At 41.9% G+C, this 144,179-nt stretch overlaps 1 protein-coding gene across 2 annotated transcripts; it reads left to right on the top strand.

Moving 5' to 3' along the window:
- Positions 1–31,251: 31,251 nt before the first annotated feature.
- On the top strand, positions 31,252–127,829 carry TUT7 (terminal uridylyl transferase 7). Of its 2 annotated transcripts, none has more exons than XM_075211072.1 (29): positions 31,252–31,381; positions 42,865–43,345; positions 46,741–46,919; positions 47,321–47,437; positions 56,251–56,428; positions 56,537–56,625; positions 58,146–58,197; positions 63,168–63,237; positions 63,674–63,800; positions 75,935–76,054; positions 80,763–80,894; positions 81,254–81,434; positions 81,514–82,562; positions 84,971–85,121; positions 85,424–85,510; positions 89,768–89,868; positions 89,939–89,996; positions 91,661–91,764; positions 95,957–96,046; positions 96,149–96,262; positions 97,099–97,176; positions 110,238–110,415; positions 110,799–110,846; positions 110,942–111,033; positions 121,720–121,835; positions 122,607–122,929; positions 123,172–123,248; positions 125,543–125,600; positions 125,832–127,829. In XM_075211072.1, the coding sequence occupies exons 2-29, from the start codon at positions 42,892–42,894 to the stop codon at positions 125,897–125,899; spliced, it is 4,491 nt and encodes a 1,496-aa protein (XP_075067173.1). In that variant the 5' UTR covers positions 31,252–31,381; positions 42,865–42,891; the 3' UTR covers positions 125,900–127,829. The 2 variants fall into 2 exon arrangements, with proteins under 2 accessions (XP_075067173.1, XP_075067174.1); XM_075211073.1 differs by lacking the exon at positions 31,252–31,381 and adding an exon at positions 41,646–41,725.
- The last annotated feature ends 16,350 nt before the right edge of the window (positions 127,830–144,179 follow it).

Genomic DNA, 144,179 nt, shown 5'->3' with positions numbered 1-144,179 from the left:
TTTGATTTGTGTGCCTAGCTGCTGTTTGATCACTTGCATAAACCTGTTGTACATCATGTTGCAGTTAAGATAACCTTGACATCGACAGTATATCTCTCAGAAAAGGTCAAGCGTTTTCTAATTTCATAGTTGACTATGATCATCATAAAGATTCTGAAGAATCCCTTCATGATCTATGTTGGGTAAAATTAACTTCCAATGTTAAAATTCTAAGAGACTGCTTGCTCACCTAGACTGAATTTAGCAGAGTGCTCTGATCTGCCCAGCTCCTTGTATCAAAATTTTTGTGCTTTTGGCATGCACTTTGCATCTTGGAAAATGATCACACTTTTAACATACAAACATGTAACATATGTAAATATTTATATTTTATTGTATATTTCCCTGCCATAGTAGCATTTCCCTGAAAAATTCTAAAAGAAAGAATGCATACTTACTAGTTGTTGCTTAGTGAGAATTTTATCCAAATGCATTCACTGCCATCTAGTGTCAATTTTTCAGATTCTCAATAAAGTTCTTCGCTAATAAGGCAGATATGCAGTCATAGGGGGAGATTCAATAAGCAGTGAGGTTCCATAGGAACCTCTCATGATGTGTCTGTGGGTTGTTTGTAATAATCATTGATAATTTTCCTCTCAAACCTTTTAACTAAAGCCAATGAATATTCAGAAGTCCACTATTTCCATGTTTCATTGTGAAGTGTTTGGGTTTATTAGTTTTGAGTTTATCGGACTCCAGTTGACATTTTCTGCTATTTTGACCTCCAGTTCTCAAGCAGTCATGCTGATGTACTGTCTGCCACACAAACGTCAAATAAGTTCATACAGATAATTTCCTGTTCGCAGGGAAGGAACTCCCACTGTAGCATATCTCCTAATAATCCTGATTTTAGGGGACTGTTAGGAGACATGCCACAGTGAGGGGAGTATAAAATATACATTGCTCTATCTCCATTTTATTATTATGTGAATGATCTTCATTGATTTTCTTATATTGCTGATTCATATGTATGTGTGGTGTATTTGCTTTGAAATAATCTTAACTTCAATAAAAAAAACTTTGTTTAAAACAATATAAAAAAAATTAAATACATCATAAACCGTGAGAAAGCTCAGTGTCAGCGAAACGTGCGTCATTTCACTGGCTGCAATATTATTCTGTTTAATATAAAAAGAGGTGATTAAATAGTAATCGGACTGGGAACATCCGATTAAATGGAGGGGAATGCAGTGCTAACACATTAGTAAGCAGACTCGCTGTAATAGCAGCAGAATTTGAGTTAAGAATCTTCCTAGGGAAATTTATAGCAGTTTCAGGAGTGTTTCAGAAAGACAAACCCAGTCTATGTGTACTGAGGAATTGCTAATTATCTTATAGTGAAGAATATGCTATTAACTTATATAAGAGACCTAGTGGTTAGTCCTGTTATAATGTATCATACTTGCAATGTTAGCGATTAAGAAAAGAATACAGTCTGATACACAATTAACACTCCATTGCAATATAGTTGCCCGCACGTTTGCTATACTCTGACAAAACTGATCCCTCAGATCTAACTTATCTGTGTGAAGTTTGTATGCTCTCCCCATGTTTGCGTGGGTTTTCTCCGGGCGCTCCAGTTTCCTCCCACACTCCAAACATACTGGTAGGTTAACTGGCTGCTAACATTTAGACTGTAAGCCCCAATGGGGCAGGGACTGATGTGAGTGAGTTCTCTATACAGCGCTAAGGAATTAGTGGCGCTATATAAATAAATGATGATGGTGATACTGAACACTGGTCTGCCCGGGGTCTCCATGGCAACATCACAAGAGAAGCTCTCATTGGATTCTCTTGTGATTTTTTTTTTTTTTACTTTAACATTGTGTCTGGTGAGACCCAGGTTGAAAAACCCACGTAGCACCATTCATAGTGCAGGCTTCCCGGGGAGGACCCGGGAATGACCCCACCAAAAGACCCGGGTCTGATGACCCGGGAATTAGACCTGGGACCATTCATACTGCACCTTGACCCAGGTTGTCTGAGCTTGCCCCGGCAAAAACCCAGTTTTTTGGTGCAGTATGAATGGTGTATTAGGCAGAACAAAAGGGAGATAGTCTGAATACCAATACATGACACAATAAATTGGAATATGTAAAATGAGAAAATATAATCTCCCTAGATACCTGATCTAGATTCAAAATAAGCTTGTCTGTGTGGAGAATACAAATCCTCTGTTGATACAAGAGATAGATATAGTGCATTCAGTAATTTTAATACACACAATTTTGTTTATTCACATGCACTTTTTTTGTTTGTTATATTTCGCTGTTTTTTTTAACAAGGTAGTTGATTTTAAACAAAACTAATAACACTTATTTTTTTTTAATCACAAGAAGACTTTCCACTCTCATAAATATGGTTTGATAAAAAAAAAAAGGGAGCCAGCTGTGCATCATTATGTAAAAACCGTTTTTTTTCTGGAATTATTACTGTGAATAGGTTAAAAGGATGCACCCCATTACAAACTAAGGAGACATATTCCTGCAATCTAAATATTAAGGGTGACCTGACTCCCAACAATTAGTCCGACAGTCTCACTCAATTATTTCTCATTACCCTATGGGATAACAAACACTAATGTAAAGTCTAGTCACAGTGGATAAATTATGCATTGTTCTATCTCCATTTTATTATTGTATGAATGACCTTCATTTATTGTTATATTTCTGATTATTCTATTCACATGTGTGTGTCTTTGTTTTGAAATAATCTGAACTTCTTCAAATAAAAAACTTTGTTTAAAATAAAAATAAAAATAAAATTAAAAACACCATAACCTATTTTTAAAGCGATCCAGATAATACCTGCGAATCAGTTTCATGATACAAGACCCTGTTGTGTGGTATGATATTGTTAGTAAGGTCATCATTGTTGGTGACAGCCAGGATATACCTATATCAGGGAATAGAGAGCCACTATTACAATAGCAATAAGCAAATGGCAAATATAGTTAGATTTGATAATTATTCAACATATAAATTTGTATAATTTAATAATATAATAATAGTATAATTTATATCCAAAATAGTTAACTGTGAAGAAAGGAGTGCTAAGGTTATAAATGTAAATTAAGATTATCAGATGTCTCTTTTTAATAATGTAATGTCTTTCGCCTGTGCAGGACAGCAGCTACATTGACAATTTCCAGTAAGAAATGTAATTCTAACATCTCCATGACCATGCAGTAAAAAATGACATACTTTCTGCCATAACCACCAATGTAATTAGTACACGAGTCAGTCAATGGTGTTAACAAGAATATAATATGATCGTAGGCAGGGCCGGATTAACCCTAGGGCTAACTGGGCTACAGCCCAGGGGCCTCGGGCATCCAGAGGGCCCTTGAAAGTGCTCAGCAGCATTATTGATCGGTCGGGCGTGGGGGCGCCCCTGGCCCGATCAATGTTGCTGAGCACTTTCACTGCAGTCCTTCCTCGGCGCGCTGTAGTCACCTTACTGAGGAGATCTCGTGAGTCTCACTCTCACGAGATCTCCTCAGTAAAGAGCGTACAGCGCGCCGGGGAAGGACCGCAATGCCAGGAGAAGGAGGTAAGTGCATTGGGGGCAGCTCACCTGGGAGGGGGAAGGGGGGCCCTCATGGGGGAATGAAGGCCCCCTTAGCCCATGGGCCTCCATTCCATTAATCCGGCCCTGATCGTAGGTATTAATAGATATAATATGCAATCATATTTTAGTAATTATCCTGTTGATTTCACAGTTTCATACACACTTTGCTTAAAAAGCAGAGTATTGGCTAACCAAAAATTTGATCTGCATAACAAGAATGACTCCACAACAATCAAAACCTTTCAGGGCAGGCATTGCGGGAGGGTGGTGGCAGTGAGGAAGTAAATGTGAGACATTATTGATGTTAATTACTCTACATGGCAACTATTATTAGTCTTTTAGTTTTAGTGTTAAGGTGGATTATTATCTATCTGAAAGATAGCACACTATGGGACCGACCCAGGGAAAAGATGCCCCCCATGCCCTTCCTGCCCATAATGGTGGTGGAGCTACCTTGACAACTAATAAATTCACAATATTCACACACAAAAAAAGAGAGTACAGGATAACTGTCTTTTTAAGGTCATACTCTTGTTTAATCAAATAGTAACTTCATGACTTATTAAATTCCCTAAAATAACAACTCCTTTAAAGAGCAACATATTAAAATGAAAGATGAGGAATGTTAATTAAAATGATACAATTTATAAAATTCTTTCAGGGACCTAACTTAAAATTTTAAATTAGTTTGATCCAGGTTGTTTATAGAGACATAGTTACTTGATCCAATTTATTACATCAATGGCTTATGCCTAGCAACGGGACGCCCTTCCTGTATTTGTCCAACGCTTCCACGGCTCTCCATTGATGGTCAGCTGTGTTGTGACCGCCGTATCTCCTCCTGTCCAATCAAGGCTAACTTACCTTTATTTAAGGAAGCTTCTGGTACCACTAGGGTGCCAGAGTGTAGGTGCACACCTACTACAACTTTCCTGTATGATTGCTCTCCATTTCCTGTATTTGGCTCACGTCTTGTTTCTGGACTTCCCTTTTGGATTTTATTCTGGGACTGCACAGCTCGTTCTGGTTTTGACCTTTGGCTTGTTACCGACTACCCTTGGATCACCCCTGTGTACTGTACTTCCAGCTGGTTTTGACGTGGATTGTTTGACCATTCCTGTCCTCTATGTCCTGGTGAATGGGCGTGCTGGTTCGGCCCTGGTGGAATAGGGAAGCAAGTTGACATTAGTCTCCAGTTCTTTGGTTCCAAAAGAGGTGTCTGCAAGGTGACCTAAAGTGAGGGTGATGTGCATTCATGTAGCTACTGCGGAGTACAGGCAAACTCTTCTACCAATTACCCTAAAAGGCTAAACGATTGAGGTAGTTGCTACTATAGCCCCAAAACTACCTTACCCCCTTATCCTGGGGCAAGACTTTCCCATGTTCCAGGAGGTTCTTAGTGACCGGATCCGGCTGGACATATTTGCAACTGACACACCGGCTGAAAGTCCAATCTTAGAGGAACCTGCCAAACTCTCACTGGGCCCAGGAAAAGAGACAACAGAATTGTCGCCTATGGATGCTGAATACAGGCCCACGGCTACTCGTCCCAAGTCTCACTAAAGGAAACAAAAGGGGAACTTCAGCCAATCATTTACCAGTGAAATTGCCATGGAGCCTTTGGGGTCAGCAGAGGAAGCAGAGAACTGGTTCCCAGTTCAAAGACTCATTTCATTGCAGGAGACTAGGATCTAAATTTAAAACTGCAGATGCCCACTTCCATAAAAATGCACCTCCCGTAGTATCTACTTCACTGGGGTTGATGAAGCCAAAGAGAAGGGTGTATGACAAAGAGGGCAGTTTTGCGCTCCCCACGGAGTCCGCTTCGTGGGCCTAGACGAAGCTAAGGGGACGGGTATGTGGCAATTGGGACACTTTGCCACCGTCTTATAGAGGAAAGAGTGGTGGTTTCCCTGGGAAACCACAGCCTAAAGGTGCAGATAAGGTTAAATCTTCACACACACACACACACACACACAGAGCAGGAGACCAGGTGGAGCACCTGGTCTAATCAATTAAGGAGTCAGCCAGAGCAAGGCCTGACAGGAAGCTTAAAAACCTGGGTTTGATCTGTGTTTGAGAGACTGGTGCAAACAAGTGGCCAGTGACTAGATAGGGACCTGTTATAGCCAGAGTTGAGGGCTATTGGATTATGGTTATTGCTGTGAAAGTTTCATTTTGTTTGCTGAAGACACTTCCAAGACTGTTTATCCATCCTGACAAGTAAAATAAACGTCAAAGTGCTTCAGAAAACCTGTGTGAGGAGCCATTTGTTTGCATGCTTTTCACAAATATTTGCTTGTAAAAAGAACTAGGATATTTGATTTTGCAGAGTGTTTGCAGTTATTAAATTGCAAAATATGCACACAATTTAATAAATACAGCTGCCCTTGTATAAAGAGCATACTTGTGACCTGACATAAAGTTTGATATAGTCGGGGGGTGCTGGCCTGTGTCCCTAACTTTAAATTTCTGTTTGGATGATGATTTTGTGATCTATAACATGTCTGTAACGCTTATCTAAATGTATTGAAGTCTGTAAACATGCTGTGTGACACCTTGCTCAATGTACACAATGTGTTTTTTGTTAATGCGGTGAGCCCGGTGTTCTAGTCACATCCTGGAATCTTGCCTCGAGTTCTGCGCATGTGCAAGTCGGCTCTCCTCTCTTCAGACCTCCTACTCATTCCTAATTGGTCACAGCATTTTGGAGTGGTATTTAAACCTCCTACTTCCTCCTGTCAGACGCCTGTTCTTCGAGTTCATTCACTCACTGTGTGGATCTGGCTCCCTCCTGTCTACCAGAGTTTCCTGTTGCTCCAGTGTAGTCTCTGCTTCTCACGAGTACTCTTCTCCATGCTGGCTGCAGCTTTACCTCCTCCCAGCATCCGCAGCTGATTCTGTGTGCTCGAGGTTCCATCTCCACTCCTGAGTTCATCTACATCACCGTTGCTCATACTGAACTACCGCTTTTCCAGTGACTCTCCTGCCGTGGCTCTGAGTTACCATCATCGGGTCAGCTATAGTTCTACACCTCCATTGCTTATTGAATTACCGCTGTTCCAGTGACTCTCCTGCCCTTGCTCTGACTGCTATCTTCAAGTCAGATACAGTTCTGCACCTCCGTTGCTCATATTAATCTACTGCTGCTTCAGTAACTTCACGCTTCTGCTGGTCACCGCCCGGCATCAGTCGTCTTCTGCCTTCTCCGCTCCTGGTTCCTCCTATCAATCTGCCCAGCACTCACCCAGGGGACCGCAACCTGGTGGATAGGGGCAGCTAAGACCATACCTCCTTGCGGGGTTCCTGATTAATTCCACCTACTCGTTAGACACCACACCCGAGTGAGCAATACCAAACCTGGCAGATAAAAGGGATCCATTAGGGGGCGTGGTCTGGCAGCCATCGGGAGCGGCAGCAGTTGAGGAGAGCTCCGGACTTTCCGGTGTTGTTTGGACCCTAAAAGGTTTCCACTTGCCCCTTTGACCGATCGGGAAGTGCTCCAGGACCCCCCTGGACTACGGGGAACCGCTGGAAGGCAGAACTTGCAAGCGGTGTGGGCGCTATCAGAACTAAGAGGCGCGCTGTCATCTGTCCCCACTGGAGGCTCTGACACTCACAGGATAGAGGCACTTACCTGGCCCGACATCGTCGCCACTTGCAGCCCCCATTCTGCTCCTCGCCTGCGGTCTCCAGGCCCTTTGGAAGCCGATCAGCCGCACTTCCGGTTTTCGGCAGTGCACTTCCGGTCGGCGCGGCTCTGCAAACACCCTGTATGTGGTGAGTTTGTGCCATATTCCTTTCAAGCTCAGCGGTTCCCCCACAAGAAATAAAAAAAATATATATATAAAAAGGGGCTTGCAGTACTCCCTGATGGGGATCAGTGCTCTATGTCTGTATGTCCGGGAAGTGCCCAATCCATGGAAGCTGTGACCAGTGATTTCCTTCAAATTAATCACCCCATGGCATATTGTACAGTAGTACTGCAGCTGGAGGACCTGTGTTGCCAAAAAATAAACACGTGGGAATCCCCCAGTGTTTGATCTAAGGATACTGTAGCTCCAGTTTACCGCAGTCTACAGTTATAAAAAGGCATAAGTCATTAAGAGGTTAACATCAAGTAAATTCAGTTCAACTTTGTCTCTATAAGAAGTGTGAAGATTTACCATCCTCTATTGTCTAACTCAAAATTTATAATTGAAAGTGCTGCTTTGTACCTGCTGTACGATACAGGTTCTCTGTTACTGAGTCTATACTGCCACCTAGTGGCCAGACAACGACAGCTCAGCTGATGCAAGTTTAACACAGCCAAGTGACTTTTTAACCACTCAAGCCTTAAACAACATCTTCTAATATCCATTTTAGAGTGGGCACTTTGGAGTGGTATTTAAACCTCCTACTTCCTCCTGTCAGACGCCTGTTCTTCGAGTTCATTCACTCACTGTGTGGATCTGGCTCCCTCCGGTCTACCAAGATATTGACTACCTGAATAGGGAGCTGTTGTTCTATTAAGAGAAATCAGAAGATCTTGAAAACAGAGAACGGCGGAATAATCTTCGGATTCGTAATATCCCAGAATCGGTGGACCACCAGCAGTTGGAACCCTATTTGGTCCGATTATTCCAAAAATTAGTTCCTGAGCTCTCAGAACAAACCATATGCATTGAACGCGCACATAGGGCCCTGCGCCCTAAGCCTAAAGACACAGAACCTCCCAGGGATGTGGTCATGAGGTTCCTGTCCTTTAAAACCAAGGAAAGCATAACTATAGCAAGCAGGAACTCTCCTTATATCCTATTTGAAGACTCCAGGATTCAAATCTTCCAGGATCTGGCTCCTTCCACAATCTTGAAGCGCAGGGAATTAAAGGACGTTACAAGAACTTTGCGAGAGCATGGTTACAAATATAAGTGGGGCTTCCCCTTTCGCTTAATTGTAGACGCTGGCGGCCGCCAAATCCCCATACGGGATCCTATGGAAGGCAAGGACTTGCTACGGAAACTTGATCTGGGCTGTCCGGTTCCGGATCCGATCTCCAGCCAGGGGTAGTAGCTCTTTATTTCCTTTGGCACTAGGTGACCATTCTAAATGTCAGCCTTCTGGATTGGAGATTGGGCATCTACGGCTTCTTGTCTAGTGTAACGGCTCCTTAAATCGTAATCTGCCGTCCTGGGCAAGTACCATTGTTCCTGATACTCTCAATTGCAAAGAACTATGTGTAGTGGTTTAGTATAGTTTGAATTATAAAACATATTAGTCAGTTCTACAATTAAGCCGTGTTTAATATGCTGCTCATATTTTCATGAGTCATTCTTGCTTTTGCACGTTTAAATGTGTTTATGATCTGTTTACACTTTGTTTTTCAAACTGTTCTCTAGGATAACTTTATGCTGTTGGGGGTCGGCCATGTCCCCTGGGCTCTCCTGCTGTTTCGCACTTTATGAGTGATGAGGCCTGATCGATGTTACGGTCTTGTTTACAGTCGATACCTGTGGTTTCGGTTGGATCGCTCATGGGACGTGGCCGCCTCCTGGAGATGGAGACTTAGGGCCCCCTGGGGGATTCTGTTTTAGAGTTTAAGTTCTTAATATTGCTTAAAATGTTCCTACATGCATGTTATTGTTTTATTGTAATTCTTTAGAAGGATTTATACTTCTGTTTGTAACACGTGTTTCTGGGTGGGGCGGGCTAGGTTTGTCTGCCCGGCCTCGCACCCCATATACATTGGGTCATTGGAGTGTGTGGACGGGTTAGTCCTTACAATCTTCCTGTTCACGTTACTTTAATTTTAGCTAATTGAAACCCAAATCCTGAGCCCATTCATCCCGTCCTATTTGTGACGGTGTGAATTCCCACTTTTCCGTGGGCTCAACCTCAGTGTTCACCTCTTCCCCCACTCTTTGTTGGGGGGGTGGTCAATCACTAGCTACCCTTACCCCCTCACCAATACTCCCCTTCCACACTTTCCCTTTCTTTCTTTTCCTTTCTTCCTCTTTTCTCTTTGCTATCCAAGCTCTACTTGCTCCCCTTGTTTATTTTAGTACGTCCTATAGTACTTTCGTAGAGCATCATGTCTTTGACCTTTGTTTCTATTAATGTTAAGGGGCTTAACACCCCACAAAAAAGATCATTATTACACAGAACTGTAAAAGGTTTGAAAGCTGATTTTGTATTGTTACAGGAGACTCATTTTAAACAGGGCGACCATCCCTCCTTGTCCTCCCGTAGATTTCCTACTGTGGAATATGCCTCTTTGCCAGTCAAAAGGTGTGGAGTTGCCATCATGATCAGGAACTCCGTGCCCTTTCAGCTCACAGTGTCTAGTCTAGACCATGAGGGCCGCTTCATTATACTGGTGGGCCAGGTGGGACATTAAACTATTACTGTGGCGAATGTATACGCCCCTAATACTGGTCAGTCCAGTTTTTTTAACACATTTTTCCTTGAGCTAAGTAAAATACAGAGAGGTCTTCTCCTGTTAGGTGGAGACTTTAAAACTATCCTGTCAGAGGAACTGGACAGGTCAGGAACGCGGCATGTCCCCCCGCCTACTGCCCAAACAAAAGCGCTGATCAAACAAATGGCTGGGGCTGGTCTGTTTGACTCTTGGAGAGCTCATAACCTCCTCTCGTGACTACACCTTCTACTCACATCCACACAATTCTTACTCTAGAATTGACATGATTATGGGTTGCAGTAAAGTTATACAACTTCTCACTCGCACTGACATACTCCCCAACCCTTGGTCGGACCATTCAATAGTCACGGTTTTGTTTGATTTGCTGGATAAATCTAAAAGTAGCTTGTCCTGGAGATTAAACGAATCTTTGCTCAAACTGCCCGTGTTTAAAGAGCAGATAGAGTCTCACCTTCAAGAATATTTTGACATTAATCTAACGCCTGACATTTCTCTTCCCACAACTTGGGAGGCGCACAAATCAGTTATCAGAGGGGCCATTATTAAGTTCGCCTCCTTTCGTAAAAAACAACAAACCTTGAAACTAAACTCTCTTACTGCCCAGTTGCAACAGCTCGAGGGTACTCACAAACAAAATCACTCAAACCTAGTTTATAAGCAAATTCTTTCTACTAGAGGTGAAATCCAATCTTTGTTGGCGGAAAAGACCGAGAGAGCCCTTCGTTGGCTCAATCAAAAATGTTATGAGAAGAGCAACAAATGTGATACTATGCTAGCAAATAAATTGAAAGCAAAACGAGCAGCTCAGGCAATAATGGCAGTGAGAGACAAGAAAGGTATGTTGAGTTTCGACCTGAAAGTCATCAACGACTCTTTTTATAGTTACTATAAGTCTTTATATAATTTGAATAAAGAGGGCGCCCCTTTACCCCCCTCACTGTCTGTCATTCAACAATTTCTAAGGATGTGTAACCTCCCAAAACTAGACAAGAACTTAGCTTCTAAATTGAATGAAGACATTAGTGAAGAGGAGCTTAAGGTAGCTCCTAAATCCCAAAAGACTTCCAAGGCTCCTGGTCCTGATGGATGCACCACCTCTTACTATAAAACTTTTAAGCATATTCTGTCTCCGCATCTACTCTCTTTTTTCAACTCAATTCTATGGGGGGAGCAATTTCATAGAGACACCACACGCTCCAATATTATAGTAATTCCCAAGCCCAATAAGGATCCCACGGTTTGTGCTAACTATCGGCCCATTTCGTTGCTAAACTCGGATATTAAGTTATTTGCCAAAATCTTGGCGAATAGGTTGAATAATCATTTGTCACACCTTAAAGATTCAAATCAAGTTGGATTTGTCCCAAACAGACAAGCCCTAGACAATACCAGGAGAACTATAGATTTGATTTCTTATATAAACCACACCAAACTCTCTTGTGTAGTTTTGGCGTTAGACGCAGAGAAGGCCTTTGATAGGCTCTCCTGGCCATTTATGTTTCAAACCCTCCAATCCTTTGGATTTTTTGGTAATTTTCTTCAAGGTATTCAAGCCTTATATCATAACCCATCTTCCTCTGTGTCGACAAATGGTTTGAGCTCATCCGTGTTTGGCATTAAGAATGGGACGAGACAAGGTTGCCCTCTCTCCCCTCTAATTTACGAACTTTGCATTGAACCACTTGCTGCTCGGATTCGACTGAACCCAGATGTGAAGGGAATCCAGGTCGGGAGTAGTCAATACAAGATTTCGTTGTTCGCAGATGATGTTCTCCTTACACTATCATCACCTCAAACCTCTCTTCCTAATTTATTTGCAGAACTGCAAAATTTTCTTTCTGGTTATAAAGTGAATATCTCTAAGTCAGAAGCGCTTGCGCTACATCTTTCACCCCACATAAAGAAATTATTAGAGATCAACTTTGAGTTTCAGTGGCGTCCCCGAGCAATTCGATACCTGGGAGTCTATATAACAACCTCCTACGAAACTCTGTTGTCCACAATAAAACAAGACTTGGTGACCTGGAGTTCCCTCTACGTCTCGTGGTTCGGGAGAATCAATAACATCAAAATGAATGTTTTACCCAGACTTTTATATTTATTCCAGACCCTTCCGGTTAAAGTCCCTGACTCTTTCTTAAGCTCTATTCAGTCCATATGTGGCAAGTTCGTGTGGCAAGGCAAGAGACCCAGACGTATTAAACTTTGTCTAGCTAAATCTAAATATAATGGTGGCCTGGGTCTTCCCTTATTTGACAAATATTACCAAGCCACACAGCTGACTCACCTCATTTCTTGGCTCACACCATTGGGACTCAAGAAGTGGGTGGATATTGAAGAATTGTTGTCTCCAGATATAGGAGTTCATTTCTTACCTTGGATTCCTAGGATTGTCAGACCAGCCTCAGCCTCTGTTACGCCCTCCATCCGTTTTACGCTGGAGGTATGGGACAAACTGAATAAAAAATATACACTGGCCCCCTATCCCTCGCCTCTCACCCAGTTGTAGAGACACCCTCGCTTCCCACAGGGTTGCATCAAGGCTTTTGCTTATCCTTGGTGGAAAGCGGGGTTAGATCGATTCTTTCATTTGATGTGTGAACATGCTCCACGCTCTTTCACAGACCTGAGCGAGAGATATGCACTTCCAAGCAACCTGTATTTTCACTATGTGCAAATCAAAAGCTTTATACAAGCCCAGACTCAATCATCTAAGTTGCGGTTGCCAACTCCCTTCGAGAGGTACTGTATTTATAGTCCGGGTCGCCGGGGTTATATATCGATTCTGTATAGTTCTCTAGTGTCCTCCTCATCTCCTCCTAAGAAACCGTTTGAGCAGGCTTGGGAACAGGATCTTGGGGTGACCCTTGACGAGGAGAGATGGTCACTCATCCGGGAAAGAATTTCGAGGTCTTCTATTAATACAGCCATACGTGAAAACACATATAAGGTTTATACTAGATGGTACATGGTCCCTGAGAGACTTCATTCTATTTTTCCCCATACGTCAGATCTTTGTTGGCGTGATTGTGGGGCAGTGGGCTCTTTCCTTCATATTTGGTGGGATTGCCCTCTAGTGGCCAAATTCTGGGACGAGGTAATATTGTTGGTTCAACAGGTTACCTCAATTAACGTACCTAAGAATCCACTTTCGATTCTTCTATGCCAACCCATTTAGGGAATTACCAAGACATCGGATAAGCTTATTCGACACATATATAATGCAGCCAAGCTGCAAATAGCTAGTGAATGGAAGAAGGCCTCACAACCTTCTAGAGTGGGTGTTATGAATAGAACTTGGCACACGGCATCCATGGAATATGTAACTAGTCTTCTCCAGGACACAGTTCCCACTTTCCACAAAGTGTGGGATCCTTGGTATAGTTTTAATAACAGTTCTATGCCAGGCCTCTCGTAAGCCGTAGATGCTCTTCTTTTCCGTTCTTTTTCCAACCTCTATAACTCTATTTCTTTTATTCTTTTTGTGTTCCTTCTGTTCACCTTTCCCCCTCCTTTTATTATCACACTTGTGGTGAGTTTTCAGACGAGGCTATGCACCCAACCTGGTCTGTCCCTTTCCCTTCTCTCCTTCCCCTTCCCCTTCTTCCCCCCAAAAAAATTAAAAATTCTGGCAGATTGTTATATACGCTAAATACATACAACAGTGCAGGATGCACCTTTGGATTTGGGAAAACTTTCTACCTCAATATTCATTTTGTAGTTCTTTATCCCCCAGGTGGAATGTACTGGGATGTGAAAAATATATCTATATGTTTTTTGATGTCTTTATGTATTTTTTATTTTCCTTATTTGAGCCTTTACATTTTGTAATCCCGGTACTTGGATAATATGTTTGTCACGCACTGTTGTACTTTATACTCATCTGCTGTTATAAATAAAAAGTTTTTAAAAAAAAGGGATCCATTAAAGACTCTCGGATTTCATGACACATTCGCTCTCATTGTCAGAAAAAGTGCAGGTGTCAGTAATATTCTTATTGATGTCTATCTTTATTGTAAATTCATGGATTTTATTGCAAAAAAACTTGCGATTATGTCTCGTGTAAAAATTATTTTAATATAATATATAAATCTGAACACTGTCTATAAAATACACAGTATTTATACAGTTTATAACTAATGAGGTAATTATTTGAATGAAAAAAATGTTGTGCCACAGAGAAATTGAAGTTAAATGTGATCTTTATTGGGCAGCACGGCAGCTTAGTCGTTAGCACTCCTGCCTCACAGCACTGGGGTCATAAGTTTGATTGCCAACTATGGCCTTATCTCAGTATAGTTTGTATGTTCTCCCAATGTTTGCGTGGGTTTCCTCTGGGTGCTCTGGTTTCCTCCCACACGCCAAAAAAATACTAATAGGTTAATTGGCTGCTATTAAAAATGCCCTTAATCTTTCTCGGCCTGTGTGTGTATGTTAGTGAATTTAGACTGTATGCTCCAATGGGGCAGGGACTGATGTGAATGAGTTCTCTCTCTGTACAGCTCTGTGGAATTAGTGGCGCTATATAAACAGATGATGATGATTACATTCGACTCCCTGATCCCAGACTAATTGTTCAGCCTTTTAGATCAACATCTTTACATGCGAGAATACATATACTCAATACTCAGTGATACCTTAAAAATATTTACAAAGCCTGATATTGTTATTTGGTGGAATAAATTAACTATGGCACACTATAGTAGAGTATTGGTGGTACAATTAACTATTAAGTTTACTATTTGATTAAATAAGAGTGAAATATTTTTAAAAGACTATCCTGTCCTCTAGTTTTTGTGTCTTGGATCTTTTGAATGCACACAACATTATTAAAAACCTACTTTTGAGACTGACAAAAGTATAGGCCAATTGCCCTTCTTAATACGGATTTGAAAATTTATGCTAAAATGATTTCTCGCAGGATCAGCCCTCTCCTCCCCCCGATCAGGTGGGTTTTGTCCTGGGACGCCAGGAGTCAGATAACACGAGGAGAGTCCTAAATATAGTTGAGCACGCCTCATAACACAGTGCTGAGCTGTTGATGCTTTCTCTGGATGTGGAGAAGGCGTTCGAGAGACTGCACTGGGACTTTATGAGGCAAATATTAACTAGGTTTGGGTTTCGGGGAACAGTCCTGTGGGAGATCATGACGCTATATCAAGGTACCTCTGCTAAAGTCTTTAGTAAGAGGTTCTTATCTACAGCATTTCCTACTTCAAATGGAACACGCCAGGGATGCCCTCTTTCACCCCTTACCTATATTTTAGCAATAGAACCTCTGGCGGAGTATTTGAGACAGTCTGTGGCATGTAATATATTCACGGGGGGTGGCACTCACAGTCTGTGTCTCTTCACAGACAACGTTCTTTTATTTAGATCAGATCCCGAAACATCATTGGAGCCTCTGCATTATATTCTAAAGGAATACAGCCAGGCGTCATATTACAGGCTGAACACCGCCAAAACTGAAGCGCTTCCACTTAATATCCCTCCAGAATCCCTGATCCGTTTAAAAGCAAGGTTAAAATACATTTGGAAGGCGAAGTCACTTTCCTACCTGGGGATCCAGGTCCCGGCAAATATTTCAGAAATATTTGAGGTTAATTATCCCCTGCTAATTAAAAGACTGTACAAATTATCTAATTCTTGGATGACATATGAAATTTCATGGTTAGGCCAAGTTGCAGCCTTTAAGATGATGCTTCTACCCAAGCTAATGTACTTGTTTAGGACTTTCCCATATATAACCCCAAAGAAGTTTATGTCCACTCTGTACTCACTAATGATTTCCTATGTTTGGAGAGGCCAACCCTCTAGACTCTCATATGTCTGCATGACTCTTCCCAAGAAGCTGGGAGGTCTAGCATTAACAGACCTTTCTAAGTTTCGGGAAGCTTGCATTCTCTCACAGATTAGAGACTGGTCCCTCCCACCCTCGCAAAAGCCCTGGGTTGATATGGAGAAAGCTCTGTGCTCTGGCTGTTCCCTACCGGATTTAATTTGGCTCCCCAAGCCACTGAGGCCATGGTTGGCCAATCCTGTGACCTGTATTACTGATGCACTTAGGGTTTGGGATAGAACCATAGGCACATCACCAAACTTTGTCTCTCCGACTAACAATGTTTCTCTCCTGACTGTATCTTCCCTACTTCCAGACTGACATTTCCAGCTGGGTCCAGTACGGACTATCCTCCCCTGCACTTTCGCATAAATATTTCTATAAATATCTGTGATTGCGGCACTGGATTGGGGACCTACGGCGTCAAAACTACTCAATTGCTCCTCCCCGCCTCTCTTCTACACGAAATTAACTAAAGTGGACAATAAAGGAGGTATCACATTTTGGTACCTAAATCTCTTGGGGGTAACAGATGTCCCAGAGCATGTCTCCCAAACCATGTGGGAGGATGACCTCAACATCTCCCTCTCCCCGTCTCAGTGGGAAATCATTTACCGCAACTTATCTGTGGTATCAAAGTGCACTAATTATGTAGAAATGCTATTAAAGCTGCTATATCGCACCTACCTCACCCCAGCTTGTCTCCAGAAGATTTGGTCTAGCCATTTTAAATATTGCGGGTGCGGAGATGTAGGCAATTTACTCCATGTGTTCTGGTCATGCCCTGTTATCCAACCACTCTGGCAAGATATATTTGATCTAGCCCGGAAGGTGACCTGCATATCGTTAACCCCAACCCCCCTTACGGCTCTTCTACAACAACTTCCTAAACATTATAGGTATGTTTGGGGGCACATTTTGATAGCTACAAGGGCAGCGATAGCGCAGCTTTGGAAGTATCCGTCTCCCCCTACAGTTCACAAGATAATTGTGAAAATCCATTTTAGCTTTTGCATGGAGAGACTTGATGCCCCGTACTCTATGTTATCGTCTTCTTCTATTGTTAAATAGATGCCTTGGCATATATTTACAACAGATGGTGAAGGCTCCAAACTTATCCCCCCCACCAATCCATCTGGATCCACTGACCCAGCATCATCATTGAACCCATCATTCGCCCTTAACCAAGGCTCCTCCTCCACAATAATTCCTAATTCTTTGTCTAATTAGTCTAGAAGAATATGCAGTTTCGAAGGTTTTCTGGTTAGATATATGATGTTATGTCTGTTCCCCACTCTGTACACCCCCCTCCCTTCCCCTTTCTTATTTCTGTACCCCTTCCCCTGAAACTTTTAAAACTCAAAAAAAAATTTGATGTTGATAAACAAAACAAAACTACTTTTGGCTGTACAGATAGACTAGTTATGTTCATACATTGCATAGAGCATTAGTCTGACAACATAGTGGCATTTATGCATATATAACTATTACATGTATACTTTCAAAGCTATTGCAATTTTATTGCTATTATTTCATGAAAATGGTTTCCTTTATTTTAAACATAGACTTTTAGATATACTTTGAGCATGCAAAGTAAGCAGTAAGTCTCAATAATATATATATTTTTCTATGCATGCACACTGTCCGGCACACTCACAATTGGTGCCAGGAACGGACGCCTTCCTCTGCCGACAGTGCTGTCCGTTTTTAGGTAGCTGAACGTCATCCTCTCTCCTCAGGATTGCCATGCACATGAGTGCCCGCTCCCGTCTCCAAGCAACAGGACGCTTCTCTGCACGTCCTGTTGGCAGTCAGCTGATCGGGCTGCCGCCTCCACTGCCACCATCAGGCAATGGCCTCCACTATTTAAACCTGGTTCTAACACTAGGTAGGCGCCAGAGTATCTAAGTCTTCCTATGCTCCAGCCTTCCAGCCTGTTTCCCTGCTCTCAGACTGACCTCCTGTGTACAGACCTGAATTTCCCTGGTTTTGCCTCTGGATCTCCCTTCAGCCCGATTGTGCCCGCTGTATCTGACCTTTGGCTTGCTGACTCCAATTTGCCTTAGCCTTTGATACCACCTTTGCCAGTACGGTTTGACCTCTGCCTGCATGTCCACGTCTATTCAACATCCACTCAGCTGATAGCCAACTTGGAGGGCTGTGACCTGCACGTCCCTTGCAGCAAACTACAAACTCCCTTGCGGGAGGTCCCTGGCGAAGACCGGGAGCGCATTTAGACTCCGCGCCTCCTAGCTTAGCAGCGCAAATATTAGCAAGTGGCCTTTAGTCCCTGTGACCCATGACCGTATACTCTGACCAGGTCTACTAAAGGACCCGATGAACCCTTGGCTCGTGATATTGTTATTCACCTGGCCCACAGAGCTGCTAAACAAGAATCTGAACAGGCACAGCTCCTACAGTGTATTCAGGGGATTGCTGCTAGAATGGAAACAGTTCAAGCATTGGTGGCGGTTTCTCAGGCAGTTGCTCTCTCCTCCTCTGGGGTTACTCTACCTACCCAGGCCCCCTCTGCAGTCGTTGCTCCAGCCTTACACCTTTCTATACCAGAGAAATTTGACGGAGACCCGAAGAGATGCCAAGGATATTTTAACCAATGTTTGATACATTTTGAATGCAATCCTGGATCCTTTCCCTTTGAACGCATTAAGATTGCGTTTATTATCTCCCTGCTGTCCAGTCAGACAGACCCCTCCACTATGGAAACGCAACGATCCTTTGCTACAGAATGCCTCATCTTTTAATCAAAGCCTTTCGCAAAATGGGTCAGTAAGCAGTCCAGTTCCGCACTCTGGCCTCTGAATTGAAATGGAATAACGAGGCGCTGGTGGCAACCTTTTGGCAGGGCCTGGGAGACCGCATAAAGGACAAGTTGGTCTCCCGTTAGCTCCCAGCTGACCTTGATTCTTTAATCTATTTATGCAATAGAATCGACCTACGCTTCTGGGAACGAACACAAGGGAGATAATCTGGCAGACGTTTTCTACCACGTCTGGCCCCTCGCTTTCAGAATCCGGTAACTCCTGAACTCCTGATGAGCCCATGCAAATTGGACAATCCCGTCTCTCTCCTGAAAAAAGGGAGAGGCACTTCAAACTAGAGATGCTCACTAACCCCCGTGTTTTGGTTTTGGATCTGGATTACCTTCGGGTTTTGGTTTTGCCAAAACCACCCCTTGTATGGTTTTGGTTTCGTTTAGCCATGTTTTGTACAAAATTCCATTTTTGGGGCTAAAATCATTATTATTAAATTCACTAACACTAAATTCCAGTGATTTCCATTCAATTTTTTCCATCTCACAAGTCACAATATGCTTTTCATACACTTTCAGCCAAATACTGGAGCGAACTGGCTGGATGGCAAGCGACAGAGCAATGACTCAAACACACGGCAGTTCCTAGCACATCTAGGACACATTGGCACACAGTAGTGGCAGAAAAGAAAAGTGGTGCAAGATGGAATTGTCCTTGGATCATAAAACCAGTCATGGTTTATTTGATCGCTCGACCTGTTTTTTGGATAAGTGAGGTAATTATACAGCTAATACATGGCAAGGAGCGCTGACCTCCCCGGGATGCGTGCTTTTATCAGACACACACCAATCCAGGGTGCCAGACAGTGCACTAAAAAGAGCCAGTGAAATTCATGGCAAAAAGCCAGTTCACCAGTGAGCTTCGAATCAGCCCCAATTCCCACACAATTATAATCTAGTTAGGTACCTTTCATGTAAAGTGCAGATTACAAACACAACAAAACACATGTGGGAGAATGTGGCCTCTAAGAGGCTGACTAATAGACACAAAGACATTGCATGGATGGCTATCCAGGGATGTCTGCCTCTCAGAACATTCATGCACCCCCGGAACCTGTGCCTATATGTCCACTGCCCCCTTCTGCATCACCAGAAGGGAAACAGCACAGCGTATTTTTTGGGACTGCCCCACTGCACAGGCACTGTTAGATGCCTTGGGACATGAACATAAGGACAGTGTGCCCAGAACTTGCATTTCATACCATTCAGTATTTTATGGATTATTTCCTGGGACCCACATTATTGGGACAATCCAGGAGGCCTGGAGCCTAATGAATTGCTTTAAGGACGCTATTTGGCTTGCCAGGAATTGCCTCATCGTGAAAAGGGAGAAGATGGCCATCCAGGACTGTCGCAGGCTGATCCACAGCCTACTAGCCTACTAAGAGACTATAACACCACTGACGGTCCTGAGGAAGAGGAAGATGATTCATTTTCTTCTCCCTCTTCTCCTTCTCCCCCTATGTGTCTGATTATTCAGTATAACACTGTTGAATTTGCCTGCAAATTCATAGGACAATCCTGCTTGTCTTCCTATTCATCAATGACTCTCAGCAATGGAACACTCGTCTTTTGGTGTATATTAGACCCTACACTTATTAGTGCAAATTAAGAAAAAAACAGTGCAATGACTGGTATATTAGGATTTCAGCACTTAGAAATTCGGCTCTTCTATAATGGTGTATATCAGACGCTACACTTTGTAGTGCAAATTCAGAAAAATACAGTGCAATTATTGCTATATTAGGATTTCAGCACTCATAAAATTCAGGTCTTTTATCAAGGTGTATATGATCCCAAACACCTATTTCTACTCTATCACTTTGCCTGCTCTACACTGTGACCTATCCTTTCTCTGTCCCTCTTTCAAATGGTGCCAGATCGCCGTGGAGACGGGTATTTATTGATTCCAAAACTTGCGAGATCCGACGACATCACAATGACATTTTGCCTCGATTTGGAATCCGAATAGGTGCGAGAGTACCCTCGGAACCCCAAAGTTCGGGTGGGTTCAGCTTTAAGGAAACTGAGCCCGCCCATCTCTACTTCAAACAGAACCTCTGTCTTTACTGCGGGGAACCAGGCCAGCTAAATTCTGCCTGTCCTAAAAGGCCAAGAAATGCCTCATCCTAGCCAGTAACAGGAAGGTTGATCTAGGAGTCAAGTTCACTACTCCCTATATCCCTGCGGGTTCAGGCTTCTCTAGGTCTATCAATTTGGATACTCCCGATGGCCCTTTCGTGACCTCTGCCTTTGTGAACTCCAGTTCCGCTGGTAAATTCATATCTACCACTTTCTCTTCACAGCTCCACTTTCCTACAAGACATCTGCCTCAGCCATTAAACCTCACTGCGGTGGATAGAAACAGAGTTACCAATGGTTCTATCTTCCGGATCACTTCTTCTTTTCGGCTGACAGTAGGGGTGCAACATTCGGGAGTGGATTGAGTTCTTGGTCTTTCCCCAGTCTATTAATTCTGTCATTCTGGGATTGCTTTGGCTCAGACTCCATGCACCTCAATTCGACTGGAATTCGGCCCAGTTTATTTTTTGGGGGACTAAGTGTTTCGGAAGATGTCTCCCTACAATCAAACCAGGAAGATCCGCTGTTCCTTGCAGAATCACCTCATCCCTACCGGGGCTCCCAGCTCCCTATACTTCTTTTCAGGATGTCTTCTGTAAAGCGGCTTTCGCACTGTCCTTGGGACTGTCCCATTGATTTGCTATCAGATAAACCTATCCCTAGGGGTAGGATTTATCCAATTTCCTTGTCTGAGAATCAAGCAATGTCACAAAACATTGCTGAAAACCTCCAACGCAGATTCATCATAAAGTCTCAATCTCCTGCAGGGGCTTTCTTCTTTTTCCTTGAAAAACGGGGGAGCCTACAATTTTATCCGAATCCGGGAGGTGGATGAGTGGAAAACTGCCTTCAGTACCCACAATGGACACTATGAGTAGTTAGTGAGGCCCTTCAGGCTTTGTAGTGCTCCTGCAGTGTTCCAGTCCTTCATTAACAAAATCTTCCGTGACCTGCTCTGCAGTACGGTGGTAGTGTATCTGGATGACTTTCTGATTTTCTCTCCTGACCTTATTTCCCACCGGTCCCATGTGAAGGAGGTTCTATCCCGTCTCCGTGCTAACCAGTTGCTTTGCAAGCTTGAAAATGTGTTTTTTAAGTTCCTCAAATCTCATTCTTGGGGTATATGGTTTCTAGCTCAGGTGTCCAGATGGATCTGGAGAAACTTTTTGCCATTCTCAACTGTCCTCAACCCTCCTGCTTGAAAGCTACACAACATTTTATTAACTTTGCCAATTACTACAGGCAGTCTATCAAGCACTTTTCCACCTTGATTGCTCCCATTACTGCACTGACCCGAAGGTCAGCCAATCCTAGGAAGTGGACTCCTGTGGCCATCGCTGCACTTGCCACCCTGAAGGTGGCCTTCATTTCTGCCCCAGTACTGACTCAGCCCAATCAAGAGAAACCTTTTTTCCTGGAGGTGGACACCTCCTCAGTCGGAGTACTGGCTGTTCTTTCGCAAGAATCTCCTTCGGGTCAATTAAATTCCTGTGGCTTTTTCTCTAGGAATTTCTCCACCTCAGAACATAATTATGAGATTGGTGACCGAGAACTGATGGCCAATAAATCTGCACTTGAAGAGTGGCGTCACCTTTTAGAAGGAGCTCACCATCCAGTTACAATTTACACTGACCATAAAAATCGTATCTACCTTTGTTATGCTCAGTGTTTGAACCCCCGCCAAGCCAGGTGGTCTTCATTTTTTGCCCACTTTGACCTGAAATTGACTTACCGTTCCAGTGTTCAGAATTCCCGGACTGATGCCTTATCCCGGTCATTCGTTGAGTCCGATCTTAGCCCTACCTCTGAGTCTCCTCAAATATTTGAGCCTTCCAGTATTGTTGCTCTCACAAGGACTTCTTCTAAAACCCCCTCCTGTCAGCTGTTCCTATTTGGAACCTCATCTCCTCCTCAAGGCTCTTCGTTGTGCTCACATCACGAAATTTGCGGGTCCTTACTGTCTCGTCGTTACTGGTGACCCACTCTTCGCACTGATGTGAAGGAATTTGTTGCCGCATGTGCTACTTGTGCCCAGAATAAAGTACCCAGACAAACTCCACCTGGGTTACTTTTGCCATTGCCTGTCCCTGATCGTACCTGGGCAAGTGTATCCATGGATTTTATTACGGACCTACCATCCAGCAACGGCTTTAATACCATATGGGTAACTGTGGGCAGAGTCTCTAAAATGGCTCATTTTGTCCTATTGAAGGGTCTTCCCTCCGCTCCCAAACTTGTTCAAGTATTCATCAAATAAATTTTTTGTCTACATGGGTGTCCGCAGGAGATCATTTCCGATCGCAGAGTACAATTTATTTCTCTGTGCTGGAGGGTCTTCTGTAAAGATCTGGGGATGGGATTAAAATTCTCCTCTGGTTATCACCCCCAGACTAATGGTCAGACTGAACGAGTTAACCAAGATCTTGAATTATTTCTCTGGTTATTATTGATGAAACAGCAATCTGACTGGAGCAATTTACTTCCCTGGGCAGAGTTTGTTCATAACAACCATACCGATGCATCTTCTGGTTGCCCCCTTCTTTATTGTATCCTCCCCGGGAAAGTTCCTGCTGCTCATGCTCTGATTCGCGACTTTGGCAAAGTCTGGGTAGACACCAAAGATAAGCTATTACAGTCTTCTCAGCAGTATAAACTCGCAGCAGACCGTCATCGGAAAATGGTCACCAGTTCTGCAAGTTGGGGACAAGGTGTAGCTCTCCACATGGAATCTTTAGCTAAGGGTACCCTCAATGAAATTGGACCAGCGATTCATTGGGCCTTTTCTAGTACTTCAGGTGATTAATCCCATAACCTACAGAATTCAACTCCCTCCCTCTCTTAAAGTTCACAATACTTTCCATATTTCCTTGCTGAAGCCACTAGTGCTCAATAAATGTTCTCATTTCCCATCTTCTCCTCACCCTATACTCACAGCTTCTGGTTACGAGTATGAAATAAGTGATATCTTGGATACTCGCAAGCTTCATGAATGCGCCCAGTATTTGGTCCACTGGAAAGGCTTCGGCCCTGAGGAGAGGTCCTGGGTTTATGAGGAGGATCTCAATGCTTGTTGACCAATGCTGCTCGGAGGTTAGGCCTTCCGGAAGAGGGGGGTACTGTCAGGTGCACTCACCATCGGTGCCAGGGACGGACGCCTTCCTCTACCGGCAGCGCTGTCCATTGCTAGGCAGCTGGATCCTGTCCTCTCTCCTCAGGATTGCCGTGCACATTTGTGTCCACTCGCGTCTCCGTTTCCAAGCAATGGGACGCTTCTCTGCACTTCCTGTCGGCGGTGACACCTCCACTGCCTCCAAAAAGAGAACGAGCTCCCCTATTTAAACCTGCCTCTAACACTAGGTAGGTTGACCTCTTGTGTACCGACCCGGCTTTCCCTGGTTCTGTCTCTAGTTCTCCCTTCGGCCTGATTGCTCCCTCTGTATTTGACCTTTGGCTTGCTGACTCTGATCTGCCTTACCCTTTGATACCAGGTTTGCTAGTACGGTTTGACCTCTGCCTGAATGACCATGTCTATTCACCATTCACTCCGCTGCTAGCTAACTTGGAGGGCTGCGACCTGCATGTCACTTGCAGCAAACTACAAACTCCCTTGCGGGGGTCCCTGGCAAAGACTGGGGGAGTATTTAAACTCTGCGCTTCCCAGTTTAGTAGCGTAAATATCAGCAGGTGGCCTTCAATCCCTGTGACTCGTGACACACACCTTACTCTTTCTTCGCATGTATGCACTGTGGTTTTGTGTCTATTTTGTTCCCTGCAAGGTAACTTTAACAGATTTTCATAGCACGTGCATTTAGGCTATTCCTATATGCTCATGGACCTGCTAGACTTTTGCCAACGCCAGGCTATGCTGGGAATAGACCATTTTATGAGATAAGAGGTCATTGGCACATGTGCGGTTTACTCATTGGAGCCGTTGGAATGAACAATGATCAATGTGATTTAATTGCTTTTCTTCATTGCCCACCCTTCTAATTGGTCCAATTGCTGCTGCTCCCACGTGTCTAATGAGAAACTGGGCCGTATGCTTTATGAGGGGAAGTACCTTCAGAGACTTCTAATTCTAGGCAGGCTGTCTGTCTTTTACTATAGCATGAGGAGGTCACACTAATGGTCTCTGTCACAATGGCACTCTAATGAGACTGTAAGCTCCACTGGGACAGATACTGATGTGAATGATTAAACATTATCTGTAAAGAAGTATGCAATAAATTGGTGCTATATAAAGGTTAATAATAAATAGTAAAATAGTGGAAGCCAAACCAAGCTTCATTAAATGCATGCCATCCACCATTTTTATCACTTAACAATAATTCTGCTCTCCAAAATGAAATCTTGTATGTGCATTGCTTTGCAAAATGAGCTACACAGGTGCTTCTATACTGCTCCACTGAACTTTTCGTCTCCCTGTATAAATTGCTGCTACTCTGCACTACTCAACTGGAAGAAAAATCACAAGTCACAATGTCTTATTCTTATTGTTCATTTATACAGTGTCAATCACATTATACAGTGTTGTACAGAGAATATGTAGTCATTCAATTCAGTCCCTGAAGCTTACAGCCATAGAGCTTAGAGGCCATCTGGTCCTGATGGGAGACTTCAATCTGACTCTAGACCCCAAAATTGATAAATCCAGACCACTAAGATCGGTGGGGCCTGACTCAACCATAGGTCCTTCAACAGCATTTCGTAAACTGTTAGCGGAATACGATCTCTATGATGTCTGGCAGGTCCAATCTCCAAATGTACGGGATTATACTTACCACTCTAGTGTACATAACACATACTCTAGGATAGACATGGTGATGACAGACAAATGGACATTACATCACACTAACACAGTGAATATCCTCCCTATCACATGGTCAGACTATGCCCCGATAGAATGGACCTGGAACTTAAACCTCACTAAAATCCCCCCGAGACCGTGGCGGATGCCGACCTACCTACTCACCTCCCTGGAGGCCAAGCTTGGCTTGTCAGAAACACTATTGCAATATATCCAGGTCAATAACCCGGAAGATACTTCCCTCTCCACCCACTGGTGTGCACTGAAAGCAGTTTTACGTGGGTCAGCTATTCAAATTGGTGCACGCTTGAAAAAGCAATACCTTTTTCGACAGCATACACTTGAATCTACTCTAACCACTCTAGAATCACAAAACCAGTCACGCCCTTCTAAAGCCCGTCAAAAAGAGATAAACAGCATTAGGAAAAAGCTTAATACACTTTTTATATCTCGCATGAAATCAGCCCTTACTAAATTGCGCCAGAAATTCTACTCTTCAGGTAATAGAGCCAGTCGGCTTCTGGCCCGTAAACTCAGATGGAAGCAAGCTAGGAACCGAATAAAAACCCTACATGACTTTAGGGGCAACAAGATTCACATTCCCGCTGACATAGCAAACCAATTCGCTAAATATTATGCCAGACTATACAACCTACAGGATGACAAGGACACAGTGCAGCCATCAGAACTGTCTATCTCTACCTTCCTTCACCAACTTAATCTCCCCTCGTTAGATCTTGAAAGTCTGAAGCAAATTAATCTCCCTTGGTCTCAGCGAGACATTGAAGAGGTCATCAAGTCCCTCCCTAGAGACAAAGCCCCTGGTCCGGATGGCTTCGTTAATGCCTTTTACTCCACATTTCGGTCGGAGCTGGCCCCGCTCCTTACCAATCTATAAAATAATGTTTTGATGGGAGGCAACTTCCCGGCTGAGATGTTAGAAGCGCAAATAATAACAATCCCCAAAACCGGAAAGGATCACTCCGATTGCAAGAACTATAGACCTATAGCACTACTTAATACTGATCTAAAGATCTAAGCTAGGTTAATAGCTGATCGCCTGAATCCTCTCCTACCTCAGTTAATCCACCCGGACCAGGTGGGCTTCATATTGGGTCGCCAGGCGACAGATAATACGCGACGCATTCTAGATGTGGTGGACCTTCTATCCGGGACTGGAGAAGAGCTAGTAATGCTTTCTCTGGATGCAGAGAAGGCGTTCGACAGGTTCCACTGGTTCTATATGAAAGAAGTTTTACTTAAATTTGGGTTTCAGGGTAACATCTTACACTCCATATTAGCTTTGTATCAAAGCCCTTCTGCAAGAGTATTTAGTAACGGTTTCCTATCCCCTCCCTTTCCTATCACTAATGGAACAAGACAGGGGTGTCCCCTTTCCCCTCTGATGTTTGTTATGGCCATAGAGCCTTTAGCAGACACTATCAGACATGCTTCTCGTTTCCCAGGCATCACATTTCACTCCTATGCACATAAGCTATGTCTATTTGCAGATGACGTATTTCTATTTGTCACCAGCCCGGAGACCTCGTTGCCAGCCCTGAAGCGTATCCTAGATGACTACAGCTCAGCTTCACTATATAAATTAAATATGACTAAATCTGAGGCCTTACCTATTAATATACCGCAATCCTCATTATCGTCTTTGCAAAAGAAATTTCCGTTTGCCTGGGTAAAGGATTCTGCCGTATTTGGGCATTTACATTCCCCCTACCCTGTCTACAGTATTTGAAACTAACTTCACTCCAATTTTTTTGCATCTTTCCTCCCTAGCTAAGAATTGGCTTAACTTCGAGGTCTCCTGGCTGGGTCGCATAGCTGTTTTTAAAATGATGTTATTACCCAAACTGATGTATATTTTTTGTGCTATTCCCTATATGGTACCCAGGCGATTGATGGCTCGCTTCCATACGTTAATGATGTTCTATGTGTGGCGGCAGAAACGCCCCCTCCTCTCCCATAAACGTATGGCCCTATCTAAACAACATGGGGGGCTGATGCTTCCTAATCTATCTAGTTATCAAGAGGCTTGCATATTGAGCCATCTGCGGGATTGGGCGCTCCCCCCCACTTCTAAGCCATGGGTGGACTTGGAGAGAGCCTTGTGTCCCAGCCACCCGCTGCTGGACCTTCTTTGGACTCCCAGGTCGGTCCGTCCATCTGTTGTATGCAGGCTACGGTCCATTTCGGATGCCATGCAGGTGTGGGATAGGGCTATAGGGCTGCATCCAAATTTTGTTCTCCCGTCTTGTAATCTCTCCCTACAGGCAGTGGCTCAGCTTATCCCAGACCTAAATCTTGCTGTTTGGAAAGCTAGAGGGATTACCTCCATGTCGGATTTATTTGCCCAAGACCTCTTTCTTCCCTTTCCTCAGCTCCAAGCTCGTTATAGTTTGCCATCCTCAGAGACATATAGGTACTTGCAAATCAGACACTGGGTCAGAACTGTCTCTAGGACCCCCCACTCCCTTATTTCACTCCCAACACATGTCATTGATAGATTGACGAAGGGTAGTGGGAGAGGCGGAATAACATTCTGGTACCATTACATTTACTCCCTGATCCCCCCAACTAAAACACCTGCACAAACCCAGTGGGAGATGGATGTGAAGTTAGTGCTCACTGAGCGACAATGGGAGAGAATCTATGTAACTTCCCACCGTATGTCTAAATGCATTAACCATACCGAGATGCAGGTTAAACTTCTCAACAGGCTTTACCTTACTCCGGATCGGTTACACAGGTTCTGGCCAAGCCAATCAAAATTGTGCTGGCGTCAATGTGCCCAAATAGCAGATATCTTCCATGTATTCTGGTTATGTCCAGTGATCCAGCCGCTGTGGAGCGAGGTATTTGCTTTGATTTCCTCAGTTTTGAAGACTCCTGTTGCCCCAGACCCAGCTTTAGCTCTCCCTCACATCTACCCGACTTCTATTCCAAAGCACGATCACTATATACTGGGTCACATTTTGATTGCTGCTAGAGCAGCAATAGCACAAAATTGGAAGTCTCAGACTCCCCCTACCACTGCTCGCATCATCTCAAAGATACAATACAGCTTTGAGATGGAAACAACAGACACGCCCTATGCCTCATCTGCATCAGCTCCCATCATGAAGTGGTTAGGTGGCACGTGTACATTACGGACGGCCCTGGGTCTCCTCAGGATATTTCTGGTTTCCCATCAGACCACTCTCCAGCGGCTCTTATAGAACCCCCCTGGCCAGTCGATCAGCCCGCATCCCCTGCTAGTCTATTTATGATGGAGAAGCCTCCAGAATGCCAAAATGTAGCTTGACATGCCCTGCAACATTTCTTTATGTTAAATTGTATACTGTTAATATTATGTGCCTTATCTTAATTCAGTGATCCTCCTCCCCCTGCGTGGGGATTCCCATGTGTTTTTCCCTATGTCTGTACTTTCTTTCCCCCCTTCCCTTTTTTTTTTCTGTACCCCATATACCCTTGGAAAAATTCAATAAAAATATTGATGCAAAAAAAAACAAAAAAACAATTTTGATGACAAGAATGGCGATAAGAAGTAAATGCAATTTTACCATAATAAAGACACAGTACATGCCCGACACATCTCCTATAGATTCCGATTGCAGTAAATACCGGCAGTTGTAATTTACGTCACTTATCATGGCGACACTGAGATTTCCGGATTTAAAGCTGCAATGCCAGCATTCGCCGCGTGTATAATCTAGAAGCCTTTATCGTAATTGTTCCCCTAATCCTTCAATTAGATTATAGAGGTGGCGGATCCTGGCATTGCCGCTTTCAATCCAGAAATCTCAGTGTCGTCATGATGTAAATTACAACTGGCAGCACTTACTACAATCGGAATCTATAGGAGGCGTGTCGGGCATATACTGTGTCTTTATTATGGTGAGTCTGCATTTATTTCTTATCGGCATTGTTGTAATCAAAATTGTTTTGTCGGTATATATGTTGTCGGTATTATAAGCATCGCTAACATGAATACTACCGATCTGAACAACAACCTCAGCACTGTGAGGCAGCAAAGCAAATATCTTCATTGCAGCTTTTGATTGGTCCTCCCACAGCCATTTAAAGTTGGATAACAAAATTAATTTGCCAGCAGAGCCTTGGGAAAAATGGTGGCAGGGGGAGGAGAGACATCTTGGGAAATATTGTGCAATGTTATCTTCAACTCAATATCTCAGTCAGCGGCTGCCTTGGGCTGAGTCACTTGGCTACCTGTATTTTTTTCCCTTTAAAATGTTCCTAATGGGCTGGTGAGCCAAGGCTAAAATTTGCCAGCCAGACCCTGATCACTGTAAAGAATATTTCAAGTTGTCAGATTTGCATCTCATAACAGTTTCAGCAGATACAATGGGATATACTAAAATGAATGACAGTTTCAGTCTGCTAAAAGAAATGCCAATTGACTACTATGATAGCAAATTTAAATTTTATTTAGATTCTTTAAAATCTTGTACTTCTGAATTATATCTTCCACACGCTTGTTGCTAAGATACTTTGTCATGTTTTACATGTGGAATGACGGCCGATTATAATGAAGTTACAGCTGTTTTCTACGACATATCAATGCAGTAATGTCAATAAAACTGCTGTTCTGTCATGGAAAACATCCCTATTTCTCCCAGATTCCCTAATCTCACACTAAACCCTTTGCATATGCTCTCCCCTATACTGTACCCCACTACACAAGTGTCATAATGTGGATTAAGGGCTGATTACTGTGGAATAACATGTTTTATACGCCACGTCAGTACAGAAATATCAAAAAAAGGTACTTCTACGTCTCCCAGATCCCTTAATGCCACACACTAAACGGTTTCAATATGTCCTCCCCCACACCACAAGTGAGGTCATGTGGAATGAGGGCTGATTACTATGGAATGACAGCTATTTTATACGCCATGTCAATGTATAAATATTAGTAAAAAGTAGCATTTTTCTCATAAAACACTCCTATTTCTCCCAGATCCCATAACCCCACACACGAAATCCTTTGCATATGCGCTCCCTCATACCTGTACCCTAATACACAAGTGACATACTATGGAATGACAGCTGTTTTATAAGTCATGTCCATGCAGAAATATCATTAACAAGATGCAGTTCTCTCATAAAAGCACCCCTATGTCTTTCAGATCTCCTACTCATGGGATCTGGGAGAAATAAGGGTGTTATACAAGCGAATGCAACTTTTTACTGATATTTCTGCATTGGCATGGGGTATAATACAGCTGACTTTCCACATTACCACACTTGGAAATTATAATTCAGAAATGTAACATTTTATAAAATATAGTAAAATGCTTTATTTGCTTCCATTACAGTCAATTGGCATTCCTTTTAGCAGACTGGAGCAGTCACTCCTTTTAGTACCCCCGATATAATTTGCAGCTCGATGGTTTCCAAACTGAATCACAAACGTATAGTTTAGTTGCTTGCGTGTTGTTTCTTCCTATCCATTCATTTCTATACAGTGAGCACTAGGGCGTGAATTTACCTTAGTAGTCAACGCAGCTAAGAGACTGTAATATGAATATGTTTAATTGTCGGTCTCCCCAAACAATCACCTAAACCAGCAGCCTGCCTCACGCGCATGCGCAGTACGGTCTGGGAAGGGAGGCAGGATCTCTTCCTGTGTCACCGGCTGCGTCCTTCCGGGTGGAAGAAGCCGAACTGCACGATGAAGGGGGGCAGATAAAAGCCGGTTGGACAAGCAAGGGCAGTAGGGCTGATAGACAGCTGAGTTGCAGACTGCAGAGGATTGGCTTGGTCAGTGTGCGGCATTGGGCGCTGCTCAGTTTGGGTTATTGTTGACGCTGTGATTTGTTTTTTTTTCCCTCAGCACCATTTTTCTTCCAGTTTCTTGCTCGTCTCTTCCTAACCCCTTGTGTTCCAATGATTCTGTCATGTCGCGTTTCCCTTCTTATGCCAAGTTACTTTCAGGTCACCTGAGCTAATACGTCTTTTGCTCTCTTAGGTGTCCCCCACCTCCCTCAGGTGTCGTTTTCTTGGGGCGTTGCAACATTGTCCTGCACTTATTGAGTGCAAATTGTTATGGGTAATGAGAAACAAACACTATCTACAATTGTGTTGCTCAATGCAGAGCCCCAAATATAAGCAATGTGGTGGGGTTTTTTTGGTCGGTGCCTGTGCACTGGTTCTATTACCATATTCTGTAATCTTTGCTGTGCCAGTGAAAACATCTGATCTTTAAATCATTTTGTTTGCACCTTTTTTATTTTATATTGTTTCTTTACAAATGAAGTTTAAAAAGCAACAACTTAAAATCAAGCTTATGATTCTTCAATGTGTTTTATTCATAAACCTATACATAAATGTGCTCCTAATTTCATAAAACAGATGATTGCATTTGTTTTCCTTTCAGCAAAATTAAACTATATGTTATCTAGCATTTGTGGGTAAAGTCCTTTTATGAGCTTTGTAAAAGTCATTTTTGCCTCCTGTGGGTGCAGCTATAACAGCTGGTGTAATAGAGATAATTGGTATGGTCAATGTATTCTCTATTTAGAGCAGGACAGCATAAAATAGAAAGTGTTGCAGTCTGAGGGGAATTCAGTTAACTATTGCTTCTGTTGTCCCATGTCCTATGCTCCTGTGTGCATGTCTGGTTATTACAGTACAGGAATCTGTTCAAAATTAGTGGACATTTCAGGTTGAATATCTGTGAGGCGTGTCATTGCCCAAGCCTCAGGTGTCTTGCTGTCCAGGTGTTTAACTGAAATTTCCAGAGGGATCAATTCTTTCTATGACAAGTGTTTTAGTTGTGTAGATAAACCTAACTGTGTGTGTGATATATATATATATATATTCTGAGTCATTAAGGAGAGCAAAGCAAAAAAAACAACTTTGCACTTTGGCAAAAACATTGCATTGGAGGGAGGGGTGTAAATTTAAAATTTGGGGAGAGATTTATATTTGGGGTAGGGCATGTCTGTCCTAGATCAACTCTAAATTTCAGTTTAAATTTCAGTCTCCAACTTATCACTCTCCTCTGGTGTAGTCCCCTCCTCTTTTTAAACACGTTCTTATCTCTCCTATCCTAAAAAACCCAATCTTGACCCCACCTCTCTTACTAATTATCGCCCTGTCTCACTACTCCCCTATGCCTCCAAATTACTTGAGCGGATTGTCTGCAGCCGCCTCGCCAGACACCTCTCGGACTTTTCCTTCCTTGACCCCCTCCAATCCGTTTACCGCCCTCTCCATTTCACCAAAACTGCCCTGGCCAAGGTTACTAATGACCTCCTATCGGCCAAATCCAAGGCTCATTTTTACCTACTTATCCTTGACCTTTCTGTGGCCTCTGACACCGTGGACCAACCCCCTCCTGCTGCAAACTTTTCTCTCTAAGACTCTCTGGATCTGTCCATGCCTGGTTCACCTCATACCTTGCTAACCGCTCCTTCTCTGTCTCCACGTCCGGTTCTTCCTCCTCCCCCTACCCTCTCCCTGTAGGAGTCCCGCAGGGCTCCGTTCTCGGCCCTTTACTCGTTTCGCTCTATACTTCCTCCCTTGGTGCTCTCATCTCCTCCTTCTTTCTTCAGTATCACCTTTTATGCTGACGACATTCAACTCTACATCTCTTCTCCTGATCTTTCTTCCACCCTCCTCTCGGGTATCAGACTGCCTCTCCGCCTTCTCCTTCTGGATATCCGCGCCTTTTCTCAAAATCAATATCTCTAAAACGGAACTTGTTGTCTTTCCTCTGCCCAGACTCCTATCCCACCATGACTTCTCTATTGTCATCAACAACACCACTATCTCCTCTGTCGCCCAACCCTGCTGCCTGGGTGTCACCCTCGACTCCTCTCTCTTTTGCCCCCCCATATGCATTCCCTTGCCCATTCCTGTCGCTTCCAACTATGCAACATCGCCCGCATCTGTCCCTTTCTCTCTCTCAGGATGCCACCATAACCCCTGTGTTTTGATTTTGTATTCGATTTTGGATCTGAATTGCCTTCGTGTTTTGGTTTTGATTTTGCAAAACCGCCATTGCGTGTTTTGGTTTTGTTTGGTTTGCTATTTTCAAAAAAATACCATTTTTTTTTTTTTTTGGTCTAAAATAACCTAATTTAGTGCTCCACCAGTTTCTTAGATAAGTGAGGTAATTCTAAAGCTAATAAATTATGAAAAAAAACAGTTTAATCCTTGGTAGGCCGTCCTTAATTCGAACACTTGTCTGCAAATTATACAGACAAATCTGGTTGTCTACCTCCTCCATCTTTGATTATTGGCAATGTAGCCATCATCTTTGGGTGTATATTACACCCTACACTTGTAGTTGAATATAAAAAAAAAAGCAGCCTGCACAGACTGTGGAACTAGAAAGTAAAATTAAATGGACCACGGTAATTTGGGGGCTATCTATGCCCCCCCCCCTGCCCTCCACTTATAGTTGAATATAAAAAAAGCCGCCTCCACAGACTGGGGAACTAGAAATTCGAATATACAAAGAAATGGACAAAGGCAGTTTGGTATCTGTCTGCATCAGATCCCCTCTCCACTAGGAGTAAAATAGAAAACTATTCAGCCGTTATATAATCTAGAATATAAATAGAAATTGAGAAAGACAATTTGGTATCTGTCTGCATCCTAATCATCAACATTCTCATTAGCGCCCTCGTCACCTCCACAAATCTCCCCCTCATCCTCTTCTATTTCCAAAGTGGCATCCTCAATTTGTGTATCATCGGCTACACTTGGGCTGTTCAGGTACACATCAGCAGAACTGCAGAAAGGACCCTTCTTTATGGGTACACTAACAGAATGCTCACGATTAGACATACCACTGTTGGATGGACTCTCCACAGGGATTGTTGTCATTTGTGAATCAGAGCAAACATTATCCTCTAATGCCTTACTGTTATCTTGCAGCTTGGCTTTGATGCGTGACAGTAGTTATGCACCAATTGTAGGCTTGGTAACTTTTTGGGATCAGCCACTAATAGCCAAAGGTGAAGGCCTCTGCCTCATTCTCTCTTTGCCACTGCGTGTGTAGAATGGCATGTTGGTAATTTTTTTTTATCGGCACTTAACTTTTGCTCAATAACACTACTTTTTCGCTTCAACACGGTAAATTTTTTGGGGGGATTTTTTTGGAAGTTTTTTGGACTGATTTCGAAACACTGTGTAGTTTGACATCGCCTTGCCCAGATGACGTACTGGGAACACTACCAGACAGAACCTGGTTGCTCATATGTGGACTGCTTTGAATCCATTCTCAGCCCAAAGCACTTGTAGTGCTAAAAATTATTTGGTAAGATACTGCTGACAGATTTTGACAGCCAGAAATATTTATGCACAATTAGGGGGGACACCCCAAAAGCACTGGGGAGTGCCAAATATTGAAAAGGAAAAAAAACCTATATCCTCCTCTTCTCTTGTTTCAACAATTGGAAAAAGAATATTGGATTCTCTGTCCTTGCTCTAATCAGCCTGTGACTACACCCTGCTCTCTCCCTCTGTCAAATGGCGATGGATTGCTGTGGAGGCGTGTATTTATAGTCTTCAAGTATCGCGAGAACCGAGCCCCGAGATCCGACGACGTCACGATGACTGCCTCGATTTGGATTCGGAGCGGGCGGGAGAGTACCGAGCTACTCGGCTCTGTACTCGGATACCCAAAGTTCGGGTGGGTTCGGTTCTCGGGGAACCGGACCCGCCCATCTTTTTTTTTTTTTTTTTTTGCCTTGCTCTCAATGATCCAAGCCTATAATGGTTAAAGGCTATATCCACCTTTCTGATATGTTATTTTTATGCCTTTTAAGTGTGCTTGACTAGAGTCCAAATCTGGACAAATACCATTTCATATGGTGACTAAAATCATTTTTGGGACCTAAATTTAATTTGGGGGGGGACGGGACATTTTGTTCCTATTGAGCCTGATTATCCTCTGCTCAGACTGACTGTGACTGTTGTGTTCTAGTTGACACGATACATGGCTTACAGCATATACACTTTTATTGTAAACAGAAACATTCTGTACACAGAACACATAAGTTGTGTATATCCTGCCTCTTTCCTTTACTAGGAAAATGTGTTTATGATGGGATAGTGAGGTTGTGGCCTTAAACACATTTGTCCATACCTCAGTAGTCACTATTCATCTCCTGCTCATTAAGCATGTTCTCACTGTAGGAGTATATGGGGGCACATGTATCCAATCGGACTATTAAAATGTTCACAGGAGCACAGATTATCAGTAACTATACTGATCTTGTGGGAGGCAATGACTTGTTAACTTGTGTTATTGTTGATAATGACAGTGCTGTCATGATATGTGGAGTGGGTTCTAGGTAAGACAGAAGCCACACAGTTGTATAGAGGAAGGAGGAGTGTGCACTAGCAGCATAGCAGGGATCCAAGCTCTTAATGTTTGGTAGTTTGTGGGATTAAACGCATTTCACTTCATGAAATGAAGTTCATACATGAAACTTGGGTTTTTTACATATAGCTTTATATATGTATTCAAAAATAAAGTTTTCTGCGCCCTTTAGGAGAGTGTAAAGATTATGGTGTCAAAAAATTATGGTTTATATAGTGCTACACAGCAAATGTGTAATCATTCACATCAGTCCATTCCCCATTGGAGCTTAGTGTAAATTCTCTACCACACAAACACACACCGGGATCTATTTTTGTCAGCAGCCAATTAATCTAAGTGTGTATTTTGGACTGTGGGAGGAAACTATAGCACCCATGCAAACATGGGGGGAATATATAAACTACAAATAGAGCCCTGGTCAGAATCGAACCCCTAGCTCCAGCTTTATTAGGCATCAATGCTATTTGCTTTGCTAATCAATGCTATTGCTTTGCTAATATTCTGTTTCCAATTAGGGCAGCCTACTGCCTGAAGCCCAGTTCTGGGAAGCCTACTTCATATTGGCTCATGAGCACTACCAAGGTAGGTGAGCTGTAATGTTGGGGCATGAGACAGAGCTGAACAAACTACGGGTAACCAATATGCCTACAAAATATCTGCTAAAGCATACAGTTTGTTACTACTTTCTACTTGTATCAGTGGATGCACGTTTCTTGCTCCTAAAAAAAGGAAGGAAAATAGTCCATAAAATTTGTCTGATTGGCTTAAGTTTGACATTATTTTGTCCATCCCTGTAGTAATCAAAAGGCATTCTGTTGCCTGACTCCAGGTTTGGTTTATTGCATACAGTGCAGACTTTGCAAAATAAACGCTAAAATAAAAACTTCCACACAAGTGACTCCTCTTCAATGGTTGTTCAAATCTACCATACCCACTGGCATGAAAACTGTCTTCTGTTAGTTTTTAATGCCAGTTAAAAGCATAGAATGAGTTTCATCTTTACATTCATTTATATCGGACTGGACCATATGGATTTGCAATTATACATTAATTTAACTTTGAGATGTAGTTATTTTTTGCTCTATTTCAGAACAGTCCAATACACTTGAAAATGCATTTCAATGAAAACGTTTAAACTTCCCTGCCGTTAACATCTGTATATGGGATAACAAAAAGGAATGCGATGGCCCAAGGACAGTCATCTGCTGTGCCCAGATTGAGCTTTCTTCACTTTACCAAATTTGAGGCTACAAGACATTTCGAACAATTGCAAATGTCCATCAATATCTTGAACAGTGTCAGTGACTTGCCCACTCCTGTTTGGGCAAAGTATCTGGTTCCCATGCTACAAGGTCATGCAGTGGAAGCTTTTCACGGAGTGGACCCAGACTACGATGTGGAAAAACGGGCCCTCCTTCAGCGTTATTACTCCGGAGACCTACCTGCAGAAGTTTCGGGACTTGGCTAAAAACGCCCATATCGGCAATGAGGAATTTGCTAGGCATTTGGCAAGAAGATAGATTAATGGATCTGACGCCAAGTTCTGGGAAGAATTAGTAGACTTAATATGCAGTGAGCAGTTTCACCGGAGGTGAAGGAGGGTATTGGACCGTAGCCCAGCAACCCTGGAGAAAGCGGCCCAGTTAGTAGATCAGTATGTGGCTGTCAGGCCACACTTCTAGAAGCGCCAGGTTAACAGCCATCCCCAAAGGACTGTACAATCAGGAGGACACCCCTCTTCTACCCAATCCCAAAAGCAAGTGCCTAACCCTTCAGGTACCACTCGCCAGCCAACGCCCCGCCTTGTCCTTGGGAGTTAGACCATCAGAGCCCAGGCTGGAGAAGTGCTACAATTGTGGAAAAACCGGTCACCTGCATATGGACTGTCCCAGAACCCCAGCACCCTCCCTGGATGTCTCTGTGGTGGAGTATGTGTTGAAGCTCAGAGACCAGTTAGAGAATCTCATGGGGCTCGCGCAGGCAAAACAGAAGACTTGGTATGATCAGGGCGCACGTGCCAGAGTGTTTGAGGTAGGGTAGAAATTCCTTGTCCAGATGACCACGTGCCAGATCAAGCTCCAGGCTGCCTGGACTGGGCCGTACACTGTCTCAAAACGCCTGAGTGACATCACTTACGTGGTGTCATTTGATTGCAATGGTAGGCTGTACCGGATCTACCACACAAATATGTTGAAGGCATATCACGAGCATTTGGGGTCGGTAGCAGCAGTTTGCTCCTTAACAACTAAGGAAGTTACCCACTACCTGTCCTTCTTGCGTGTGCTGGAGGTGAAGGTGGTGTAGAGAAAGTGGGCTGGGATGAGTAGTTGGGTGCCCGCAAGAGGGAGCAGCTTAAGGCAGTGCTGTGACCCTTTGCGACTCTGTTCAGTAGGAGGCCCGTTTGGACTTCCTTGATGATGCACCATGTGGACATTGAGCATAAGTCAGTTAGGCAACCTGCTTATCGGGTTTCACCAGAGGCCAAGGAAAATATATACAATGGGGTACAGAAGGATTCCTGAGCTAGGGGTAATCCAGTTATCACATAGTCCATGGGTGTCCTCCATTGTATTGGTTTCCAAAAGAACAAAAAAATACGGTTTTGCATAGACTACCGCTGGTTAAACGAAGTGAACGTGTCTGATGCCTATCCCCTTCTCCAAATTGACGCTTTGTTAGATGCATTAGCTGCATTTTGACTTGAAGGGGTATTGGCAGATACCGCTGACCCCCGATTTTCAGGAACGGTCGGCATTCATCACCCCATTTGGCCTGTTTGAGTTTAAGTCCATGCCATTTGGGATGAAGAATGCACCAGCCACCTTCCAGCATGTGGTTGATTACCCGATGGAAGGGTGTAAAACTTTTGCTCTGATTTACTTGGATGACATTTTCAATAAATTCTGGGAGGATCATCTGAAACATGTAGGGCAAGTGTTTGAGAAAATTCAGTGGGCAGGTTTAACCATCAGAGCAGACAAGTGTCAAATGGGGATGTCTGAGGTGCAGTACCTGGGTCATTGAGTAGGGGAGGTAGGGTTAACCCAGAACCAGGTAAGGTAGAGGCAATCCGAGACTGGCCCCAGCCCACAACCCAAAGACAAGTACTGGCCGCCTTGGAGACCTCAGGCTACTACAGGTGTTTCGTCTCAGACTTTAGTACTATAGCGAAGCCCCTGACAGATCTCACTAAAAAGAAACTCCCCAAAGTACACCTGGACACCTGCTTGTGAGCTGACTTTTCAGTACTTGAAGGAAGCCCTGGTTCATGCTACAGTACTGTTGGCGCCCAATTATGACAAGGACTTTATTGTGCAAACTGATGCGTCACCGTATGGACAGGGGGCAGTACTTGGCCAGGTGTGGACAGATGGGCAGGAGCACCCTGTGGCCTATTTGAACAGAAAACTGCTAAACCGGGAGGTGGGGTTATTCCACAATTGAGAAGGAATGTTTGCCCATTGTTTGGGCAGTGAAAAAACTACAACCTTATTTGTATGGATGAAATTTTACTGTGGTGACAGATCATAATCCTTTAATGTGGCTACAACACGCCTCAGGGGAAAAAGGCAGATTGTTGCGCTGAAGCCTTGCCCTTCAAATTTATGACTTTCACATAATTCACAAGCAAGGAAAGACTCGCAGCAATGTGGATGGACTGTCTCGGCAGGAAGAGCCGGGTCACCGCTAGTAACCCTAAGACTGCAGACCAGGAACCAAATCGTGGTGATATGGCACACTGGTTGCCCGCATGGACGAGTGACGGGGGGGGGGGGGGGGGAGTAGTAGTGTGACTGGATTATTCATAACTTGTGGCTGGATCATTATTATTTATTATTATTATTATTATTATTATTATTATTATCGTTTATTTGTTAGGCGCCACAAGGTTTCCGCAGCGCCGTACATGGTACAAACCGTAGACTATACAGGGTAAAACAGTACAGGACAATAAACACAAAGTACCAGTACTTCAGAAACTCCAGGCAGGCAGATACAGTAGAGACGGAGCAGAAGAACAGGTATGGAGGGAAGAGGGCCCTGCTCATTCGAGCTTACATCCTAAGGGAGGGTAAACAAAGTCAGGCACAAAAGGGATCATGTAGAAATGTGTTTCAATCAGAGGTGCAGGCACCAATGTGTAATTTGAAATGCACTTATCCTGTTACATTGGGATTTGTTGTGTATGGAAATGCCATTATTTGGTTTTGTAAATTTGCTAGAGGAAGTCTGTTTCCTGATAGCATGAAATGCTAAGTAAGTCTTTATGTAAAGTGACAAACACCTGTTTCGCTTGTATACACAGTAGGGGGCCGCAGTCTGGCGTGTCTGCATTTCAGATAATGCAAGCATCAAGTTTTGGCGCATAACAGAGTAGTGTAATTTATTGTTAGATTTACATGCAATGAAAAGCCATGTTTGGGAAACATATATCGTATCCTGATACTAAAAATAACACTTTGTAACCCATCTTTGGGGAGGAGGGTGGTTCTGTTTTCTAACCTGTCTCTACCTTAAACTGGAAAGGTTTTCTACCCACTGCAATGGCTGCCATAGAGGATTGAAGAGTAAAACATTAATTGGTAGATCAGGGCCTAAGGGCAATGGTGTGTCTGTACACCAGTTATGACAAGTGTGGCCGTAACTTGCTTGGTTCTATGTTGCAGCCAGATTGTATAAAGTTGTGTGCGAGTGTATTTCCTCTGAGTGAATGGGACAGCATGTTCTGTTCAAGAAAAGCTGGCTTGATCTTTAAGTTGTGGTTAACAAGTTGTGTTGATGGTGTTTTAGAAGGCCAACTGTACACCTGGAATTTGTGATTACCACAAGCTATATAAAATGGCTTGTGTGAACAGCTCTTCAGGTATGTTTGTCTGGCAGTGGTCCTCAATTATGCATATATTACTGTTCCCGACCATGTTATCTGTGTGGAGTTTGTATGTTCTCCCCGTGTTTGTGTGGGTTTTCTCCGGGTGCTCAAGTTTCCTCCCACATTCCAAAAACATACTGGTAGGTTAATTGGCTGCTATCAAATTGACCCTAGTCTCTCTCTGTCTGTGTGTGTTAGGGAATTTAGACTGTAAGCTCCAATGGGACAGGGACTGATGTGAGTGAGTTCTCTGTACAGCGCTGCTGAATTAGTAGCGCTATATAAATAGCTGATGATTACATTTGCGGTCTCAAAGCTTTGTGCTGTTATCCATAGCAGAAGAGGTTGTATAAACTCTTAGAAATAGGGTATCTATTTTTTTTAATTTTTATTTCAACTTGGTGAATAGTGTTGCGTAAATTTTGGAATAATTGTATTTGGCTAAAATCCTTCAGTTTTTAGAGGCAGGGGGTGTTTGTTTCCCATGGTAGTGTGGGAGGTATTCTGACAGGAGGGGAAAGGGGATGTTTAAGAAACAGAATTTTTAAATGTCCATACCTTTTTGATACTTATGTTGGACAACATGTAGTTGCTATAAATACAAATGTATTCCTTATAGGAAAATTAGTGTTCAGTAACTTGCATGGTGCATCTGATTAGTTTTGAACACTCCCCAGGTTTGTATCAGCGAGTTCTAAATAATCATGACTGTTATCCCCAGCATTTTCCAGGTGCTCCATCTGGCTGTTTTTACTTGCCGCCTGGCTCTTGGAGCCCAACGAAGTCCTATTATATTAGAATAAACCATTGTTTCTCCTATTGGAACAGGCACTATGTGAGCAGTACAGAAAGCAGTGCATGTTGGACCACTGACTGCCAGTCTGACCAGTCCTGGCAGGTGAAAGCAATAATCTACAAGATTTTTCAATATAATAGCAAAGTATTACAACTGCCCCCACCAGCTAGTTCTTAATGCCACCTGGCTGGCAAAACCTTCTACAGCTTTTGGTGGTGGTTAAAATTCTTTGCACTCTACATTTTTTCTTTTTTTTTTTCTTTAATGCTTTCAATTGAGTGCATCGTATGATTATATGAAGTCTTGTGGTAGTCTGACACCACAAATATTGCCATTGTCTGTGTAATTGCATATCAAAATTCCTTTTTGTCCTTTTTGATTTTTTTTTTTATCTATTCATAAAATTTCATCAGCATGCCCAGAGATAGCTGCATAAACCTCATTAGCTTTGGTTATTCTTCAAGGCATGGCATTTGAAATCCATTGTCTGATATTGTTTTTATATAATGTATACCCCCCTATATGGGTTGTGTATGTGGTTACTCTGTAGGTACATGCATGTCACACGCCTTCTGAATTATGGATACACGTTCCATTTTTCTTTGGCTGCTGCATATTTTGTGTCTATGTTGTGACTCTGCCACGACCTTCTTAGGATATGCATAAAATACAGGCAATAATTTTCTATTCATAAAAGGTAGAAACTGGTGACTATTAAGATAAAATCTAGCCTTTGCTGCCAAAATGTAGTAGATTTTATACATTTTTGTAAGTTCACCATTCGTTTACTGCTGGGCTAATATTTACAACACATTGTAAAATAACAAGTAGTTTAACCACCAAAACGGAGGTTAAAATTTGCTGTGAAAATTCATTGTCGCTCCCCCCTTGAATGAAGAAGCTCCTCTCTCCCACTGCATTAACTATATTTTTGTGGAAGTCTGTCCTCAATTCCAGGTCACTCGCTTGCATCAACAAATGCAGGTTTTGTTAGTCCTTTCACATATTATACTTTCTAATAGCAAAATGCTTGTTGACAGACGAGAAACACATGTACATGTTGGGGCTTAAGTAATAAAATGCTTTGTGTAAATGTACTGTAACTCATGTCAAGTTTTTTTTACCTTATCTGCAGTAGAAAAATTACAGAATCTGGCTTCTATGGATTGGTTCATTTTTTGTTCATTTCTGCCTAGTTAAAAGGATATACATACTTACTTTAATCTCCCTCTTCCTTACAGGCATGAGCTTTGTCTGAACGTGAGAAAATGGGAGATGCTACCAAGCAAGTTAGAGGCAGGGGAGTAATGGATGAGGATTATTTCAAGAGAAGTCCTGTAAAGCCATCTTATATGGCCCATGAATACTATGGAAAGAAACTAGAAAGAGACTCTCCGAACTTTCCGAAACCTATCACAATAACTTATAGCAGCAGTTCCCGGAACGGGCCACATCAGAACACTGTAAAAAATTTCAGCCCTGGTGGGAGAGAGGGCAGCAATCCTAAAGATAGTGTCAAACCAGAGCAGAGAAGCAATTGTGATAACTGGAGGCAACGCCGACAACAGGCCTATAATCGAACAAGAAATAACTCCACTAATGAACAAGGAGAAGGTGGCCGGTGGCAGGACTTTGGGGAGCGGCGTAATCAGATTGGGCGAAGACATAATGGCAAAGATGCTACCACTGGAGAATTTCATGGTGTTCATTCTGAAGTTTCTGGTAATGTCACTTAAGTATCTTATATTGAGGTTTAAAGTCTGTAAACATATCTTTCATTTTCTGTAAAACTTTCATAGCTGAATAAGGATCTTTACCTCCAATTTAAATGCAAATTGTTTTCTTTCTGAAAAATGTAAGCAGGAGGTGCAATATTTTCCTTATAAGACTTACTGGCCAAAGGAAGCACAATATCTAGCCAAAAATGGCAATCTTTTAATGTCTACAAAACAAGAGTATTTTTGGCTCAAGTGCTTACTCTGTAAATCTGTTTAATGGAGACAGAATTTGCATATGTTTTGAGGGTGGCATTTGTCGATAGGTTTGTAGCATTCGCCGACCGCTCGCTGAATCTTTGCCTCTCTTGTTTGGAACCTGAAAAAGGTGGTTTAACTGGTTAACCTGTATCCTACAGAGTCTCTAAAATTTGAATTAACTTAAAGGACAGTTGTACTATATGCGCCCACCTTTGACACTTGCCTAACTTTTGGTGAGGTTCTGACTTTATTATTAACTTGTTTTTGAAGACTGCAAGATAGGGTTCTATGATAGATTAAAAATGCCATCTTCGGAACAACCATATATTTTTCTTATTGTTGGCGCCAGTCTTTCTGCAACTTGAGGTTGTGGTGCTAGTGGATCCCAAGGTTATTTTAATGAAAATTGAAGAGGATGGATTACATGCGGTCTACGACCAGCAGGGGCAACTGGGGTGATATTTATTCTGAAGTTTCTTCAGTACATTTGGAATTAAGGCATATGTTTGTCAGGTTGAAATTAGATCTACTTAAGACAATTGCCAGTGGTACATCTTTATTTCAGGGTGATGTTGATTAGGTATTTATCTTAACTGATGGGAATGATTATAATTCCAATAGAGAATTATGGGACATTGGGGTGTAATGAAAGAGGCATATGTCACTTCAAAAAAATTAGTTGGCCCCTTGTCCTCCCCCTCTATATCCTCTTCCTGTTTAGTCTTGACTTTAGTTTAAATGCTCCAGCGTTGAAGACGTTTGAGGATGCTAGTACAGGCTGTTTGGGGGTGTGTTTTTTTTGTTTGTTTTTGTCTTCCGTGGCTTTTGCCAGTGCAGACAGTGAGTGCAGGGCCCATTGTTTTCTGCTCCATTCATCTGTGGATGCTCCCGGGCTAATTTGACAGCCTGTCTGTCCTACTGAACAGGTTTTGTAGTAGATGATCCCAAAAAGTTGGGGATTTATTAACAGTGTGAATAATATTTGAGAGGTTTTTCAGAAATGTAAAAACAAGCTTTTTGAGAAAATCCATTTTGATTTTGAAAACTTTACGAATTTATTTTTTATTTACACATACTGCTATTTGTAGATCATATAAAAACCAGAAAAGAGGTTTAAAATGAGACCTTGCCCAGCTCTCTAGCTCAATTAGGTGAGCTACAAGTGCAAGAATAAATAAAAAAAAAAAAAGTTTAAAACAAACTTTGTTAAGTTGCAGCTTTATAGGCATGTAACTTCAAAACCAGTTACATATCGGCCTAAGATTTGGGGGTGTTCTTTACACCCATGGCAGCATTTAATATACCAAATTTAATTAAAATTAGAGAATAAAAGGTAGATTTTTTTTATTTATTTATTTTTTTTGTAAAATTGTGTTTATGTGGAATGACCCTCCAGTAAGTGCAGGCGTGTGGCGGGACTCTTGCAGTGAAATTGGTCAGATTCTGTATGTTCCAAGAGGAGGGTGAGGTGGCTGAATCTAATGTGGAGGAATTAGAAGATTTGATACGGGCTGTGCACCAGGTGCTTGAGTGGTCTCATTTGCTTTGCTAGGCTGTCAAACATCTTTGTCATTCCCTCTTCCCAGTTGGAGGATTTGTTGGGGAGCCTTGGTCTTTAACGGATTGTAAGTTCCAGGTGCCCCGTAGCTGTGGTCTTATCCTATTTGCCCCTGAGGTTCTCACAAAATGGGAGGTGCCTCCACATGTGGTCGCTCCAGTTGCAAGGTTGGCTGAGGTCACTACTATCCCTCTTCCCAATGCATCCACTCTTAAGGACGGCACAGATCATAAGGTTGAGGGTGCCCTTAAGCCTATTTTCATGGTGGCAATTGCCTCTTTGCCACCTGTGTCGGTGTGTGTTACCAAAGCTGTAGAATGCTGGACAGGACAGCTGTATGAGTTTGTTCGCATGGAGTCTTTTAAACTGCTTCCCTTGGAACAGATTGACTTGCTGTGATGCCTGATGTTCAAACTTTCATTCAGGCGGTGTTTCATGTACAGCCTCTGTTCCTCCAGTAGCGCCTTGCAATTTAACTTGGTGTTTTTAAGTGCTTTACAGCATTCCCCATTTGATCCCTGGGACATGTTGGATTTAAAGTTTTTGACTTTAGTTTCAGAGCTTGCAGCATGACCATGCAAGTCTCGTGTTATCTTATACTGTTAGTGTGCCATTAAATTTGTGTTTGCTTTCTATGCTTGCTTTTCTCAAGTTGGTTAGGGCTCATTTGGACATACGATCATCTTGTTTTATATAGTTTTAAAACTATATAATTATCTAAAGTGTGTAAATATTAGTAGTGCGTCGCCTGAAATTGGTGACATGACACATCTGTTTTCCAGTTTTAAAAGTAAACATACCTTATCTCCATGACACAGGCACTTTTAAAGACATGTTTTTGATGGCTTGCCAGCAGAAAAATCTTGAAAAGATGACTTTTTTAATAAAATAAATAAATAAAAAAAAGAATCCATAATATGCTCTTAAATTTGCATTGGAGTGAGGCTTTAACTCCTCTACTGAATTGGTATCATGCTATACCTACACTTGATATTTTAAATGGTTTCAGTGTCTGAAGTTTAAGTACCGGTATTTCTAGGTACCTAATCTTTACCCAACCAGTTCCAAGATACCCCAAGAACATTGTTTTTTATTATGCACAGTGTATTAAAAGTAGACAATATGTATGTACTGCAACTTCAATTTGGACTTCATCCATGTTTCTGTTAATAGTACACATCACATTATTTAAAGACCTCAAACCTTTTCAGGGCTGCTGTAATATGCAGAAGCCATTATTATGGAACATGGCAAAAACCATACAAGGTGCACAGTGAATAGCATCAAAATAGATCTTGGCAGAAACGATGGAGATTGGTTCTGTAACTGCCCACTTTAGCCGTTCCCTCCCATTTCTCTATGTATATGGAACACCTTCTAAACATTTAACCTGTGAGATTCTTACTATTAACAAGGCCTAATGCTCTACAGTAACTAGTTATACATGCACTTTCTCATCATAGACTTTACAGAACAAGTCAGTTATGTTTAATTGGTCATGTAAACTGTCCATCTTTGCTTTTGTAATATCGCAAACTTTAAAATCATTAAGTTAATTGCATAATTTAACACCTTATCCACAGATTCATTGACACATGTAAAACTAAAGCACGATGGACGTCGACATCATTTGGAGAAAGATGAAGACGAATGTTTGGAAAGTCCCATTGTAGACGAGTCTATGTTGTCCAAAAAGGAGTTGCTGGGACTGCAGCAAGCTGAGGAGCGATTGAAGCGGGACTGTATTTACAGGCTGAAACGGGTATTAAACATGAACCAAATTTATTCCAATTCCTCAGCATTTTCACTTTTCTATGAACTGATATCTCATTTTTATTGTGATTAACATGTCTTTAGTTTTCAAAGTGTGCTAATGCATTCTTCTGTTAAGCTTCGGTTTATGACAAAAGGCCTGTCTGCTTGTAGACCATATACTGGTATCCTATACACGGCAGCAATGTCTCAAAAATATATAGCATTTAGAATGTTATCCTAATGTAAAAATGCAAAGTCCTTTTTAAATCTGTCTATATAACTGTGGGTTGCAAAAAGTGGACAAGCATTCTTTTGCCACCTCTGAGCTGGAATGTTTCATTTGTTTTGAACACACCTCTCATGAAGAGCTTTAAAACTGAATTATATTTTCTTTTTCCCTATCCTAAGCGTCCTCGAAAGTATCCTACAGCTATTTATACTTGTAAGCTTTGTGATGCCCTAGTTGACTCTATCTCATCTGCTCATAAACACATTAAAGACAAGAGGCACAAGAGAAATTTAAAGGTGAGTTCTTAAAACCTAGTAAATGTTACACATATCCATTCAAACCGTGTCATGCCTCTGAATAATGAGGAATTGTTCCTCTTTGAAAAGTTGTGCCAAGAAAGGGTCCTATTAAAACAAACTTGAGAATACCAATATTGTCATTTCCTAGAAGTACTCCATGGCAGTCCTGAGTAATGGGTTAATCCTTCAACAGCTAGTCATGTAGCGATGGGAGCAAAAGTCAATACACTCAAAAGGTGTACAGCATAACTCCTTCTTTCTTTGTCTGCAATGGAGTATTTAAGCAAATTATATTCCCCAATAATTTACTTTTTCCTCTGACTCCATGGCCACCTTAACAAATGGGATGTACCAGATCCATAGCACAGGATGGATCAAAGAAAGAAAGCAAACACTGATCAATGTATGCATATAAATTTTTTTTCTCATTCATCCACTTTGGTGGACACTGCTACAATGGGGTTGTATGAGGGCGCAGGAGTTGGCATTTAAACTACACTGAGGCTAGTAGGGGTTGCAGAGAGTAGGAGTCAGCAGCAAGTTTAGTTAACTGTTTAAGTGCCCAAGGAATTGGGCTGTCTGGTAATGTGTCCAGTACTTGCTGCTTAGAATAGTGTAGCTTTCTTGATTTTTCTATTTTGTTTTATTAGAAGTGAGAAGATGTAAGTGCTGCTGGCACTATATATCTATATTGGGACGCGATGGCTTTCAATGTTGTGGACTTCTATGAGTTTGAAATTACTTGGGGGTTTGGGTTGTGCCCATTTATTAACGCTGTGACAGCCGCAGGGTTGCAGGCTGTCAGTTTGCTCCCGTCATGTTTGCACTGGCATTGAACGCCGATCCCTGTCAGGTGAGCGGCCATTAAGGGAAGATGCAAAGTCCCGCGCTGAGGTGAAGGGAGAGGCTTAGATCTCCGCGGCCAGAAGGATAGGTTGGCAGGAGCAGATCCGATCAAAGCACTGAAAAACATTCTCAGGAATCTCCCTCCAGGTCTCCATCCGATGTACAGTATGGCTGTGTGGGGAGGAGGTTTTTTGAAAGGCTCCCCCAAGACTTTGTACCTTCCAGAGCTTGAGTCGCGCCAGTACTCAGCAGTACACAGTGTATCTTGACAGCGACTGGGGACACTCCGTAGAATTTAATATTCTACTGTGACTGAATCCCTCCCTCTGTAATTGACCCTCCTTCAGCTAAGTCCCCTGAGGGGGTTTATTATTGTATAACTTTCCACATATTCTTTATATAGGAAATTGTTATTCTCAGTTTAATCACTGAGTTTTATCATAGAATTCTCGAAGCGAGTAGTCACTGTTTCATGATTGGGACACATAAAACAGTTCTTTTACTGTTTGTGGGCATTGGCCAGGGACAAGCAAGTAATACATTTTTCTTTCACTCTGTGTGATGACTGTGTGTTTTGTAAAAAAGTATAGTGCTTTTACCCTTATCGGACATCATGACACAAAGTAAAGTTTTATTCTTGTTCTAAATGTGCTCCCAAACTTTCTGTGGGTCAGCAGGACCAGGGGACGGTGTGCGCAGTGGGGACTGGTGGAACGAAGGCACAGGGGGTTGCTGCAGGTGATGGTGGAGGAATCGGCATGGGTTTCCTCCCTGGCACAGTCTGTCTGTTAGCCCAGCTTATTAGCAGACAGACTGAGACCGTGGCCATGGTGGTATGGACCCCTATGGGTTTGCCCCATCTACCTTGGCATACAATGTGATGGCTGTTTCACAGATTACTGAAGGGGACATGTCTCAGACTGCTTCTATTATGCCTCGGTCTGCCCAGGCGGAGCAAGCTCTGTCCTCCTCCCTGGGAAAGGCCGCATGAATAGGTTTAGACTCTCAGTATGGTGACCCCTAGAACCAGTCAACAAAAATCCTTACTTTTTTTTTTTCCCTGTCAGATTCAGAGGGGTCTTCTAAAGAAGAGGGAGAAGTGATTGAGGATTCAGACTCTACCCAATTGGGTGATTGGGACGAGTCCGTAAGGAACCCAGGGTATTTAGGATCCCAGATCCTAAATACCCAGAGGAGCCGGGTCCTTCAGACCAGGGTCTAGTCTCTCGTAAGAGACCTAAGACTGTCTTTTCCTTTCTTGGTGGAGCTTACAGAGATAGCCGAGGCAGCTTGGAAACAGCCTGATAGGAGATTTTCTGTTCTGTGTAGATTCGCAAATCTATCCTGCACAGGAAGCAGTACGCTGGGAACATATTCCCAGAGAAGATGCGCCATAGCTCTGTTGGCTTGTCATACCACCTTACAAGTGCAGAGTTCGGCTGTCTTTCAGTACCCCACAGACAGGAAAATAGTTGTCTTAAGTCTATATTTTCTGCTGCGGGTTCATGTTTTGGACCCATGTTTTCTTCGGCATGGGTTGCTAGGGCCATGTAATCCTGGGCTGATCAACTAGTGGTTGGATTACAGGATTCAGGGCTTCTCCCATTAGCCATGCATTTAAAAGAGGCCTCGGGTTATTTATGAGGCAGCTCAGAACGCAGCGTTTATTTCTTCTGCGGATTCAGCTGTTTCTGCTAGGAGAGTCCTCTGGCTTAGGGCCTGGGATGTGGATGTGGAAACTAAAAAAGTCCTTTGAAGCCCTGCCTTATTCTGGTTTGGTCCCTTTTGGACCTGAGTTGGATACCATGAATCACGCTATGGGAGAAAGGTGTAATTCTCTGCCTGTTAATGCACCTAGAGGTTTTGCTCCAAGGTTTATTTCATGTCTGCAGTCCTTTCGGGGCAGCCCGGTTCACAGGGTCAGTCTATCAGAGGTAGAACCCATGGTTCCCGGAGACAGGCTGTCAGAGGCAGGAGGTCTTATTCGAAGAGGCACCCAGTCCACAAATTCAGACAAACCCTCTGCATGACTGGTTTCCCTCTCTTCCTGAGGGGGGTAGGGTGTCACCTACATTTGTCTCTGGATCAGTGGGCTGCAACCTCCTAGACAATTGGGTCTTAGGAATTATATTGTGGATGGATAGATAGGATCTTTCAGGACCCTCTTGTCGGTGTGGGTTTTTATTTTGTTGTTTTTTCACGCGCATCTCCTGAGAGATCCGGAAAGAAGACAGGCGACTATCAATTCGGTCACTTCTCCTCTTTCCGTGTCATGTACCGGAGTCTCAAAAGGAACAAGAGGTTTACTCCAACCTCTTTTTGGTTCCAAAACTAGATGGCTCGTTCTGGCCGATTCTCAACCTGAAGGGACTGAATCAGTTCCTCCTGTGGGCAAGTTCCAGATGGAATTGGTTTGGTTGGTCAGCCGGGCGATGGAACCTCAGGAGTTTCTAGCATTGATAGATATCAGACTCGTCCTTCCCAAATTAAAACGTGGAGGAAAATCAGTCTCTTCTGCGTTTGACGATGGGAAGCTCCCACTTTCAATTATGGGCACTGCCCTTCGAACTTTCAACAGCGCCAAGAGTATTCACAAAGATTATGGCCTCTCACTTGAGAAATCTGGGTGTAAATATAGTATTGTATTTAGACGACTTGCTTCTCAAGGCGTCGTCTCGGCTAGTCCTAGAACAACAACTGAGTCTCACCATTCTGATCTTGGAACAACACTGTTGGGATAATTTATAATACATGTCTCAGTTTCTACAGAAATATCATTTTCTGAGGACTTCTAATGGACACCATGTGTCAGAAGTTTTCCTTCCGAAACCAAAGGCTTGTACGTCAAGGCAGGCAGTAAGGAGACTCCTGCATCATTCAAATCCATCCATTCTTTTAGGTTTGAAGCTTCTGGGATACTTGGTGTCCACGTTCGAGATCCTTTCATAGGGTTCAACTCTTGGAGATTCCATTGGGAACTTCTAAGGCAGGGGTCAGGGTCTCCTCTTCATCCCAATACTGAACGAATTACCGTTTCAGCAGAAGTGTCTCTCCCTTCTTTGGATTGATCTGTGACACCTGACAACAGGACCTTCCTCTGTCCCTTGGTGCTGGATTCTTGTGACTACCGATGTCTGTCTTCAGGGTTGGGGAGCAGTTGTCCTCAGTCTCCATCTACAGCATCTGTGGACAGGCAGGAACAATCTCCAGCAAATCCAATATATGAAGTTGAAGGCGATGCTTCTAGCCCTTCGGGAAGCACAGCCTCTATTACAAGGCAGACCGGTACGCGACTGCAGTTGCATATATAAACCGACAGGAACAAAGAGTGCGAATGCCATGAAGGTGACAAACTAGATCTTCATCTGGGCAGCCAGACGTTGTTCATTACAGGGGTCGAGAATTGGTAGGCAGATTTCCTGAGCAGACATTCATTCCTTCCCAGGGAATGGTCCCTCCACCCTCGGGTTTTTCAGATGTTTGTTCAGAGATGGGGTCTGCAAACCTTCTTCAGCTTGCGTATACCATAGGATGTGGTAGGCTTTACATTAGATGGTGTGAACAGCATTTTTCCAGAGCGGACCTCTTCAAAATATCCCATCTGTTGGCTTTTCTACAGACCGGTTTGAAAGCAGGACTTCGGCTGGCTTCTCTGAAGGTTCAAGTATCTGCTCTCTGTATTCTTTCAACGTAGACTGGCAGTTATACCGGAAGTTCATGCTTTTTTCCAGGGAGTGTTACGGGTTCAGCCACCTTGTGTTCTGCCCATTGCCCCCCCTGAATTTGAATTTGGTGTTAAGTCAATCGAATGTAAAGGCTCAAAATGGAGCCTTTCGAAGAACCTTTGAGACTTTTAACATGCAAAGTTTTTAGACATTGTGGTTCTGGCTTTTAAGGGTGGTTCATCTTCATCTGATTCTTCTTTTCCTGCATCCTTAGATGTCGTTGTGGCATTGCGAATTTATGTGGATAGAACATCTTATAGAAAATTTGGATTCCTTCTTTGTTTTTATGATTCTCAAAAAGGGGTTGGCCAGCCTTCAAGCAAACTATTGCTCATTTTAACAAGTCCATGATTAAGCAGGCTTATGCGAGCTTGAACGGACCTGTGCTGTCAAGGATCTCTGCCCACTGCACTTGTTCTGTGGGGGCATCTTGGGCCGTGCGCCAATGGGCTTCGGGGGTTCAACTGTCTGTTGGCCACCTGGTTCTTTGTGCATACCTTCACAAAGTTCTTTCAGTTTAATGTGCTTGCGTCGACAGTGTTTTGCCGGGCTATTGGAGCATTCCCTCCCTTAGGGGGCTTCTTTGGTATGTCCTCATTGTAGCAGTGTCCCCCAGAGTGAATCTAATGTAATTAGCTAAATCCCATTCATCCAGAGAGATTTATCTAGGGGACACTGCTTTCCCTCCTTCTTGCTCTTCTGCTGTGTGGTCTTGGTTGGTTGCTCTTTTCAATATGACTTTTTAATTACACTGAAGCTAGTAGGGGTTGCAGAGAGGAGTCGGCAGCAAGTTTAGTTAACTGTTTAAGTGCCAACTCCTGTGCCCTCATGCAATCCCATTGTAGCAGTGTTCCCCCGATGGATTCAGAGAAAGATTTAACATTGGTACATAAATCCCCTCTTCTCATTCATCACACTTGTGGGAAGACACTGCTCAACCATGGGTTATAGAGGGCACTGTGCTGAAGTAGGCATCTATTCAAACTATAAACTTGTATGCTATCTCTTTCCTATAGTAGGAAGTGTGGGCTTTGTGTTTATATTTTTATTTTAAAAAAAAATAATCTCTAGTATACTTTTCAGTGGTGCTGCATATTAGGCATGGTGACCAGCACTTTAAATGCATCTCCTTCCTGATTGCTCTTCTAGGCTATTTAAGGTATTGCAGATATTTTGAGACAGCACTTTTTTAAATGGATTACACTGTATACAAAAATTATTTTGATATAGATTATGGTCCATATTTAGTCATTCTGACACTGTACTCTGCCTTCTAGGGTTGTTGAGTGCTTTTGTTACTTGCCATTGTTAGTCACTATACTATTATTGCTATTCTACATAGTAATATTTCATTAGATATCCTATGGGGACAGACTGCATTAGCGCCTTAAGATTGTATTGCGCTATAATGCAGTTTTTGTATGGGTTCATATATGTATATTTACCCGTCTGCTCATCCCCTTTTCCTAAGAGGTGTTTGTACAACCCTTGTCTCAGTCTCCCAGAGCCTGGACACGAGTGCAAGCTCAGTCTGTTGTGATAATGACACAGCAGTCTGTTGTGATAATGACAGAGTGCCATAGGGAGGTAAGCTAAAGCACTCCTCCTCATTTTCTTAGTTTCTAGCATTTGCACCTCCCTTAACAGGTAGGTCTGGCTTACTGCGTATCTGACCCTTTTCAGTAGTCTGGAAATCTTTTTATCCAAAGACTTGATTAACCAGTACTAGGTATGGCTCCAAGGTCGTATTGGCAGATATGGTTGGGGACCTAGTATTCTGACAAGCGTCAATTTCCTGCTAGATTCTGAATAGTAATCAACCTCTCAGGTGGTCAGTGAGTTTGAGTGGACTGTGTTCTGAGGAGCACTCCAGATGGGCGAATGACTCCTCTGGTAGTTGGGCTGTTGTGGAGCAGAGTTTCAGAAAACGCCAGTAATTGGGATATTTATTTAGTTTTTATTTTATTTTTTTTAATATAGAATATACACCAATCAGCCACAACTTTAAAAAAAATAAAAAATCTGCTCAATATATTGTAAGTTCCCCTTGTGCTGTCAAAAGAACTCTGGTCCGTTGTGGCATGCTCTCCACAAAAACCTCTCATGGTATCCTGTGATATCTTGCACAAAGATGTTTGCTTTCAGGATTTAAAGTATTTGCTACTAGGTGGTGCCTCCATGCCTTGCTTTTTCAGCTCATTCCACAGATGCTTTATATGATTGAGGTCTGGGGGATTTGGACCTGATGCTAACACATTGATCTGTCATGTTCCTCAAACCATTCCTAAACCACTTTTGCTGGGTGCATTATCCTGCTGAGAACCCAAACTGCCATCAGGTAATAGCACTGCCATGAAGGGGTGTACCTCGTCTGCAACAATGTTTAGGTGGCTGGTGCATGTCAAAGTAACATCCACACGAATGCCAGGACCCAAGGCTTCCCAACAGAACTTTGCCCAGGGCCATCAGACTGCTTTCTCCAACTTTCCTTCTTCCCATAGTGGGTGTAAAAGAGAACCTAATTCATCAGACCAGACAACCTTCCTCAATTTATCCATGGTTCTGTTCTGTCATTCACATGCTCATTTTAGACTCTTTCTGCGGTGGACAGGGGTCAGCATGGATACGCTTACCAGTGTGCAGCTACGCAAGTTGTGATGCACTGTGTGTTCTGACACCTTTCCAGCTTAGCCAGCGTTGCTTTTTTCAGCAATTTGTGCTATGGTACCATGTCTGTGGGATTGGACTGGACGGGCTAGCCTTGCTCCCCATACCCATCAGACCCGGTTGTTTTTCCTTGGGCCACTTTTTGTAGGTACTCACCAATGCTTACCAGAAACGCCCCACAAGACCTGCTGTTTTTGAAATGTTCTAACACAATCAATAGTCTAGCCATCCCAAATTAGCCCTTGTCATACTCGGATGCTTACTCTTGCCCATTTGACCTGCTTCCAACACATCAACTTCAAGAACTGATTTTTCACTTGCTTCCTAATATATCCCACATCTTCACAGGTGCCATTGTAGCAAGATAACAAATGTTCACTTAACTTGTCCGTGGTTCTAATGTTGTGGGAGATCTGTGTATAAATATCAGTCATTGCCTTTCTGTATGCTGAGAGTTACAGATTTGAATTCCACCACATACTTGTGCTGAGATTATTAACCATATTTGTGCCACGTTCTAATTCACCTATTAGGCACTTCACTGCAGCGGTCAGATGTTTGTGTCCCTGCAGCAATTGTTCAGTTAGCTACTTGATGTCAATGGCAATATAGTCGTCATGAATTAGGAATTCAGTATGTGGGCATGGTGTTCTGTTATGCCTTATCTAGTGGATATTATGGTGATGGGACAAACTGCAATTCCCTGTTTCCTAAACGCAACCATATGAACCACTGGTACCTTACTAAAGGTGCTGGGTGATGTTTAGAAGCCAAATGGCTGACTGGTAATGGTGCCCTGCAGAATCGGAGAAAACTGTTTTGATGTGCAGATGGTCATCCTGTAAATATATTCTAAGGAAATCTCATATCACTTTTAGTTTATTGCATTGGGGAAAAAAACTTAGTCTTTGCAGAAATGTCTTGAATGCACACATTTTGTTTTGTATTCTTAGGTCAAGAACTATTCAAATGCCTCCTGACTGCTTGTCTACCAAAGAGTCTGGGTATTAGAGAGTGCTGGTTTCTCCATGAGTTTCTGAAAGACTTCACATGACATTAGTCTAGTCTGTACTTTCACAAAAACTTTTCCTGGGTACTACTCAAAGCTGTCTTGTACACACTTTTGTTTAGTGTATTCCACTTACCCTCCCCCTTCTGTATAGGAAGCGCCCCACAGGACCCTCTGGATCTTCATTGGGAACCATAGCTAAGGCCACATGTACAACAAAATCAAAAAACCTTGCTACACTCACCGCTGATTTACTCTTTAATGAGACAGGAAAAAGACAACGAAGGAAGTAGTCACACTATATACCTTCCAGGGCTGTCTACTAACCTGATAAAGGATTAGGCCATTTGCTAGGACTGCTATGGAATCTGAGCAGGAAATATACTACAAATGTGACAAACTTTAGTGGAAACAGCAACACCACCAACTTTTATGTTATGCATAGGGAAAATTAATTGTACAACAAGAAACATTTTTGAATTAATGGCATCATTAGTGATTTTAAAATGTTGTAAGTGAAGGTAAATATGGGAGAGCGTGATTTAAAAATTCTGGTCTTGCAGGATAAAAGGGAAGAGGAATTGCTGACCACTCTACCACCACCAACAGTGCCTCAGATACAAGCAATCGATATTGCGATTGAAAAAATAGTACGGGAGCATGGCTTGGATGAAGAAGACTTTCTTAAGAGACAGTCCACTCTAAGTGCTATGGAAACTCTCATTAAAGAGAAGCTCCCAGGTATAGGCAATTTTAATTCTCCACTCCAACCTTTTCTGTGTATGGGGGGGGGGGGGGGGGTTTCCCTTTTTTTTATTTTTTTAATGTGAATTTCTTTGTTTTTCACAGGGTGTTATCTGAGGTTATATGGATCCTCCTGCAGCAAAATGGGTTTCACAAGTTCAGACCTGAACATAGACGTTCAGTTTCCTGCCAATGTAAGCTATTAACCTTTTTAAATATTTAAAATAGAATACATTTATTTTACTTGACCCCTAACAAGGTCCGTCAAACTTCTTGCTTATTACCTGAGGATGATGTGCAGCATTAGATTTGGACATAAAGGTGTTCCTTTCTGTTTACCTGGTGATGGAGGCAGAATTTTTGTAAGCTGGATCCAATAGTACAGAGAATGCATCCTATTTTACTGAGGAATGTGAATTGCTAGACAGTAGTTTTGTAGTTATCTGTTAAGCCCAAAAAACACTTTGGGGGGTATTCAATTGTTGTTCCGGGCCGCAAAAAAACGAGCGCGTTAAAACTATTACCGTTTATACGGTAAACTTGCGCGTAAAAACCGTTATTACGGTAGTTTACTCGCTGAATTTCATCTCGCAGCGAGATGAAATTCAGTGAGTAATTACCGTATGAACGGTAATAGTTTTAACGTGCTCGTTTTTTTGCGGCCCGGAACAACAATTGAATACCCCCCTTTGATTGCAATCTGTAAGGCTTGTTAAGTGTGTGGATTTTATTTTTTTAATTGTAACACTCCATTACTAAATAGTTTAAAGATACAGTAACTGAATATGGAAAAATATAATGCTATCCAAGTGATAAGTGTACAAAGCAATTTATACAGTTAGAATTTGATATATATATATATATATATATATATATATATATATATATATATATATATATATATATATATATATATATATATATTTTTTTTTTTTATGTTATTTAGACCATCCTAGACAACTATAAACTTTCTCTAACAGGTGGCAGGGAACTTAGTCCTTGTCAAATAATCTATCCTCTCCCACAGCCCTGCAGGGACTGTTTACTTGGGCTTTGCCTGCTTTAAGTGTGTGTGTGGTTTTTACTTCTGGCAATGCTCTCCAGTTTGGTTACCTTTTGTGAGCAGAGGGGGATGCCTGGAAAGCTAGCTCAGAACCCCCCCCCCTGGTTTTTCGCGTTGCATACTAAGCTGAACAGGCATAGCTGTCTCCCCTAGCAATTTCCCTTCTATACTTCAGCCCTTTTAAGTCCTGCTTTTTGGTTGGGAAAATATTCCTCTGTTTAGCATATTGGGGATGCTACAATGTGTCCCATCCTCCTTGGGCAAATGTGTAGATTTGCTTTGAGTAGTTCTTCAACCTCCAAGTTGTATAAAAAAATAACCCCCTGAAATCTGTGGCTTTCTTCCAGTCTTCCTGGTCTCTCTACTGAAATATTTTGTGCTGCTAGGCTACAAGTTATTTTTGTCCTACTTTTCTGTATGGATGTAGATTAAAGACTGATGAGTGCTTGGTCCTCTCAAATTATTGGTACTCTTATGTCTTGAAAAATGTAACACTTCAGTTTAAATTAACACTGATTAACTCCACGATGATGTGGCCAAATACTCATTCAGTTTTTCATTAAACGATAAAACATCAATGTGTGTTTCTTTGGATAAAGCCTTAGGATTTTGAGCTGTTTCACTTTGTCTTTTTGCTTTTCTTATTTCTAGATGAATCAACCAGATGTTCTTTTGTTAGTTCAAGAAAGGCTAAAACAAAGTGGTAAGATTCCATTGCTCTTTTTTTCGAAGATGTACATCATTAACCAACCCAGTTTGTAACACTTCATAAAGTGTATTGTACTGAAACAGAATTGTGTGCAGTGTTTAAATGTCTACCTTTGTTAAACTATATAGGCTTTTTTTTTTTGCTTTTGTTTTTTTTTTATGTTTAGGATGGTTTATGAATTGGTTAACAATTAGTCAGCTGAGTAGTGATGGGAAAAAGTTGACAGTCCCCAGATGGTATACAGTGTGGTTACTACTTTGTTGTCTTTGGCCATAATGTGAGGGAATATTAGGACTGCCATGGAGTACCTTGAGGAAATTTAAATTAACAGTGAATGATGTAATTTTAGCTTGTTGGCAGCCTTAATAAATAGTTTAACTCCCTGATCTGCAGTGAGGAGAAGCGGGGGGGGGGGGGGGGGGGGAGAAACCCTTCCAGAGAGTAGATCTCCCCCCTCCTTTCTAGGTCTCTTTCCTGTCTCTTCAGTGGAATATAGGCAGTGTCAGAGTAGAGGTTTATTGTATTTGTACGGGCTTTCCCTGCGATGCCCAGAGTAGTATCTGGAGGGCCTCAGTGGTGAATGCAAGCTGAAGTTGGAGTGGCTTCCTAGACCACATTATTGTAGCAAAAGCTACTGCTTAAGACAGACTGTTGTATTGATCAGGGAAGCCAAGAGTGCTTCAGGTCAGGCATTTATATGGGAAGTGGCAGTGACCTGCATCACTGATGAGATCGGCATAGCTTGCATGCGTGCACCTAGAGTTTACTCCAAAGAAGCTGAAGAGCACCTGGTAAGCCCTAGGTTAAGGTGCATTCTTGGAGTAAATATTAGCAGCTTTAGTATTTTCTTCACCACACTCTCAGAACCTGGGTGGGGGATGATGATGGAGAGAAAAAAGTGCACAAATTCACAATTTTGCTTTGAAGAAACTAAATTAATGATAAATATAATATACATAATTTTCTCTTCATACTCCATGGCCGCTCTCCCAAATGGGATGTGGTTTCACAAAACTAAGCAAACATTGAATCCATGCATAAAAAATATTTTATTGACTTTTTTTTTATTTTTAATAAGTGCTTGAAGAAATTTCCATCCAAACAGTCAGCTGAAATCCAAAACACAGAGTAATGTATGGAAAGATGACCAGGTTACAGCTTTGCATAGTTCATTTGCTGAAGCTCTGTGTGCCCAGGAGGCTGCCAGTGCTGTTGTAGCATGTGCCTTCAAAATCTTTAGGCATCTAGTATCCTTTCCTCTTGTGCAAGGTGGATTGTCAGGCTTATAAAGTCTTTGAATCGTACTTGTCCTTGATGTGTACATTCAGGAAATACAAAGATGATCCGCCTTCCTGAATTCCTTTGTTCTTGAAAGATGCACTGCAATTGCTCTGACTGTGTCCAGGGAGTGGAATCTTTCCTCTGTGTCGTTAGTAGGATTTGGACAAAGGGATGGACCCCAGTATCTTGATTCATGTAAAACGTTGACACTATCTTGGAAGAATACAGGCTTTGATATTGGCACTAATTTATCGGTCTATGATGTAAGGAATCATTTTTTTGAACGTATAAAATCTTCAGTTCTCACTCTTCCAAAACCGATATGATTGCCACGAAGAATAGCATTTGGGATGTCAGTCATGTAAAGGTTCTGATACTAGAGCCTCCAAAACAAGCTTAAGATCCCACTGTGCCACAAAAGATTTAATGCCAGGTTGAATCCTTTGTGATTTGAAGGGGGTCTTTCCACCACCTCCCTTGATGTCAGTCTTGTTTGTAATACATGAAGTGCCAAAACTTTTATCTTCAGTGTCAAGCCCTTCTGTAAACCCTCTTGAAGGAAATCCAGGACCTGAGACATGTTCACAGAAACATGATTGATCAATCTGAATTTGCACAAGAATGAGTGTCTGTCTTCCAGAAGAACATTTTTTTTTCTTACTTGTAATACCTCAATCACTGTCGGATTCCTTTACTTATAAGCAGTGAATGCTCACACGCTACACCAGTATTGGCTAACCTGTGACACTCCAGGTGTTGTGAAACGACAAGTCCCAGGAATAAGCTGCTATATATTAGCAAAGCATGCAAGGGCTTGTAGTTTCACCACACCTGGCGTGCCACAGGTTAGCCAAGCCTGATCTAGAGCGACAATCCCGTTTTTTGTTTTTTTTGTGTGTGAGACTTGAACTGTCCCTTAGATTGGGCAGAACAGACTGTATTCTTTATATGCTACACTATGGTGCTAGCTGTCCTTCGTGGGCTGACCACTCTCCCTCTAATGTCTGGTCTTGCCTCTATGATGGCTGGTCACACCCCCTCTGGTGGGCACCTAGCTTTGAAGTCCCCCAGTGGGGCCCTTCATGCCCCAGTCTGACACGGCCCCCAGTGAATGGTCTCTCCATCCAGAGGTGTTATGAGTTGCTGGAAATGTGAAATCAACCAGATATTAACATGTCGTTTCAGTTGATCCACAAGGTGGAGCTCTTCTGCTCCAGGGCAAAAGATCCTTGGGCAGTGTTGGTAGACTCCATGTTCATTCCATGGAGGTTTACCTGTTCCCTCTGGTAGCCATGCTTACACGGGTCTTGAAGGGGACGAAAGAAGGCATTCTGGTGGTGCCAGATTGACCTCGAAGGGCCTGGTTATCCTTTCTCTCCATGGCAGTGGGTCAGTCGTGGCGTCTGCCTCTCCTGCCAGACTTGTGTCAAGTACCATTTTTTTTTCCCATTTATTTTAGAACGTATGTCTTTAACTTTGTGACTGTTGAAGCCATGATCCTTCGCGCGAAGTGCTTGTCTGAGCGCATGATGCAAACCATGCTTCATGCTCTGAAGCGAAGCCAAAAGCGATCATAATGTCTGGAGGATTTATATTTCCTGGTATGAAAGGAAAGGGTGCCCAGCCTCTTCTATTCAGGTTGCTTCTGTTCTTGCAGGGTGGGCTGGGCACTTGTTTGTGCTTTAGAGCAGACATCTGAACCTTAAGTAAAGTATCTTTCAAATACCTTTTTTTCCTTATGTGCAGATGTTCTTGCAGGGGTTACTTCATTTGCAGTAATCATATAGTCCTCCATTTGCCACCTTGGGATTTAAATTGTGTTGATTGCTTTTTGTACAAGAGTTCAAAAAGAGGAATGTTAGTGTACTTGACTAGTCTTCCATGCAAGGAATTTCCCTTTTTGGCTATTTTTAGGACTAGAAGCGTTTCAGAGCTTTGTCCTGCAAGTCTCCTCTCCTTGTTTTTCATGAAGATAGGGCGGTTTTTAAGATAAAACTCTCCTTTCCCAAAGTGGTGTCCTGGTTCCAAAGTAATCAGGACCTAGTCATCCCTGCCCTTACCGGATATGTCTTCAGAAAATAAGGCTTCTCTTCCTCCTCTGAATGTCCACTTATGTGCATAGATGTGTGCAAGACTGAATGTTATTTTTTCCTCCTATGATGTGCAAATGAGGGACTGGCCAGCCAGACTATTGCTCAGTGGATTGCAGCTGTAATTGGTCAGGCTTATGGTGGGGCAGGGCAGCCTGTTCTGGAGAATTTTAGGGCTTACGCCAGAAGGTTGATGAGCGCTTCTTGAGCATCAGTGTGGCACCTCAACTGAGCAGCAGTGTTTGGCGGCTATCTGGTCCTCAGTTTACACTTTTTTACTTGGTTCTTTAGGTTCCGTGTTTTTGCATCCAGTGATGCCAGTTTTGGGAGAAAAGGGCTTTTCTGTTTCTTCTGATCGTTCCCATCAGTGATGGCAGCTTTGGGATATCCATAGTTATCCTGGTTTTTTTCCCCCCCAATCAGTGTGGGAGAGAATGGGATTTTTAGTGTCCAGGTGCCTGCTATGAAGCTCTGGTTTCTCCTTTTTGTGTGACATTGTGATTTTTGGTTCGAGTGTTATCTTTTCTGTTCATTTCTCTGTTTTTGTTTCCTATTCTCTGGGGCTTGATTAACACCTGACCCCAGCTCCTTCCCCATTAGGCCTCAGTTTGTTTAAAGTACCCACGCGTCTGAATCCCCTACACTATTCCCCAATGTTCCTTGTGTCTCCCAGTGGACGAAGAATTTTTATGCTTGCGTATATTCTCTTTCTTTTTTTTTTTCCCTTACACAGGCTGTTGGAGTACAGAGAGGGAGAGGAGAAATTAAGCAATTAACTAAAAATATCTATTGAAGAAACACCCCTTGCTAGGGATTACCTAGAATAGGTCTCCGCTTTTCTTGGGGCAGGTTCCGGCTGCAGGCTGTGTCCATGACTTGGCGATGTATGCTACAAGTATTTATAATGGAATCTTGCTCCTGTGTCCTTTGGACATGTTGACCTGGAAATAACATCCGCTGCTCAGGTATTGTTACTAGTTGCCTCTACAGAAGCATACAGCTTTTAAAAATGTCCCTGTCATTGGACATCAGACTCTCCATATATACACAAAGAAACCAGGCAAGCCCTTTAGATAAAAAAATAAAAAGACTCTACTACACTGCTACAAAGGAAGCGGCAGTCAATATCTTCTGGAGGTGTCTCTATTCACCTGAATACCTGTTTGAGGGCTACCATGGAGTATGAAAGATAGTTTTGGGCAGTTGAGTTTTGTTTTGGGCTTTTTCTGCATTGTGAATAAAAAAAGAAGTTTCATTAAGACTAAAAAATGTTTGTTTTCTAAACACTAATAAATATTTAGAAGTAATTTAAATATTGATAAAGATGTATATGGTAATTTTAATAACCCCTGTACTGCAAATATATGCTGCTTGTTTTGCTTTTGTTAGAAATACCAAAATTGTTCAAGCGTTCGAGTTGCTTATATAGACACTGGCTATAATTATTGGTACTTTGGAATCCATTGCAGCGTCAACACATTTTCTTTAAAGCTGGGGGAAATCCTCATGGTGCAACTTAAATATTTAAAAAATAAAAACTAGGAAAAATTGTAACTTATTCTGGACTTTATCTTCTCCATACTTTTCTTTTAGATTTATTCACAGACTTTGATGCTGATTTCCACGCCAGGGTGCCTGTAGTGGTCTGCAGAGAAAAGCAAAGGTGTGAGCAGTAGTTGCACATTGGACTTTGATATTGATCAAAATTGAGTTTAAAATGGCCCTTTGTGTGTTTTTGGGGTGTGTTTTGTTTCTGTCTTTTTGTTATATATACCTTGTGGCATCCTATTGATTAGGTTATAATGGTCATTCTGACATGCAACTAACCTTGGTTGCATAACTGAGTAACCGTTTATTTCATAAAGCAAATATTAAACATTAAATTGGAGCCAAGATTTTTAGCTCTATTTGGATAGATGTTGCCCACTCCAAATCCAGTTCCAGCAGTACCCCAAGTTTACTGCTTAATATGCGATGCCAGCAGATGGGCAATATAACGATAAAACACAAAGCTTTCAGTTTATATAAATGAATTTCTTTGTGCAAATGTGTTCAGTAGCCTGAAACTTTAAAAACCCATGTTTCTTTCCTCCTATTAGTGGTCGTCTATGTAAAGTGAGTGCAGGCAATGAAAATGCTTGTCTCACCACCAACCTTCTGGCTGCATTGGGTAGATTAGAATCAAGACTCGTACCTCTGGTGGTGGCTTTCCGGTACTGGGCTAAGGTAAATATTAGCAGTTAACTGTTAAAGCATCGGCCTTGCTTAGTTTCTATGGTAAATCTGAAACTTTTTTTTTTTTTTTGGGGGGGGTTAGTTGGTAAAACATATTGGTTGTCATGGCTTTTTGCAGTAGAATGACATGTTTATAGATTACACATATGGGTATAGACTAGGGACAGGATGAACTAGCACTCTAAAAAAAACTTTTCTCTTTCATCCAGTCTGGGGGACACTGCTTACCATGGGGTTGTGGAGGGGAGCTCGGGAGTTGGCACCTAGCTAGTTAACGTTGGCACTGCTGACAGACCCCTCCCCTCTACAATCCCCCTGCCTCTTCCTCTTCCTGTCAGTTTTTTTTCTAGGTGCCCAAAGAAGTTGGGCTCCTATTTTAGTGCTAGTGCTATTTTATTAATTTATATTTCATTTTTTTTTTTTTTCTTAAACTTTAAATTTTTTAAGTACAGAGACTTTTATTTTGAAGGCAGACCTGGGAGTGTGTTCTACCATAGAGAGCACACTCCCAGCCCGCAGCGCAGACACGGCTCTGTCAGATGAGAGCCGAGGGCTCTCACTGGCACAGCCTTGGGTGTGTGGAACAGAGTGACAAGCGGTCTCACCGGACCGCTGTTACACTCAAAGCCTCCCCGATGACCGGCGCTGCCACTGCAGGCATAGAGCGCCTGTTATCGGATAAAAAGAAATGCCGGCGGCCATCTTGGATCGGACCATCGGAGTTAAGACAGGCGGCAAGATGGGGGCTATACCAAGATCTCCCCTCAGTAATAGGAGGGGGCATCGGGGTCAGAACCGCTGCAGGAGACCTCAATCTTTTCGAGGTCTCCATTACTCTGCTATTTATTTTTTCTAAAAAAAAATAAAAATGGAGACAATATGGAAGAGGGGGAGTTAAAATTATATAGAACTCCCCTGCTTTTCAATTTACGGGCAGTATTCCGGTCTTCTGGAGCAGAAGCCCGGGAACAGAGACTGCCTGGTGGGAGCAAGCATCAGGACATGGCTGGTGGACTTCTCTCCTGTTGGCCTTTTGGCTAAGTATTCTTTTTTTATTAAGCATTTATAAAAACTGTATTGCTTTACTGAAAAAGTGGGGCTAGTATGGGTAGTATTATAGTACTCTTACTTGCCAAAACGCAAATAACATTTATTTAAAGGAACAAGTGCAACTTTTACTGTAGATTAGTTGATTACTTGTTTTTTCTTTCTCCTTCAAGTCAGTGGTGTGCTTGTGAAGCTTTCCTTTGTAAAATGTTAGATAAAGGAAAAGGTCCTATGGAAAAATATTTTACCTGTTATAAATGCAAGGTTTACTTACCACAGTCCGTTTACTCTTTAGCTCAGCTTCTCACTAAATCTACTTTGTTATTGACAAGCTCAGCAACACTTTCTTCTATATTGGATAAGGTGGGGGGGGGTCCTGCTGCGGGAACGGCTGTAGGAGGCCCTTCTCTTTTTCTATAACGGATCAGACACGTCTCGACAAGCTAGACCAGTTTCTGAATCCACATATTTGGCCCCTAATAAAAGAAATCTGTGTAGATCCGCAAATCCTTTTCTGAGGAAGGGGAAACAAAATTTAATCCTGATCAGGTTCACGTGTCTAATCAGGAAAAAACTGCCAGATATCAGGCCGTTGATTGCTTTTAACGGTAAAGCAGGCCTTGGACCTCCCAGAGTCAGAGGATCCTAGTCCTATAAACAGAAGTCTCGCTAAGAAGGTCAGAAGAAAGGTTATTCGTTTTCCTCCGTTGGTGGAATTGCACAAGGTTGCTGAGGTAATATAGAAACAACTTGATTTAAAGGTTTCTATTCCAGAAGATTCTCTTCCTTATATCCATTACAGGAAGAGGATCTGGCTCACGGGGAAGGAATCCCTAGGGTGGATACTCCTGTAGCCCGTATAGCCCCCCATGCTACCTTGCCGGTCCTGGACACTGCACCACTGCAGAACAGACTAACCGCAGAATTGAAGCTCAGAAAAAAATCTATATTGTAACAGCGGGTTCTTCCTTTAGACCCACATTTGCTTCGGCTAGGGTCACTAGAGCCATGGAAGCATGGGCAGAGCAGCTGGCTGAGGCCTTGCAGAACTCATAATTGCTTCCCCAGCCTTTACATTTTGAAAGAGGCAGCTCAGAGTACAGTGTCTGTGTCTTTCTCTATTCAGGGTTCGAAAATTTCAGCAAAACAAATCTTATGGCTGAGATCCTGGAAGCCTGATTTGGAATCTTAAGAAATCCCTAGAAACCATTCCTTTTTCTGCATCAGGTTGGTTCAGGCCGGAATTACAGGGTTTGATTTCTCAGTAAACGGGTGCCAGGAGAACACCTTTTTGCCAGTGAATGTGGGTAGAGCCCGCCTCCTGCATTTCAGCTCCTTTAGGCAGTCCTTTCGGGGGACCTCCTTTCCTAGGGGCCAGTCAGAGGTAGACCCTATTTCTCAGCTTCATGTCAGGCCTCCAAGGTTCAGGAGAAGCCTGCACGCTGACTGCCATTCTGCCCACCAGGAGGTGGCGAGAGGGGAGGGGGAGGGGGGGGGGGGCGGCGCCTGTCTCTTTTCTAGAACAGTGGACAGCGTCTTCTCAGGATCCCTGGGTTCTGGGCAGTATAACTAGGAGATACAGGATAGATCTCTTGGGTCCTGTTCCACATGGTTTGCTCGAGTTCCATACAGTAGGCGGGTAATACAAAATTGGATCGCCTCTCTTCTTTCAGCATGAGTTATTTGCAGGGTCCCAGTAATCCAGAAAGGGAAAAGCTTTATTAAAACCCTTTTTCTTGTCAAGAAGCCGTGCGGTTCCTTTCGACCCACCTTAAATCTAAATATCCACTTAAAAGTGGGTAAAATTCGGATGAAGTCCCTGAGGTCAGTAATAAATGAATTGGAAAGGAATCAGTTTATGGCCTGCATAGACATAAAGAACGCATACCTCCACGCTCCTGTCTGGGGGCATATCAGTTTAGGGCTCTTCCCTCCGGCCTCTCCTTGGCTCCAGGGGTTTTTCACAAGCAGGAACGAGAATGTCTGTCTGTAATGGCAGCTTGTCTTCATTCAAGGGGAGTTCTTTACTTAGACGATCTTCTCATAAGATCCACCTCAGAGATTTGCTTGCAACAGCACATGTCCTTCACATAGCTTTCCTCAAGAGCCAAGGGTGTTTAATACACTCAAGGATCTTCCTGGGACTCAGCATGGACACCAAACAGCAGAAAGTGTTTCTGCCAGAAGAGATCAGGTCGGTTCAGAGGATAACATTGCAGGTCTTGTCCTCTCCCAGTCCTTCAATACACTTGTGCATACGTCTCCACGGGAAGATGTTGGTCTCCTTCTCAGTGTGTTGTACTTTTTAGATTGGGGTTATTTGGCTGTATAGCAGGCTCACTTTCTGTGCCTTGATTGTGTGCTGTTCATCTTATTCACTGTTTTTGTTTGACTGTTTCTTCACTATGTTTTTTGTCCCATCTGTCAACATGTCATCTACGGGGAGATCGTTGAGGGTTAAGGTTGGGGTGACTTCTAATTTGAAGTTCACCTGTGCCGCCTCTAATGCTACCTTGTTGTCCTATCACATGCCTTGTGCGCCAGGGGTTTCTGGTTCTGACTCAGCGGACCCTGTCTGGGCTTGGTCACTGGCCAATACTGTTGTGGGTGTGGTTCAGTCTGTGAGTGGACCTTCTCGTACTCCCTCTGGCTTGGCAAACCACAAACAGAATCCATCCCACTTGCAACAGTCAGGCCGGTTCTTCAGGATCTGCCACCACAAGTCCAGCCAGAGTATGGAAACTTACATTTCCAATACAGAGTTTGGTTTCTGTTTCCTCATCCTTAAAGATGAGCAGCCAGCTACGCCATCCTTCTCTTGTAAGCATCAACGGGTGGCGGTACCCCTACGGGGACTTGAGTCCAATTCTCAATGTTTACTCCCAGGAGGAAGGCGAATTGGCCTGATGGGCATGCTTCCATTGTAGCGGTAAGTCATCCTGACAGTCCGTGTGGAGGAAGTGTACAAAACATTCATTTTTATTTTTTTTTAATTTTATTTTTTTTCTCTTCGCAATTGGAAGATTTGCTTGGTGAGTCTTGGTGGTCACTGGTTTGTAAATTCCAAGTGTCCTGTCTGCTAGTCATGTTATCCTTTTTCCCCAGAGGTTCTTGCAAAATGGGAGGTGCCTCCATGTCTCGCCTCTCCAGTTCCGTGACTGGCCAAGGTTAGGATCATCCCTCCTTCCCAATGCAGCCACTCTTAAGAACTCCCTTGGGGTTGGGTATGGTATCCCGATGTTTGGGATACCGACTACACCTACAAAAAAACCACGAAGACTCAAATTGCGACATAAAGAAAATGTACACTTTCTCACCGCAGGAGGACATTACCAGAACAACTGCTATGCGACTGGTACAAAATTCAAAGATGCTGGATGCCGGTGGTTTATTTTGACGACAGCGAACTTGGACGCAACCTAACCCCTAATGTTAACATACTGTTTAAATATACATGTCGCTGTCCTCAATGACATCACAATGTAGCACTGGCATCCAGCATCTTCAGATTTTGCAGCAGTCTTATAGCAGTTGTTTCAGTAATGCCCTCCGTCAGTGGGAAGCTGAGTGTAGATTTAATTATGTCGGGATTTGAGTCTTCGTGGTTTTTTTTGGAGGTGTAGTCTGTATCCTAAGCATCGGGATACTGATTACCACCGCTCCCTCAAGCTTATACTCTGTGTTGTCCATTTTCATAATTGACGGGAATTCATTGTGTCTGCTTCAAGCTGTAGAACACTGGTCTGAACAGCTGTCTAATGGTTTGGTGGCCAGGAGACTATCTTCTGAATTGCTTACCTTGGTGAAACAATTTCAGAGCTATGGATTTCTTGGAAGGCGGGACAAATGGTGCACTGGTATCTGCCTCTGCGGTGTCAGCTCATCAGACTCTCTGGCTAAAATCCTGGAAGGCAGGTGTTGCGTCTAAACAGGCTTTTGAAACGATTCCTTTTTCTGGGGGTCTATAGCCGGCAATGTCTAGGTTTCATTCCTTTTTGCTTTTCCAGCAGGTATAGAGATCAGTACTGTGGTTCAGTCCTCCAGAGACCAGTTCGGCCCAGGGATGGTCTGCAGGGTGTATATCAGGCATGGTCGGCTTTGCATCTCAGGGCAAAGTCAGCAGTTGAATGGTTGTCATGAAAGGCCGTCTGTCCCTCTACAGTCAGCCTTGGTGGGTGCCTGTCTAATCTTATTGAGGGATCAATGGTTCCAGTATAGCACAAATGCCTGGGTATTGGGGGGGGTTATGGACCAGTGGTACATGATCGATCTTTTTGGTCATCCTCCCAGGCGGTTCTTTACTGCAGACCTTTCCACTTGTCTGCATAAGTGACTGGCTGTGCAAGAGGCCATCTGCTCCCTGTTTTCTTAAGTACTTATTTCCATTCCGGATTCCCAAAAAGGTTTTGGATTGTATTCCAAACTTTTTTTTTCTTGTTCCAAAACCAGATGGCTCATTCACGGGTACTGAATCTGCGGTCCTTGCGTTCAGTGATTCAGAATGTGGAACAATGGGAGTTCATGGTGGCTCTAGAAAGCAAGGATGCCTATCTACATGTTCCCACCGGGGGGGGGGTCATTGGTCCCTCCTTGGAATAGCTGTTCAGTCAGGGCATTACCAATTCAGTCCCTTTTTGTCTTGACAACGACTCAACAGGTATTCACAAAGATCATGGCGGTCCAGGGGGATTACGATCATCCTTTACCTGGATTATTCCCGGAAGGCAGTCTTTAGAGTCTGGGTTACTACCTGGTATGAGACAGGAGTACCACTGGAGTCCCAGTTAGTTTCTCAACCTCAAAAAATCCAAGTTGCCCCCAACCAAATGAATGATCTTTTTGGGACTTTTTTTATTGGAACACGCAGGAAAAGTGGGTGTTCTTGCCTCCAGACAAGATTTTGGCCTTGCAGAAGATCATACGATCTCTGTTGGCTGTCAGATATCTGCATTTCAGCATGAGTTCTGGGCAAGATGGTATTGGCTTTCCCGGTTGTCCACTTTGTCCCATTTCGACAGGAGTTGGGATTTGCTCAGTTTCATGCACAGGAAACTCACATTTGAGTCTGTCTGGCCAGGTATTCAGTCTCTCCTTGTGTGTGTCAGGTGCTCCTTTTGTGGCTACACAAACAAAATTTCTGCAGGGGTCTTCCATTCTCTATCTGGTATTGGTCCCTAATTACAACAGATGCCAGCCTTCAGGGTTGGGGTGCCCTGTCTTTTCACACTTTGTTTCAAATTTTGGACTCTGAGATATTATACATTGATTGGAACTTTGGATTCCTTCAATCACCAAATCACCAGGGTGACGCTCATGGCCATCTTTGTTCTACTCCTGGAATATTGGGAAGACTATCTTTTCAGCGGGCCCTATTCATCCCCGCAAGAGGTTTCACCAGTTGGTAGACAGGTGGGGTAGACGTTCGGTTGACCCCATGATTGCGTCTCAGTTGAACCACGTGATCCACCATTTCGGTTCCCGGGCAAGAGATCCTTTGGCTGTCTGACACTGTTACTTGGCGTTTACCTTTTCCCGCTGGTAGTCATGCTTCCGACGGTGTTTAAAAGAGAAAAAAAAGTGTTCCAATCCTTATGGTGGCACCAGGTTGGCCTGGTACCCGGTCATTTTTTCCATGGTGGGAGGAGGGGATCGGTAGTGGTGTCTGCTGCTATGCCAAGACGTGTTAAATCCAGACGATCCAAACCTAGATGACAGAAAGGTCCTTGAGTTAACACCATGGCTGTTGAAACAATGATCTTTTGAGCCAAGGGGTTGTCTGAGATCATGGTGCATACAGTGCTTCTCAGGCTTGGAAACCGGGTTCAGCCAAAATACATTGTCGGTTATGGTGGACATATATTGCCTGGTGCCTGCCTCCAGTTGTTCAGGTTGTTTGTTCTTGTTTGCTTTAGGGTCAGGTGTCGGCTCTTTCTTCTCTCAAAGAAAACTCTTTTTGCCTGATGTGCAAACCTTCATTCAGTGAGTGCTTCATGTAAAACTTCCTCATGTTCCTCCGGTAGTTCCTTGGGACTTAAATTTGGTGCTGAATGCTTTGCAGAATCTACTTTTTTAAATACTTTAGCCTTCCAGGTCAGAAATTTTAAATCCACCGAATAGTCTTCATTTTGGTCATCTCTATGTCAAGGTGAGTTTCCGAGCTTTGTTTTCCGTGAGGATAGGGCAGTTCTTTGGACCAAGCCTTCATTCCTCACTAAAGGGGTATCTAAATTTCACTAAAATCAGGACATTGACGTTTCTGTCCTGAGTAAGTGATGGTCTTCAGAGAACTACATTTCTATTTTTTCTTTCGAGGATCTTCTGGTCCTCTACGATGCGCACAGGAGAGGCTGGCCAGGTGACTACAGTTGTAATCCACCGAGCAATAATCGGTGAAGCTTGTAGTGGGGCTGGGTAGTCTGTTCAAGACCTTGTGGAGTGAGCCCCAAGATTTTCTTGGAGTGCTTTCTGGGCGGTACTATTCTATACCCAATTGTCCCCGATGCGCCCCCTCCAATAGAGGAATTTAAATGGTATTTACTTTCGTATAAAAATCCTATAATTTTTTTATTTTTATTTTTTTAATCATTATGTGACTTGTAGTTTTTATTTGCATCTTTCCACTAGTGATAGAATTCCTTATCTGCTTTGTGCAGGCAGGGCCTGATTGAGAGAAAAACTACTTGTAAGGCATTCCTTAATGGACAAGTGGGTATATGCTGACCTATTAGATGAAAAATAGAGGAAAAGAAATCTCAAGAAGAAATGGTTCTGGCATGCAATGGGACGGACTAATGGTGCATTGATATCTGCCACTGGTGTCAGCTCATCAGACTCTCTGGCTTAAATCCTGGAAGGCAGGTGTTGAGTCTAAACAGGCTCTTGAAACTATTCTCTTTTCTGGGGGTCGTTTGTTTGGCCCTCAGCTTGGCAACCTTATCTGTCAAGCAATAGGTGGAGTAAGTTGATACATAATGTCTGTTATTAAACAAAGGTAACTGAAAGGAGTCAATTACTTGTTGCAGCTCACAGCTAGCATGTGATAATAAGCACAATTAGTATTAAAAATAGAAGTACAGCGCGCCAGTGTTGTTGCTGCAGGAGTGGATCTGGGTATCGCCCACTAATCCAAAAGAAATGGTAAATTAACAATATAAAATACCACACCTAAAGGCGCGCTACACAGTGAGGAAAAAAATCCAATATACAATGATTATCTTGTACAAGATGACAGAATCTCTATATAGTTCAGTTCATCAAAGTTTTCCATAGGGTATTTTCAAGATGGTCGCTTTCAAGATCCATATTCATGAAATCGGAACATGTGAAAAGAAAAGGGAAAACAAAAATACCATAGTGCATTCTTTCACTCCAATTTATTTCCATATAAAACAATGACTGAATAAAAACATTCTAAAATAGTAGATATTGGCTGCCTACCAGAAAAGACCGATCTGCATATATAATATGGGTCTTTGTTTTATCTGATGAGAAGATGACTGTCATCTAGTACACGATAATCATTGTATATTGGATTTTTTCCTAACTGTGTACCACCTTTAGGTGTGGTATTTTATATTGTTTAGCATGTGATGCCGAGCATCAACTTTCTGGTTGTTTTATCTTCATAAACCCTATGATGGGCTAATATTTGGAGCAAATTTTAGATGAGAACAAGAAATATGACTAACTTTTTAGAATCCAACCATATTACATACTAAGACTTTTCACAGGGCTAATAGCAACTACACAGTTCATCATCATCACCATTTATTTATATAGCGCCACTAATTCCGCAGTGCTGTATAGAGAACTCGCTCACATAAGTAGGTTTTTCTCTTGTCTTTTTGTTTGCATGTTTACTACTTATACTACAGAGAGAGCACCTTCAATAACTGGTCAATTGAAATCTCTTTTTGAGACAATATACCACATTTCCTTAAGTGTGGAGGGTTTTTGTTTTATAAATAGGGCCTGATTAAAGGCTACCCTAGACTGATTCCCCTTTAGCAGAGGGCAGCCCCCTCCTCCTGGACTGGGGAGGAAATTAATAAAAAAAAAAAAATTCCAGCGATGCACCAAAAAATCCTTCAGCCTGATGGATCTATTTTTGCCCTATGTACAGGAAAATAAAGGCATCCATAAGTTGCATTCTGTCCCTCTCCTTTCTGCTGGCACCTTCTAAATAGGAGTATTTGATTAAAAAGTAGAATGCTAATGTGACCGGATGGGCTTGCTTCACCATCCGGTCTGTTTGGGAAAGAAGATGAAGTGATGTTCTTTCTCACAATCAGTAACCGAATGTTACAGACCACTTCTACTGGTATCACCTTGCCACCAGACACTTGCCGACTGTGAATGCCAACTACACAATAGCTGTAGGGAAATCATGATGCCACCACTAGTCTCACTATAGTTGCTACAGAGCCCAATTTGCTGTGGGTTGGCTCGTACCTCCTGACAACTTGCTAGCTATTGGGCCCAATCGGTTGCAGGCAGAGCATTGACAGACACTGGGTTCAACACAGGACAGCCAGGGAACAGATTAGAGTGTAAGCTCTTATCTGTTGGTCACATGATACAGCAGGCTATAGGAATCGGGCAGAATCTTCAAGCAGTGATGTTGGTTTGCTCAAGGGGTCCTTACAAGGACCATTACACACTACTTCTGGATGATAATTAGACCCTCCAACTAAAGATAGTATAATAGTTAAAATACAAAATACAGTTTCTGATGAATATGTTGGCAGGGAGTAACCCAGCCTCCTCCTAGCTGGCATCACAAAGTATGAGAGATTGCATCAGGATGTAATATATTCTGTAATCTTGGATGTAACAAAATTCGCATCAATCTGTTATTTCCTAAATTACTTGCTGGTTGCATTGTTCATACGTTTTTGTTTTTTTTTGGGGGGGTTTTTTAACAAGAGAGGATACAAAGTAACTAACCCCTGGCTGTGCATTCAGGCTAAAGTTAGTCACTCACAGATGAGTGGCTTAATTAGCCTGGTATGTCCTTTCTTGATACAATTGCAGAAACAAATTTCCTCTAACATACCATCAGTTTACTTCCGAAACAAAACTCTGTACACTTGCGCTGCTAAGTGACAAAAAATTATATAATTGATCTGGCCACAGCTTTATCTGCAATATAGTGAGGATAGAAATTCTTAGCACACATAGATAGAAGAATGTCTTGTCTGAAAAGACGAGGACAGTGTTGTTGCTTCAAATGCGCTATTATAATATGATTGATTCTTCGGTAGTTTTTACCTCCTTACTGCCATGTCGGCTTGGTTGAGGAAGGCAGCTATTTCCTTCCCTTTTACACTCTACTTGCTACACTAGCCCCACATCCCTACAGAACTTTTCCCCAAGGGTCTCTTCTAGGTGGCAACCTGAGCATGAGTGGGTGAAAGCCCTAGTGAGTTCAGTGTCTCAGCTTTCCCATTCAGTGACCTCATTTAAACAAAGCCACTCAAGCACAAAGGCCTCACTCATACGCTTGGGTTAGAGTACTTGAGTTTATTATGAGAATACGTTTGTTTTGGAGGAGGGCTAGACAACCAAGGCCTCAAACTATAGTCAGCATAGGTTAAGATAGAACTCCATGTTGCAATGGAAAATTGGGTGGATCGGCTTCTTGCCAGTCTCTAGGAGGCGGCATCTCTAACTGATTTTAGCCAATTAATGTTACTAATTTGAATTGTTGAATCATTTTAGCAGCTGTGCATTTGTTAATACAGTTTGTTACAATTATACTCTGGTTTTGCAGCATGGAAAGTAGAAGTGCTGAATGTGATTATTTCATTGCAATGTTTTAATGAAAAAATAAAAATCTAATTTTTAACTTTAACAATGTTAATTATTGCCCATTTGTACGAGTACTGTATTATGATGAACTTTGAGGTCTTTTGTCAGTAAGTGGCTATTCAAATCAATAAAAACCTGGTTGCATTACCCTTCAGCATTAGTACTGTTTAGCCTGGAGAGTTATTATAAACAGTAGAATTGTATGATAGTCTAAGGGCTGTTTATCACCTGCACTTTATATGCACCAACGAGACCTGTGTGTATATGTGTATGTGTATGTGTGTGTGTGTATATATATATATATATATATATATATATATATATATATATATATATATATATATATATATATATATATATATATATATATATATATATATATATATATAATTTTATTTATTTTATTCATGGGTTGTTTTATAAATTGGCTTTTTTGAGCTGTATATGCTATTGATATTTCAGTATTAAACCTTCACGCTTTTTTTTTTTTTTAACCATTCCCAGTTTCACAAATGTCTGCCATAGGATAGTTCAATATATTTGTAGTCCTATTTATTTTGTCTTTTTACCACATCAAGCGCTGTTATTTCTTAGCTTTTTGGATACACATGGTGGATGTCTGGGTTCCAAGTGCAGATTTATGCATCTCCTCCTGTGCAGTCTTTTTAAAATGAACTCCTTAGTGTGTTTATGGAAGTTACTGCTGACCTGTCTAACAGTAGCCACATGACACGAGGTCCATCTGACTGTGGTGCAATATCCTCCATGTGAATGCTTCCCTTTTGGGAGCAAAATAATTCTAGTTTTGCTAAGCAAAAAGATGCAAATTTTGGCCATTTTAGAACATACTAACAGTCACATAATTAACATACTCACACGGAAGCAGATCAAAACATCAGTTAACAGAATGTAAATTCATATCCTAGGGTTACTTAAATATCAGAACAATAATTTGACTTATGGAGAACATCTCCAATTACCACAGCATGTGTCACAGGAAGGCATAACCTTTTTTTTTTTTTCCAATGTACACCTGATGCACCATTGGCCTTTTTGTGCCCAAATACTATAAGAATCTGACCATGACAGACAGTTGAGGTCCCAGGAATTGGTCCCTGGGGTAACTGTCTGGGACCCCTGCCTTGTCAATGGAGTGTTGGATGTGTGTATTTTTGTTTTGTGCAAATTCTCCCTTTCACTAGTCTTAAAAATGGGGAAAATAAGTCTCAGTTGAGATCAGTTGTGCTAAAACATTGTTTTGTCTACAGCTCTGTGGCATTGACAGATCTGAAGAAGGTGGCTTACCACCATACGTGGCAGCTCTCATGGTTGTGTTCTTCCTTCAGCAAAGAAAGGAGCCTATTCTTCCTGTCTATCTAGGATCATGGGTATGTGCAACAAACATGTATATAGCATCACAAGATGTAAACAAATAGCTTGGTAATGATGCAGTCAAATTGGATAGTTTTAAAGCTGAGGTGCTTGTCTGCTTCTCTTCTATACATGGTCATAGGCTGTTTAGAAGGCACTGTAAAGTATTTTAATAGTCCCTAAGATAATGAAACTCCTGAAAAGATTACTTGAGATGCAACATGGTCAGCAGCTTAAGTTACAAAGTGTTCACGTTGTTGTAAATCTCCCAACTCCCACACAAGTACATTCAAAGGCAATATATTAAGGTACCAATCAAGTACAAAATAAACATCAAAACAAAAAGGTAATAGTATTGAGTGAAAAATGTATCCAATTAGATTGTCTATAGCAAGGCATCAAAATGATTTATCTATCTTCCATTGGAGGACACCTGGGACATTGTGGTGTAGGGGATGCGCGTACTTTAAGAACTTAAGTCGTCAATAGCTCCTTCCCTTCGGTACCCTTCTTCTGTTAAGGCCTCTGTTTAGTTTACTGCCTCAGTGTGGCAGCATGTGATTCATCTTTACTCTCTCGTCGTGGGTTTTTTTTTTGGTTTTTTTTTAAGCTTTGATGCTTGTCTCGTGAGAATGGAGTCTCGATCGTGGCAGTCAGTTCTGCACCACATATAAACAGACTGCTGTGCGCTGCTAGAAATGGGGGGTGCCGTCTGCTGCTGCTTCCACTTCTGGACACCTGGACCTGAGCTGGGTCTTGTGTGGTGTTGGAACTGCAATGTAGGCCCCTGCTTTTCACTCACTGGCGAAAACTGTCCTTCTAAATGACTGGGCCCTGGGAGAGCTGCAGCAGTCCCTTTCTCTGTCCTTCCATCTGTAAGATACCTGGTCTGTGGGTTAGTACCTCAGAGTTATTCGGCTCTGGTGTTGTATTGCATGCTCACTTTATTTTCCCTGACCGTGACCTGCTACTGTCTAGGGTTTTTTTCACCCCCCCCCCCTTCCTGCCCCTCTCCTCCTGTCTGTATCATCTCAGGTGGAGATTCTCAGGAGCTAATGCTGGTGTGACTACCTGTGCTAGATGCAACACTAAATTGCTTTTTGGACTACAACACAATGCAGGGATGCTGTGTGTGCAGCCTGCCAGTCTTTTTTTCGGTTTGTTTTTGTCCACCCCTCCCTCCCATTAGCTGGACCAGGTGTTCAGTTGGCTGCAGTCCTGCTATCCTTATCCCCCTGAGCTAAACAGAGCACCTCCAAGGTGGACGCACCTGCGGAGCAGTTGTCTAAGGCACCTACCATTCCCAATGCTATCACACTTAAGGACACCCTCAACTTTATGGTCCCCATTGTCCATCAGTCAATGTTGCATGGCAACATGTGATCCCTCCGCCCACTCCCCATAAGGTCAGTCTAGGCATCTGCTTGGGTTAACAAAGCTGTGGTCTGAGCAGCTTTCATATAATTTGGCACACAAATCTGGACCCTTATTGCATTTTTTTGGAACAGATTCAGAGGGCTGCTGACTGTTTGGGAGAAGCAGCAATGATAAAGGCACGGATATTTGCCTCTGGTCTTTTGCCCCTGTCTGACTCCATGTTTAATTCCTGGAAGGCTGCTGTCAAGTCCAAGAAGACTTTCTTGAAACACTTCCTTTTTCTGGGAGTGTTCTTTTTGAGCCAGAGTTTGGCAACATGAGGGAAGTGGTTTCCTGTTTAATGCTCCAAAGCCTAGAATGTCCAGGTTTTGCTCTGATCATTCTTCAGGCAGGTCCTGGAGTTGGCATGTCGTTCGTCCCTAGGGTTTTTTTTTTTTGAAGTGAAGAAGCAAAGCCTGGTCTGCTAGGTGCCCAGCATCTAACTCTGCTAACAAGCAGTTAGCATGATGGATTTCTGGCCACCATACATCTGCTATGGTGGGAGTCAGTCTTTCCTCTTCTGGGATCAGTGTTTTCAGACTACCACGGGTGCTGGGGGTACATGATAGATCTCATCAGTTATTACCCCAGATGGTTCTTTTTCACAGGGCTCCCTGCAGTGCTGACTAAAAAAACTGTCTCAGAGAGGCCATAGACTACTTTGATTTCTGGCTATTCTGGTGTTTTTGTTCAGGCCTGAACCTCAAGTCTTTAAACACCCAGCTGCAGGTGCCGAAGTTCAAGACTGAGTCCTTAATGTCAGTTCACTTCATGGAACAGTTCAACTCTATGGTGTCTCTGGACATCAGGGGTGTTCATTTACATCTTCACTTCTGGGAGGGCTATCTGGCCCTTCTCAGGTTTGCTGTTCAATTAGAACATTTACTTCAGGGTTCTTCCCTTTTGATCATGCCACGGCCCCATGTGTCTTCACAAATATCATGGCGGCGATATTACTGTCCAAGGGTTATGATCCCTTACTTGGGCAGTCTTAAGGCAGTCACCATTTGTGCTTCTATCCCATGTTCAGGTAACTGCACAGGCTCTGTAGTCTCACGGTTGGCTCTTCAATTACAACAATTCCAAATGGACTCGTTCAAACAGGTGTTCTTTTTAGGTCTTCTCTTCGACACCCACAAACTGTGGGTTTTCTTGCCAATGGGGAAAATTCGGGCATTACAGGAGATGGTATAGAGAACATACAATCATGCAGAGAGTACAGAAATCTGACAGCCAATAGATTTTGGAGGTGGTCCACTTTGCTCAATTTCATGCCAGGGAGTTTCAGCTGCAACTCCCCTTGAGGTGGAGCAGATCTCACCTGAACCTTTCCTTTTGACTGCAGCAGAAGATCAAACGCTCTGTAGGGATCAGCTATCTCTATTTTGGATTGGACCTTGTTGACAATGGATGTCAGTCCTCTGGGTTGGGGAGCTGTGTGTGTGTGTGTTCATGCCTGTTTTCAGGGTCTTTGGACTCTTATAGGAAGCATAGATGGAATGATGTTCAGCACTCTGGTCAGTGCAGAATGTATGCTATAGGTTGGTGAAGATAATGTTGGACCTAATTTTCCAAGGTGGCACCAGGAGTCCTTTACCCATGAATCACAGGATCTTTCTTTGAGCAGAAAAACACTTTGGCTGTCATAGCCGTTTTCAGCTCAGTGGTAGAAAATTGGGAAGCCAGGTAGGATGACTCTTCACCTCAGCAACTGGTCTCTGTATCCAGCGGTTTTTCGGGTGACTGGACAGGTGGGGTTAACCGTATGTTGACATAATAGATTCTCCGTTCTACCATGGTAGAGCTCTGATTCAGGGCAAGAGATTCTCTGGCGGTCCTGGTAGATGCCATTTCCATTCCCTAATGGTTCCACCTGGTTTATTTGTTCCCTCTGGTGGACATGCTGCTGAGGGTCTTTGGAAAAAGGTGTAGAGCAAGAGCGTCCCGTTCATTCTTGTTGCTCCAGATTGCGCTCAGAATGGCTTGGTACACAGATGTCTGCTATATTTCGGCAGGCCAGTTAAGGTGTCTGCCATTCTGGCCAGACTTGCTAAATCAAGGACTGTTTCTTCATTACGGTTTTTAGAATGACTGGCTTTAACAGCATGGCTGTTGAAGTCACTATTCAAGCAAAAGTTTTGTCTGTGCGTGTGGTGCAAACCATGCTTCATGCTCGGAAGCCAGGTTCTGCCAAATAAGTTTTGCTTACATATATTGCCACATGTGAAAGAGGACTCTCTACCTCTTCATTTCATTTGTGTTAAAGGAGGCACTGGAAGCCAGTATGCGCTTTAGCTCTCAAGGTTCATGTGTTGTCCCTTTTGGGCTTCTTTCAAAGAAGACTGGCTCTGATGCTGGATGTGTAGACTTTCTTGCAGGGTTTCTTCATGTCCTTATCTTCCTCCATAGACTCCTTGGGGTGTGAACTTTGTGTTGAATGCTTTGTAGCATACCCTTTTGAACTGTTAATCTGTTGCTTTGAAATTCTTTACATGGAAGACGGTCGTCTTTTTGGACATTTTTTTTTTTAATGTAGCATTAGATTTAGCTGCCTTGTCCTGCAAGTCTCCTTTTCTAGTCTTCCTTTGAGGAATGGTCTGAAGATCTGCTTTAACATTCCTTCCAACATAAGGTAATAACCAGATTCCACATTAATCAAGACCTTGAAGACCAGCTCTCGACCGGAGCCGTGATGACAGAGGACAAGTCTTATTTTTGCTCTCTGGATGTGGTCAGAGCTTTACATACTTGTACGTCTTGGGCAGCATGGCACCCTAAGTGAACAACTGTGTCGGGCAGAGGCTACCTGGTCTTCGGTTCGTACTTTTACTGGATTCTACAAGTTCAATGTGTTCGCATCCAGTGATGCCAGTTTTTGGGAGAGAGGTGCTTTGGGACTTCCCCAATGTACCCAGTGTCCCCATTTGATGCCTGATGAAATAGGATTTTTATACCTGGGTGAAATCCTTTTCTTCTCCTCTTTCCATTGGGGACATTGGGCTGCCACAATTTTTACTCTGGTAAAATGTCACAAAAGGAGAATCCATTCATTTGTTCAGGAGGATTTTGTTCCCCTCCCATAATGGGTTGCCTTCTGGAATATAAGCTACTTGGTCTCCTGTCTTCCCTGACTGATCGTCTGTGTGGGTGGGGTGAATTTAAGTTCTTAAAGTTGTCTCTACGGTTATAATGTAGTTATGTTTTGGTTACATGGATTCTGAATTAACCAAGCCCCCTCCCTCCCTCCTCCAAGCAAAGAGATTGTTCACCTAAATATGCCTATTAAAATTGTGTATTAATGCTTTACAGATTGAAGGCTATACAATTTCCAAACTGGGGCACTTTAATCTGCGAGAGCCTGAGAAACAACATCTGAATTGGGAACATGGCCCTATAGGAGATGGTGAGAGTCTTCAGAAAAATGGTTATACAAAGGGAAAGGTAAGAAGTCCATTAAGTTAAAAAAAAAAAAATGAAGAGAAAAAAAAATATTTAGACAGGTCTAATTTTAGCATACTAGAATATATACCATTACATTTTTTTTTTTGTTTACACATTTTACCTGCTTAAAACGTGGGCAGTATTCTTTTTTAACTCTGTAGCTGCAAATATACAAACACTTCGCTTCAGATTTCTTGCACTCCATTAAGAAAATATCAGTGAGGTGTTTAGGGGTTTTGTTTTTTTTGTTTTTCTTTTTCTTCTTACCCTTACACTATACAAACAATCCCTAGGTTATGGCCATTAATTTACCATCTGTTAAGTTGGCATAGTAACTTTAGACATTCTATAATTTCTAGGTTCCACTCATCTTTGATGCAGAAAAACAATGCTCTGTGTCTGTTGGTCAGTTGTGGGTTGATCTGCTAAGATTTTATGCACTGGAATTCAACATGGCTGACTTTGTTATCAGTATTCGTGTTAAAGAGCAGATATCAAGGGAATTGAAGGACTGGCCCAAAAAAAGAATTGCTATAGAAGGTAACATTGCTGACCTTGTCTTTTGCAACACCACATGTACAGAATACAAAATCTAATAAAATGTATCTTTGAAATGTAGATCCTTACTCTGTAAAGAGGAATGTTGCAAGATCCATGAACAGTCAATTAGTGTATGAGTACATGCTTCACTGTCTGAAGGCGACGTACAAATATTTTGCTATGCCCCAAGACAAAACTGGAAAATCTAAAACTCTGAAACCCACTGGGTCTGGTACGGGTGCTGACAGTACAAGTGCACCAACAGTTACAGCTTCTGTGAAGGAACCACATTTAATTGATGTTGAGAACATAAGTATGAAACTGGAAGACTTGTCAGTTGACATCCAAGAAGGCACTTTAGGTAATTCTACCATTAGTCAGGGTCATGAAGAGTTGGACAGTACAGTGAAGAAAAAGCTAGTGTATGAATCCTATCCAGATGTGACCCTTCAAGATGCTGATTATGTGACAGAGATTATTTTAGGTGACACTGAAGACTCCTTACAGAGCTGTGAGGAACCAGAGAGTCCTCATGAGGAGTCTGATGATGACCATTCTTTCAGGGAGGGTGAAAGGCAAAGCAAGTATATCCTGCTTGATCAAGGCTTTGAAGAAGATAGTGAGAGTGGAGAGGCACCAATGGCAGGTAATGAAGAAACCGATAGTCTGTCTGATTTCGAAGGTGGTGGTGTGGCCGAGGGTCAGGATTTTGGTTTGAAAGGTGGTGACATATATGTTGAAAAAGTCGACTTGGGTGAGGAGAGCACAGATGAACTAGAGGAAACTCTTGGTGAGTTCATGGCTCCAGATTTTAGTTTGGCAGCAGTAAATAATTCAACTGATGAAGAAGATGATTATGAAGAAAATAGTTTGATTTTAAACCGCAGAGAGCATTTAGATAGTCTTGTAACTGATGAGGAGCTGGAGAACTACACTGGCTCAGTAGATCTATTGTCTGAAGATGATCAGATTGGACGTGTGCTTGCTGGCAATTTAAAAGACCTTAATAAAAGCACTGTGGATATTTCTGACACTGACCTTTTAAAAGATGAAGACCCTAAGAAATTGATGGCAGTTGACAATTGTTTGTTTTATGAATTTAACAAACCAACTTTCACAAAAGGCAAGGTAAGATTGAATAAAACTATGTAGGTTTGTTAAACTTTCCCTAATTTTGTTAAGGATAACTCCAATCAAAACTGCAATGTTTTGGGTGCAGTCAAAAAAAATTATATTTGGATATGCTGATTACTCAATCTGCCAGATACCTAGATGTATGTAGCAGTCCCACACCACATTACTTTACCCTTGCTGCTTGGCCTTTTCCTAACATGTCTATACTCTCCCTCACTTATTTCCTATTCATAATGGCTAGGTCATGGGTGAAAAGCATCAGCGCTTGCAGTAGGAGTAGAGTAGAGTGGAAAGCTACATGGCACCACTTGTCCATTTAGATCCTGGCACATCAGGAAACTGCATGTAAATATAGGTATAATACATTCAGCCAGTAGGGGGACACTAATACTATGGGATATAGAGGATCCCTCTGGACTCTGGCACATTTAAAAAGAAAAATCTTAAACAAGACTTTGCTCCTCCCTCCTTCTATATCCCAATCTATTCCTTGAGATTTTCACCTAATATCTCTATTCCCACTGGTTACTATGCTACCGCACCTTCTCAAAAGGATAGAGTACGAGTGTCCTTGTTGACATCCTTAGCATGCCTGTGCACCATCACTTCCTTGGCCAGTGTGCCCGCTTTGGTGGTTTCTCCCAAGGCAGTATCTGCTAGCCCAGGAACAGTTTTACCACAGAATTTAACCATGTGGCGGTTGAACCCATGACTCTTGAGGGGTTTTCATGACAGGGTGATTTGAAACCATGCTACAGGCTAGGAGATCTGATTCAGCCAAATATTATTGGATCAGGTGAGAGTAGTAGTTTCTTTCCAGTTGGCCTCTCTTTATGTTCCTACAAGTTTGGATAGCTTGGGTAATGCATTTGCTCAAGTTTCAGAACGCTGCACTCTGGTTTCTTGCAGAAGAGGCTAGCACTCTTACTGAAGGAGCATACATTCTTCAGGGGTGTGACACATTTGAGACTAACATTCACATTGAAGGCATCGCAACCACTGGATCTCAAGTTTCTCACCTGAGACCAGAGCCTGGAGGGTTTATTAGTACTGGGGCACTGTCTTGTAGATCTAACCATCTTTTCATTAAAAAAAAACAAACTTATGGCCTTCTCTGCACAAAACCATCTTTGCAGCCTTGGGTGGTTTCTAAATTGCACTCAATTCAGAACATCAGGATTCCAACCAAATAACCAAATCCGTCCTCCTGAGGAGGAAGGATCTCTTAACTTGCTAAATGGACCATTAATGATATAGAAAACTAGACTAATAGCAGACTTCTGGTCCTTCCCAAATGATGCTTCAAAAAGATTTGACCAGCTAGATGGATCACTTCTGTGATTCATCACTTAGACTGGAGTTTGGAAAACCTGTTTCTCATAACTTAAAGACTTATTCTACCAGATGACTGCCGAAGCTCTGTGCCCCTCCACCCATGAAGCAGAGCAGCTGGACCATGAGGACCTGAGATGTTTAGATGACCTTGCAACTGGTGATCATATGGTCCTCTGAACATCTCTGGTTCTAGGTTTGCATCAAAGGATGGCAGTTTTGGTCGGAAGGTGCTGCTCACCATGACCCTTTGTGGTCTTGCTCGAAGGGCATATTATGGAGATCCCCATGCTACCATTGCCCCCAATTGGATTAATAATAATTCTGACTACATTGGGGGTTTCCCCACACTTTGTTCCTTCTTCTATTAAAGTAAAGCATGCTTTGGGTTGCCATCTTAATTTTTTCTTTTTTTTTTTTTTGTTTACCTCCTGGCTCTGTTCTGTGGGGCTTTGTTCGAACAATGGGGATATACAGGAGGAAGGAACAATGCTGTGCTTGAAGATTAAAAAAAAAATAAAGTGCCTTAGTCCTTGGCAATTCTGTGTATGTGTATATGTGTATATGTGTATATGTGTGTATATGTATATATATATATATATATATCTCATGATATCAGTCCTTTAAACCGCGCCCCCCCCACCCACCCATGGCTTCAGGATACAATGCAAAAGCATGATTTACTTTAAAGAAGTTAATGAAAAACCATTTAAGCACATCTACCAAAAATAATGAAAAAGGGACGTACTGGGCCATTTGCTTTATGGGGGGAGTTATTCATAAAAGTCTGTTAAATTGGACTAATTAGGTGTTTCATAAGCCTATTCATTACAACTTCTGGTGGGTAATTGACAATTTTTTATAGTGCTGCATTTTATCTGACAAAGTGGAAAATCATTCCAATATTTCATAAACAAGATTCGCTTGTATTTTAGTTTAGTTTAATTTCAAGCTTCATCTTACCACTTTAACATTCTGCTCAAAGTAGAGGCTTGCAGAGGATGTATTTCTTCTGTATTCAAAATTAAATATACAAGAGTTGTGTATTGTTTTTTTAATCCTCCATTCAGCTGCCCACAGTTGTGTGTTACTTGTGTAAGAAAGAAGGACATCTAAAGAGAGAGTGTCCAGAAGACTTCAAGAAGATTGAACTGGAACCTCTGCCACCCCTCTCATATAAATTCCAACAGCTTTTGGATCAAGTTTGTATGCAGTGTTGTGGTAAGTACTTCTATTGTTTTATAAAGATCAAATACAATACAGTACATTTTTGTAGGTCTAGCATGCTCTGCTGTTGCCATTTTTGATACTTATTGGGTTATATTTTTTTTTTATTAGTGCTCAGTCTTATAGCCTTTTATACTCTATGCAGCTGTAATAGTGTGCACATAGGAATGATTTAGAAGCACAAGATGTGTATCTGAAAATACTGCAACAAACTTGGACAAAGGGGGAAAAAAAAGGCAAAATTCGAAGCAACTTCTTTTTTTTTTTTTTTTTTTTTTTTTTCTTTTTTCTTGTAGAGGATTTCTCTCCTACTACTTTAGAGGATAAGGCCCGGGAACTTATAAGACAGGATCTGGAAGAGTTCATCAGGCGTGAATTTCAAGGTAAATATAGAATTTCAGAACTACATAGCATAGACCTGCCCCATGTCACATGTAAGTGCACTCTTTCTCTATACACATTTTCTTCTAGCAGTCATACAACTGATTTTTACAGCTTTTCTCATCTGCCACTTGTGTGGTATTGTAGAAGAAATCAGGAAATATAGGCTCATATAAAGCGAAAATGTGTTTACTTTGCATATTAAATGAATAACAGTATCAGTACTGTAAAGACCTGTACAAAATAGAGAACAATCTTTCACTCTTTATGGGAATTTACACTGGTATTTATAGAGAGCTTTAAGGTACATGTGCAGTATTTGATGCAAGAGCTGATTTATCAGCAAAATCTTGGTACACTGTTTTCTTAATAACAGGAGTTAACTTAATTATCCTTTAGCACCTATTCTATTGCCTATTTAGAAGTTATCTTCCTTAAAGAACTACTTCATTTGTTACAGCATGATTAAATACCAATGCTATGATCACTTTTGCGCTTTTCATCTCATGTCTCTCATACAGAAATCCCTTAAGTCTGCTTTTCCAGTTCAACTTCATCATTCGTTCATTTATGAATTCCCACACTTGTAACTTAGTTTTAACTTTCTTTCTTCACATGATGGGCGGGGGAGTGGCACAGAATCTTCGCTTTTTACTAGACCACTGAGCTTGACAGCATTTTACAACCCATAAAGCAAATGCATGAGAATACAAGTTTCAAGATGCCATAAATATACTTGGTTCTCCTAACTAACCAAACGCCATGATTCAGCTTGATGGATTTTTTTTTTCTGTTCTAATGTGATCAAAGTTCTGTTGTAGATGCATCATTCCTTTCCACTGTTTACTAGCTGGCATAATTTCTAGTGCCATTTTGTTCCTCATGGTCCCACTTCTACATGCAGAGACAATTCCAAAATGACTTTTCTTAGGCATTTGGGGTACACTGCTCATCATGGGCTATAGAGGGGGCTGTGCTGGGAGTAAGGCTGGCCCTACTGAAACGAAAAACATATCTTGCCTGCTCTTGTGCCTCTCTGCACCCTCCACATAGACAATTTGTAAAAAAAAAATTGTCCCCAAGGGGTATCCTTTTTCATTATGTCTTCTCACACTTGTCTGCTCCTTCTGTGGGGGCTGAAGAGGCAAAATCTCAACCAGGGCCCCCGCGCCTCCGTGGGACTGGACCATAGTAACCACAGATGTCAGCACGCAGAGATGGGAAGCAGTGACGCTGGACCTTTGCAGCAGAGAGTTTAGCGCAGCTCTGAGCTTAAGAATGTTTATGGGTAGCCTTAGCTTCCTCTTGGCACCAGTCTTAGACTGAATTAGGATAGTGCCCATAATGAGGGTCTGACAGCGCAGCAGATTTGCCATATATAAACCACCAGGGGGAACCAGAAGTCCTCTAGGAAGGAGGGAACAAAGATCATGCAATGGTGGAATTTTATGCAACATTGATCTGTGTTATTTATCCAGGGGTGGACAGTTGGGAGGCTGACTTATTGAGTCTGCATGAAAGTCATCATGGGGTGACCTGAGGATTTTCAAACAAATTTTTGAAAGGTAGTTTTTTCATGTTTGTTTTGAAGGTGCAAATTGGTAGATCCCTGTCTCCTGTGCTCATTTCACCTCTAACTCAAATCTGTATTCTCTCACTATCTACTGGCATCTTTCCATCACTATACAAGCACGCAGTGATTACTCCTATTCTAAAAAAACAAAACTCCGACCCAGCTCTCTCTCAAATTACTGTCCCATCTCTCAGCTCCCTTGCCCCTCCAAGCTTCTAGAGACTTGCCTACACTCGCCTCACACGCTTTCTTTCCGCTAACAACCTGTTGGATCCTTTTCAGTCTGGCTTTCGTTCTCAACACTCCACAGAGACTGCATTGACCAAGGTTGTCAATGATCTGATCACTGCTAAAACTGAACGCCATTACTCTCTCCTAATTCTCCTGGATCTCTCGGCTGCATTTGACACCGTTGACCACTCTCTTCTCATACAAACGCTGCAATCCCTAGGTCTTCAAGACACTGTTCTATGCTGGTTCTCATCCTACCTCTCTAATTGCTCTTTCACTGTTAATTTCTCTGGAGCCACCTCTGCTCTGCTTCCCCTATCATTTGGAGTACCACAAGGCTCAGTGCTAGGTCCTCTGCTGTTCTCTATCTATACCGCTTCTCTTGGAAATCTAATAAGTTCCTTTTGGATTTCAGTATCATCTCTATGCGGATGACACCCAAATCTATCTATCCTCTCCTGATCTCTCAACATCTGTGTTGTCCCGTGTAACTGACTGTCTTTCTGCCATATCATCTTGGATGTCCTCTCGCCAACTCAAACTTAATCTTTCTAAAACAGAGTTAATAATATTCCCACCCACCAACAAGAGCATGCCTGACATTTCTATCTATGTTGATAACATGACCATAAATCCCACCCCACAAGCTAGCTGCCTAGGTGTAATCCTTGACTCACACCTATCCTTTGTTCCCCACATTGAATCTATATCTAAATCATGCTACATACATCTAAAGAACATTTCCAGAATTTGCACATATCTCACGCAAGACACTGCAAAAACCTTAATTCATGCACTTATCTCCCGCATGGACTATTGCAATTCCCTCCTTACTGGTCTTCCCAAAAACAGACTCAAACCCCTACAATCTATTTTGCACGCTGCAGCAAGACTGATTTTCCTGCAAATTGTTATTACTCTGTTGACTCACTCTGTATGTCTCTACACTGGTTGCCTGTTTTCTACCGAATCCAAAATAAAATACTTTTACTAACCTACAAAGCCATCAACAAAGCTGCACCAACATACATCTCCTCTCGTCTCAAAATATCTCCCAACTCGGCAACTCCGTTCTACACAAGATCTGCATCTCTCATCCACCCTCATTACATCCTCCCATTCCCGGTTACAGGACTTTTTTCGGGCTGCACCCACTCTATGGAATTCTCTCCCTCGCACAATAAGACTCTCCTCTGGTCTTCAAACTTTCAAGCGTTCTCTAAAAACCTACCTCTTCAGACAAGCTTATAATATTCCTCAACTGCCCTCTTAACCTCACTACCTTTAGCCTGTTACCACCTGTTACACAATTTTACACAAGACAACTACCCCCTGACCAACATTTTTGTGTGACAGGATCATTTAGCTTATGAGTCCCTTTTACCTTTACAGTCTGGCTGGGCCAAAATGCAAAATGTAGACTTAACCTCATGTGTCAATCTCCCATTGTCCCATAGATTGTAAGCTTGCGAGCAGGGCCTTCTCACCTCTTTGTCTGTTTCACCCAGTTTGTTTATTAGTTTATTATGTTTGTCCCCAATTGTAAAGCGCTACGGAATATGTTGGCGCTATATAAATAAATGATGATGAAGATGAACATGATGGGTTTTTGGTTTGGTTGAACCACAAGGTAGCTATATTTATATTTTTTATATTTTATTTTTTTTATTCCAATTCCCATGCTACATCTGATACTGAAGAAGCCCAAGAGAGGGTGTATCAGTAATTCTGGTAGCACCAGGCTGGATAAAGACCATGTATGCTGGTATTCTAAGCATTGCACAGAACAACCATGGAGTCCATCAGTTAGAGAAGAGTGGTAGTCTCCAGGGCCCATTTTACCACCAATACTTATCATGGCTGGTTTTAACTGCATGGCTTTTTGAGGCCATGATTCTTTGGTCCGAATGATCTTCTCAGATAGCTCTTTAGCTCAGACGGGCTTTTCTTTTCCCCAGAAAATGTGGAAAACTTGCATAGGCGTGTGTGAAAGTAAAGGTGTTCCCGCAACTTTCTTTAAACATACATGGTTATTGTACTTCTTTCTGGATGGCCTGGATGTTGAGTTGTGACTAGCCTCTCAGAGTCTCAAGTGTGGGATCTGAACTTGGTCGTCTTTGACCTTACGGAAGCATCCTTTCAAGCTTCTTGAATTAGTTTATTTTGAGTTCCTTTTTCTAGAAAGTGTGCTTCTTGCTGGTTATCAACACTTTGTGACAACTGAATTGACTGCTCGGTCTATACAGACCATATGAGCTGTTCTGTGCACCAAGGCTTCTTTTTAGAACAAGGTGTTGTCAAAACTTTATCTGAACTAAGATATTGTAAAGGCTCTAGGCCAGAACCTGGGTGGGAGGATATGGCCCTCTGTCTCTAGATAAACTGTAAAAAATAAAGGTTGTTTGTTTTTTTTACGCATTATTGAATCTTTATATTTTTTTTTCCACTTTTTCAGGCGCCAGGCTTAACTTGTTTGGATCATCAAAGAATGGCTTTGGGTTTAAACAGAGTGATCTAGATATTTGTATGACATTTGATGGCCTTGAAACTGCTGAGGTAATTATAAATAGCACTATAAAATTAATTGTAAAAAACAAACATGTAATCTGTGTCACTCCTATTATAGGAACTTGACTCCATATGGACTATTGAAGAGTTGGCAAGACATCTTAGAAAGCATCAAGGTATGTTTTTTTTTAAATGTTGTACCTGCTAGTAATGCAGTGCAGGTAAGATTTTGGAACTACTATAGAAGTTGTCAACCCTTGGACTTATGCCTGAATTACTTTCAATACCCCTACTGTAAGTTTCCGTTCATACTGCAAGTATCCTTCTACAGGTATGTCAGAGCCCCATTTATGAATTTAAAGGGCTTATTTTTGTTTCATTCCAAGTATCCCTCCCCCAAAATAAAATAACCCTTTTATTTATTTAAATTTACAAATTATTAACCTAGCAGCAAATTGGTTAAGGTGTGAATCCCATCTGGTCATGATGGGGGGGGGGGGGGGGGGGCTTAATTGTTGGGGGCAGGGTTTGTTTTAACTTTTGGTTGCTGCACCTGTCCATTTGTTAGCTGGTTCTGTTCAATGTCTGAAATGACCATTAAATCCTTTTGGGGGTGTAAAGTTTTTAGTTTTCTTAATACCTAGTCATACTAAATGTTTTTCAAGTGCTGTCTAACTTTTTACATTAGTCTTGTGCAGTCAGAGATTTAAACACTGAACAGCCAAACCATTGTGATAACAGTGAGCTAGCTATATATATAAAACTACAAAATGGCCAAATCTCTCGCCACATAATTGGTCCGTTTTATTCTTTAAAAGCCAAATATTACATTCCTCACTGTTCAACTATAATGTAGATCATAACTAAGTGAATGTTTAAATAAGATAATACAAATTAAACACCACATGGTAAAAAATGTGGTTTGACAGTTTTGTTTTTGGCCCACTGTTTAACTGTAGAAAAACTATACGTATACAGAAGTAATTTTTTCCCCCTAAATAATTATACATTTGTCAGACTCCCAACCTGTCCCAGATACAGCATCACATTAGTCACTTAGCAATGAATACACCTTTTCTGCCACCACAAAGGATTTATTATGGTGTCCTTACGTTCACCAAAACCAGATATTGTTTCACAATTAAATCACATGCACATATAGCATGAGCCTCCCTGGGCTTCATAACTACACGGAGAACACACTAACTTTTTTTGTAACTAAGCCTTGTGCAATTTATAGCAGGTCTTGTCATTAAATTTAATCTGAAAAATATTTCCAAGTAAGTTTCAGAAAATAAAATAGGAAATAAAACCAGAGTCACTACTTACTAGTTAAGACTTGGTGTGTGAGGGAACACAATTGAGAAATGAGACATTTCAATCTTGATAGACAATAACGTGTGCATTTTTATGACGGAGTTTAGCTGTCAATAAAGACAGATTGATCTCCAAAATGTCACAGGGCTTTCGACTTGAGTTAGGGATGTCCTGAGATCGGGACTGTTCACTGGACTTTGAGTTCTCACCTCTCCTTGTTCTGCTTGGCTAGATGGTTTACAGCTTTGGGGCTTCAAATTCTTCAGATTCCCATCTCTCCCTGGTCTGGATAATTTCAATAGATTGACGTTTGCATAGGTTCACTCATGTATCTAGGAAAGTACACGTTGAGATTACATTACAAGGTTACATACAATATACATTGTCATACGTGGATTCAACAGAAAATGACAATCAGTCATTGGATTTACTACATAATCATCACAACAATGTTGGTATGTTTGCACCTCTTGCTGAGTAATAAACATTTTGCATGCTAATAATAATATTGATAATATTACAGGGTTGAGAAACATCCTTTGTATTACCACTGCAAAAGTGCCAATTGTAAAGTTTTACCATGCAAGAAGTAGCCTCGAAGGAGACATCAGTTTATACAACACATTGGTAAGTGTATATCTGTGGTTCAAATAAGATCTTGAAATTAAACTTTAAAAGTAATTTATATAATTTTAAATCATACAGTAATGTTTCCTGTGCAGCATTCTCCGTATACTTCTAACAAGGTTGTATTTTGTGTTGGTGAATGTGTAAATTATTATAGTAACAGCATATGTCTGACGAACTGCTACCACCAGGTCGTCAGACATTAGGTATTTTGGATCTAGAAGAGACTAGAACATCTGATCAAAGTCTCTAAAAAAGCTAGAAAAGTGCAACCCACTTTCCTCCATCAGTAGAACTGCAGGAAATAGCGGAAACCTCCTGGAAACAACTAGATAGGAAATGTACTGTTTCGCAAAGGTATCAGTCTTTATTTCCATTACAGGAGGAGGATATCAACCGTTGGGAACAGGTTCCAAGGGTTGATTCACCGGTGGTGCACTTGGCACAACCCACCACACTACCTATCCCAAGGACAGCCACCCTGCAGGATAATATTGACTAAAAAAAAAAACCTACTATTTTGTAAAGTCTATCTACATTGTGGAAGATACGTCTGTCTCCCTCCCTTCCTTGCAGCTGCGGGAGTGGCTGGATGTCTGCTACTGTTCAGAGATCAGTGGGCAGTGTCCTCAGAAGACTATTGGATTCGGGGGATCATGACGAGAGGATGCATGATGGCTTTATCAGGTCCGCCTCGTAGTCTGTTCTTCACAACCAGCTTACCCTGAGACTCTTAAAAGATATAGGTGATGCTTACATGTGTTGCCTCTTTCCTCTGGAGTCATCCGCCAGGTTCTGGAACACCAAAAGAGACTGGTTCTACTCCAATATTTTTGGTCCCAAAGCTGGATGACTCGTTCCGGCCTGTGCTAAATCTAAAGCGGTTAAACCGGCACCTTTGGGTGGTCAGGTTTCGAATGGAATCACTCGGATTAGTCATCAATGGACTGAACCAGATCAATTCATGGCGTCTATAGACATCAAAGATGCCTACCTTCACATACCTATGTAGAAGGCTCATGAGTCCCTTCTCAGTTTTGCGGTGAGACCGTCTCACTACAAATTCAAAGCTCTCCCATTTGGCCTTCTGACAGTACCAAGAGTGTTTACAAAAATAATAGCATTAATGGCAGCCTGTCTTCATTCCAGAGGAGTGCAAATAGTGCCCTATCTTGACGATCTTCTCATAATAGCCTCCTCCGCTCTCCTGCTGAATCAGCACCTGGCCCTCACTATCGAGACCCTGGAGACGAAGGGATAAATCAAGAAAAGTCACATTTGATTCCGTGCCAGAAAACTACCTTTCTGGGACTAATCATAGACACTAACAAACAAAAGGTTTTCCTTCTGGTGGACATCTCAATCCCTGAGGAATCGAACGGCTCAGGTTTTGACCTACCACAGACAGTCAGTCCACTTGTACATGCGTCCATCTCCAGCTTTCATGTGGTCCAAGACATAGTGGTTTTGTTATTTAAGGGTGGCCGATAGTCTTCAGGGACAGGTTCCATGGATTCTATGGATGTGGTCGGGGTGCTAAGAATTTTTCAGGAGGACATCCGATTCGGTGCACGTATTCGTTGTTTGTATTATAGCAAAACAAACAGCGCTGGCTACTGATATACATATAATACACTAATAGATCCTTGTGGTGAAAATATAAAACACTTTATTAATAAAACATATAATATCACTGGCCAGTGAACATTTGACAAGGCTAATTGTGGGGGATATATAACTATAAAGTCGTACAGTACACATGGTATACGTAATGATATTATAGGTGGCAAAACAATGTCCCACAGCATAGATATACAATTGTCCAATGATCCGGAAATAGGAACACAATGTGGTGCAGTAATGGATGTATAGTGTGGCCACACTGGTAATGAATATATTTGATCAACGGTGTTATTCACCATAAGCACCACTTCAATATGTCTTGCACATAGATCCCAGAGGTAAATAAACGCCATTAATTTCCAATGATGAACACTCTTACAGGTAATAGATGTCACTTCCTGCATTAGCAGTCAGCGCAATACAGACCTGGTCCGATGATCAGTCCCGCAGTATGGTCTGTATGCGCATACACCTCTCATAGGGTAATAAGACTCCGTAGAGCCCGTGGTCAAGCCGTAGCTGTAGATTCTAATCCAAATGTGAAGCTTTAGTAGCGGTTGACCCGATCGTGACACCACAGGCTAATAGGATCGCACGGCTGAAGATGAAACAACCTCCGGGAAATCAATGTGGATGATGACAGGATCCAGGAGCATTATTGCTCCTGGATCCTGTCATCATCCACATTGATTTCCCGGAGGTTGTTTCATCTTCAGCCATCTTTGAAGCAGTGCCTTATGCTCAGTTTCATTCGTGAGCTCCTCAGTGGGAAATCCTGTACAGATGGTCAGGCTCTCTCAGCTAAACAAGCAATGATCATTCATCATCTTGTCCGCCAGTCCCTCTTTGTGGCTGCTCAGGTCACACCTCTTCAGGGATGATTTATGGGAATGGATGATTGTCACCACAGATGCAAGTCTGTCATGTTGGGGAGGATTCATATCAACCCTTAGATTCCAAAGTTGATGGGACTCTAGTGGCCCATCAACTTTGGAGCTACGAGCTATCTGCAAGGTGCTGGTACAGGTTCGGGTGTTTCTTTGCGGGAAGCCAATCAGACAATGCGACTGCAGTAGCGTACCTCCATCACCAGGGCGGCACACTCATTGCCAGGGCCATGAGCGAAGTGACCAAGATAATGCTGTGGGCAGAGAAACATATTCCAATTAGATCAGCAATATTCATTATCTCAGCCGAAACATAGTGCATCCGAGAGAATGGTCCCTTCATTCGGAAGTCTTCGATCTTCTGGTTCATCGCTGGGGTCGTCCGGAAATAGATCTGATGGCCTTGCGGTTGAACTTCAAGGTTCCCCTCTCTTGCTCAAAAAGCAGAGATCCTGCGGTGGGATTCGTGGACGCTCTAGTGATTCCGTGGTGGTTTCATCTAGTTTATTCCCTTCTCTTCCTATGATCCTGAGGGCTCTCAAGAAACTGAAGAGGGAACTGGTGAAAACCATCTTTGTGGCTCCAGACTGGCCGTGCCGAGCCTGGTACTCAGATCTGCTAGGCATGGTAGTAGAACCTCCATTCCGACTACCTTTCAGGCCAGACTTAATCACCCAGAGTCCCCTTTGGTGTCCCTTGTTGGGTCTGCTGACTTTAACGGTGTGGCTATGGAGACCATGATTCTAAGAGAAAAGGGTTTTTCATCTAAGGTAGTCATGACTATGGCTGCCGAGGAAGGCTTCATTTATTGCCTCCCCTCATTCATCCTGTTGAGCCGTGGGACCTGAATTTCGTTCTACAGGCTCTGATTAAGGAACCATTTGAGCCTTCGCCCCTGGCTTCGGAGTTGGGGGGCTTTATCTCTTGAACCCACCCCCCCGGTTTGATTTTTTTTTTTGTTATTTTTTTTGTTTTGTTATGAAGACAGGGCGGTGCTTCGCACAATGCCCTCCTTTTGTTCCTAAGGTTGTTGCCCAGTTTCATTTCAATCAGGAAATTGTTGTCCCTGCTTTTGCTGTTCTGCTGTTCTAGATCACAAGAACAGTCCTCCAATGCTCCTTGATGTGGTCAGTGCCCTTAGGTGTTACGTCAGTTTAACAGTCAGTTAAATACTGACTGTTTTTTCATGTAGCACAGAAATATCAACTTTAAATTTCCGTGTACAAATAAGCTATCAAGTATGTGTGCTACATGAAAAAACAGTATTTAACTTATGTGCAAAACAGAATGCTAATTTGCACCCCTTGCATTGTAACATGGTTTTGTCCATGAGACTGAAATAAGAAGTTTCTTCAGTTAAGATCCTTAATGAATCGGGCCCCTAATGTATAATTTTCAGCATGACCATGCACAGCATGAAGCAATATACTAATCATACCCTATCAAACTTACATTGTAGGAGTTTTTACATAAACTTTTCATCTCTGCTATGAATTTGACTTTCATATGCAAAGGCTGAACCCATGATGAGCATAAACAACCACTGCAATACTATTACAATGTTTGTGCATAACTTTTAATAGGATTTAATTTCTTGCAAAATTAAGTTTTCGGTCCTTTTAACCATCATGCTGAATCAAGTTGGAATGAATGAGATGTGATGTAACTTTCTTATTGTGCAGGCTCTTCATAACACTCACCTTTTGGCATCCTATGCTGCAATTGACCCAAGAGTCAAATACCTCTGTTACATTATGAAAGTGTTCACAAAGGTACAGTTCTAATTTTGAGATTTTTATTAAGCTTTATGTTTTTTTATGTTTATGTTTTTTTTGTTGCCCCAATTTTAAAACGTTCACTCTTTATTTCTCAAGATTTGTGACATTGGAGATGCTTCACGAGGCAGCTTGTCTTCATATGCATATACACTTATGGTGCTATACTTCCTTCAGCAGAGGAACCCACCTGTTATACCTGTTCTCCAAGAGGTGAGCCAAAATGTGAGCATTTCGGGCAGTCTTGATCTGCATATGGATGGCTTTGGCTGGCTAGTGAGCTATAGAACACTTGTAGTGTTTTTTTTTTCTTTTTGTTTTTTTTTAATTCGTTTCCCACCCATGCTTATGTTTGAGTTCCCAAGGTGGCTCTGAAATAATCAGGCATAGCGGAAGACTAGGTGCTACTTTATATACCATCCAGGGTGTTTTCTAATCTGCCTCTACCTAGACTGGAAAGGAATTCTTCGGTGTAATAGTTGCAATAGATTATTTTGTGAATGAGTGAAAAAATTCAAAGCATTGTTGCGGTTCAACTTCAGTACATTTACCAAAGTTGTCATTATGAGAGTATGTGAGAATCCTGATTTCCATGAATAAGTGACCTTGGTCAATAATACGGTGCATCATGAAAATTTCATGTGCACCAGAAGGAACTCTATATAGACTTGTAGACCAGTTTGGTCAGAATGCTCCTGAGATTAGTTCTTAGTTGGGATATTGCTTAAGACTGTGGTGGAGGGGGGGCTTGTTGTTTTTGTTTAACATACACATATTAAACAAAAATGATTTGATTTGTTAAAGTGATTTCACTTTACATTTCTCTCCCCCCCCCCCCCCCCCCCCTCTTCCATATACAAATTAATAAATAGTTGAGTGTAATGCTCCTCTATGCTGACATTATTGCATCATGGATTCAGTTGAAGCCCATGATTGCCTACTTGTAACTGGTGATTTAACAGGTGCACATGGTATTAAGCAGAAATATCATGATATATCTTGCCCTTTTTTTTCCCCCCCAGTAATTAAACTGTTTAATCTTTTTCTAGATTTACCCAGATGGTCATAAGCCTGAAATACTTGTTGATGGCTGGCATGTATATTTCTTTGCCAAGTTGGAGGACCTGGTAAGTGTATGTGATTGTTTGTTTTGTTTTTTTTTTTTTCCCAGATTCTGTCTCTCAGTGAGCTTCTATTAAGGCAGTGCTGTCCTGTTTCAATATTTTAGTAACTCCTGTAACCTCCATATGTTCTATCAACTATACACACACTATATGGCCAAAAACAGTATGGTGGTCCCCCCTTCTAATTAGTATTTGATTTTATGCACATGTTGCCTATGGGTGCAGCTGAAATTGCCAAACATACCACTATGCATCTCAATAGTCAAACATTAGCAGAAGAATGAGCGTACTGAAGAGCTCAGTGACTTTCAACGTGACACTGTCATGTGTCAACTTTCTAACAAGCTTTCTTCCCTGCTCTACTGTAAATGCTGTTGTGAAGTGGAAATGTCTAGCAGTGGCAACAGTTCAGCCACGAAGCAGTAGATCACAGGCTCAACGTAATTGCTGAAGCGTGTATAAATAGTCTGTTCTTCGCAACACGCACTAGAGTTCCAAGTGAATCCCCATAGCTTTGGAATGAGATATTCAACAAGCGCATAAAGATGGATGAGATGCTCAGATGTCCATATAACTTTGGCCATGTAATATAAAACCACTGGACTGTGGACAGGAACATATATGTATTTCAAGGAAACATTCCATGACTGGATAGCTGTAATCACATTATGAAAAGATTGATAATCACTTTGTCAGATTTCTCTGTCCTACCACTGGGGGACACTGCGTTACCTTGGGGTATAGTAGGTGGGACTGGAGTTAGGCACTTATAAACTTGCTTGTTCCCCTGACTCTTACCCCACTATGCCCCTCCTCTGTAGCTGACTTCAGTTGTTGTAAGTGCCTTCTGGAGAAAGGTCACTTCTGTATAGGCTCCTGCCTATACTTAGTTTAGTTATAGTTTTCATGTTTTTATTTTATTCCTTTTGCAGGTGCAGCGTGGGGATCTAAGTCCTAGAGTGGGTGAATAGCCTCTGAGGTTTACTTCACCCAGGTCCCCGCGCAAGGTAAGTAGCAGCTTGCCTCTCTTACCTTGCACCATTGCCGGCAGTATCTCCCTAGAAATGAGCAGTTGGCCCACTAATTGTACCTGCCATTCAGGCAGCAGCTCTCAGCAGCCAGAATCTCCATATGGATATGTAAAACGGCCGGGGCCCTTTATTCTTTGTCGGGCGGGAGTGAAGGTACATTTGCCTCTCCTTCCCCCGCGGACTTGCCGGCAAGGTCCCCCGCCTCCTCCCGCTTCTGGGCAGCGAGCGGTGGGGACAGCGACGCAATCGCGCTGCACTAAAGGCGATTAGCTCGCTCAGGCTCCCCGCAGCCTGGGCATCTTAAAACTAGCGGTGGATGCATTATTAAAGCCAACTGACATACTTGTTATGTGCAGTTCGGCGGCACGTGGACGTGGCCATCTTGAGGGACGGATGGAAGTTTTAACTCCCTCCCCCTTTCAGCTATTGTACAACAGACGGCGCCCATGCCTGGAGTCTGTGCCAGACAGACATCGGGCTGCACGCTGAATTATCTCTGCCTCCAATCTGCCGGTACCTCTGTGTTTGTTTGTGAAACAAAAGTTAACTTGTTCAGTCTTTATTGGATATAGACTAGGACTGTTTTCACACTTGCTGTCTATTTCCTAGAAGCTACCTGGTATATAGCCTACAGGAGTTTCTATGCTGCATTGAACATCTAATATATATATAAAGGGCTTGTTATTGCAACTTGTGCCTTTTAATTTTCAATGTGTCTGCAGCAGAGTTCCCAAGTGTAGTAAGACATTCTCTGGTATGTCTGTACTATGATACACAGGTGCCCTATGTACTTCTGGATTATCCAGAATGCTTTATATGCACACGTGTGTTTGTGTGTGTAAATATATATATATATATATATATATATATATATATATATATATATATATATATATATATATATATATATATTCATATATTCATATATTCATATATTCCATTGCATTATGGCTGGAAAGACTCCCCCAGTAGGAGATTTCCCTCTGTACTGACAATATTTATGTACAAATGACGAGATTCATTTATATTCCTGACCTTTTGCTTACCATTGTCTTAGGTGTCAGAGGACCTCGCTGGTACACCTAAGTTGCATTATGTCTGTACAAAATATATATATATTTTAATATCACCTTTTCTACAGCTTAGCCCGGATGCTCTTTGTGCAGCTTATGAGACTTGGCTTGGCGAACAAGTAGTCAAGCTGGACTAAATCTACGACAGCATCAATGGCCTAGGGTCTACAATCGGGGTGCTCCCATTTCGGTGTCAGCAGTTTTTCAGAAACATGTCTAGCCTAAATCACTGTCGCCTCGGATGGTGGAACTCATTAAGGTGATTTTAAAGTCAAAATGGTACGTGAGTATACCCTTTTTCAGGCTTCTAAACATGTTTACACTGTGCTGGTTAAGCCCCCACACAGCTTATATATGTCCGTTAAAACAGAAGCGGCATTACGCTGTTCAGGTGGAAAACCATCTGAACAAAGACGCTGTTGTTCACCATCTTCCAAAGATGGGCAGGTTTTTATCTCTCACTGTTGTCACAGTCAGAATCAGGATGTAGGTCATTTCTCACTAGAGGATGTCTATTTCGATTTTGGTTTTACTAACAAAAACATTATTCCCTCTGGTTACACACACAAGGTGGATTATTCCGGCTTAAACTTTACACAGTTTTAGCATTGGCAAAACACCAGTCTTTATTTCATTTTGCAACCTAAGCCTTAGTGATACCCTATTGAGAAAATGTTTTTCCTCATATATTTCTCTTGGTGTCTGTCTTTTGACAAAAAGCCAGGTAAACGGTAATAGACAGGCCAGATTTTCATCTTCCCTCACTTACCTGTCAGAGTGAATACAAGGGAAGTAATCCCTGCTGGTGACAACCATGTGGTTGTTCAGTTCTCTTATTCTGCTATTCCCGGCGGGAGTTGACTAAAGAGGTTTTTCCTACACAGAACTGGTAGAGTGGTTCTCTGACAGAAGTAGTTCTCTAACCTTTATTTACATTAAGGGTTACTGGGGTGGTTTGTATTCACCCAGCAGAGTCATAGCTGGTAGTAATATAGCCATCCAGCTATGATAACACTAGTTTGTCACAGGCTTACAGGACTATGTTCCAATATCGGAACTCTCAATTGGCACTATTACAAATGAGTATTCAAAGGCTTCTTGCGGTGGGTGTGCTTTCTTTTGTCTTTATGTCAGCGACACCAGGCCACGATGTTTACGTGTTCAATACGTTCATCCTTTCTGTTGATCTAAGGTCGGGGTACCACATTCCGGGTCAGGCCTAGCCTTACAGGGGTACTTTATAGTTTATGTACTGTGGCAGTCGGGTAAACATCCATAGGTCTGGGGGGCATCTCCCGCAGATGGAAGTTTTTTATTACAACTAACGCTTAGCTTATAGCTAGACGTTTTCAGCCAGAATATTATACTTGCAGCCTCAGCAAGCAGCAGGGTTGCATTATTGAGTTTGCAGGTGGTCACTTTAGACCTTCCCAGGTCTTCGCTTATTCTACCACACCAGAAGTGTTGGCTTCTGCCTCATCTTCTAGAATAGAACATTCCGTATCTTCCTACCGAAGAACATTCTTGTCTCTCTTCTACACAGTGCCAAAATGTTCCTAGCAGAATTTCCTTTCAGTAACATGAGTTTATGTTTTATAAAATAGGATACCAAGGTTCTAGTAAATCATTGGCTCTCCTCATCGGAATATCTCTCATATCTCAACAGGGAGATTCTCATCAAGGGAAGCTGTTTTCCTTGTTTTGGACGTGCATAGCATCCCTCTGCCCTGATCCACTGGTTTACCTTTCGGGTGGTGCTTAGCCACACTGATTTTTGAGTGGGTCCGTTGTCCTTCTTGTGCAGGGGGTCAGGAAACCTGTAGAGATTCGGTCTCATAATGCAGGGCTTTTGTATATTTGTAGCACTTCTGGAATACCCATATCCTAATTGCAGGATAGGGGTCGATCTGTGTATGGCCGGAGGGGTGTGATTTGTGACATACTATGGGCCAAGTGAGTCCAACGTATTATTGAGTGCCGAATGCCTTAGCAATCAGTTATTTACCAGATAAAGTGGGTCACTCCAGGATTAATACCTTTGTGCTTTCCTGGTTAGGTCATAGGGCTCTCTGAGAGGGAGCCCAGGTTCTTTTGACATGTTAACCTGTTTTGTCTGTCGGTTCTCAATCTAATGACCCTCAAGTGGATTTGTCCATAGCCAAGTCGGGTCTCCATAGAACTTAGGGAGTGTACATGTTTTTTACAGGTCCCATTTCCTCGTGGGTGTTTAAGAGTTTCTAGGAAGGGGCGCATCCCAGCTAGTCTGGTGGTCCGCCGTGTGTCTCGCAAAGCAGTGTTCTCCTGGTTTAGGGGACTAGCGTTGACGGTTTTTTTTTTTTTTTTCCCCGTTCCCAGAGCGGCCTCATTTTGCAGTTCGGCCCTTTTTGATTTCCATCATCTAGTTTAACGTTGTGGCGTCGGACGCCCAGCATTTATGGCCTGAAAGCCCTTACAGGGAAATGGTTGCTACCTCAAATACAGCCGTAGAGCTTTCTCTTCAGCTGTTTCTTTGGGCTTGAAAATCTATTCGGTTGGTGTAAATTCCTTGAGTTTTACACGTCCCACTCAGGAATCTTTAAAGGGTTTTCTTTTCTAGCTGGCTCCGATTCAGGTCTCCGCCTTACTCCCTTCAGCGGCAGTTTCCGTGCCTCTCCGGTTAGCTCACCGGAAGGTTGTCTTGCTTAAGGGTTTACTTCAGGCTTAGCCCACCTTTTGGTTGGTCGCATATTTCCAGGGAGTCTAATTCTCATCATCAGGGGCCTTGCTTCGGTCTCCGGTGACTCTCTGAATTTTTTTTTTAAGCTGTTAACCCATGGTATGAGTGCTCTCGTATATATGATGGCCTTACGTTGTCAGTTCTCTGAGTGCTTCCTCAGTTATCGCTGAGTTTGTTAAGCCGTTTAGCTCATTGTATGAGTACTCCCTGGTATATCTCTAAGGAAGCACTGATACAGTGCTTAAAACCATTCAGATATCGCTGATTGGCTTGAGCTGTTGAATCAGTGTATATGGTGATCTTTTGGATATCACTGAGTGGATTGAGTTGTTAGCTCAATGCAGGCTGCTCCCTTGGATATCACATCTCGTAGGAGATCCGGGCCGAGAGTGTGTGTGGCTCTTCCTCATTTTATTTCCCAAAAAATTAGTGGCATGTTGTACGAGGCATTATTGGTTCTGACGTTTAGTGCCTGCATACCACTGACACAGGGATTGCGGTATATCATTCTTGTGCCTCTTTGTGTGTAACGTTTCTCCAACGGGAGATAGTTTGTGCTCTTGTTCGCACAGTTCCTGTTTAGGAATTTTATGCCCTTTAGCCTCTCTAGCGCTAAAGAGCGTAGGGGGCAGGGTCTAGGTGGTCTCTTGCCACTGCATCACGACCAACATTCTGTCTGTACCCTTCTGCAGGATTTAGTGATTTTTACAGTGCACTTTCCAGGAGGGTTGCAGCTTTTTGTACGGCTCAACAGCGTCATTCAATGGCGCAGTTGTACAGAGTGGCAGTCTGTTTCTGCTGCATGTTGTTATCTTTGTTGCATGCCTTTGCATTTACAAATGCAGGGTTTTGGCCACAAAATATTGCGCACAGCCGTTCCAGAGCATTCCTGCCCTTGGACACAGCTTTGGTAGGTCCCCAAGGTAACGCAGTGTCCCCCAGTGGTAGGACAGAGAAAAGAGGATTTTTACTCACCGTAAAATCAGTTTCTCTTACTACACTGGGGGACACTGCACGCCCTCCCTTGCTCTGAAAGTAGTGCTGTCTTTGGTGTTGCTTTCTAAATTGCTTCTTCTCTCTTCCTGGCTTGGTTATACAAAACTGAAGTCAGCTACAAAGGAGGGGCATAGTGGGGGAGGAGTCAGGGGAACAAACAAGTTTATAAGTGCCTAACTCCAGTCCCACCTACTATACCCCAAGGTAACGCAGTGTTCCCCACTGTAGTAAGAGAAACTGATTTTACGGTGAGTAAAAATCCTCTTTTCCTTCTAGCAGCTATTCAAATATATTCTGCTAAACTCTTTGCATATTTACATGTGTTCTTCAGACTTCTCAAAAGTGCAATAATGACTATTTCGTATTCAAATTTTCATAAAAAATCTCTTCCCATCACAATTTACTTTTGGGAGTCCTCACCAAATATCCCAGCAAGTTTGCCAAACTCATAAGCCTTTGTGTACCATCTGTTTTTCCACTATTTGCTAGACCCTAGCCTCTTAACTTCCAATTAATAAGAAACTCCTAAATTGAAAGCCTTCACTTCTTTGATACACATGGAAAGAAATATTAGACAATAGCTAGGTCCCAATGCAGAACACAATGTAAATTCCTGTAAACATATTAGTCTGAATAAAAGTTATGATCATTATATCATTTTATAAAGCTAAATGAAAAGTGTTGCTGCGGTTCAGTGTTATGATGCTGATGAATGATTAGAGGCTTTGGCTGTGCTAACATGTTAAATGTGTGAACTTTAAATTATATTTGAAAATGTATGTAGTTCATTGGTAGATCTTTTGATGCTCTACAACTATTGTAATAAACTGCTGTTTTGGTTTTACTTGGTTTGGTTTTACTGCTGTTTTGGCTTTACTTACATTCTGGTCATTATCGTACCACTCAAGTGGCAGACTGCAGTGATCCATATCTGAGACCCCACCACCCCAAAGCAACTCCTCAATGCTGGTACCAGAATTACTGTCCTGCAGTGTAGCATTTTGCAGGAATGTAATTACCAGCGGAGTGTTTTGATCATGCTGCTTGGACAGCTGTTGCAAAACTAAGGTTGCTGTCTAATAAGAATTATGAAAACACTTCACAAAGCTAACTTAAAGTTCTACAAGGTGAAATCTGAGGAAAGCACAGTCACCACTGCTATCAGGAGTAAGTTACTAGGCGAACTGCAAGGATTCTGAATGGCAGACCCACCATGGTTCTTCTGCAGACGGGAAGTTCACCCCTAAAATAAGATTTATATACTCGCGTTAAATCCGTTTCTCTGATTCCGTCTGGGGGACACTGCTTACCATGGGGTTGTGGAGGGGAGCTCGGGGAGTTGGCACCTAGCTAGTTAACTTTAGCACTGCTGACAGATCCCTCCCCTCTACAATCCCCCCGCCTCTTCCTCCTTGGTTGTTTAAAAAGCTCCAAGGAGATAGGTCAATCAACCAAGAGCATACAGAGGAAAGGCAGAAGGGAGGGATCGCAGTGTCCCCCAGAGGGAATCAGAGAAACGGATTTAACGCGAGTATATAAATCCTCTTTTCTCTTTCATCCAGTCTGGGGGACACTGCTTATCATGGGGACGTTCTAAAGCAGCCCCCTAAGGGTGGGACTGCTCCAAAAGCCCCGCTCGTAGAGCACTACGAGCAAAATTTGCATCCGCGGATGCGAATATATTAAACTGATAGAATTCGGTAAATGTATGGACAGAAGACCAGGTTGCTGCCCTGCAAAGCTGGTCAGCAGAAGCCCCATTTCTTACTGCCCATGACGCCCCTACCGATCTGGTGGAATGGCCCGTAAGTCTCTCTGGCACAGGACGGTTAGCCTTTATGTAGGCTTGCCTAATGGTTGCCGTAATCCACCTCGCAATGGACTGTTTTGAGGCTGGCCAGCCTCTTTTGTTAGAATCATAAAGAACAAACAGAGAGTCTGTTCGTCCAATCTGCGAAGTTCTTTTTAACATAAATGCGGAGAGCCCTAACCACATCTAACTTTTCCATAGACTGTAGATCAGCCTGAGAAGTAGATGAAAAAACAGGAACTACAATTTCCTGGTTTAAATGGAAGGATGACACCACCTTTGGAACAAAGGAGGGAATCGTTCTCAAAACCGCTCTGTCCTCGTGAAAAACCAGATATGGTTTCCGACACCCTGCGTGCCGATGCAATCGCCAAAAGAAAAACAACCTTCCAGGTCAAACACCTAAAATCTGCCTCCAGTAAAGGCTCAAAAGGAGGCCTTTTAAGCATATCCAGTACCAGGTTAAGATCCCACGGTGCTGTAGGTGGAACATAAGGAGGCTGAATATGTAAGACCCCCTGAAGAAAAGTCTTGATATCTGGCAAATCAGCTAATTTCAGGTGAAAAAAGACTGAAAGTGCCAATACCTGAACTTTTAGGGAACCTAAATGAAGCCCTGCTTCCAGACCATCCTGAAGAAAAACCAAAAAGCGAGGGAGACGAAAGGATGATGTGTGACATGTCCTACTTTCACACCATCTGATATAAGCTTTCCAGATTCAGTGATAGATGCGAGCCGAAACTGGCTTTCGAGCTCTCATCATAGTGTTTACTACACTGGATGAAAAACCCCCTAGCCCTCCAGAGGCTGGCTTCAACAGCCATGCCGTTAAACTGAGCTTAGGTAAATTCTGGTGACAAAAAGGACCTTGTAGAAGATCATCGTCTTGTGTCGGGCCAAGGATATCATCTTCCACCGCCATGGATATTATGTCTGCGTACCACACTCGACGCGGCCACGAGGGAGCTATTAGAATCACCGGCCGGCCGCCTAGCCTCACTCTTCTGAGTACTCTGGGAAGCATGGGAATCGGGGGAAATAGATAACCACGTCCACCGCTATTGCTAAAGGATCTCTTGCCCTTGCGCAAAACCTGGGAACTTTCCTGTTGTGTCTGGAGGCCATGAGATCTACATCCGGAAGACCCCACCTCTGAACTAGAGACTGAAATACTTCCTGGTGGAGGGACCACTCCCCTGGCATCATCGCATTGCGACTGAGGTAATCTGCCTCCCAATTTCTTATTCCTGGAATAAACACTGCTGATATTGCTGGAACGTACTGTTCTGCCCAAAGGAATATCTGAACTGCAACCTGCATTGCGGCTGCACTCCTGGTTCCTCGTCTGTTGACATATGCCACGGCCGTGGCATTGTCGGATTGAACTCTGACTGGGTGGCCCTGAAGGAGTCTGGGCCCCCCGAAGAGCTAAAAGAATTGCCTTCAACTCCAACATGTTGATTGATAGGGATAATTCCTGTAGTGACCAGAGCCCTTGGAGCCTGAGGTGCAGGACTACCGCCCCCCAACCTATCGGGCTGGCATCTGTTGTGGCTATGATCCATGACCATGGAGCAAAGGATCTGCCCACCGCCAAGTGTTCTTGAATCGGCCACCACTGGAGCGATTCTCTCGCACTTGGAGACAGAGAGATCCTCTGGAGATCCAAGTGTAGGTTGGATCCTAATCATTTCGTCAGCAGATCCCACTGAAAACATCGAGAATGAGCTCGACCGAAGGGGATGGTCTCGAAGGAGGCCTCCATCTTTCCCAGCAGCCGCATGCACAAGTGTATTGAGGGGCTGGGAGAAGACAAGACCTGAGTTGTAATCTGTATTGAACCGATCTTCTCGGCAGGCAGGAACACCTTCTGCTGGCTGGTGTCCATGATGAGCCCTAGGAAAACGATGCGTTGACACGGAACCATATGGGATTTCTTTAAGTTTATCAGCCATCCATGGCCCTCGAGAACCGCCAGGGTGAGGGATAAGTGATGACGTAAGCCATTCTCTGAGGAAGATTTAATGAGCAGATCGTCCAAATAAGGCGCGACCTCAACTCCTTGTAGGTGAAGACACGCTGCCATCACTGACATGATCTTCGTGAAAACCCTCGGCGCTGTGGAGAGGCCGAAGGGGAGAGCCCGAAACTGATAGTGGGAGGACCCCACTGTGAATCTTAGGAGAGACTGATGGTCGCTCAAAATGGGAACGTGGAGGTATGCGTCTTTTATGTCTATGGACGCCATAAACTGATCCTTCTCTAAACCGTTTATCACTGACCTCAGGGATTCCATCCGAAATTTGTCCACCCGTAAGTGCACATTGAGGTTCTTTAGGTTTAGGATGGGTCGAAAGGAGCCGTCCGGCTTCTTGACCAGAAACAGATTTGAATAAAACCCTTGTCCCTTCTGGTCGTCTGGGACCCTGCAGATGACTCTTTGCAAGAGAAGAGAGGCGACACAATCCTGTATCGCCTGTCTTCTTGATGGATCTCGGGGTAGTGGGGTTATGAAGAAACGATGTGGTGCTGGGCCCAGCAGGTCTATCATGTACCCTTTTGATATAATGCCCCAAATCCACGGATCTTGAGGACGCTGCCCACTGTTCCTGAAACAAAGACAGACGTCCCCCCACTGGCGCCCCCTCCTGCAGAATAGAGTGGTCGTCAAGACGCAGGCTTCTCCTGGGTCTTGGAAACCTGGCGCCTAGCTGCAAACGAGGATCTTCCCCTGCAGAGGAGCCTCGAGCATTCGGTTGTCTACCCCTAAAGGATTGTCCTCTAGGCAAGGAGGCCCCCTGAAAGGGTTGACGAAAGGAGCTGACACGAGGGTTCCGGCCCCTATTAGAAAATACCGGCAAGGAAGTGCTTTTGCCACCTGTTGCCTGTGAGATCATAGTATCCAATTCCGGGCCGAACAAACCTGCTGCTGAAAAGGGAATGGTCTCAACGGACTTTTTTTGATTCCGCATCTCCTTCCCAGGATTTCAGCCATAACGTCCTTCTTGCTGAAATAGATGCAGCTTGAATAGAGGAGGATACAGACGCTATGTTCTGGGCCGCCTCATAAAGGTATTCCGATGCCTCTTTCAAATGCAAAGCCAGTGGAAGTTACTCAGTCCTGTAAGGCCTCTGCTAGTTGGTCTGCCCATGCTTTCATGGCTCTAGCAACCCAAGCTGAAGCAAATGTGGGTCTAAATGAAGAACCCGCAGCCGCAAATATAGATTTCAGCTGGGATTCCACTCTGCAATCATTGGGATCCTGCAGAGTTGCTGAACCTGGGGCTGGTAATAAAGTATGTTTTGCCAAACGGGCTATTGGAATATCCACTTTTGGAATACTGTCCCAGCGAGCCACATCTTCCTCCTGCAATGGATACATGGAAGAGAACCTTCTGGGAACAGAGAACCTTCTATCAGGCTGTTTCCAGGCTCCCTCTGCAATATCTTTAAGTTCTACAGAAGGTGGAAAACGGATAGTCTTCCTTTTGGCCTTCTTAAAGAGACTTCTGTCTCTAGGAGTAGGATCCTCCGGTTCTGGGAGGTCCAATGCCTCTCTTGCCGCTAAAACCAAATCCTCAATAAATTGGCTTTTAGTGTTTTCTTCCTGTTCCAAAGGTTGAACCTGGTCAGGGTCAGAATTTATTTCCCCCTCTTCTGAAAACCCCTCAGAGTCTGAAAAGACCATAAGGGTATTGGAGGATCTAGGCCACTTCCTTTTAGCAGGCCGGATGTTTGGGATTCAAGTAACTGGTTTAGTTTATCCAAACCCTTAATAAATGCCGCGGACCATGCTGGTTCTGTGGTAACAGGCCTGGTCCGTAATCCCTGAGGAAGGTCCTGGAATAGACGTTCCCATAGAACCTGAGGTAGCCGGGAGGCCCACAGTAGAATTAGCATTATTAACCACGGAGGCTGCCACACTAGATGGCAACTGATTTGATTGTAAAACCGTCTGTGCTAAGGAGGAAACCGACTGTCAGGGAGGCCACCCAGGCCGGTTCCGCCGTCAGTGGGGCTGTAATATGCTGGGTTTGCGCAGAGGGGACCCCTGCTTCGCAAACAGAGCAGATGGCCAACGGGTCTTTCTGCCCACAAGGTAGTTTAACATTACATTATGAGCATGTGAAATATTTTGCTATAGGGCCCTTTCCTTTGTCATTTTATAAAGGAAGGCACACCAAACACAGACTTAAATTGAAAATTTAGCTGTTATAGAGGAGGAGAGAGACACTGTAGAGAGAAGAGTGAGAAACAAGTAATCAACTAATCTTGTATAAAAGTTGTACTTGTACTACATTAAAACACAATGTAATATCCTGGCAGGTAGAAGAACTACAATATAACCTCTACTAGCCCACTCTGTATTCAGCAAAAATCAATAAAATTGTGTATATAAAAGAGTCAGATACTTAGCCCAAAGGCCAAACAGGGGAGAAGTTCATCAGCAGTGTTCTGGTGCCTGCTCCGTCTGGTCTGTGTCCTTTTCCCGGGCTTCTGCTTGGCGCCAGACCGGGCTAGTCCACTTCTCTCAGGAGAGCGAGGGAGCTCTATATGTTTTAGCTCCCCCCTCTTTAATATGCCGTCTCTTTTCCTCATGATAGGTAAAAAATAAAAATAGATATGTGACAGAGTAGTTGAGACCTCGAGAGTGGAGGTCTCTGCAGCGGTTTGTACCCGATGCCCCCTCCTATGTATGAGGGGGGATCTTGATATGGCCGCCTTCATTGTTTCTCCTCTGTCCTCCGTGGATCCAAAATGGCCGCCGGCATCTGTAATCTCCGATAACCGGCGCTCTATGCCTGCAGTGGCAGCGCCGGTTATCGGGGAGGCTCCATGAGTGACAGCGATCCGGAGACCGCTTGTCACTCACAATCCAGGCACCCTATTCTTCTCTCCCTGTCAGTGAGAGCCGCTGGCTCTCATTTGACAGGGTAGTGCCTGCGCTGCTGTGCTGTGAGTGTGTTCTTTATAATAGAACACACTCCAGCTCTGCCACCTGTAAAAGTAAGAAATAAATAAAATAAAGTAAAATTTTAAAAAACAAATATGCAGTAAGCTAAAACACTGCCCAACTCCATGGGCACCTAAAAAAAACTGAGGAGGAAGAGGCGGGGGGATTGTAGAGGGGAGGGTTCTGTCAGCAGTGCTAAAGTTAACTAGCTAGGTGCCAACTTCCCGAGCTCCTCTCCACAACCCCATGGTAAGCAATGTCCCCCAGACTATATGAAAAAGAGAGTGGGTTTATTCAGGGGTGGGTTTTTTTCTCTTTAAATCTAAAAAAGCAAAATAGATTGCTTTTATATTAGTCTTGTGAGTAACTTTTAATACAAACACTGTAATAGACAAGAATATTGCATTTTTTTTAATGTAAATTAACATCAAATTAAATTGGACCTCTTTTAATACGTTTTTGTATTTTTATTTTTTTTTTAAGGAAAAGTATTGGCCAGATTATGGCAAAAACAAGGAATCTGTTGGTGAACTATGGCTGGGCCTTCTTCGTTTTTATACAGAAGATTTTGATTTTAAAGAACATGTCATCTCTATCAGAAGGAAAAGCTTGCTGACCACTTTTAAAAAACAATGGACATCAAAGTATATTGTTATCGAAGGTACATGCAGTCTCAGTAGATACAATAGCCGGCCAACATTTGTTTCATGTGGCTTAGAATTATGCACGTTACACAACTTTATTTTATTTCAATTTGCATGTCCAATGATTTCAGAACTCTAGTAAATTATACACCTTTTTTGGCTCCTTTTTTAAAAAGAAAAATGCGAAGATGTTTCCTAAAGCGTCAGCATTGATCCCTAAATATATCCCCTAATGTCGTCCTTTAGATCAATAATCCTGATACCTTTTTAATACTAATAACTTGAAATACAATCATGTTTAATATTAAATGTCATAAATGCCAATGTTTAAAAATAAGGTGTTCTAGAGCCTTACTAATTTATACTTTCTTGGTTTTATCTATTCTCTTCCTAAATTTAGATCCTTTTGACTTGAACCACAACCTTGGAGCTGGGTTATCTAGGAAGAGTAAGTTTTCAAAATGTTTGCGTAATGTACTACAAATGTGTTGTAAAAAAATATATATTTTTATATATATATTTTATATTTTTCCCTCTTCATAGTGACAAATTTTATAATGAAAGCTTTTATTAATGGAAGACGTGTGTTTGGTAACCCAGTAAAAGGAATCCCTAAAGAATATCCATCTAAAATGGTAATTAAACTTGAGTTTAAGGCATCTTTTATACTTTGTATATACTGTGTATGTATGTGTGAATATATTTATGGTGGGGGGGTTGGATTATTTTGTTTTTACTATTGCAATTGTGGCTTTGGGGTTGTCTTGGTCTTTGTGTTGTGTTTTTTTTGTTTGATCTCCAATTTAATATTTTCCTCTTTAATCCTCCATGAGAACCTACACTTTGTAATGGCTTCCTTTTGGGTAGACAGTTTAAAAAAACGCCTCCCGGGTTAGATATGAGGCAGCTAATCCTTTCTTCCCTATGTATTTTCCTGTTTTTATTAATAGGGCAGATAGTGTTTTCATTATTTTCTGTATTTGGTTGAAGCTTCTCTCCAATTATGTAAGCTGAAGACTGGTATTCGTTGGGTAACAACCGAATCTGCTACTTCCTGGAGCAGATCTTTTGTATGGATCTTTGATTTGGCACAGTTTTTAGGATGTCTATTAACACATGAACATCTCATCATGGGTCATCTAGATAGAGCCCAGAACAGTAAGGGACACCTCTGCTTAGAGCAGTTCAGAGCCCAAGTTCAGTCCCCAAGGGCTACCAACAGGTCATGTTTTCAGGATTTCTGTCTGTGTAGAAACAGGTGGGATAATTACTGGCCCAACTTACCTGTGCATGATTAAAGAAATCCTGAAAACATGAACTGTTAATCCTTGAGGACTGAACTTGAACAACCTCTGCTCTAAAGCTTTCCCTGCCTTGTGTAAAACAACCTGAGCTGGCAGTGTAATGTAGAAGAGTTGGACCCCAAACAGCCAAACATGGAGAGCTGTTTTAAGCAGCTTCAGATTTAATCTAGAAACAGTTTGAAATCTGGCGTTATGGCCTCGGGGCCTTAGATTTTGGAGCAAGATTTTTTTGTTTTTTAATTCAGGTGTGTTTAGTAGACAATACATGTTGAAAAGCATTAAGAGTATGCACAGAGTCCGGGTCTGTGTGAAGAATGTTTGTCCTTGCTGAAAAAGCAATGATGTCCAATGACCTCGGCAGTGTGGCCCAGAGAACTCTTCAGTTGCGCCCTTAGAGAGCAGATGCCCAGTCAAATAGGCCACTGTCAGACAGCAGCTTTGTGGCAAGTGGTTAAACTTGCTTCTCTGAAGTGAAGACAAGCCAGAGGAAGTGTAATATTGGGGGTAAAAAGGTATGAGGCAGGGAAACAATATGGCAAGCAAAATATGCCTACTACTTCCAGATGGTCCGTTTAGGCCCAAAGAAGGGATTTCAAATAAGAAGACGTCACCATTACTGATTCTAGGATCAGTCCCCATTAACATCACTTAGGGGCGGCATAGCAGGGTATGCAGAAAAATTGAACTCGATCCATCACAGATCAGTGGTTGCTGGACTTTGTAAGAAATGGGCACAATACAACTTTGCATTGGTATCCTAGAGGAGACTTCTTTGTCTGGTTTAAGGCTCCGTCTACTAGAGCAGAATTGGTAGCCTTGCAAAACAGTCTGCAATCTTTAAGAGACTACTGCAAATTATTTTGTACTTGCAGGTCATGAAGGCACAGGCTTCTATTCCAGACACTTAATTTGTCAAAGTCAACCGGAGCTTTTCACTTGGTCCTTGATTTGAAGAGGCTCCACAAGTTTGTCCATACCAGACCTTTTCGCATGGAGTCTGTGAATTCTATCCTTTACCATCCTGCCTCTTGTGCATACGGAAGGGTCTTATTTTCTTTGTATAGATTGAAGCAGGTTCTTATTTTCTTTGGCCCATTTCATCTATTTGCCTTTGCTTGATTTTTTTGTACAGGTTAAATCTGTTCTATCTACAGAGTGTAATAGCTATTTTATATAGGGCCTGTTATCATTATTGGTCTGCAAGAAGACTCTGAATCCACCAAAAAATTACTTGTGAACTAGGTAAGGTAAGGGAGAGACTGCTTCTCTCCAGGAAGGTATAGTTTGGTTCTTACTAGGATCCCTGTGTACTTGAACTTTAAATGCTAGTAATACCTGCTTACTCTTAGAATCCTTCCCCTTTCTTTGTGATCCATCTGTTCTTCTTTTGGGATGAAGGGGGGTTGGTTTTGTTTTTCAAGTCCCCAAGTTTCAAGCTCTCCTGGGCCAAATTTTGTTCCACTGCATTGGCTTCTTGTTTGTGTGGGTCTTGGTTTTTTGTTTTTAAACTAACTTGGATTTTCCCCAGCTCATCAAGGACATTAAGGACCTTAATGTCTTCTTGAAGACAGGGCACTTCAAGATGGAATCTGTGGTCCATCATCGAAGCCATAGCCCCTGAGGACTATTTGGCCTTGATAGACCTCTTAAACATGTCTTTATATCGTTTCCACAGCGCTTTACAGTGAATATTTTTTTCATTCACATTAATTCCTGCCCCTTTGAAGCTTTAATTTAGATTCTCTCACTCTCTTAAGTTTGTCAGAAGTCAGTTAACCTAACAATTTTTTTTGTTTTGTCTCTGGGTTTTTTTGTGTGGGACGAAACCAAAGAAAATATTTAACATCAGCATTGGGCTACACAAGTACTGTGGAAATATTACATAGAGAGAACTTTTTCATTTGCTCTCTCTGAATGCTCATTATTACCATAAGTGTAAGTAAACTTCAGAATGGATAGTTATACAAGGGGAAATCAAACAATGTTGATCTGTTGGAAAGACTTGATATTAAAAATATATATATCAATATCAATGTGGGTGCGCCTATCTATTCGATTTTTTTATTTTTTTTATTTTTTCTGTCCATATTTATATATGCTAGTTGTGTTTTTAGATGCAGCGTGTGTGGAATAAGGGCTGCAAACATAGGAGAACTACAATCTGCAAAAAGCTTTGATTAACACTGTGATGGTAGCTCCTATTTATTGACAGGGGATCCCAATCTTCTGCTTTCTTGACTTCTCAATGACCTGTTGCTACCTCCAGGGGGAGCAAGCAGTCTTTCTGCTCAAGTTTAAATGAACTTGAGTAATGGTTTGATCGATCTTCCTGAGTGCTACCTGACACTGTACCAGTGTGATCTATCTCAGCTTTTTCTGTAACTCGAAATTTTGTTACTCTCCTATCCTCTAACCAGCTCCTGGAAAGATCTGGATCATGTCAAATGTCTCCTGCTATGACCTTCCATTATTGGCTCGCATTTGCATGACTGATCAGAACCCTTCGTGGAAGTAGTCATATTCATTCAGTTCCATCTTTGAGCCTCAGAAGATTCCCTTTAAAGCAAGTAAGCAATGTCTTTCACACTCTTTGGGAGACACTGCTCACCTGTCACACCAGGACCCAGCCACTTCCAGGGAGGCGATGCGGTCCGCCCTGGGAGCCGCGGCAGCATGATCCAGTCGCCTGTGACTGCTGTGGAGACGGAACTGCCTGCGGTCCAGCTGCCCAGCCTGTCAGCCGGCATTTGGTGAAGTTGCGGCGTAAACAGTGAGTCATGTTATGCTGGTGGGGAGCTGTCGCTGGAGCGCAGTCCTCACCAGGGTCTATTGTGTGTAGTTTGTTTGCTGACCTACACAAAATTAGCAACACACACATTTGCAGAAAACAAAGCGTTCAGTGGGCGTGGTTATGTAATAAACTCGCCTGTATTTTTTTTCTAGGGCTCTGGCAAGCTTATATGCCATTTCCCTCCCTGCCTGCAGGAAACTCAGATGCAGACGCATCCCTGGGGATTGAGAATCAGTATATATAGAATGGCTTTGCTGTTTCTTATATCTTTTTCAGTGTTTTGTGTGTTTTCTATCTGCTCTACATTCTGTGGGGGTACATTACAGAACACTTCTGGTTCTAGTCTTAGCAGAAACACTGTATTGTGTATTTCTATAGTGTTAGTTTGCCATGTATTGTACTGTTTGTTATTAGATAGTTCTACAGTGTCTCATTTACCTTTTTGTTTTGCAATATGTCAGAAAGAGGGACTGGGGCCAAATGAAAGGCTGTCTCTGTAGTGTACTACACCTGTACTAGGTGTTAGTCCAGATTGCCTGGTCGACGGGCAGACCAGGGAGGGCCTGTGCACAGTATGCAAGGCAGAGGACCTGGGTGGGCGCTTGTCTGCGGGTGCCGCGGAAATCGTGGAACCAGCCTGGGCTAAGGAGCTGACACGTCTATTGCCGAATTAAGGAGAGACATCCCACACCTGGGGACAGTAGGTGCCGATACCTTTTTCTCTTTTCCGAGTACGCAGTCAGACACCATTCCTTCGGAACAGGTGTCTCAGTTGCTTCCAGGTGGTCCAGGGGTCTCCCAGGAGCCTGTTTGGATGAGTGGAACAGTCTGTGCAGGGGTTGACCAAACTAGAGTGTCTAATTCCCTTGAAAAATTGTTCCATTCGAGTATGGCAGGTGGATGGCATAACGCTAACGCTTGGATCTGCCTTTTTGCCCAGAAGTTAGTAGATTCGGACACGGATCCAATCGAATTGGGAGATGGTGATGTTCTAGATGATTTGTACTCAGGTGAGGAGGATATGTCCAATAGACAGGGCATTGAGGACCTTATCCCGGCAGTGCTACAGGTTCTTAACATATCGGATGGGGAGCAATCTGTATCACAGACCTCCATATTTAAAAGGGCAAAGAAAAGAACGGTTTTCTTCCCTCCTTCTGCACAGCTGTTGAAAATTTTGGACGAGGCCAGACTTGAGCCTGATTTTAATAAATTTCAGATTCCCAGATTATACAAACTTTTCTACACCTTTTCAGATTTGGAGGCAAGATCACAGGAGACTCATCCCAGTATCGATGTTCCTATTGCACACTTTGAAGTCTACTGTTTTTCCATTGCCGAGTGCAGCGTTGCTTAAAGACAGACTTCAAATCGCTTCACACTTTATTGGTACTATTTAGTGTCTGGGGTGATCCTGCGCCCGGTGATGGCAGCAGCTCGGGTCGTTAAAGCTATTGAAAAATGGGCCACTACCCTTCATGATGGAATTTAGTCTGGCGTGACTAGAACTTAGTTGGCTCCTCTGGCAGAGCATATTAAAGATGCTGCTTAGTTTTTAGGGGATGCAGGTCAGGGGTTGTCAAAAAATATCTTCCTTAGCAGTGGCAGCTAGTTCTTGGGAGGTGGATGCTGATTCCAAGAGAGCTTTGGAATCTGTCCCATATGACGGAGCGGCTTTGTTTGGTTCTCCTTTGGACAAATTCATCACTCGGACCACAGGGGGAAAGAGTGCTCTTCCAGTAACTGACAAAACAAAACTTTGCCCTGCCCCTAAGATAGCAGACAAACAAGCAGCATGACTTCCTGCATCCTCCACCAGGGGCTCCGGTGGTGGGAGCCCGCCTACTGCTCTTTCAGGAGCGGTGGTTCAGGTCCACTATAGACGCCTGGGTGAAAGGTAGAGTGTCCAGGGGATACATCTTGGACCTAGTGGGGGCACCTCCACGGTGTTTCATGACTACACCTTTTGTCAGCAAAAAATACAAGCTTTGCAGGGGGCAGTACAGTCACTTCAGGATTTCGGGGTGATTGTTCCAGTTCTGTTGGGGCGGAGAGGTCAAGGATTTTATGCTCTCCTTTTTCTGGTGCAAAAACCGGATCAGTACTTCAGACCAATTTTAAACCTGAAGGACCTCAACACCTGCTTACAGGTACCCAACTTTCGAATGGAGTCCATCAGATCTGTGATAAATTCCATGAATGGTGAGTACTTGGCATCCTTGGATATCTAGGATGCTTACCTACACATTCCGATATGGACAGGTCATCAAGTCTCTTGCGGTGGGTCTGGAGCATTTTCAGTTCAGGGCTCTCCCATTTGGTTTGGACTCCGCGTGTTCACAAAGGTGATGGCTATAATGGCAGCTCAGCTGCATTTACAGGGTGACTATTTTACCTTACCTAGACAACCTGCTGATCAAGGCCAGAGTCTGTACCTCAGCTTCAGTCACATCTGCAGCTGAACAGGGACATTCTGCAGGAACATGAATGGATGATCAACTACAAAAAATCCAGTTGGATACCAATCCAACATATGGTGTTTACTGGATTGTTCGTCACAAATTGTCAGAGGGTTTTTCTCAATTGAAAGTGCGGAAGATCTGGCGTCACGTGAAAGATCTTTTATCTCTAAATAGCGTCTCAGTACTTCAGTGTATGAAGCTACTGGGTCGCATGGCTTCCTCGTTCGAGGCTCTGCAGTTTGCCAGAATCTCCTGCTAGAACTTGCACGAATGGAAACGAGCAAAGTGGTCAAGGTCGAATCCCTGCTTAAAAGGGGCAGGTCTTTCGGTTGTCACGGAAAACACGTCTTTCTCTTTTGTTGTGGCTGAGGCGGGACATTCTAACACAGGGGCATCCTTTCTCAGTGTGGGACTGGACCGAGGTAACTACAGATGCCAGCCAGATTGCACGGGACTTAGACACCGGAGGAAGCATGCTTGCCCATAAATGTTCTGGAACTACGGACAGTATTCAATGCTCTAGTTCAGGCACAGTCCTTCCTGGCACGTTGGCTTATCCAAATACAGTCGGACAATGCTACGGCGATAGCTTGCATAATTCATTAAGGCGGAAAAAGGAGTTCTCTTGCCGCGATGGCAGTATCAAAGATCATGAAATGGGCAGAACAGAAGTTCTTGCAATTCCAACAGTGTTCATTTCAGGGGTGGGCAACTGGTAGGCCGACTAAAGTCTGCATGCCCTTCACCCAGGAGAATGGTCGCTCCATCCGGAGGTGTTTTCTCAAATAGTCCTCCAGTGGGGTTGGGCAGAAATGGACATGATGGCCTCGCGGCACAACTGCAAGGTTGAAAGGTTTTGTGCCAGGTCAAGAGACCCTCTGGCGTTCTTAGTAGACGCTATGACTGTACACTTGAACTTGAAGTTGGTGTACCTTTTACCCTCCATTTCCGATGCTGCAGAAAGTGAGAGGCGAAAGGGTTCCAGTGATTTTACTGGCACCAGATTGGCCGAGAAGTGCGTGGTACTCAATCTTCTAGACATGACAGTGGATCGTCCTTGGCGTCTGCCTCTCAGGATGGATCTTCTCAGTCAAGGTCCATTCTTTCGTCAGGACCTAGGTCGATCGGCTCTGACTGCTTGGAGGTTGAATCCTTCGAAATCCTTTCTGAGAACAGAGTCGGTGATTAAACATGATCGAGGCGAGAAAACAGTTGTCATCCACCATTTATCACCGCATTTGGAAAGCATATATATGTTGGTGTGAGAAGATCAAAGTGCCTACTAATTCTTTTTTTCGTTTAGCCAGGGTGTTGACTTTTCTGCAAGATGGTCTGATCAAAGGATTGAGGTCGTCGTCCCTTAAGGTCCAGGTAGTGGCGGCATTGGTGTTTTCAGAAACTGAGGTGCAGACATTTCTACAGGGTGTACTTCATGTACAATCGCCTTTTGTTCCACCAGTGGCTTCGTGGAACCTAAACTTGGTCCTTTCGGCACTTCAAAAGTCGCCCTTTTGGAGTCTGTTTCTTTAAAATGTCTCTCGTGGAAAGTGACGATTTATTTGCCATTGCTTCCACCAGACTGTTTTCGGAGTTGGTCTGACATGACAGGGCTACTCTTCTGATTTTCCATGACGATCCTGCAGTGCTTGGAATTAAGCCTTCGTTTCAACCAAAGGTGGTCTCAAGGTTTCACATAAATCAGGATATTGTTCTTTCTCAGGATTTGCTGGCGCCTGGTTAGGTCTCGGTCTCTTTTAGATGTGGTCAGAGCTTTGAGGATTTATGTGCACCGTACAGCTTAGGTTCAGAAGACTGATAGCCTTCTAGTCCTGTATGACGATCGCAAGCGTTGCTGGCCGGCCTCAAAGCAGACGGTGGCTAGATGGATCACCGCTACTATCCGGCAGGCGTACATTTCGGAGGGCTCCCCAGTTCCTGAAGGTTTGACGGCTCATTGCACGAGGTCGGTTAGTGCCTCTTGGGTGGCACTGCATGGGCTTCGGCTGAGCGGTTGTGTAGGGCAACTATTTGGTCTTCTGTTCATACATTCACCGGGATTTATCATTTTGACGTCTTTGCTTCAAAAGACGCAAATTTTGGCTGTAAAGTTTTGCGTGCCGCTCGTTCTGAGCATTCCCATCCATATGGGCAGTTTTGGAACATCCCCAAGGTGAGCAGTATCCCCCAACTTGTGTTCAGAGAGACTTAACAGTAATTTTTCTGCAGGAAAAGCTGATGATCACACTATTTAAAGTAGTAATCATGAATTCTAGCCTTAAGTATTTTAGGGATGAGGGAATTAAGGGTTCAACAGTTCCTTTAACCTGAGATTTTAAGAGGTTTGCTTGCCCTTCAGTATTCTGGAATTGGGGTAGTCCTTCTGGCTCTTGACACAATGTAGAAAATTCAGTCCATTTATATTACTATACTAGATAAATCATCAGCAGCAATCAGAAGCACAGTTGACTTGGTACAAATATAGTGCGTTGGGCAGAAGGGAACAACTCAGCCCTATCTGCCATTTACAATCCTAGTAAGGACAATTTGGATTTCCTTTGATAGATCCTGATGGTGGAACTATTTTGTTGGATTCGAACTGCCTAGCCAACTTTTGACTTGCTGGGGTCTTCGATCTGATGGCTGCCCTGTTGCAGTACACCCAGTCAGTTTTTGTCTTTCGAAGATATCCTTTTCTGAAGCCAGTGGACATTTTTAATGTTTGATGTTGTTGATTTAATTACATGAGGCAAATTTTCAGGTAATTCCTATTGAGATTTCATTCTGCTGTTAGCGTTTGTTTTAAATTTTATAGTTGCTGTGTGTGAATTGTGGCTTCCCTGTTTTGGGTGACATGGAGGGATGAGGCCTGCTACATAAATAAGCGAGAGAAGACACTGACCCAATCGGTTATGGACCTTGCCACTAAGATGAACATGTAAAATGTTTTCTTCTTATGCCATACACTTTATCTGTTCCTGCAGCAGCATTGCTCCTCCTCCCTCTGAATTCAGTCTGAATTTTAGCTGTTCTTCTGTTTACTGTTTGGATGAAGAGGTCTACCATCCCTTTCACTATCTGTCCCAGAAATAATCTGATTTGCTTTACCCTGTCACGTGTTTGTATATATTTTTGTTTCATGTTGTGTCTTGGTTCTCTGTTTTCTGTATATGTAATGTACGGCGTTGCAGACCCTTTGTGGTGCCTTATAAGTCAAATAATATTTTACAGGTGTTGTCCAAGGCCACTCCATTATAGTATCTTTGTTTTAGGGAAGTAGCTAGCAGGGAAGAAACTCTCTCCTGCTCTCTTTGAAGGAAGTTAGCCCACTGATTTCAGCTCAAAGGACAGCACTTGTCCGCATATATAGAGTATAGAAAACACTACAGGACTTAAAGGCACCTCTGTATATTCATGGTCACAGAAGGAAGTTCTAATCCTCGCTTCACATCAGATGCAAATCTTAATGTCCTGATCTTCCCACCACCACGTGTTTCATTCAGTTTGTCAACCTCATAGGCCATATTCACTTGTGGCTCTTCCCTTTTAGCACTTTCCCTTGACTGTGGCCTTCAAATGTCTGCTTAGTTCTTATGGAGGTCACCCATGTAGGAAATATGTCTTCTCTTTTATATGGATGACTCATGGAATCAAGGTTAATGCCTACGTATTGCTAAGGACGCTAAGATAAATTGTGTTTGGATCCTCAGACAACACAGTCACATTCCCACAGCAGTAGATTTTGCTGTGACTGGTGTTTGAAACTACTTGGAGTGTGTCAAAGCTCTAGCAGTATTGCACTTTTTTAACTTGGGCATGGTCGAAGATCTTGACTACCCTAGTGTTTGAAATACCTTGTACAAAGCTAGACAAATGTCCTTTCTTCATCAGTAGATACTATTCACTGCTATTTTATCCCATCTTGCAACCTATGAGAGTCCCTAGACTTGTGGTTGTCCTCTCATTAGTCTGGTGAGTTCTGAAATATTTGGTCTAGGGTCATTGACATTGATGCCAGAACATATCGCCCTTCCCAGTTACGATGCAGAAAGTTATGTCTTCAAATGCATCACTTGTGGGACCAGGTCTCTTTGTGGTCTCCTTGTCTGCGCATGACCTAATATTGCTAGGATGTGAGCTGCTACAGCAATTTCCATTCTTCTTGGTTCCTCCTGGTACAGAGGTGCTCTGCCAGGCAGAAGCCCCAGTCACTGATTTCTGATGAACCTGGGCAAATGGTCTATGGGGTTTTGAAGTCTGATAGAGTCCAAATCTGTAAGTCAGATATTTGCCAACAACCTTGTTGGTGCTGTGAGGCAAAGTACCCAGTAATATCAGCTGCTTCAGATCTGCCCCTCTCCCATTTGGAATGTTACAATGTCATATGCATCATTCCCCTTGATTGGTCATTGAGATTCTTGTTTTTCTTTCCAATTTGTCTTGTACCCATATAAGCTTTACATATATGCATGGGTTATGAAAAAACATAAGCAAGCCATGTTCTGCTCCCACATTTTACTGCATTTATCACTTAAATTGAATAGCCAGATTCCGTCATATCATTTGAAAAAAATGGTGTGCAGTAACATACAAAGTCATAGCACTGCTCTGCTTTTTATTTAGGTAAATACAAGCATGTCACAAAAACTAGAAACAAAACATTTGTGGGATGACTAACAATAGTTAGACCAGCAACAATGAAACAAAGTAATGTACTTGACCACCATGAATAAACGGTTACTGAACTTTTCCTCCCATGTTTTCTAGGAATATTTTTTTGACCCAGATGTTTTGACTGAAGGTGAAGTTGCTCCAAATGACAGATGCTGTCGAATTTGTGGCAAAATTGGACACTTTATGAAAGACTGTCCTATGAGGAGAAAGTAAGCCATGGTTTGCTGTAGTATGCCAAGCATCAACTATGGAGTTTGTTTTAATATTGCTTACATAATTATTACTCAGTGCTACACTGTAGGAAAAATGCATAGTTGAAATATTGCTGGGGAGATGAATTTAAAAACTGGTGAACAGAGTTGTTAGAAATTATAGTATAGAAATACTCTCTTTTTTTTTTGGAGTGGGTTTGTTTATGGTTTTTTTTAGATTGTATAATTTAAGGAGTAACGGAACATTGCCTAATGTGTAAGTTTCTGGCTAAACTGCTTATTGAATATGGTGTACAGTTATCGGTCCATCAAAGATAATCGTTCTTGTAGTCCCAGCAGGCAACTTTAAATTAATATGTACAAATCTATTAATAAACATTCCATTCCCGTTTTTATGTCTAATGTAAATACTACTTTCTGTGTGATTGGAAGAAAGATAAGCCATTATAGCTTTGGAATTGCCTGCCAAGGGTGTGGTGAAGACTCATTATAAAAGTTGATTTAAAAAGTGGTTTGGATGCCTTTTCTAGTGCTATTTGTTGCTATAACTCATATACAGATCAGATCCTCTCTTAAACTGTTAAATTGACAGCTGCCTTGCTACGGATTTTGCTTTTGACTTTCTCTTGATCTGTACTGCTAGGATTTGCATTAAACTTAGTCACTATCCAACCTCTCACCTTCTATACGTTCCAGTACATTGCTAGCTACATCAGTATTGACATGATTCTAACGTTGTTTTTTATTTATATATTTATTTATTTTAAGAGTCAGAAGGCGAAACCATGAACATGCTGTAAACCAAAGATATCCAGAAAAACGACAACCAAGAAAAACTGAGGATAGGGAAGTAAATAGGAGCACTGAGGGAGATGGCTCTGGTATAGAGAGAAAACATATGTACACCACTCCGAAAAAGCCCCGTCAGGGAGCCAGAGGCCCTCATGATGCCTGCAGAGAGAGGACACCCAGACTTTCCGCTGAAAGGTGGAAGAGACAAGATGATCGCGAGCTGAGGGAGAAGCGCTGTTTTATTTGTGGCAGAGAAGGTCACATCAAGAAAGAGTGTCCTCAGTACAAAGGGGCAACAGGTGTGTCAAATTGCTGTTTGGGGCAGTGGTTTATTATAGAAAATGGTGCCTCTGAAAACTAAATCTATGTTTAACTCTTTAAGGAAAAAAGGCACCCTTCTCAGTATACCTGCTCTGAAGACTACATCATAGATTACTGACAGTATAAAAAGCCTAAAAACAAGAGCACACATAAGTAATTAGCCAAATTAGAAGTGTATAGAAATAGAGGTACTGAAATCTGACATGTCTATTTTTAATAGGTAGTCCCAAATCTGATGTATTGTCTGGATCTCCATCTGCATGCAGTCCTCAGAAACAGCATGCAAGATTTATCCAGGTAAATTATTAAACGGATCATAACATCTTCCCACTTTCGTAGTTCAAACATTTTTAAGACGTTGATTGATCTGTGCTAAACCGTTAACAGAGAACACTCAAAATGGCATGTAATCTGTGTGTATGTAAATAAATATATATTTTACTCAAGGACCTCTGCTGTTCATTGTAACATTGGATGTTCCTCAACTTGCAATCCTTCCCTCACACTCCTTTTACAGAATGCTTACTCTTCCTGTCCCTACTCCAATTTTTTTTCAGCAATTACTTGTCTCCCTGAGCTCCTTCAATTTGTTACAGAGGAGCCAGTGGGAAGTATGGAAGGAACTGCTATGGGATGCTGCTATTTAATGTATTCTACCCTTTCAGTCAGGGTCCCACAGGGCTCTGTTCTTGGACCCTTACTCTTCTCTCTATACACCTCTTCCCTGGGTGAACTCCTCAGCTCCTACGGCCTCAAGTACCACCTTTTATGCTGACGACACTCAACTATATCTCCTCCTGATCTCTCTCCCTCCCTCCTCTCTAGGGTGTCCGCCTGCCTCTCTGCCATCTCCTCTTGGATGTCCTCTCGATTCCTCAAACTCAACCTCGCCAAAACCGAACTCATTGTCTTTCCTCCCCTTCTGACCTCTCTATCACTGTCGACAACACCTCTATCTCCCCTGTCCCCCAACTTCGCTGCCTCTGTGTCATCCTCGACTCCTCTCTCTCCTTTGCCCCTCACATTCTCTCTCTCGCTAAATCCTGCTGCTTCCAGCTGCGTAACATCGCACGCATCCGGCCCTTACTCTTCCAAGATGCCACCAAATGTCTTATTCACTCTCTGATCATCTCCCGCTTGGACTACTGCAACCTTCTCCTCACTGGCCTCCCCCACTCTCATCTCGCTCCCCTTCGTTCTGTTCTAAACGCAGCCGCTAGGCTTATCTTCCTTTCTCGCCGCTCCACTTCTGTCTCCCCTCTCTACCAAGCCCTTCACTGGCTCCCCTTACCCTACAGAATCCTGTTCAAGCTCCTCTCACATACAAGGCCCTCGCCAACTCCACTGCTCCCTACATCTCCAACCTCATCTCTATTCACGCTCCATCCCCCCCTCTCTGATCTGCCAATGACCGCCGCCTCTCCTCCCCTCTGATTACCTCCTCCCACGCGCGAATCCAAGACTTCTCCCGCGCTGCCCCCCTCCACTGGAACAAGCTCCCTCCCTCCATCAGAACATCCCCCTACTCTGTCCAGGTTCAAACAGGCTCTAAAAACCCACCTTTCTCCAAGCCTTCCAGTCTCCCACTTAACTTCCTACCTTTTTCTGCCTCTCCCCTCCCCTGAATCTGCCTCCGTTCCCCCTTCTCTCCCTCTCGCCCCTGTGTCTGTCTGTCTACCCCGCCCCTTAGATTGTACGCTCCCTTGAGCAGGGCCTTCTCTCCTCCTGTTTCCTACACCTTTAACTCTGCTCTCCAGCTACCTTTCCCCACACCCCTCTGGGGGTCTCCCCGTCATCCGCGCCCTCCCTCTTGGGCTCCGGCGCCTGCTAGTCTTCCCTCCCCCCTCTCTCTAGCTGCGCTTTGAGCTTACTGAGTTACTGTGCTTATTGTTTACTGTACCGTGCTGTCCCACCTTGTATTGTACTTGTTTGTCCCTGTACGTCGCTACGGACACTGAGTGGCGCTTTATAAATAAAAATTAATAATAATAATAATATTCGTAACCTCGTATTCGTAAAAGTGGTCTTGATGGGCCTGTTTACACATGCTACTCATTCTTTAAAAGGTGTGCCTAGTTATGCTTGAGGTGGCAAAAGGCACTCATCTCACTTATGGCAGTTTAAAAAAATAATAATTTGCATGAGCGGTCTTAATGACAATTGCCTTCATTACAAAATTTAATGTATGTCTTTCATTTAGATTTGATGGTGTGCTTGAAACTTCCTTTATTTTGCTTCCTCTCCAAAACTTGTCTCACAATTCTAGTCTATTCTTGTAAAGTGGCTAAATCCCAAGTGTGTGCATCTAACAAAACACTTAGAATGAAATATACACTTATTTAAGTGAATTGTTACACCCATACAATCATGTGGAAATTTATATTCTCCAATTTCAATAATGTCATTACTTCAAATCGGAGTGTGGAAGCTTGGATGCAGACGAACTTGATGCAGGTGGTTGATAGGATTATAATCTCCAATCAACACTACCAACACTGTGCTCTCCGTTCAGTCAAATACTGAATAAAAATCCTGTTTTTAGGCCCTGGTTCTATGTAAAATGTGTTCACTTGTGTGCCAATGTATTTCAGGCGATACCATTACAAGATGAAAAAAAGAAACAGAAGATGTCTTTTAGTCCTCAGTCAGGTAAATTAGACACTGACAGACTGTCTGACAGAACAGCTTCCGCTAGATAAATTATTTATCTAACCCTATTCAGTGGAAGAATAATTTGTTCCTGCAGATTTTTACTCATTGTGAGGTACTGCTTTTCTCAGAACTTATTCTGAGAATGGTTTTTAGCCCACAGTTTAGTTCAGCGCTAACAACATAATTGCAGATAATAACAAACCATATTCTTTTTCTGTTATTCCTCAGGCAGCCTTTCCAGTAAATACATGTCTCAGGGAAAAGCCTCACAGAAGAAGGCACAGCAGGAATCTTAAGAGCGGAAGCACACTGCCAGAAAATGAGCCTTAGGCCGTCCATGTATATGCCTCTCTACTTTGTTTTCAAATGAAGTTTACGTTAAGCAAAATCTATGTTCACGGAAGAGCAGCAATGAAATGATATGGACATGATTAATATTTGGGAACTTTTTTTTTTTAAATTTCAATATGAAATGGCGATTTAAAATTTAGAAGCATTGTGTTTTAATGTACAACTCTTACCATGGGTACCTGTTCTTAATTTATTTTTATTTGGACATTTTAACTGACTGCCACAGAAACATGTATTTGTGTACAAGGAAAAAGTTGGACAGTTATTAAAAACAAGGTTTTGAATTTGATGCCCTGTACCAACTACACCATTTTAATTGCAGCAAAGCTTCAGCATTCTCTGATTTGTGCACCATGTAATGGCGATTCCTTGTTTTTCTTTTTACAGAAATGAAATATTTTTGAAAGGTAAATTATATTTATTGATTTGTCAGGAATCCTTGTGTAAAATTGTTTAAAGTTTAAGCAATTTGTGGACAGCTGCTGTATTTACAACATGATTTTATTAGCATTATCTGTGGATATCTCAATTGAGTACCTTTTTTATGTAAATATCTCATTGGATGTAATTTGTTGCTAATCCTCCCCCTCCTCTGTGATTATTTCTCATGTATGTATCATTTCTCTATAGTCTGCAAAACAGCTCTGGGTTTATGTGCATGAAGTGTGACTCTAAATGAGTTGTTCCTGAATTTTGCTGCTAAATGTTTATTTTTGGGGGAGGTCCATTTTTTTGGTCCATGACATGTGACAAAAGAAACCAGTGTGTAGCTTAGGGCAAAATAAAATGGAGAAAACCTTTTAAAGGGAAAAAAAAATCACAAAGGGTTTTTTTTTCTTTAATTCGGCAAACTTTCATGATTTATCTATGAACTGTTCTGTGCAAATATTCCATGCTGCAGTATTCCATACATTACATAGACAGGAAATTAAACATGGCTGCCTAGTAATCCTATAGCTGTGATGTATGGACATGTCTTAAATCAGGTGTCCAAACCCAGTTCTCAAGAGCTACCAACGGGTCATGGTTTCAGGATTTCTGTCTGTATAAAACAGGTGGGTACTAACCTAGCCAAATTAACTCCATGTTGTCAGTATTTATTTAATCATGCACAGGTCAGTTAATTTGGCTAGGTTAGTATCCACTTGCTTTATACAGACAAATCCTGAAAACATGAACTGTTGGTAGCTCTTGAGGACTTTGGGCACCTCTCTTAAAGTATTTGAGATGACAGATGCACCATGTTAACGCTAGCCTATTTTCAAATTTTGAGAATGATTACCCAAATCTTACTGGCAGTCTTTCACAAATGTCAGCTTGGTTTTTTCTTCTGTTTTAAACAGTCATCTCATTTGTTTCCAGCTTAAATTTGTAAGTAGAATCATAACTCAACTTGCCCTATGTTCTGTTTTTAGAAAAAAAGTTAAAATTTTTATAATGAGTTTCCCAAGAAAAATTGCTACTATTGTACAAAGATATGTATGTATACATTTATGCACACCTATACAACTGTTTCTTAGCAATAGGGCGTCAGAGTAGCTCTGCCAGATTAGTTCAAAATATTTAGAACCAGTCATCTCCTGCAGTGTCAGGAGATGCACATCTTTAGCTTATGGAGTGCACAATTTCATCTTACTGTGCAGCGAAGTTTGTTTTAAATGCAATCACCAGTGGCCTTAACAGTTGGTTACATTGTATCCCAAGTGTGTATTCGTATTGGAAACAAGTCACACACCCCCATCTGTTTTCTTTTAAGCATTGTAATTCCATCACTCTCTGATATTCTTGTGTTTTTATATCTATTCATTTGGCTGAAATACCATTTAAAACCTGTCTGGGAAATGATAAACTGATTAAATCTTTGTGCTTCCTTCATATATGTAATTTTGTATATTTATTTCAGAATCTACAATTACATATGGAATAGGGATAGTCATGTGAAACATCTATAGGGTAATTTTAAAGTACTGCATTTACCATGTGCAATGGCTTCATCCACATTTGTATAATCAGATTGATGGTATGTATATAAGTGTGTTTGGTAATGTCCGGTAAGTATCCTTGTTATCCATAGTCATCAACCCCCCTCCCCCCCCCCCCACCCCGTTTCTACTTAGAAGGAAATCTATTTGTGTTGCATGGGCTGCAGCTTAAGTTTCTACATTTTCATGTTCATACATAAATTAACATTGCTATCTAGATCTGTGCCATTATAATTCTTGTGACATTGGCTTTTAGACCATTCTACATGTACTGTATACATGATGAGCATCAGATGGAGTGGTGGAAAAGTCACTTTAAGGGACGTCTGTATTGTATTTTACAAAAAACAGAGACCTTGAACTCGTAGGAGAAAAAAAATTATAAAACCTCCCTTCCAGATACTAGAACTGTGGGAGCATAGGTGGCTGCTGGCCCTTGAATCCACTCATGTTTATTTTATTTATTTTCACTAAATAGCCACTTATGATTAGTCCATTTTAATTTCTCCCTGCTCCTGGTCAAAATGTTTTGTTTTTTTGTTGTGGGTTTTTTTTTATAGATTTATTTATTTTACGCAAAAGGAATGATTTTGAATTGGTTATGTCGACTTTGGGTACTTGCTGATGGAAATTCGGTAAGATTTAATTTATAAAGTATTTCTTCCATCCTTCATGACAGTCATTACAATGGGTTAGTCTCCTAACCTTAAGTAGAGACTGGAAAGTAGAAACATTCCCAGCTAATATATACAGTCAAGTCCATAAATATTGGGACATAGACACAATTCTCATATTTTGGACTCTATACACCACCACAATGGATTTGAAATTAAACAAACAAGATATGCTTTAACTGCAGACTTTCAGCTTTAATTTGAGGGTATTTACATCCAAATCAGGTGAACAGTGTAGGAAGTACAACTGTTTCTATATGCGCCTCCCACTTTTTAAGGGACCAAAAGTAATGGGACAAACGAAACAATCCTACATCAATCTTTCACTTTTTAATACTTTGCAGTCAATTACAGCCTGAAGTCTGGAACGCATAGACATCCAGACGCTGGGTTTCATCCCTGCTGATGCTCTGCCAGGCCTCTACTGCAAATGTCTTCAGTTCCTGCTTGTTCTTGGGACATTTTCCCTTCAGTTTTGTGTTCATCAAGTGAAATGCATGCTCAATCGGATTCAGGTCAGGGGATTGCCATTGCATAACATTCCACTTATTAGCCTTAAAAAACCTCTTTGGTTGCTTTTGCAGTATGCTTCGGGTCATTGTCCATCTGCACTGTGAAGCGCTGTCCAAAGAGTTCTGAAGCATTTGACTGAATATGAGCAGATAAATATTGCCAGAAAAACTTCAGAATTCATCCTGCTGCTTTTGTCAGCAGTCACATCATCAATAAATAGAAGTGAACCAGTTCCATTGGTAGCCATACATGCCCATGCCATTACACTACCACCACCATGCTTCACTGATGAGGTGGCATGTTTTGGATCATGAGCAGTTCCTTTCCTTCTCCATACTCTTCTCTTCACTCTGGTACAAGTTGATCTTTGTTTCATCTGTCCATATGATATTGTTCCAGAACTGTAATGGCTTTTTTTTTTTAGATGTTGTTTGCCAAACTCTAATCTGGTCTTCCTGTTTTTGTGGCTCACAAATGGTTTACAGCTTGGGGCGAACCCTCTATATTCACTCTTGTGAAGTCTTCTCTTGATTGTTGACTTTGACACATATACACCTACCTCCTGGAGAGTGTTCTTGATTTGGCCAACTGTTGTGAAGGGATTTTTCTTCATCAGGGAAAAAATTCTTCTGTCATCCACCACAGTTGTTTTCCGTGGTCTTCTGGGTCTTTTGGTGTTGCTGAGCTCTCTGGTGCATTCTTTTTAAGAATGTTCCAAACAGTTGATTTGGCCACACCTAATGTTTTTGCTATCTCTCTGATGGGTTTGTTTTGATTTTTCAGACTAATGATGGCTTGCGTCACTGATAGTGACCTCTTTTGGATCTCATATTAAGAGTTGACAGAAACAGATTCCAAATGCAAATGTCATACCTAGAATCAACTCCAGACCTTTTACCTGCTTAATTGATGATTAAATAATGAGGGAATAGCCCACACATGTCCATGAAATAGCTTTTGAGTCGATTGTCCCATTACTTTTGGTCCCTTAAAAAATGGGAGGCACATATAGAAACCGTTGTAATTCCTACACTGTTCACCTGATTTGGATGTAAATACCCTCAAATTAAAGCTGAAAGTCTGCAGTTAAAGCACATCTTGTTTGTTTCATTTAAAAACCATTATGGTGGTGTATAGAGCCTAAAATATGAGAATTGTGTTGATTCCAATATTTATTGACTTGACTGTAGTGGAGCTTCTCCTCTTCCCCTTTCTAGAGGACTATAGAGTGGACTGGTAGTTTTAGTTTCCTCTTTCATGTTTGAATGTGAAGATACGTAAAAAAAAAAAAAAAACCATCTGAGCATACATTATGTAACCCCCTCTTTTTTTTTTTTTTTGTTCCCCCATTTATTTCATGTTTTAAGTGTTAGTAGGTCTTGTCTTTACATGTCAAGAGAAGGATCTGAACGAATGCACCACCTGTTGTATGTCACCTGAGGCAGGGAGGGACTCCCTGGGACTACCATATACTACTGTAATAAGGATAGGCAAAGACTGCTGGCTTTAAACGCACAGGTAGCATTGGAGATGCAACAAGTGTCCTAAGCCTGTGCCACTTATATGGCCCTTCTGGGTCTTCATGCTGTTGGAAGCAGCAGGAATTCAAACAGTTTCTCCTACTCGCTGACACCCTCATATGGAATGTGTGGGAGACCAAGTTTCAAGTAGAAGATATAATCCAGTTATGAATAAGATGTTCTGATTGTAATCACCTATAGACATGAATGGAAGCGCAAATGTATGTACTCATTTAAGTTTTATATCTTTTTGAATATGATGTCACAAGCTTGGCACACCTATCTTTGGGCAGTTTCACCCATTCCTCTTTGCAGCACCTCTCAAGCTACATCAGGTTGGATGGGAAGCGTCAGTTCACAGCCAGTTTCAGATCTCTCCAGAGATGTTCAATCGGATTCAAGTCTGGGCTCTGGCTTGGCCACTCAAGGACATTCACAGAGTTGTCCTGAAGCCACTCCTTTGATGGCTGTGTGATTAGCGTTGTTGCCCTGTTGAAAGATGAACCACCGCCCCAGTCTGAGGTCAAGAGTGCTCTGGAGCAGGTTTTTATCCAGGATGCCTCTGTACATTGCTGCATTCATCTTTCCCTTCCTGTCACTGAAAAATATCCCCACAGCATGATGCGGCCACAACCATGCTTCACTGTAGGGATGGTATTGGCTTGGTGATGAGAGGTGCCTGGTTTCCTCCAAACATGATGCCTGACGTTCATGCCAAAGAGTTCAATCTTTGTCTCATGGTCTGCATTTTGGCAGACTTCAAGCGGCCTGCCATGTACTTTTTTTTTTTTTTTTGTGTGTTGAACTAAGGAGTGGCTTCCATCTGGCCACTCTACCATATAGCACAGGCCTGATTGGTGGATTGCTGCAGAGATGGTTGTCCTTCTGAAAGGTTCTCCTCTCTCCACAGAGGAATACTATAGCTCTGACAGAGTGACCATCGGGTTCTTGGTCACCTCCTTGACTAGGGCCCTTCTGCACCGATCGCTCAGTTTAGGCGGCCGACCAGCTCTAGGATGAGTCCTGGTGGTTCCGAACTTCTTCCATTTACAGATGATGGAGGCCACTGTGTTCATTGGGATCTTCAAAGAAGCAGATATTTTTCTGTATCCTTTCCTAGATTTGTCCCTCAAGACTATCCTGTCTCGGAGGTCTACAGCCAATTCCTTTGACTACATGCTCTGTTTGTGCTCTGACATGCACTGTCAAGTGTGGGACCTTATATAGACTGGTGTGTGCCTTTGCAAATCATGTTCAATCAACTCAATTTACCACAGGTGGACTCCAATTAAGCTGTAGTAACATCTCAAGGATGATCAGTGGAAAAAGGATGCAACGGAGCTCAATTTTGAGCTTCAAGGCAAAGGCTGTAAATACTTAAGTACATGTGATTTCTTAGTTTTTTTATTTTTAATAAATTTGCAAAAATCTAAAAAAAAAAAAAAATTTGAGGGAGAAAAAAAGGAATTCATTCCATTTTGAAAATAGGCTGTAACATAACAAAATGTGGAAAAAGTGAAGCGCTGTGTATACTGTCTAAATGCACTGTATATTAGATGTTAACTGACACCCATGTTCTGGTTTTGGTTTTGCATCTGGATTAACTTCATGTTTTGGTTTTGGATCCCTATTTGTTTTTCTAAAATCCTTATTTTGTTTTGCTTTTCTTCCCCCTACATTATTATTAACCTCAATAACACTAATTCAAGTCATTTGCAGTCAATTTTGACCACCACACAGGTCACAATATTATTTTCATACACTTTCAAACAAAGACTGCAGCAGTTCTTGCCAGTGATAAGAAGAAGGTCATTGTCATGCCTGGGCAGAAGACCAAAATATCCACCTCTTCTGTGTGGAATTATTTTTACACAAATCCTGACAACAATTGTTTAGCCACATGTAGCATTGTAAAGCCACCGTCAATAGAGGTAGGGACCTTACCATCTAGGAACCTCATTCATGTTGCGCCATTTGAAGCAAGTTCATGGAAAGCTTTTGTGAAAATCAGAAACTTATACTAAAAAATAGCAACAAGCAGTCCATCATCGGCTACCTCCCTTCTCAGCTAGATCCCAGCACCTGCAATCTACAGCCCTGACACCTTCATCATCAATAACCTCACAAGTGATCGGAGTTGGTCCTGCATCCAAGTTTCTAAGGCAAGATGACTCCTCCCCTATCCAGGACGCCTCAGAAGAATCCTTGAGCGTTAGGCCTGCTGCTGCTCCTACTGTTGGGGGGTGGATCTTCAACCCAGAAGCAGACCAAGAAGAAGACTACTAGTAGTTTACAATAATAAACTGTCAAACAATCCTGTGCAAGAGGAAGCAAGTATGAAAGCTGTCACTCAGTCACAAAGCGTATCACAGACCCCAGGGCGAATATGCTAGTATTAGATCTGCGTCCAATATCCACTATTAATGCAGTTGGTTTTAGACAGTTACTTGATGACTTGTGTCCCCGTTACCAAATTCCAGAACAACATAATTTTACTAGAAAAACTGTTCCTCACCTCTGCCAGAAGGTTCGTTAAAATTTAATTATTGGGCTAAAGAATGCCATTCTACCCACTGTATACTTAACCACAGATATGTGGACAAGGGGATCTGGGCAAGCTAAAGATTATATGATTATGACAGCCAACCTTCACCAGCAGGGACAGCAGCACATTTCACATTGTCACATTTTTCAGAGGCAGACTATTCTGTGTATCATCTGCTTGTCAGAGGTAATGCCACTGACAACTTGTTTGAAAAAGTAAGGGATGTCATTGCAACAAGGCTTTTATACTGCTTGGACTCTTCTGAAGATATGTGATTTCTGATAATGCCACCAATATTGTTATAGCATTATGGGGGGGGGGAATTCCATCACATTCCCTCTATTAAAGTAATTCTATCGTTTTAAAATAAGCATTGCCCAATCAATTGAATAAGTGTCCAAAGCACAAAGTGATTTATTTTTTAACAGATGTAAATAGTCACCAATTCAATACATTATTATATCATGATAAAGTACAGTACAGCACAGCCAATACCAAAAGATAAGTACATACCAAATGCAATCGCTTGCGCACGCTGCGCACCCACCGGACCCGATGGACAATATTCTGTATAGAATATTGTGTCAGAGTTGACTGAGGCCCCAGTGAGATGCAGCTAATATATATACAGTCAGTGTTTCATTGTGAACAATAGAGATGACGTAGATTGTTTCTATAGGTCCAGACGTTGGGTGGGTCCAGGCCAGACAGGTAATAGGTTGATTCAATCTAAGGAATCCAAAGGTGGGGGTCTTCTCTCCAGGGGGTCTGCTCCTTTTCATAGCCAGTATCATACAAAGGTTTTACTCTCTAATATCAATAACTAAAGTATGCAATGTGCGATCTCTTCGCCGACTGCACCGGACAGCTGCTGATGATTAGGGCTTCAATATGATATCAGGCATGACACCTTTCCTAATACCTAAACCTTTAATAACACTACAATGTACATATAATCAACATATATATATATATGTCTATCTATATATATATATAGATATATATATATAGACTAATAATAAACTGAATACTATCTGCTCCTGAATTACAGTGTAACAGAACCAATATGAAATTATATAAATAACTAACTGTTGTAATGCGAGTGTGTGCGTGCGTATTTTACCGTGCGAACGCACCACATCACGTAACACGTGGCGTACGCTTCGCAATATGCACGGCAAACCAATATTAAACCAATATACTTTCGTTCATCCAATTATACGACTTTGACACCTCACATTCCCTGTCTTGCTCACACAATCAACTTGGTGGTACAGAACTTTTTGAAAAAAAAATGACAATCAAATGCAAGTGATGTTGTCTGTGTCCCAAAATATTAGGGTCGTTTTTGGGATTCTGCAACAGCATGTAGGAGAATGGAGCAGCTGCAAGAAGAATAGAATTTAGGGGCAGGGGAGAATAGTTTCCGTGTTGTGCAAGGTGCTGACACCAATTACCTACTAATTATGTTGGACTTGTAGATAAGTAGTTTATTTGTTTCACCAGGATCCAAGAGTTATCAACATCTTGAAATCAGATCATTACATTTTGGCAACTGCTTGATCCTAGGATTAAGAGCTATGTCGTTTATGTCTTTCCAACTGACCCAGATCTTAAGAGATGCAATGAGCTCCTACTCGGTAAGCTGACAGCTGAAGTGGTACATGACACGACGTCTCCTTCAGTTTCTCTAGAAATTGCTCCTAGGAAAAAACTTAACTTTCCCAAGACACCCAGTGGTGCTACATTTTGACATTTGGTCTGCTCTTAAAGAATTGCCCAAAAATCGTGACAGCTCTTCCGTAAAATGAACTACAAATTCCATGAGGAAGGCCATTACCGGCAATTACCTCACAGTACACAGGCTTCTGTGATGGTGGAAAGTACACAGACTTCTATGATGGTGGATTCCAGTGGAGATGAATTAGTATTGTTTGAGGATGATGTACACACTGATGAGGGTGAATATGATGACAGTGTAGATTGCAGGTGCTGAGATCTAGCTGAGAGAAGGGAGCTAGACTATGCTGGTATGCTTGGTAATATTTTGGGTAGAATGGCATGGCAATTTTATGTTTTTCTACAGTAATCTTTCACCTTTATTAGAGGTGTTTTTTTTAAAAAGGTACACCCTTTTTATTTACATTTTTGTTTTTCTGACTTAAAACCACCATGCACTTGAACATAGGCTATAGCACATGAGGTAGAGGGATTAGTAACATCATGACTGAGACTGGAGAGTAACAAGGCACAGTAGAATGTCACTGGAGCTTTTTAAGAACACTGACAGCCCTATTATTACAATTTCTGTTTCAGCACTGAACCCTGCCACCTCCTGTTTCTGAGTGAGCTATGGTACAGTAAAATGTAACTGCAGACTTAGACCAAGACTGCAAGCCCTATTATTTCTATTTCAGCAATGACAATTAGCAATTGACCTCTCCTCTTTGTGTGTTACTTATATAACAAAGTACAATGTGACTGCAGATTTAGAAGACCAAGATGGTCAGCCCTATTATTTTTATTTCAGAAATGACAATTATCAATGGAGCTCTCCTGAATGTCACTGGGGACTTTGAAAAACACTCCTCTTTCTTTTCTACCTATGACGCTGCCCAACTGCACTAGAGACTGTCAAGAGCCATGCTACCCCTTTTGTGTTCCTCTGTGAAATGGCATTGGATCGCCGTGGAGGGCAGTACTTATAGAATCCTAAACTCGCAAGATCCGATGATGTAACAATAATGTTTTGGCGTGCGAAAGTACGGAGCTGTCTCGGTACTCGGATCCGCTAGGAGTTCGGGTGTGTTCGGTTCTCGCAGAACTGTCTGACCATCTCTAATTATATATATATTGCATGCTTAGGAATATTAAAAAGGAAAAAGCAAAAGTGATAGCAATGTTCCCCTGCTGCCTTGCTATTCGTGGTTTCCAGTGGTCTGGGAATACTCAGAGCAGCCATGGCATCAACCTCTTCATCCAGATCTATTGTGCCTGGGACCCATTGTGCATCCAAAGTCAGAGTAGCTCACTTTGATGGCATTGTGATTAAGCAGAACCACTTCAGAACAGAACAAAAGGGGTTGTCAGAACAGCCGATCAGTTACAGGCAAGGAGGAGAATTCTTTAGATAGCCATTATAGGATCTGAAAGACTTTTGTCATCTAGTGTGGTGCCAGATTTAATCCACTAGTAGTCACCAATCTGCAGATCCTGGAATTTTAACAGTATGGGATTAGCAAAGTCTTGAAGCATAGACTCTTAAATTGCAGGTGTCAGCTTTGAGCGTATTCTTGGACATCAAGCCACACAAGATTTGATTTTGAGATTCTTCAGTACAGCTGATTCGTCCATCCGTAAGACCTCTTGTGGTTGCCCGAGACCTTAATTTAGATCTGAATGCTCTGTCTGATACTTTTGAACACTGCAGAAGGTCTCCTGTATATTAGTTTCACAAGTCACATGTCATTCTGGACATCCTATCCACTGTATAAGATTTTCTCTTTTCTTCTCTTTAAATAATAAATGAGATGAGGCGGTTTCCAAAGTATAATATTTCTATAGTTTATTAAAAAGATATTATACATAGATACAGCCATACTGGACAAAGCAGACATACGCCCAGGGTCTCAAATGCCAATTGACAATCTATATTTGATTAACTTATTCTTTTATAGAATATGTTACTCCTTATTTCTTTAAAACACACCTTCCCAGCTTACATCACTGCTGGCACTCTAAGTCATTTTGGAAGGGTCATCTTAACCTTATGTGGAGCCAATATTTCTTTGGCCTTATTCGGCGATATTGTGAAATACTGAAAATTTACTAAAAACATGTCTCTTGTTATGTAATTTCTGTATTGTACAATATGTGTTTTTCCGTTCTCTTAAAACACAGAAACAAAATTCAAGTTCATTGGTTTATTCTATTGAACTAATTGGTAATATAGGATTCTTGTTAATTATTACTTCAACAGTTCCCACCCTTTAATATACACATAAAAAGTGACTTTCATGTGACTATAATTAATTGAATGGGAATATATATTTCTGTTAGCACTGATGTTCTCGGATTGGTTTGACTTTCGCAAATCTTTGTATGCAACACAACCATACTTTAAACAAGAATATAGAAACAATATTGCCACCATTATTATCACAATAAATTTCATGTAAATATACCTTAGGTTAGATAGCCACTTTCCAAGTCCAAAGCAACCATATGCTTGGATTTAAACATGTCCATGATGAATCATTTTAAAAGTCTTTTTAATAATTTTCTCATCAAAATACTTTTTCATATAATGGGCGTTGTTTATATATCGTGTAATTACAGATTCTGGATCGGAAGTGTAGTTGATTAGCTAATAAACAGTGGACTCCAAGTTCAGTCTCAAGGATTAAACTTTATCCTCCTGTTTGAACCGTTAAATAGTCCAATACTACTCGATATTGTAAAAGTTAATTTTTTTAAATACCTGTAATTCAAGTCCAACATAACGAAAGGTATCATAATAAATTTCAGTCACATTATCAATTAAATCCTGACAGACGTTCAATTTCATAAATTCATAATTTCCATATGTAAACATATCAATATTTATACTCACTTTATGCCTTACTAACTTATTAAAGAGTAGAACATATTTTTATTAATAATACCTTTTTCAACTCATCGTACAACACTGTATAAAATTGAGGAACCACTCTTCCTAAACAGCATAATTTAGAATTAATTGATAACCATTGCATATCATCTATATATATATATATATATATATATATATATATACACACACACACACACACACAAGTTAACCCGTGCATGATACTCATGCATTCTAGTCAAATCAAGCTACTTAAGGTGTTAAAAAGGTTCTTGTCATGCATTTGGGCCATAGCCCAGGTCTCCTCAGGGGAGGAGCGTTACTTCCCGACGTAAGCGCCCTTTTTTAACGTGGTTTTGTCCACGTCACCACCTCATCATTCTTCTCCATCACCTCATCCTTCATTTTCGTCGCCACATCTATCCAGGGATCTCTCTCAGCGGTCCTGAGTATCACACTCCTCTCACTCTGTCACCCCCCGGCAACCACCAACCACTCCCCACTGTCACCCCCGGCAACCACCAACCACTCCCAACTGTCACCCCCGGCAACCACCAACCACTCCCAACTGTCACTTCTCCTTCGAGAAATATATATTTTTTTTAAATCTTTATAAATACTTTTAACAATTAACAAATTAAAAACATCTTAGTATACCAAATTTCAGCCCTTTCTGAATTTTTTTTCCCACACACACTAAGAATTTAGTAGGTCAGTGTATAACTCCGCCCAGCAGGTGGCGCTGCAGCTTGGTTTTATTTTTTACACACACAGACAGACTAACACACGCCACTAAGCATTAATATTATAGATATATATATATATCTATATATATCTATAATATAAAAGCCTAGCTACGTGTGTTAGTCTGTGTGTGGAAAAAAAAAACAACAAGCTGCAACGTCACCTGCTGGGCGGAGTTATACACTGACCTACTAAATTCTTAGCATTATCTAATATTATAAAAGTAAAAGCCTAGCGGAGTGTGTGTGTATAAAAAAACTATTTTCTCAGAAAGGGCTCATCCAATTGACCTGAAATTTGGTATACTGACATTATTTGACAAAAAAATTAGAATAGTGAAGTCAGTTAACTTCCATCATCCCCCCTTCTCCCCGTGGGAGGGGTAGTAAAGGCTAAATTTACGAGTTGAGGGCTCAAACTCATTTTCGTGAGGTAATTTTACCTCATGAACACACATGTGTAGCGGCGTGTGTTAGTGTGTGTGTGGAAAAAACTTTTCTCAGAAAGGACTCATCCAAGTGACCTGAAATTTGGTATACTGACATTATTTGACAAAAAAATTAGAATAGTGAAGTCTGTTAACATCCATCATCCCCCCTTCCCCCCATGGGAGGGGTAGTAAAGGCTAAATTTACGAGTTTGGGGGTCAAACTCATTTTCGTGAGGTAATTTTACCTCATGAACACACATTAAAAAGGGCGCTTGCATCGGGAAGTAACGCTCTTCCCCTGAGGAGGCCTGGGCTAGGCCCAAATGCATGACAAGAACCTTTTTAAGACCTTAAGTAGCTTGATTTGACTAGAATGCATGAGTATCATGCACGGGTTAACTTGTGTGTATATATATATATATATATATATATATATATTAAATGTCTCCTGGTAAAAGAGATGAACCACAATTTTCTAATATTATGGATGAGATTATCATACCCACGTGACATTTTTTTTTTTTATCTGGCATCTTGTTCTCTGAGTCTGAGTCTGGTTCTGGTAGTGTATGCTTAAAAAGTCGATTATAATAATACAAAGTACATTGTGTACATATTTTACTCTTAAGAGATTTGATGGCATATATTTCAAACTTAGTTACATCTGTTTGTACTTCTATCTTTAATTTAGCTTTCTCATTTTATGTAATTTCTAAATCTCTGTCTATATTAAACGTACAAAGTCTTTACATTCTGTCACATATGTTTTGGGCACTGTAACTACTGTATTACACTTATTCATGCTAACGCTTACAGCTTGAAGTACTTGTTGTTCTACGGCAGTAATGTATATACCTGATGCTGTCCTTTATCTGAGGTGTTATCATTTTAACATCATTTATTGTTTTATTAAAACAAAAAACAAAAATGATTCAGTTATATGTGGTGCTAAAACTATAACCGGAGGTTTGGTTAAATTACATATACTTTCAACAATTCTCTAAGATCTCCATTTTGTTCTTGACATTTTATATCAGGACTAATGTGTGTCATTCTTCATAAGGTACCATAAATGGTAACATTGACATATTTTTACTCAATAAAGGAGTTTTAGTACACACCCAACAATTTGTAACTCCTAACATTTCACTTAGCATAACATGCAATCTGTCAACTGGATATTTTCTCTAGCAATATTCATTATTATCAGACCCCCATATTAAACACCTTCCTTTTGGTGGAATACCACAATACTCACAAATACATTTCCTTTACAATTTCTGAATTCCCTGGCTTTCCTGTTTTAGAAAAGAAGCAGACATGGTCTTACTAAAATTATCCTCATCTAATATTTCAGATGGGCTATCACCTTATCACCGTCTCCTCAATTCCTTTCCAAAATATATAAATAACGTGTTGAGGCTACAAATATCATTTTTCCTGTAAGACAGTCAACAAGGTTGAATTTTCTTTGCGTCATAAGTCGATAACCTTGTAGCTGATTATACATTGTCACTTCCATCTTGATTGAAGAGTTCTTTTAAATATAACTCAGTCTCTTTATCTGTGTTCAGTTCTGAGTCCTTTGGTTCCTTTAAGCTTGGGTCTTTGACCTGTTTGCAATGGGAACTGTGGATCCAAGTGTCTTTCTCCGCAACCTTTACAGCAGTATCAGTTGATAATAGAACTTGCCTTTAGTAGGACCATCCCATCGATCTGTATGGTAAGAAATTTCTTACCATAACATAGTCTCTAGGTTGTATCTTCTGTGCAGGCCCAAGAGCTGCTTCTGGTTGAATGTCCTTCTTTAAGTGTTCTTCTGAAGCTTCTGCAACTGTTAAGACAATTGTATGACATATTGAGCAGTTAGATCATGATGCAGCTTCAAGTCAGTCTGTGGATTAATAACGTATCTTGGCTGACGTCCAAATAACAGTTCATATGGAGAGAGATTGAGAAGAGGTTTAGAAGTGATTCTAATACCATGATAAACTAAAGAAGTGCCATTCCTGTTTCTTTAGTAAGCTTAGTTATTCTTTAATTACTCCATTTATTATTTCAACTTTCTCTGAAGCTTGAGAATGATATAGTGTATAAAGTTTTGAATCTATTCCCATCATATTACACATACTTTGGAACACTTTTTCTCTGTGAAATGAGTTCACTCTCTGGGTAAACTACATCTACATACAAATTCTGGCAAAATCTTCTTAACAGTAAGTTGCACTATGTCTGTGGCAGGTAACTAGGCCTCAACCCACCAACACATATTAATACCAACTAACACATACTGTAACCCTCTTAACTTTCTTTTCTCTTAATTAAATACAATCTATAAACTAATTTGTAACCTCTGAAAAGGTTATATTAGGCAACTGTCTGACCTTAGTATGTATTATCTTTCCTTCATTGTTCTTAAGACAAATTATACATATTTCACATTTAAATTTAGCAACTGTAGTAATTTCTGGGCATACCAACAAGATATAACAATTCTAATCCTGTTATCTGCTCCTATGTATACTAACCCATGAGCACTTACTGCAAAAGCTAGCAGCAACATTTTAATGTTACTGGTTATTTTCTATATCTACCCAAATTTCTTCCTTTGTTTTATAACATTGTTTCAATTTCCATGTATTAATTTCATTCAATGTAGCCTTTTCCTGACATTGTCGTAAGTTCTCAAATGTGATATCTTGAAAAATCATCAATTGGGTATGTGGCTGCCTTTCTAAAGCTGCTTCTCGAGCTGCTGAGTTTGCTAGTTTGTATCCTAGTAAGACTTTATCTGTCTGTTTGGTATGTGCCTGGCACTTAATGACTGCAACCTCTTTAGGCAACTGTATAGCCTCTATCAGTTGTTTGACTGTTTGTACATCTGATATAGGTGTTCCTGTTAATATTAGGTAACCCCTATATTTTCAAATAGTTCCAAAATCATGAACTACGGCGTGTAGTTACTACGCGTAACGTGAATCTGTGTAAATGTTTACATGTTTTTCTTTACCTAGCTGACATGCTCTGATGAATGCTGTAAGTTCAGCTACCTGAACTGAGTGTAAGCCTAATGACTTAACTTCAATTATCTCATTATGTATAGTGATTGCACATCCTGTCACTGTCACTAGTGAGCTATCATGCGTTTATTTTATATAACATTTTCATCAGTAATGAAACTTTAATCTAGATTCTTAATTGTAGTTTAAGAAATGTCTGGTCATACAGAAAAACTTACACATTTACTTAATACAATCATGCTCACTGTCTTCCTTGTCATTTGAAGTTTCTGAGGCAAAGATGTAGCAGGATTGAGATTCTGACATTTGTATATTGTAATGTTAGAAGAATGAATGCAATTTAACTTAATTTTAATTTCCCATTGTATAACCCTTGCTACAGACACATGTCTAGTCTGTGCATTATTCAGGAGTTGTGTGACAGCATGAGGGATAAACAAATGTAACCCACGCTGCAACACAATATTCTGTGTCTTTTCCACAAGAATATCAGCTATGACTATAAACCTTAAACATGAAGTTAATGCTTTTGCTACCTATCTAATTGTACACTAATTATCTTTTAAATATCCTAAACAGTGTTATCAGTACAATAGAAAACATTTCTTATAATAATGGATGCCTAATGCCTGGGTAAAGGCTAGAGTCTTTTAATCTCTTCAAATGTCTCAATGGATTTAGGAATGTGTTCAAATTTATCTAGCATACAGCTGTGGCTGAAAATTCTAGTATTCACTGGCTACAGACTTACGACATATCATGAAATAAATGTACTGCTTTTATTTCTTTTTCTTTCTATTTTTTTTTTTATTCTGAGGTAGAGGGTGTTCAAATATCAGGACCACCCTTTAGGAAATCTAAATTCCTCTGGCCAGGTGTCCAAACAATTTAAACTTGTTAATAGATTAAATGACCTTTCTCCTTCTTGGATACTTCTGAAAGAAAACACAATAATTATTTAGTATCTTCACAGCAGAACATCAACCACATATTCTGGTTTCTGGTCACCTGTGGGTACAAAAGATTGCAAATTATTCTGCAAACATAACAAATAATTACAACTGTCTATGAAACTTTATAAAGATTAAACCCCCTGTAGGTAACAGCAAAGGAAAATATTCTGAATAGTTCTTATTAGCATTAAAAATCAACGCTGCGCAATCTATGACTAATAATTTCAACAGAGGTCTGCATTAGAATGCAAGGCAGGGTCCAGTCATTTGTCCGTTCTATGGTACAGGCTCAGAACACAGGATATTTCCATATACTGAACTCCTCCTCTTGGCATGGGAATAAAACATCCACCTCATTCCATAGGACGAGGGAGATGAAAGGAGAGAGACATCTTTGTAAAATGGTGAAACTTCAACAAACGAAAATCTGATGCAGTTACAAATCTCACTATATAAAACACTACACAGATGCTATTTTCAAAGCAAACTACTATCTATTTTTCAATACAATTATTTTCTGATAAAGCTAACATAACAGGTTTTGTTGCTGTATTTCAAATAACAATTATTCTAATTCAAAACAGCAAAGAATTCTCAAAGTTTAAACACACGCACATTGTGTTCTATGATCGGAGATTCGTTTCACACTACATGCCAAAAATAAAGCAATCGCTCTAAAAATATTTTCATCTGCAAAATCACTATTTAAAACATATTAAAGACCTTGTTTAAGTATTTATCGCATGTCCCTATGTCAACATAGAAATTTCTAGTCCCTTCGATCTGGGTGTGAGATAGTGACCCTGTCTTGTATTTGCTCGCTGTAAAACTGACAAATACCATTCGTTCACTTAATACCTCCATAGAAGTTCTTTAAATCTTAAATGTAATCTGGACAACTTCTAGATTCATAAAACCAGCATATTTTCTAACAATCTTTTATGCTGTTCAACAACTGTTTCTTACAAATTCAACTACGACAAGCTTTCTACTGAATCTGAAAACTGTTTACTTTTTTTTCTCCCTCTCTCTCCTTGTCGTTCTGAAATTAAAAGATAAAGTCACCGTTTTCTCATAAAGTACTACGTTTAACATTTGGACACATTATTAAAACCAGATGTTTCACTGAAATCCCACACACAATAACTCTGGAGTGCGCGTTCACAAGATAAACGCAAAAAAAAAAAAAAAGTTAACACTAAGCTTGCAACGGGACGTTTATCTATGCTCTAAAA

This window comes from Mixophyes fleayi, chromosome 1 (assembly GCF_038048845.1).
Source record: "Mixophyes fleayi isolate aMixFle1 chromosome 1, aMixFle1.hap1, whole genome shotgun sequence".
NCBI classification, from domain to species: domain Eukaryota; kingdom Metazoa; phylum Chordata; class Amphibia; order Anura; family Limnodynastidae; genus Mixophyes; species Mixophyes fleayi.
This window is presented reverse-complemented; position numbering and strand designations above follow the sequence as displayed.

Coding starts and splice junctions, on each gene's coding strand:
- TUT7 (XM_075211072.1), top strand. CDS start 42,892: ATGGGAGATGCTACCAAGCAAGTTAGAGGCAGGGGAGTAATGGATGAG. Junction 56,626..58,145: donor ACGTTCAGTTTCCTGCCAAT/GTAAGCTATTAA, acceptor TCTTATTTCTAG/ATGAATCAACCAGATGTTCT. Junction 91,765..95,956: donor TCAGTTTATACAACACATTG/GTAAGTGTATAT, acceptor CTTATTGTGCAG/GCTCTTCATAACACTCACCT.